This window comes from Sander vitreus, chromosome 2 (genome assembly GCF_031162955.1).
Source record: "Sander vitreus isolate 19-12246 chromosome 2, sanVit1, whole genome shotgun sequence".
Lineage (NCBI taxonomy): Eukaryota > Metazoa > Chordata > Actinopteri > Perciformes > Percidae > Sander > Sander vitreus.
Window position 1 is genome coordinate 7,739,921 of NC_135856.1, and position 112,521 is coordinate 7,852,441.

At 40.9% G+C, this 112,521-nt stretch overlaps 5 protein-coding genes across 10 annotated transcripts; 1 reads left to right on the top strand and 4 right to left on the bottom strand.

Annotated features, from left to right (window-relative positions):
• Positions 1-15,629: 15,629 nt before the first annotated feature.
• Positions 15,630-27,032, bottom strand: LOC144533739 (beta-1,3-galactosyltransferase 5-like). Of its 2 annotated transcripts, none has more exons than XM_078275298.1 (2): positions 26,858-27,032; positions 15,630-22,795 (listed from the first exon to the last, which is right to left on the bottom strand). In XM_078275298.1, the coding sequence occupies exon 2, from the start codon at positions 22,788-22,790 to the stop codon at positions 21,738-21,740; it is 1,053 nt and encodes a 350-aa protein (XP_078131424.1). In that variant the 5' UTR covers positions 22,791-22,795; positions 26,858-27,032; the 3' UTR covers positions 15,630-21,737. The 2 variants fall into 2 exon arrangements, with proteins under 2 accessions (XP_078131424.1, XP_078131416.1); XM_078275290.1 differs by having other exon boundaries at positions 26,751-27,029.
• Positions 27,033-28,377: 1,345 nt separating this feature from the next.
• LOC144533718 (beta-1,3-galactosyltransferase 2-like) lies at positions 28,378-39,160 on the bottom strand. Of its 3 annotated transcripts, none has more exons than XM_078275264.1 (2): positions 38,989-39,160; positions 28,378-30,219 (listed from the first exon to the last, which is right to left on the bottom strand). In XM_078275264.1, the coding sequence occupies exons 1-2, from the start codon at positions 39,059-39,061 to the stop codon at positions 29,219-29,221; spliced, it is 1,074 nt and encodes a 357-aa protein (XP_078131390.1). In that variant the 5' UTR covers positions 39,062-39,160; the 3' UTR covers positions 28,378-29,218. The 3 variants fall into 3 exon arrangements, with proteins under 3 accessions (XP_078131390.1, XP_078131399.1, XP_078131406.1); XM_078275273.1 differs by having other exon boundaries at positions 38,982-39,071; XM_078275280.1 differs by lacking the exon at positions 38,989-39,160 and adding an exon at positions 35,570-35,828.
• Positions 39,161-42,604: 3,444 nt separating this feature from the next.
• On the bottom strand, positions 42,605-56,668 carry LOC144533711 (beta-1,3-galactosyltransferase 2-like). Its single transcript, XM_078275256.1, has 2 exons — positions 56,508-56,668; positions 42,605-44,213 (listed from the first exon to the last, which is right to left on the bottom strand). Exons 1-2 carry the CDS (start codon positions 56,549-56,551, stop codon positions 43,091-43,093), a joined length of 1,167 nt encoding a protein of 388 aa, XP_078131382.1. The 5' UTR covers positions 56,552-56,668; the 3' UTR covers positions 42,605-43,090.
• Positions 56,669-65,568: 8,900 nt separating this feature from the next.
• On the bottom strand, positions 65,569-102,370 carry LOC144533778 (zinc finger protein GLIS2-like). The gene is made up of 7 exons (XM_078275336.1): positions 101,534-102,370; positions 81,437-81,625; positions 79,670-79,863; positions 76,809-76,994; positions 75,118-75,251; positions 72,494-72,612; positions 65,569-69,308 (listed from the first exon to the last, which is right to left on the bottom strand). Exons 2-7 carry the CDS (start codon positions 81,600-81,602, stop codon positions 68,635-68,637), a joined length of 1,473 nt encoding a protein of 490 aa, XP_078131462.1. The 5' UTR covers positions 81,603-81,625; positions 101,534-102,370; the 3' UTR covers positions 65,569-68,634.
• Positions 102,371-105,428: 3,058 nt separating this feature from the next.
• On the top strand, positions 105,429-110,891 carry LOC144533756 (B-cell receptor CD22-like). 3 transcript variants are annotated; one of them, XM_078275309.1, is made up of 11 exons: positions 105,429-105,775; positions 105,877-105,953; positions 106,683-106,985; positions 107,065-107,295; positions 107,437-107,541; positions 107,641-107,856; positions 108,496-108,816; positions 109,110-109,367; positions 109,857-109,968; positions 110,075-110,132; positions 110,232-110,891. In XM_078275309.1, exons 2-11 carry the CDS (start codon positions 105,899-105,901, stop codon positions 110,304-110,306), a joined length of 1,734 nt encoding a protein of 577 aa, XP_078131435.1. In that variant the 5' UTR covers positions 105,429-105,775; positions 105,877-105,898; the 3' UTR covers positions 110,307-110,891. The 3 variants fall into 3 exon arrangements, with proteins under 3 accessions (XP_078131435.1, XP_078131442.1, XP_078131450.1); XM_078275316.1 differs by having other exon boundaries at positions 105,430-105,775; positions 109,878-109,968; XM_078275324.1 differs by lacking the exons at positions 105,429-105,775; positions 105,877-105,953 and adding an exon at positions 106,154-106,339.
• The last annotated feature ends 1,630 nt before the right edge of the window (positions 110,892-112,521 follow it).

The following is a 112,521-nucleotide window of genomic DNA, read 5'->3' on the forward strand; positions in this document are numbered from 1 at the left end:
GGCACTTGGGGGCAGTGTTCACTGTTCACACATCATTGACATATGTTGTCATATATGTCAATATGACAACCTATACAACCACAAATACAATATGGTGTAGTGTTTAGCAAACAGTCTCTCAATAAGAATATTTACAGACTGTTTCTGGCCACTTGGTGAATATAAGTTTTATAATACCCTATGTCTTGTTTTGGTCTCCAACTCCTGAGGGAAATATTTGACTCTTTAGCTGTTAAATGCTCCACAATGTTCACCAGCTAGTCACTATCTTAGTCTTTCTGGCATTAAGTGCTGGGTAGATAGGGCACAGAGGTTTTTTTTGCTGAAAAAGACTGCCTGCTGTCAAGAGATTTGTTAGAAGTGAGAATGTAATCCCTAATCAACGACAGGAAATGACCTTATAACACAAGGGTTTATGGGTATAAGGGGACGGATGTTGAGGTCTGGAAACCCCACAGCTCCATTACAGTTGGAAACCTGAGCAGACAAAAATAAAGCTTAATTCTTTCTCCTTCCTAACCAACATGAACATCAAAGTGTTAGTTATTTTGTAGATTATGGTGAACTTGTGTGTGTTGTAGCAGAGCTTTGCCCTTGAGAACAAGGTAGCATGCTAGCGTTAGCACAAGCATTAGCATGCTAACGCTACGAGCTAACAGTTGCGGTTAGCCAGCTCGCTTCGGCTTGTGACGTCACAAGCCGTGCCGATTTTGAACAGCTCACCCAGAGACTGAAGGCAGGACACATTCAGAAACCGTATCTCACTCAAAACAGCATGGATGGATTTTTTTCAAAGTTTGTATGCGTGTGGAAGCACCAGAGACACAAAAGAACACCCCAAATCCCAGAAAAAGTGTTTTTTTCATAATATGGGCACTTTAAGTAACAGGGAAAGGACTCAGTGTTGTTTCCACTGCTCATACTAAAGTATGGCCAAAATTCCGAGAGTAGGTCTACAAATGAACCAAATTTAAAAATCCAATAAAGAAAACTTTTTTTTAACTGATTAAATGTAAGAAAATGTAATTGTTGCTGTAGATCTGATACAAATGAACACTTTTACTGTCAGCAACAAAAAAGTAAATCTGTTGACAAGACTAATCTAGTAACTATTTCCTTTTATTTCTCATCACTTCAATTTTATGATAAAGTACTAAAAAACCACAGGTTCAATCCCCATGAAGAGTCTCCTGTTTCCTGTTGAATTGACACTAGTCTCGCATTGCCAGACCTTCCTCCACAGCGCCGCAGAGGAGGGTCTGGCTAGTCCACACAGCATTCCGGGATGGGAGAAAAACATGCTCCGGTTTATTGACATTTCTTTAAACCAATCACAATCATCTTGGGCAGTGCTAAGCGCCAAGCGGAGCCACGGTGCCTCTGCAAAATAGCCTCTGGAAGGAACTTGTTTTGGTGGAACATGTGTAGGCTACGTTGAAAGGTTGTTTTAGTTGTGCAACAGAAAACTCAGATTGGACAGATAGTCTAGCTAGCTGTCTGGATTTACCCTGCAGAGATCTGAGGAGCAGGTAACCATAGTCCTCATAAATCGTAGATCATAAATCGTAATCATAGACCGGAGTTTAAAATTACAACACAAAGAAAGTGGAAGGTAACAGGCATACGGCCGGAAAAAGTGACATCCGGCGGAATTTCCAGCAGAACGAAAGCAATCCCTGAAGTGGAACTTCGTGGATATTGACTAAATTGACACTGAACCTGATTTGTTGTTAGTTGTTTCTAAAGACCCCAAAATACACTCGTTGGTAGGCGTTTTTAACTTACAAGCCACACACAATCAACATTTATAATAAAACTTTGCCAGCTTTGCTCTTCTGAAAATCTCCTAGCCAACTGTGTCGCGAACGTTTGCCCACCCATTACATTTCTTTTTATTTACAGTTCAGTCTCCAAGTATGCATTTCCATTTTAAGCCTGTGTATTTATACACAGTCGTGGGAAAGTTACTGTAGATGCACCGCTAACCAAATACTTTCTACCATCACCTTAGCTGTAAATGAGCTGTGGACGAAGACACTAAATTCAGCTGCTGGGTTGTGCTGCGTGTTCAGGAACACACTGAAAGCTGAAACTCGTTGTCACCAGCCCTCAGCTTGTTATACTGGGTTTAACAGCATCACTGTGGACTGACAGTGAAGACCACATGTGTCACTCACACACATATACATACACAGACATTCATAATCAACTAATAGAGGAAAAACAAGACAAAAGCATGTACATATAGCATATTTACCAACATATATATATATTACATGTGTGTGTACAGCATCCAATACACAGATGCCTACACACATACACACACACACACACACACACACACACACACACACACACACACACACACACACATAAACACATCTGAGAGTCTAAAATGAGATGGTGAGTCTGACAGGAACATGCATGAACTGTCCAGATAAAATCCTGCTCCTACCTACATGACTCACACACAAGCCAAAGGTGGTGTGGCTAATTCTGTAGAAAAAAAAGGTTTTAAATACTTTGTCTATTAGAATTTCACAAAACATTAAACTGGACATTAAACCAGAAGTCTCGTGAAAAATAAAAACAGTTATTTTTCTCCACGTTTTATCTGGATTGCAGCATGAGGAATCAAGTCTGTTACAACAACATTATCACATTAGTACATTGGGTACATTTAATAGTGCAACAGTTTAAGTCAACAGACAGCAGTTTGAGAATGTGATTTACTGTGTGTTTTAACTAGGATGTACTTCCTAACTAAAGATGTTACGCAATCGCATATTTTTACATTTTTAACATAAATTCCAAACACATTAATAATTTCCATTAAAGTTGACTTTTAATGAAAGATGCTTATGTTGCAAAGTGCTCAATATTTAACGTGACGTCATGGACTAAGGTGCGTTAAAAGGTAAAACTTATAAACTTATAAAGCCTATAAACTAATTTCAAAATGACAGTTGACTTTTAGTTTCACACGGGACACAGACCCCGGTCTCTTGAGTCAAAGTCCAGTGTTTGTTTGACCCTTGACTCCCAACCTACCTTCTTATGCAGAATTTGGCACCCTCATGTTGTCACGTCACTTCCTTGTTTGCTGTTGAGATAATTACTACAGCCACGAGAGATCTAACAAGAAACGTAAATGTCGGATGTTATAAGTTGCTAGCATAGCATTGACCCATGCGGTTGTTTTCTGGGTGAGGACGGGTTGATCAGTGGCCTCCCTGAACTCCCTAACTCCCTGAACAAGGCCAGATGGGCTGTGGGATCAGTCCCTGTGTGTGTGCGTGCGTGTGTGTGTGTGTGTGTGTGTGTGTGTGTGTGTGTGTGTGTGTGTGTGTGTGTGTGTGTGTGTGTGTTCTTGTTTAACTATATTCGTGGAAATACAGTATACTTGTGGGGTCCGGACAGCTTTGTGGGGCCAAAATGCTGGACCCCACAACTTTAAAGGGCTGTTTGAGGGTTAAGACTTGGTTTTAGGATTTGGGATAGAATTAGGTTATGGTTAGGGTTACGGTAACGATTAAGGTTAGGCATTTAGTTGTGATGGTTAAGGTTAGGGTAAGGGGCTAGGGAATGCATTATGTCAATGACGGGTCCCCACAAAGATAGTGAAACACACTGTGTGTGTGTGTGTGTGTGTGTGTGTGTGTGTGTGTGTGTGTGTGTGTGTGTGTGTGTGTAATTGCAAGGCTGAGAAAGAGGAACAGGGTTTGACAGGAGTGCGAGAAAACAAACACAACAACCCTGATCCTCCACACTCATGTTTGATCTGCTGCTTTACAATGAAACACTAAAGTGGGATTTTCTCATGGGAAGAAATCAATACACTGAACTGATGGGTTGGCCGCTGACTGCAGATGAATCAAAAGGGGATAAAGGTTCTATTGTGTGTATTTAATCATCTATTTAATCAAAGTATTCGGAGTACCAAACCAAAAAATCTGATACATAATAAAGTAAGAAATACCCCTTTGGTTTCTTTTATAGCATTAAACTGAAATCAATGTGGATCTTTAGCCATGCTAGAGGTATAACTATGTATTTAGGAATAGACCATCACCAAATGTATCGACGTCCAGGGCTGGAGCTGCCACTGAGAACACTAAAGTGTCCTACGGTAATGTTTCTAGAACTTTAGGGGGGTTCAATGACTTACAGACGGGTTTACATAATAGGATTATACACATTTTATCTTTTTGTTTTTTTTAGGTTAATACTATTATTTCTTACATAACTATCTTAAAATGTCACCTTTGCCAGGCAAAACACAATGAAAATAAAACAATATATTCTCTACTGGAATTACATACTTGGCAGTGTGTAGGGCTTTGAAACACTTTGAACTGTAATATTGGAAGATTACATTCAAATAGAAATTTAACTGGAAAGTTCAAAGGGGACTAGTGGAAATAGTCTCCTCCATTCACGTCTCCATCCATAAAGGGTCCAAAAAGTCTGCTACCTGACTGTCAATGGACATATAAGACATACAACAGCATCTCCATACCATAACACTAATAGTACAGTGCTACGTGGTGTGATAAAGACTGAGTGTGACTCCTGCAGTGTGAGCACCAGAGGGCTGTTAGTCGGTGTTTATGTGATTCACACAGCCGGGGATGGGGAAGGCTTGACCTTTCACAGACCTCCCCAACACAGCGGAAATGACTTCTGTCTATGTACGACCCTCGCTTTTCTCTTTCACAACGTTCTAAACTCCCCAACTTGTTGCTTTACAAGAATGTAAATAAAACAGAATGTACAATAATAGGAATAAAGCAGAGGGAGTGTTAGCCTTTGTGTATGCTTGTATACTTCAGGGTACGTGCTTGTATGTGTGTGCATGCAAGTCGGTCTACATATACTTGTATACTGCACATATACAGTGTATTTTACAACATTGCAGACATTGGCAGGGTTCCTTTAATGAGGGCTGGTACACAGACTGTGTTTCAGGGAGAAATTGCAGCAGTGGAGAGGAAAACATGAAATAACACAAAGGAATTCAGGCCTGGAGTTAGTCTCCCCAGGGGAGGCAGTCAGACTTGCTGTTTGGTCCTGAGCCAGGAACACTAAAGGAGGACGAGAACAGCGTCCATGTCTTTTTTTATTCTCGTTTCTCTGTCTCTTAACTGCTCTTTGTGTGTGCTTCTCTATGCCTTTACTGAAACTCTGGACAAAAGGTCCTGTTATAATGCTACAGTTCACTTTCTTTTTCTTCTTTAGTGCTCTTTTTACTTTCGCCATATCTGTGTGTGTGTGTGTGTGTGTGTGTGTGTGTGTGTGTGTGTGTGTGTGTGTGTGTGTGTGTGTGTGTGTGTGTGTGTGTGTGTGTGTGTGTGTGTGTGTGTGTGTGTTTGCGTGCGTGCGTGCGTGCTCCTCTAAGGTATATTAATAGAACTTTAGTCCACTGATGATGAAGTTGCCGCCTGTACACTGATGCACATGTGCACACACACAAGTGCGTTTCACTATCTTTGTGGGGACCCATCATTGACATAATGCATTCCCTAGCCCCTTACCCTAACCTTAACCATCACAACTAAATGCCTAACCTTAACCCTTACCCTCACCCTAACTATAACCTAATTCTAACCCTAATCCTAAAACCAAGTCTTAACTCTCAAACAGCCCTTTAAACTAAAAGCATTTTGGCCCCACAAAGCTGTCCGTACACTGGACGCCCGGTTTTTGGACCCCACAAATATAGTTAAAACAAAGGCAACAGGTGTTTCCTTAATCTTAACCTTGTGCTTTGAGTTCCTAAACATAAACACAAAATCAGTTATTATTGTTTAGTTGCTATAAGCAAGTATGGTAGAGAAAACAAATGAAATATGTTGCCAGTTTTTTGCCAACACTGTGTGCCTTGGCAGATATGTTATTTACCTGTAACGATTCAAGGGAAATGGGGAGGCATGGGGAGGAATCAAAGGGAGAGATTGAAGAAGACAGAAAGCGAAAAAGGAAGGTAGAGAAAGACAGAGAGAAAGTAAAAGAGAAAAAAAGCATAGAGGAAAAGAAGGTGAGATATAATGATAGACACTGAGTGGGAAGAAGGGAGTAAGATAAACAACAGGGGAGAGGGGGGTGACAGAGGGAGGTGGGAGGGAGCTGACACAGCCATGGGAACCCATGTTTGGTCCACGCTCCAGACTCTACAGTTGTTAGCCTCGTCAGTGTTGTTATTTTGTTTTCACATGGCCTTCAACCTCGCCGTGTGGACCGCAAACAGATGTTAATGGCATTTCTCACAAGAGTTTCTACTCAGAGTCATCAGCGCTGCTAATGGGCTGTGGTGAGACGTTTTGTGAGGATGGACGCCATCGCAGAAGTAACAGAAGCTGTAACAAGACTGCAGCAGCAGAAACACTGAAGGTTCAAACACAGGCAGAAATAATATAATAGACAGAAGAAAGGGTGTTGTTCAACTGACAATTAACTGATTTATTTTTTATTTTTATAACTGACCAACAGATTCACAAAATGAATCAACCTATGTATTTTTAATATTATTATTAGAATAACAGTAGAGTAAAAGTCCCACATATGTCAATAGTAAAGCCTGCACACCAGCTCCAAACGACAATTGTTATTGAACGTTTATAATACTTTCAATCTTTGTCGATCAAAAAAGTTTTAAAATAGTTACTACACCCATAAAGTCACAGCTGACAGCCTATATGTGGTATATACAGGTGGGGTTAAATTCCATTAAACCCATCTAAGGTAACAATTATCTTTAAAAAAAACAACAACAAAAAAACATACAATTACCTGTAACCAAACTGTACATTACAAATAGTACAGTACATTATAATTATAGACAAATTAAAGAAAAATCCATCGTCAAGTATCTAAGTAAGGTGTTCGGTCACCACAGTAGCTTTCATGTTCCATGGTGTGGATTCTGTCTGTGGAACTTTACTGCGGAAAAGTAGAGAGGAGAGGAATACCATTCAATCAAAAGATATTCCTAATTTAATGTTTACATGATGGAGGTGGAGAGCGCAGACTAGCGACTTGATCTTGGAGTGACATAGTGACTATGTCACTCCAAGATCTCCAACAGGTGTTCAACTGGGTTGAGATCTGTGAAAGTTCATCATGCTTACCAAGGTGTCACTTGTATGCAAGTATCTACATTTGTCTCTAGCTTTGTCTTTTAGATTTTTCTTTTATTAAGCCACTGTTTGTAAAACCAAGACACATTTAAAAAAGGGTTTTTTTCAACAATAAGCACTCGACTCAAAACGATAAAAATTAGATTCAATAAATCTGCTTGGTGTCAAAGTGCAAAATAACTTGTGTGATGCACTGACTTTAAAAGCCTTGCACCTACACAGTGACGTGTTAACTTTACTTTATAAACCAACCTGATCTCACAGAATTCCGTGAAATGAACACGGCCCCTTAAGTTAAGGAAAAGGTCGTGGGTGGGCTTACGGTTCCGTGACACGCGGGAAGAATGAGACAGAAAAGAAGAAAGCGACTTTAGGAAACTTGACATGCGGGACACGAACCCGGTCTCCTGGGTGAAAGTCCTGTGTTTGACATCCACCTGGGGATTGGACCCAACCAACCTCCTTACGCGGAATTTCGGCCTTACATACTACTCGCTACTGTAGTCGCTCTTAATGCTACGTCATCTTCTCATTGACTTTACATTGGCATTGTTTTCCGTGGTGGCCACACAGATTTTTCACACATTCCATGCCACCACCACGTAATGCGTTGTTAACAATTTGTGATCATTTCACGGGATTCTGTGCGACCAGGCTGTATAAACTGTGCTCATTTATAAAACAATTCCTGGGCAGCACAGGTTTGGGTGCATGTTAGAAACCAATATTCAGTTCTTCAGAGGTTGTAAAGCAAAGATCCAGACTTCAACGTAGAAGTGTTGCACAAGTACCTACATTTATAGTCTTGTGTTAAGGGGTTACAGCGTAGCTACAGCGCCTTTAACATCCAGTACTGTAACTGCCATAGCTGAAGCTGAGGAGGAGGACCCACTTAAAATATGTTGATACACAATGGGGCCACAAAGTCCATGGTGATGCATAAGTGATACATGTGATAATTGCTATGACGAACACAAAGCAACATACTTTAGCATTTTTCAACATCTATAGCAGAGCAGCTTTAACAGCTGTGTTTGTTTTAAGAGACAGAGAGAGGACGTTTGATACAAAGCAGGAGGAAGAAGTCATGTGGGCCAGTATGTATGCTTACTTACTCTATGTCTACTATACGTTGACTCCTGACATGTTTGTGTGTTTTTGTCTATGTGCACGCATCTAGGGAGCGGGCCACAGCAGCGTGAGTGGTTCTCACAGCCCACAGAGTGACTCTCTGACAGGGATCGTAAGAACGGCAGGGTCCTTGTGGTTAAGAGAAATTCGACGAAATGTAAAGAGAAGAAAAACAGCAGTGTTCCTAGATGTCAACAGCATAACATAGCTTGTGGAAGGCATTTGACAAGTCTGCACAGGAGACTATTTTCAACGTGATATCATGACTTTGTGTAAACATACACGGCACTTTCTAAAGGCAAGTGGTGCGTGTTATCTGCGCGCATCATGAGCTATTCACGTGTATGTCTACACAGAAGAACGGGACGTTGCATTTGGAGCTATCCGCGTGTATGTCTACGCCAGAACGGGACGTTACATTTGGAGCTCGGGTTGGGTTTAGGAAAAGAAGAACGGGACGGTTGGATTTAGGAAAACAATAACGGCACGGTTGGGTTTAGGAAAGGGGTTGGGTTTAGTAAAAGAAGAAAGCAACAGTTTGGTTTAGGAAACGTGACACGTGGGACACGATCCCCGGTCTCCTGGGTGAAAGTCCTGTGTTTGACCCATCCACCACCCCAACCAAACTCCCTACGCAGATTTTCGGCCTTTCCTGCTACTCGCTACGGTGTAGCAAGGTAATGTAAGTCAATGGAGGCCAAACAGTGTTGATAAACACGCTAAAAAGTGATTATGCGCCTTGATAACACGCCAAAATGGCATACGAATTGGCGTGTCATACATACGCCACTTCATGAGATTAGTCTGCTATTTTTGGTCTTGCATTGCCAGACCTAGAGCAAGGTGTGGCCACACCACACATACACGAAAAAATGGTGTGGATTGTTTGCATTTCTTGAAACCAATCACAACAACATGAGGCCTGTGCTACAAAGCAAGATTTGGCGTTAACGACGTAACTTCAGGTTCAACCCAGGGTTTTGTGTATCACAATGGTGCATCACTTGTTACTGGGTTCAATCGCCGTGGTAACTTATGCTGAACACCTAACCTGCTCGGGAGCAGGTTAAGTTGGAGATTAGAGATTTACCGGTGTAAAAGCACCGCCTACTGACCAATCAATACTCGATTGATAACGGCATCACCGTTCTTAGAAGATCTGGTGGAGCTCGGTGCGCAAAGAGAGAGAGGTGCGCTCATAAAAGTTAAAACATTTAGAGCCCGACAACCCCGTTAACATTCGATGGGTATCTTTATGAAATATATTGATTTTCAGCGTAGAGAATTACGTATAGGCTATTTTCTATTTTTCTATTTTTTATTTGCTCCCATGATCACTTCCCACTGCTAGGGTTGCAACTGAAATAATAGGCTAAAGCAACAGCAGTTTTTGGAAAGCACAAGTGTAATTATGGTCAGATCTTGTGCCTGACTGATGGGGAAGTGATATTGATGAACGTTGTGATTTACACATAACAGCGTCGGCTATTTTTTTGCCAGCTTTCCTTCCTGTTTTAGGAAGCAGCGACTGTATTGCTTTATGCCTGTAAAACCGTGTCCGTGTTCTTCATATTTATGTAGAATTATAGTTTGCTCTTCTTATGTAAAATATGCGTTTCTGGTAGATGTTTGCGATTGGTCGTGCTGTACAAATCACCTCTTTTATGTGAACGTGCGCGTTGCTGGATTGGGAAACCCTGGTTGATTGAACTAGTTGTTAACCACCGTCATGACACAGTTTATGCAGGATCTGAAATCAATCCAGGGCATGTTGATCTTGATTCGTAGTACAGGCCTCTTATCTCACAGAATTTTGTGAAATGAACACGGCCTCTTAACTCAAAATCTGTGGCAGTTTCACAGAATCGCCAAAAATTCCATGACGGGCCCACGGAACAGTTCCATGAAATTAACACAGCCCCTTAAGTCAAGGAAAAGGTCAAGGCGGGACAACGGGATGGTTGGATTTAGGAAAACAATAACGGGACAACTATAATAAAAGAAGAACGGGACGGTTGAGTTTAGTAAAAGAAGATGGGACGGTTGAATTTAGTAAAACAAGAAAACGACAGTTCAGTTTAGGAAATGTAACACACGGGACACAATCCCCGGTCTCCTGGGTGAAAGTACTGTGTTTGACCCATCCACCACCCCAACCAAGATCCTTATGCAGATTTTCTGGCTTTCATAATACTCGCTACCGTAGTCGCTCTTAATGCTACGTCATCTTCTCATTGACTGTACTTTGGCATTGTTTTCCGTGGTGGCCACACGGAATTTCACACATTCCGTGCCACCAACACATAATGCGTTGTTAACAGTTCATGCTCATTTCACGGAATTCTGTGAGACCAGGCTGATCACAATCATCTTGGGCAGCGCTAATCTCTGGTCGCAAAGATGGTGGATCTGTAAAATGGTCTCGGGAAGGAACTTGGTAGGTTTTGGTAGAACATTTGCACCCCGCAAAAGAAAACGCCACATTCAATATTAACTGAAGTTAACTGTTCACACAATACAGTAACATGAGCTATATACGTTAGCTGGATACATGGTTAAATGTAATTTGCTCTAGATTTGCACTTATTGCTGTGTGTATTTTTGTCCATAGCAAACACCTGTCCCAAAACGTCCCAGTTAGAGAGTAAATGCTGTAAAGATATTTCTTGTAAATCTTCACAATCATTCACCGAAAGAACCAAGCAGACCTGCCTTGATGCACAATCCAAGTTGTCCCTTTTCAGTGTATAGCTTGCTAGCTCGGAGGTTCTAGTTGTTGTTTGCCAAAGCGACCGGAGTTTAGAACGACAACTCAAAGAAAGTGGAAGGTGAGGGACATCACGCTGAACTTCTGGTGGCGCCTGAACTATCCGGTAAATGAACCGTTGTCGATCCAAACTAGCAGCTCTATGGCTCATTCTGTCGGTTGGTTGCTCCACATAAAGGTCCCCACCCTTTGGAGGGCACAGTTTTCGCACTAGGAGGCTGACATTTGGCATGGAGGTCAAGTGTCTGTGAGGTTGCGTGTGTGTGTGTGTGTGTGTGTGTGTGTGTGTGTGTGTGTGTGTGTGTGTGTGTGTGTGTGTGTGTGTGTGTGTGTGAGAATGCAGGAGCATGCGGATGCTTACACATACGTGGTCTCAGCTATTGTGAATTTGTCCTTGTTTGACTGCTTCCTTTTAGAATCATAGCCAGTGGAGAATAAAATTGGTTGATATTAACATTAATCACAGTCACAGCATTATAATCACAGTTAAAAAAAAAATTTAACTGTCAAGACTTGAAAGTAAAAGTGAATACTGAGATAGAACTGGAACCAGTAGCAGGACGTCTGTATTTCCCTCTTTTCCCACACCTGTCTTCTTTCTCTCATCTCTCTGCTCTCTCGCTTTTCTCTGTGTTCATCAAACGACACCATCTCCTCTCCCTCTTTCTCCCTCTGTCCTTCATCTAAAACTGCAGCTTCCCTCATGTCACTGTGAGGCTGTGGGATTATTTATGGGCTGGTGAATGGAGGGAGATAGTATGAGACCTAGAGCTTGGCCTCTACCCTTCCACTGTCTGCTAACCCTAAATCACCACCGAGTCTGGCTCACTTTCACATTAATGGTGTGTGTGTGTGTGTGTGTGTGTGTGTGTGTGTGTGTGTGTGTGTGTGTGTGTGTGTGTGTGTGCGTGCGTGCGTGCGTGCGTGTGTGCGTGTGTGCGTGCGTGCGTGTGTGACAGACAGACAGACAGACAGACAGACAGACAGACTGGTAGACGCTGTGGACACTATCTGTTAATTACGTCTGATAATTTGACTTCAGATGTTTGCCACTGGTAGTAACTGCATTAAATACCAGATTGTAATCCAATTCAGACACTATTTAATTGTAATTACATTCCATGCATCGGTTTTATTTGCTGCTTTGTATCCACTGCTGATGCTACTAAATATGATGTCACGTTTTTCGCTAACTTCTTGCAGCAGTACCGCCGCCACCTCAGAATTACTAAAGTTTTTATTTCCTTTGGAGTTGAGGCCTCCACAATCTTTACCACGTCTTTTTCGACATTTCTCTAAGTGTGCACACAGCCCTGCCATCTCATGCCCTTTTATGGGAATTAACGGGGCGTTTACCGATGCTAAATAGGAGCAACAGGCACAAGCTTTCAAATTGTCAAAAGACACTGGGATTCATGTTGTCACAGTGCCCTCTAGTTTAGCTGTAATGAGCAGCGTGACAACCACCCCGTGTGACAGCCAACCCCGGTCTCCCCTACTCATCAGTAAAATGAGTTGTTGTAGTGTTAGTTTACAAAGAAACCTAAATTGTTGTGGGTAGTACTGTAGTTGAAGACCACTGTTCTAGTCTTCAGGGTCTACATCTGGGATCTGAAACTTTGCTGAGCCTGGCAGTGATAAAGTGTATGTGTGTGTGTGTGTGTGTGTGTGTGTGTGTGTGTGTGTGTGTGTGTGTGTGTGTGTGTGTGTGTGTGTGTGTGTGTGTGTGTGTGTTGTCTGTCTGTAGCCCAAAACAGGACCAGCTGAAGTTCATGACCCTGCAGTGCTCTGTTTTCTCAGGGTGACAGAGAGGACAGCCGGTCTGCAGGGGGCAGAGGGGGGGAGGTTACATTACAGCAACACCTGGTCTGTGAGTAAAACTGGAGAATATTTGCGGGTGGATGATATAATTTCTATGCTTTTAATGTGAATTTGGATTCAAGTTTAAAGCTTTAGTGCGTAACTTTTTGATATTAATGAACGTCCGTTACATTCAAGCCGTTGCCAAATGAGTTGCTACAAAGCTAATTAAGACTATCAGCTACACACAATCCTCTCTGTATTTCTCAGTGTGGCTATGTTCAGAAGATTGTGTTGTCCGGCGACTTTCAAGCGCAGAAACTTGAGTAAAGATAATGAACTCTTCTGAAGAGTCCATCATGTTTTTTTAATCCTCTGTGTCCTCCTTGGCTACTAGCAACTGTGTGGGGCAGGTGCGCGATCACGGAAGGCTTGTATCATGTAGACACGCTGAATGAATGAATAAATGAATGACAGAAACTACACACTATAGCTTTAAAACAAAATCTAGCAGTAAAGGTGACTGTAATATTAAACAAAGGAATACTCAGCCTTGATAATAATATAAGAACACGTACCTGCCTACCTGTGCTGCTGTACATCTATTTATTATGTAACAATATCTTATCTTAAAAACAATTACATCTGACGTTTTATGACAACAATACAAGCAATTTTCTATTTTGCTTTGTCTAGTGTCAGGTTTGCTTTTTAAATTCCTGTCTTTCTGTCTTCCGAAATGTCAGACATTTATTACAGACTGTTCTGTACTTCTTCTGCACCAAATCAGTAAGGAAAGCCTTTGTTTTAAGACAAGGAAAGGAATATACATAATAGTGAATCCCCAACATGCTACATACACACACACACACACACACACACACACACACACACACACACACACATCACATACAATAAATAATACAGGAATCAACCAACTCAATCCCGTCTGAAAGCATCAAAGTAGGGGAGAAGATGAGCAATTTCCTCTGTAGTGCATGTGCGTGTGTACAAATTGGAGCGTCTGTGTAAGCTCTGTGAGGGTTTTGTGTTTATACCTGAATTAGCGAGACAATAAATGGGTCCAGTATTGCAGAGGCAGCAGACACACACCCAAACAAACTGTCTGGTGGGCACAGACAGGAAGTTGAGGAAGAAATATTTCTGACAAGGGGAATGAACAATCCTAAGTGCCTAACAACACAGTTGTGCCAAAACAAGGCACTAAACTCCAAAACTGTACATGAAATACACACTGCACCACATCATTAACAGGATTCACATGAAAAGGTATTTATCTGCCAGGTGTAAAATTGCACAGTGGATAGTGCCAACAGTGATTTACGCTGCAATGCCATCCACTGAGGAGGATCTTTGACATTAGATGGCAGCAAAACTATGAATAATGTGTGGATCCAGGCTTTGGGTTTTCAGCATCTGTGTGATTTATGCAGGCTGCAGTCAGCAGGAAAAGGGAGAGCAGGGCCTTTGACTTTGGGGATCCTCCCTTATTTGACAGAGGGAGAACAGATCACAGACAGCTGCAGATGAATGAGAACCCATGGGAGAGGATAAGACTTTTCGTGCCAGAGAGGAGGGGACAGAGCGCCAAGGTGAGGTCACTGTCCTCTTTTTGCTTCTCTTTTCTAAGACGTACATGTGAAGAGAGACCCTGCTGTATCTGTGGGCATGGTTTGTTAATTTAAATATATTTATATATGTACTATATATTCCCCATTTGATCAGGTAAATTGGTTTGTAGTGACTGTTTGTGCTGTGCTTGTTCTTAGGTCAAGCCGCTCAATTCATCATTTAAAGTATTTGATGTTATCTGCTTATCCGTTTACTACATTGAGGCAGTAGTGGGAGACATATTTAGATCCTTTAAACTTAAGCAACAGTACTAATACTACAGTGTTAAAATACTTTACTACAAGTAAAAGTCCTGCATTTGAAACTTAAGTGAATGTATGTAAGTATTATCAACATGTATTTTAAGTATCAAAAGTAAAAGTACGTATTATGCAGTGAAATGATCCCTGTCAGTGTTCTACTATTATATATAATGCTTTTGGATTTACATAACTGGTGTATTAATGTTAAAGTTGCATTTCACTGCTGTAGCTGTTTAAAGTCCCAGTAAAACGGAAGTTGGAGCGTCTTTATTTTCTGTACTGTGACTTATTTCCTAGCGAAACAGAATATTTGAGCGGTGAATCAAATCCTTCACATTTGTTTGGGCCGCTAAAAAGTGGGCAGGCTTACAGTTTAGCACAGTGGACTGTTGGCAATGGCTCCACCCAAACTTCCCTCACCTGTTGTTGCTGTTACAGTAGATCAGCAGGAGGACGGAAGATGAAAGGGACATTTTTATGATTTTTAAAACGGCTCTGTCACTGCCAGTCTTGTGTACTTGACTTGACTTGAGTACTTGAAAAGCAATACTTGAGTAAAAGTACAAGTATCTTACCAGAAAATGACTTAGGTAGAAGTTAAGTCTCCTTTTAGAATATTACTTGAGTAAAAGTCTTAAAGTATCTGATATTTACAGTACTTAAGTACATTTAATATCAGAAAATTGCTATGGATGCTTAAGTATTAGAAGTCAAAGTAAAAGTAAAAAAAACTTTGATTATGAACTTTATGACCAAAGGTGTGTAACGTTATCTTCATCACCACTGTCACTGTCTGGGTTTTCATTGTCTGTTACCATGGCGGCAGAGCCTGCACCAGGTGCTTCCATGACACTATCAGTCATTATGCTTCCCCCTCTTCTTCTTTAGTTTTGGCCTATGTGCCACTTGTCACCAACTGGAATGGAGCATGCATTATCTTAGCAATTTAGGAGCAATGATTTGCCATATTTCCTTTTTATCAGTGTAATACATTTTTCCTGATTTTATTTTGTAGTAAGGAGTAACTAAGATGCTTAGGGGAAATGTAGTGGAGTAAAAGTATACATTTTATTTAGGAAATTTAGTGGAGTAAAAGTAAAAGTTTCCAGAAAGATAAATAACGAAAGTACAGATACGTAAAAATTCTACTTAAGTACAATAGTGAAGTACTAGCACCTTTCTGGCTACACTCCTTACTTAGTGCGTGTATAGGGACTTGAGTAAGAAGTGTGCCAGAACCAGCGACCCTCCGGTTTACCAAGCCAAGTCCCCAAAGACTGCTACTGCCCCCAATAATTAATTTACCTAGTATTCATACAGGATCTAAATCCTACACATTTTTTTAAATGGATGGATAATGGATCTATTATTTTAGAAGGAAATTCCTACACATGTATGACAGTTCATAGATGGATTTCATGCAGTGTATGTCACAGCCAGCTGTGTTAGGTGAGTGTAGATTATATCTGATGTTAGCCTGCCCTCTTCTGGAAACAGGGCCAACTGAACAGAAGCTTGATTCAGCAGCAGAGTAAGAAGGACACAGCAGAAACTCAAAGTTCAAAACTAGTTTGGTTTTACAAATGAAAACCACTTTTTTTTTTTCTTCTTCTTTTTTTTTACAATATTGGCCCATTTCTTTATACAGCAAAATTGAATTTCCAATACATAACACATAACAGATTAATTAACACCTTCACTTTTTTAAGTGGCAACATGTTCATCACAGCTGGCAAAATGACAAAATGACGTGAACTTAAAAATGTTTAACTTCAAAATGGAGAATAAAATCATGGTTTTAATGTGATGATGTAGAGAATCAGTTTATGTTTATTAATATGTTTATTAATATTATTTAGAAACCAGGGTCCTAATTACAGACAAATGTCCTATCTTAAATTTTTTTTGCAACTGCTTACACCTTTGTTTCACCGTTTAATTTTTTCAAAAATTCTGAAAAACTGCACACACAAAATGCAAAACGGCTAATTTCTCCTTCAAATGCAACACTGCATTCAAAATGCCATACACATCTCAAATGAAGCATTAGCATCAAATGGCAAACACTGTTTTCATTATAGTAAATTTTTATATACCATGTACACTAAAAATCTAAAGGTCGTTTGTCTTTCATAGGCTTATATTTACATTTCCATACAATGTTCTAGAGTGAAAGTAATTTGCTGAGAGGGGCTGAAAGGTACACTGTATCCAGCAATACAATGTTGAAACAGAACATATTTATTTGGCAGGTTGGAATTATGGACGCTCCTGTAAAGCAACTCAAGCTGGGCTGGACTCTCAGTCCAGCTTCTCTCATGGTCAATCTGTGGTTGATCACATGATCAATAAGTCTGGCCCATATCTCATCAGAGATCATCAAGCCAGGTCCCTACAGACTGTGCTAGCACCACCCGAAAAATCCAACTCTTCCTCCTTGAACCTGTACTCGTCCTTTTCCCTCCTACTGCCCTTGCTCTCTGTCCATTGTTGGCCTCCATTGTTCGGGGCGTCCATGTTGGATTTTGAGCTCGGTGTACTCGGGGGTTGTCCGAGTTCCGAGCTCGGAAAACTGAGGTCAGGGGGCATGTTTTCGGGTTTGACCTCGGAAAATCCGACTTCCGAGTACAAATGGAGCTTGATGGTGTTTTAAACGTCACCTTCCAGGCAGCTAACCCTAACCTTAACCCTAAACATAACCATTGCCGCGCTACCTGGAAGGCGACGTTGGGGGCTTAAAACACCTAACACCACAAATGGAACGCACTATACAGCAGTGATTGGTTAGTGATCAGTTAAGCAATTAGTGTTGTGAACATGTGAGGGGTGGGTGTGTGACCTGGTGAATAAGGGTAGCATTATGATTGGTTGTGTTTGGAAAAAAGGAAAGTAAGTCGCTTCCTGTTAGATTTTTGTGTCTTAGGTAGAGAACTGTGTGTAATGTTTTCAAATAAGTGTCCCTGTGTCTTGCTGCCAGAGATGGGGACTAGAGCTGTCTTCCTCTATAATACCATTCAAATTCCATGTTATTTTTTTAAATATTCAAATAATATTCAAATATTTAATGCTCGTGTGCAGCCTGTTATAAATATGTACTACACTACTCAGGCGTATGCATTGTCAATACCACTATAAGCATGTGGTTGTTGTTACACGTTCTGTCCACTAGAGGGACTTCCAACATCAGCCTGGCCTTGAAGGGGATCTACGTCATGGCACATTGCATTTCTGGCACGCTGCTCTCTGTTTACGTTATTTTCCACCACGCACACAGGACAAACACAAATCAACAAATAACTCTGTAATGAAACATTATCTAACAAGTGTATTGAAGCGGCTCTGTTGTAAAGGCTAATGTTGCTCGGTTAGCACAATGACATCATGTTAGCACAGCCGAAAACGATATGTCATAAACGAAGTAACAATAGTGTTAGCCACGATGCTAACAGCATTAATAACTAAGCCAAACGGTGCTGTCATTACTGTTTTAGTGATTTAAAAGCAACCCTTTTCTTGCAGATTGTCACGTTACTGAGAATACAGCTGTTAGAAGGTAATATATGAAGACAGCTGTAGGGCAGCTAACATAATCTTTAGCTGTCTTCATGAAGCTCCCAGCTAAGCTCCTATAACTCGCAACGCAGTTAGGAAACCAGAACGAGCTAACTATTAATAACATAAGCATTTTGGCTCGGTGGATGTCGATTTTAAAGTGATGTTAAGACTATTTCACGTCCATCTTCCGATTTCGAGCCGCAGCCTGTCACTCCCCCCTGTACTAACGTTACTCGGTACGTAACGTTAGCTCACAATGCCTTGCGTTTCTCACTCCCTTAACTTACTGTTCATCAGACGTGACATGAGAAGAGGGAGATTAGCTAACGTTAGCCAACCAATTTATAAAAACAAATCACATTAGAAAAGTAATTTCAGCACTCGAATAGTATTGATTTTTTTACTATTCAAATTATATTTGACTGGAGTTTGAGTGGTAGGTAGCAAACATGTTTAGTTCAGCATTGGCCGTCTAACGTTCCTTACCGCTTCCTTTTGCTTTAGCTAAGACCTACGGAGGTTAATTCCGATTGTTGTTCGCTAGATGATGAAAAGATGAATAAGCGTTTGTTTGTTTGTTTGCCAAACTTTTCGGGGTATTACAAATTACGTAATCCTTTATGTCCCGCTAGCTGCCACCATGTTTATTATTAATGTTGGTGTAACAGGCCCTGGGCATGAGGCCTGTGGTCAGATTTAAATGTTTTTCTGAAAAGAACAGGAAAATGATGAGACCGGCAACAGGTATTGTTTCCTTCTCTCGCTTCTGTCGACTGTACTGTGTAGGCTACTGTCTACTGTACGATCTTTAATAAAAAGAAGAAAAAAAGCCCTGTGTTGCGTTTCTGCACGGTAGACTTATCAGTGCAATCATGATCTCCTTGGCTGCCATGATGGCTTTTTTCAAGGACGAGAACAAGTGTCCAAAGGGGTGAAAACCACTTTAAATCGGGTCACCTTATTGAATGTAGTGTGTCCGAGGTTCAGCTTGTGGGTTTTGTAAGGGCCAGCATGAGGGACAACACCTACAAAGTTGTGGTGAGTTTTGCAGGGAGGTTGGTAACGTTAGTTAACATTATCCGTTCACTTTAGCCAGGCTACTGTAGCCTTCATACTGTATGAGTCATATCAATCATTTTATTATTTACATGATTACCACTGAAAGAACTGCTATTAACTGTACATTCACTATATAAAAATCACTATGTTTGGAGGAAAAAGTGCACAAGGCTGTCATCGGATTGGAAGTTTCAAGAGGCTCTTTCGTGGTTGTGTCTTCGACTATATTATTCAGTGGTGCGCGGATGAGTAGTTCCTTCTCTCTGAAATGAAAATATGTACACAGTCTTGTACCTTTGACTTTTTTTGATTTTCTGTTTGTTTTTTTCACTCAAAATGATATGTTGTATACTTGAGTCACATCGTAGCGGGTTAGCCTAAGGCATGGTCTAAAACTCTTTATATACAGATTTTTCCAGACGTCAATGGGAGAAATGAATGGGAAATTTACTTCCGGAACCTAAGGTCTCTTGGAGGAGGGGCGCGAATGTTGAGGTCTATAGGATAGCACTACAACCAACCAGAGCAACGAAGAAGCAATGACTTCAGTGCCGTTCTTTGTTCTTTTCTCAAAGAAAAAGACTCCAAGTCTTCCAGAGACGCGGCTAAAGCTGATTCGAAAGACCACTGTTCACCAGCAGCAGCAGCCATCTTCTTTGTTTTCAAGTAGCAGGGAATTCACGTGGAACCGTCGCAACTCTGCCGTCATTATGTTAAGCCTGCCCACCGACTCTATACACGATGTGATTGGCCTGACTAGAGTTTGGTTTTTCCAGCTCGCAAGCCAACAGAGAGTTGCTAGATGACCCTGGCTGCAAATTACATTTGCTGCCGCTAGGGTGCGTCTAGATTTCTAGGCTAGCTGAATGCTGTTAATTCTATTAACAAAACAGTACAGCTGGCGGAAGACATTACACAATCAAAAGTTAACTCTGTACATATTAACAGTATTTCATGCTTAAACAGTACAGCTGGCGGAAGACATTACACAATCAAAAGTTAACTCTGTACATATTAACATGCTTAAACAGCATTTAACATGACAGGGCTTTACGAAATAAAATCACATAGGAGCCTCAAAATAGGACAATATGCCCGATGTGACACACACGTTGTAGACGCAGTGCACATTACATGGTTGTGCTCTGTAAACAAAAAATAGGTTAGTAGCCTACCTCAATATTTGGTCTGTACTGTAGCCTACTGTATGTTCATGTGACAAGGCAAAATATTGTTATTAACTTAAAAGTAAAGCATTCCTGTTTTTTTGGTCATAATGCAATAGCCTGTTTACACTAAATTCCTTATAGCTATGCAGTGTTGTGAGCAGCCCGAATGGAACGCAGCAGGTGATACAACACTAATTATAACCAAGAGAGACTTAAACAAAGACTTGAGACATTTCTAAGTGTACTTTGGATGTGTTTTAAGACTCGAGAAGACGGTGCCTTTAAGTCGGTAGCTCCTAAGCTGTGGAATAGTCTCCCAATAAACTTAAGGTTGTTAGACTCTGTGGGCTCTTTAAAAAAGCAGCTAAAAACCCATCTATTCAGACCGGCATTTCATATGCGTGTTAAACGTGTGTCTCCTTGTATATTTTATTTGATGTTTTATCTTTGCTTTATTTAGGCCTATATGACTGTATTAGATTTTAAGTCTTCAATTGTGAAGGACTTTGTGACTGGTGTCTGTGAAAAGTGCTTTATAAATAAACTTTGCCCGCTTGCTTGCATTGCAAGAAGTATTGAGGCAGCTGCTGTGTTGTAAAAGGTGACGTGCACATACTATAACGGACTTGGTCGCGAAGAAAATGAGGCCACATTTAGCAAAAGTTATTGAAACTCAAAAGGTTCGATACATTTACATGTATAAACTCAAAGGAACCGATTCTGTGAAAAGAGTCGGTCCGCTGATGATTACTGCTGCTGATTAGAGTAAAGGGGGTTAGCTACCGAGCTAGCAACATCGTTGGCTCAGGCTCACTTAAGGTGGGCTGACCTTTTAAGGTGGACCAGCCATACAGACCTAACAACAGTACTACTGTCACTTTGGCAGTTATTTTGAATTTAGTACACGGCATATGCCTCTAGTAGCTAAATTCCTATCCTAACATATTATGGGTTTCGTTCCTGAATGCAGAATGTTTCTGTAATACCAAAAATCCTAAATGTCATCCTAAACTGAGACAAGATTTTAGACTTAGGATTTAGGCTAGAGAGATTTCTGTAATGTGGCCCAAAAAGACATTTTTCTGTCCAACCAAGGAGCAAGGTGCTTGCATGTTCTCAGCAATCTCAAAATAAGTATGCTATATTGTAATTTCTGTAAAATATTTGTCAGATTCATTAAAAAATCAAATTCTTCTAAAATCAGTCTTGGGTAACCTCATGAAGTTCAACATTTAGCTTCTGGCTGTCTGCTCCTCTCCCAGTAACTCGTCATCTGTGAGATGCTAGTCGTTGTCATAGCGATCACTTTTGAAAGGCTGCAGCTGCTCAGAGGATGCTTAGGGTCGACAATAAACATAGTATTTTCAGGAGGGTTGGTGGGGGAAAGGCCCAGGTGTTTTAGGCACATACCCAGGTAGGCATCTTCTATGAAGATCGGTTTAATATGAGGAGCGACTCCCAGGATCTTGGCAGGCAGGTCCAGGGACATGACGTAGGCCATGCCCAGAGGATATGGAGGGTACTCTGGCTCAGCAATCACGTTTGTTGGCATGTAGAACTTGTTGAAAGGGTTTCTCAAAACCGGGCTGTTCCACCACACACAACCCGTCATGTAGTTTTGTTTGGCCGTTCTGGGATCCAGCAACAGTTTAACCAAATTCGGGACATGCAGTAACATATCAGAGTCAATCTTTATGACATAGGAAGCCTCGGCACAGTGCACAGCCAGCCACTCCAGCATCACCATTGTCTTGATGGTCAGATTGCGGTAGCTGTCCTGAAAGTTACTCTGGATCAGATCATGGTGCTGCAGGTTCTCCTGTTTGAGCTTCTCCTGCTGCAGCTCAGCATCAGCTCCCCCCGGTCGGCCCAGTATGAAGAGAGTCTCGATCGGCTGACCCAGAACCAGTTTCTCATTTCCCCATGTTTTCCGGATGGTGTCCCGAGCTGCCACGTCACTGGGTGCAACCGGAACCATCAGGACCAGGAAAGGAGTGGTGTTCTTGCACGCCGGTGTGTCGTCCATGATAAACTTGTAGTCTCGTGGATAGGCCACATGATACGGCCCAGGATCCTCCCATTGTGGCTCTGGTGCCGATGCTGCCGATTCTGGTGCTGATTTTGGTGTCGATGCTGTTGATTCTGGTGCCGATGATAATGCTGGAATAACCCTCTTTACCTCCAACATCCGGTCATAGTTCAGATAGATAAAGAAGAGTGACACTGCTACCAGGATGCAGATGAAGATGCCTTTTAAGCATCTCTTCCCGTTCCCCATTAAAACTACACAGAAAAGAGAGTCAAATTATGACATATCAGCACTTCAATCAGCACTCAACAAATATAATTCTGATAAAACAGCAACACACAATTGAAATGTCATATTTGGCATTATCTAAATGCCAAGCTCCCTCAGGCCATAGTAACACAATCCAATAACAATATGCTTTGAAAGCTTAATGCATGCTTAATTACTGGAGCACCAGTGTAATGAATGACAGGGAATCTTGTCAATGTATCAGTATTTTCACTGAAATCCCATAGCAGCCTGATTTAAAACCATATTCAAGTGTGTTATTTCTGGACTTGGTCAGCCAAATTGATGACAAAGAGGCAAAAGTTAGTGTCGGCTAAATTTTGTCTGCCTTAAACCTTCTTTGAGTCAAAGAAAGTACACATTTTGGGAATGTCATTACAGATGGCCGATTTATAAAATATTTAACGCCTCGTAACTCAGGTGCCCCAGAGAAAAAGGTTTTACAGCTTAACACATTAGTGGTATAAGAGAGGAGAATAATAAAAAAGTATGAGATCATACTTAACTGATAAGTTTGAGAACATTTCTACCTGATACCAAGTCATAAAGGAAAAAAAAAGTAGTAAGCTGATTCAATGGATATCATTCTTCAATCACATTAAATTGTGATTCACATGAAATGTTGCATCAATATTAACCATGAAGTTAAAACACAAGCCCACAGTAAATACTACACTAATATGGTAAATTCATATTTAATGTCAGCAAAAATATTTGATAAATTAATTTGTACTGTAACATTTGCACCATAACATCTACAGTGGGGCAAACAAGTATTTAGTCAGCCACCAATTGTGCAAGTTCTCCCACTTAAAAAGATGAGAGAGGCCTATACTTTTCATCATAGGTACACTTCAACTATGAGAAAAAAAAAAAAATCCAGAAAAATCACATTGTAGGATTTTTAATGAATTTATTTGCAAATTATGGTGGAAAATAAGTATTTGGTCAATAACAAAAGTTCATCTCAATACTTATATACCCTTTGTTGGCTTTTCACACACCGTTGCTGGTATTTTGGCCCATTCCTCCATGCAGATCTCCTCTAGAGCAGTGATGTTTTGGGGCTGTCGCTGGGCAACATGGACTTTCAACTCCCTCCAAAGATTTTCTGTGGGGTTGAGATCTGGAGACTGGCTAGGCCAGTCCAGGACCTTGAAATGCTTCTTACTAAGCCACTCCTTCGTTGCCCGGGCGGTGTGTTTGGGATTATTGTCATGCTGAAATCATTTTGACCCCACGGGGTGAGATCTTGCGTGGAGCCCCAGATCGAGGGAGATTATTAGTAGTCTTGTATGTCTTCCATTTTCTTATAATTTCTCCCACAGTTGATTTCTTCACACCAAGCTGCTTACCTATTGCAGATTCAGTCTTCCCAGCCTGGTGCAGGTCTACAATTTTGTTTCTGGTGTCCTTTGACAGCTGTTTGGTCTTGGCCATAGTGGAGTTTGAAGTGTGACTGTTTGAGGTTGTGGACAGGTGTCTTTTATACTGATAACAAGTTCAAACAGGTGCCATTAATACAGGTAACGAGTGGAGGACAGAGGAGCCTCTTAAAGAAGAAGTTACAGGTCTGTGAGAACCAGAAATCTTGCTTATTTGTAGGTGACCAAATACTTATTTTCCTGAGGAATTTGCAAATAAATTCATTAAAAATCCTACAATGTGATTTTCTGGATTTTTTTTCTCATTGTGTCTCTCATTGTTGAAGTGTACCTATGATGAAAATTACAGGCCTCTCTCATCTTTTTAAGTGGGAGAACTTGCACAATTGGTGGCTGACTAAATACTTTTTTGCCCCACTGTACATGTAATGCAGCAGTTCGGAACATAAAGTATGACTTGATGATTTATTTCATAATAACATGCAGGCTTGTTGATCTGTCAAATGACCCCTAACAGATTAAATTAAATAACAGTCAATTATGGTACATACTTTAACTGTAATAGGCTTTTTGCACCATTAGAAGGGCATACAAACTTCAATGTTAACCAACTTCAAAGAATATTTTATAGAGATATGAGATTTTAACTTTACAATATTATACCAGTATTTGCCAATTCCCCACACAGTGAAATGATAGATAATACAGTAGAAAACCGCTTCGAGGATTAAGTGCTCGTGCCGCCCCCCATAAGTCATAAAAAAAATGCGCCCCGGGCGGCTGCCGCTTCGCCCGTGCCAAAAACCGCCACTGTTGGGCGGGTTCTGTTATGATGACAACAGAGATAGCTGCAGGCCCCCTCCTTAAACACATCAGACTGAAAGGGGTTTCTGACAATCAAGTTAGGTCGGAAATCACACCAAACTGGAAAGACTACTTCTAGTGGGCCACGATTTGTGCAGTAGTTTTTCTTTTTCTTTTCTTTAAACTAGAAAGGGCCTCCCCCAAGCTGTTGCCACAGTTAGAATCACACAATCATCTAAAATCTTTTTTTTTTTTCTCTAGCATTATAATTTCGATTAGGCTACTTGGAGCTGGGGGGTTATGGAAACACAAATCATGACAAACAGCCACGGACCAAACGTAAAGTGCAAAGACAGCATTGGTCATGTAATCTTATGGTGAAGTACAACAGGTTCTTCAGTCACACAACACAGTCATGCCTTCAGCCAAATGCATCGGCACGCACCACAGATCTGACCCACTCTGTTCCTTTGGGTGTGACAACAAAATGATGCTTGATTATTATAGGCTTGTTGTTTGTTTTACATTAATGTTTTGAGTATTTTTAGGATTGTATCAACGCAGAAATTATCACATTTAATACAGTCCTTAATGGCTTATTATGTTTCCATTATGCAGAGGCCAGTTTCTAAAATGTGAGGATTGTTCTGCATTGGGTACTTTTACTTTGAATACTTTCAGTAAATGTTCCTGATGATAGACTACTCTCATACTTTTACTTAAGTGACAAAATTCCAATGCAGGAGTTTTACTTGTAACAGAGTTGTTGTTTTTTTACACTGTGGTATTAGTACTTTTCCTTAAGTAAATGATCTGAATATTTTTTCCATCACTGGCTACACCATAATGAAATGTAAATAGGCCAACATCGCAGGTTATTACCTTGCCATGATGGTATAAAAATGTTTACTTGTTTGGGTGTTAAGTTCAAATATAGCCTAGTCCTGTAACAATTATTACATAATTGTGTAATTGTCCATTTTTTTTACATAATCCCGGTTTCTTTGTTTAACCGCAATTAATTGCTAATATTAGCGAAAGTCTTAAGGCTTATGACTCCTAATTGTTGATTTCGTTTAGATATGCCAAATTGTAATTATACAAGTGATTATGGTCGGACTATGTATTTTTACCATTTCAATTGTTAGTTTTTGGCACTTGACTCTATAAAGGTCCATAGCAACACAAATTACAAGGGGGATAAAGTGAGAAAAAATGTTTTATGATAATAAAGAGGCGTGGTTTAGCCTAATCCACAGCGATCAGGAGATCCACTTTGCCGTTTAAACAATGTGGAATAAAACGTATAAAAGTCCAAATCTACACAAAACGCGCAATTAGTAAGTTGACAGCAAATTTATATACATGGCATTTAGGAAACCTTTATTACAACGTTGGCACGGTAAGATGTCCAGACTAGTGCAACAGTAATTTTCGTTTTATTGCGTCCTGCATATGCGTCGATAATGGTCTCAGGTGAAAGCCAGAGCCCTGAATTTTTTTTTTTTTTTTACTAAAGCAGTAGGCCTATATGAAATCAGATGTATTACCTACCACCATTTAGTTGTTTTGTGTTATTTAAATTAAATATTTATAACTCCGCGTATGCTGCATTATAGGCCTATTCTATTATGTTTTTATATTTTAAATTGCTATGTGTTTTCCTTTACATGAATATACATTTACCCCATAGACCGGAGTAACACTATCATAGTACCCATACTTAGCCTACCTTTTACTTTTCCCCGTCCCTATTTCAAAGCAACTCGGATCTTCGTTGTCTTCTCTCTTCTGTATTAGCCTAGACTAAAAGCCCCGGGAGACCAGTGACCATATTACCGGTGTAATGGTCCTCGAAGAATCCAGTGATCCAGCTCACAGTCACTACAATACACTTCCACAGCCCACACTTCCTTGTTCCACTGCTGGACTAGCCAGGCAGCCTACATACACCTTTCCTGTTATTGTTACAACTTCCTGGCCATCTCAATGAACCAACCAAGAAGTAGGCGACTCAGATATTTTACTAAAGTAAAAGCAATAACCACACATCCACTGAGGAATAAATAAAAAAAACAAAAACAAAAAACTATTATCTGTTGATGTAGGCTACAAATCATATAATTTACTATGAAATTCAAGTTTTCAGTAACGTTCTCTACACACTACAGATTACGTCATTTATCTCCCAATCTACAGTCAACCTGGCGTGTCTAATTCCCACTGTAAACACAACCATTCATTTACTTGCAGGGTTTCACCATGAGATGGCGCTTCCTTCACAAGGTGTAGTGCGTTAGCTAAGCTACAGTAACCTACCATTTATGGTAGACTACATTGCAGTAAATGAAGCTTCACTACACTGACGATATCCCCCAGAAACATGTACAGTAGCAAGCTAAGTTCACTCCAAGTCAATGCTGTCTATTGCGAAGTAGTGTAGTTATTGTTCTCCAGTCTCTATTCTAGTTTTAGGTAATTTATGTATTTATTGTAGTTAAGTCTATTTAGTTATGGGAATTTAGCCTTTAATTAGGCCTATTTTTTCCCCTTTTTCTTTTACTGACCTCATTGTATTTGTATTTTAATTCATGTCAAGTGGCTGCTTCTACATTTCCAATCTATTTATCTGATTAGTACTTGGAAAAAGTCATATTTTCGTGAGAAAGTCCACAGTGATTTAGCGCAACTGGTAGAGACGGTGCCCCATGTACAGTACCATATTACAGAGCACAGCTACAGGGGTTTGACTCTTCTGTGTCAAACCCGTGTCTTCAAAATGTGTCAACCATTTATTTATTTATTTTTTTCCATTTCTGCCCCAACTCCTCTATTTGTAAGCGGGAAGGGAGAGTTAAATTCCACAGTAACAATACCAAAGCTGCGTCCATAATCTCACAACTGTATCTCAGTGTGTGTCAGCCTACACTGTGTAGTAAAGTATTAACAGTCCCCCTTTTGTGTCCTTATTTTGTGTAGACTGTGAAACGTTGCGGTGCCGAAAAAACACATTCACTCAGATGCTAATGAATGGCTCAATGAAGAGATGATCACCTGTAACCTAGGTTTTGTGAACCCTGCCCACAGACTTTAAAGGCTGAATGATAATATATCCTACAAGCACACCATTTTTTGTGGCTTTGCCTACATTTAGTGTCTTTTTGTAGGCTACTTTTTTGTTTTTTCCTTTAGTTTTATTTCATTTGATTGAGTTGATTGTTGCACAGTAATACAGTAGCCTACAATAACAGTGCCCAATAATTGCCTCTCTTATTGTGTTGAATTTAGATTTGAACCATTTCATTTATTCCAAATGCAACAAAAAAAAAAACAAGAATAAGAATAAAACAGCAAACGCATTAAAATGCTACATCCGAAAAGGACGAGGAAGATTGGTTTATTTGCTTAGAATCTTTTTTTCAACATAAATTTAATGATAGTACCAAAGCTTCATAATGCTTTATCTGCCCATCACTATATGGATAATATTATATACTGTAGAAATATACCTGAATGTACTGGGTTTAAGCCAATCATGGCAAACCAACTGTATGACTGACCACACATTCTGTTGTTACATATGACAATAGAGATAGCTGCAGGCCTGCCTCCTTAAACACTAAAAGGGGTATCTGGCTAAGCCATATTACACTTACTTTCTCACATTTGCCCCATTTAGCCTACCTAACCGGTTTACTTAACCCCACCCCAGTATGCTGTATAGAGTTGCAACGTGGGCGGAGAGTTTTCCATCCAGTCTGTCTATTTACATTTTTTTCTTCGAACAATATTCTCAATGATACTTGACTTAGAAACTTGGGTCTCTACCAGTTAATGTAACAATCATAGCATATCATTTATGTTTGCATTAACCCTGGGCCTAAACTTTTAGCCCCAGGGTTAGGAGTTTTTCAGGAGATAACCCACCCCTCGGTTTATTTTAGTTTAGAATACAGCAGATGTTCTTCACTTTGAGAGAGCTGATACAGCTCAGAAAGTTCTGGAAGCCCAGCTGCCTGAGAAGCACATTTGATAACAAGAAGGCGTTTGGTCAAAATCGGTTTTGTCTTTTAAACAAAAAGATAATTTCTGTCCAACCAAGGAGCAAGGTGCTTCCATGTCTGCAAACAAAATAAATATGCACAATTTTAATTTCTGTACAATATTTGTCCGATTCAGTGTTGGTAAACAAGACGAAGTTCAACATTTAGCTTCTGGCTGTCTGCTCCTCTCCCAGTAACTCGTCATCTGTGAGATGCTTGTCGTTGTCATAGCGATCACTTTTGAAAGGCTGCAGCTGCTCAGAGGATGCTTAGGGTCGACAATAAACATAGTATTTTCAGGAGGGTTGGTGGGGGAAAGGCCCAGGTGTTTTAGGCACATACCCAGGTAGGCATCTTCTATGAAGATCGGTTTAATATGAGGAGCAGCTACCAGGATCTTAGCAGGCAGGTCCAGGGACATGACGTAGGCCATGCCCAGAGGATATGGAGGGTACTCTGGCTCAGCAATCACGTTTGTTGGCATGTAGAACTTGTTGAATGGGTTTCTCAAAACCGGGCTGTTCCACCACACACAACCCGTCATGTAGTTTTGTTTGGCCGTTCTGTGATCCAGCAACAGTTTAACCAAATTCGGGACATGCAGTAACATATCAGAGTCAATCTTTATGACATAGGAAGCCTCGGCACAGTGCACAGCCAGCCACTCCAGCATCACCATTGTCTTGATGGTCAGATTGCGGTAGCTGTCCTGGAAGTTACTCTGGATCAGATCATGGTGCTGCAGGTTCTCCTGTTTGAGCTTCTCCTGCTGCAGCTCAGCATCAGCTCCCCCCGGTCGGCCCAGTATGAAGAGAGTCTCGATCGGCTGACCCAGAACCAGTTTCTCATTTCCCCATGTTTTCCGGATGGTGTCCCGAGCTGCCACGTCACTGGGTGCAACCGGAACCATCAGGACCAGGAAAGGAGTGGTGTTCTTGCACACCGGTGTGTCGTCCATGATAAACTTGTAGTCTCGTGGATAGGCCACATGATACGGCCCAGGATCCTCCCATTGTGGCTCTGATGCGGATGGGGGTCCTGGATTAGCCCTGTTCGAGTTCAACTCCTGGTTACAGTTGCGATAGATGAAGATTATCACTGCTCCCAGGATGCAGATAAAGGTGCGTTCTAAGCATCTGCTCCCCTTCTTCATTAAAACTACACAGAAAAGAGATGTTAAGACATGATACAACTTTTCTCAGCAAATATAATTCTGATAAAACAGCAACACATAATTCAACAAACCACCATATTTGAGACAAAAAAACCCCACAATTTAATGCTTTAAAAATGCAGTTAAAAAAGCTGGAAGAAAATGGTGTCCCTTAAATATCAATGTAATGCTTATCAGTACCATGCAGCTAGTTCCAATAGTATATCTTAGATTGGATACTGACACCAACCATATCTCGGAGCAATGCGAACACATACCATGAGAAAACAGTCACAGATCAAAAGAAATATAAGCTTTTGATCTGGGTCAGTAGGTGTGTCTGCTTCTTACAGTGCAGACACTTTGCTGCTTGCTCCTGCCTCTGCTTTCTCCTTCTCCTCTGTGAGAAACTATGAGCAGTGGCTCTTGGATACTTATAAATCACTGGACTATACATTTTTTGTAGACATAGTAGGCTATTGCCATATTTCAACATGTTTCTGCGTGAGCGTGGCCTACCAATAGCTCAAGCCTGTCCTACAGTGACTGGAAACGTGGAACTTAGCTAAAGCTAATTAGCAGCAAGATGCCTCCCTTCTCCTTGGATGACTACGACAAACTCCTTCAGAAGATTGCAGTTCTAGAAACCAAAATTCACCAGTTAGAAGTAAACGTGGAAGTGAATGGACCATGTGGGAATGACACCACTTTACCATGGACCCAAAACAATGGACAAAAGCATGCTAACACACGGCTAATTAGCACCAACAAGACTACAAAGAAACAGGAGGGCTGTGGAACGGGTAATATATTAACGAGTGGTAGTCCTCCCTGGAACTCTTTTGATGCAAAGTCTAAGAGTAAATAATTTTCCTGGGAAATGGGATGACGACTAACAGGCACTTAACTGCAAACTTAGCAAATTTAGCATCCATTCCTTGTCAGCCACAGGCTGTCCCAAAGGACAGGAAAATCATTTTTAAATCAATGACTTTATTATTAAGCTATCTATCTTGATTTTATATTTTTAACTGAAACCTGGTTAGACCATAATAACAGTGCTGCTGTCAGCTCCTCCTAACTTCAGTTTTATGAGTGAGAATAGAGTGAATAAGAAAGGAGGTGGAGTCGCCATTTCGTTTAATGACTCATCCCAATGTACGCACATATCTTATGGAAATGTTTCTTCTTTTGAATATGTGGCTCTTCAGCTAAAGTCCTCCCCTCGAGCTATATTTCTAAATATCTACAGGCCACCTAAATACTGTGCAACCTTCAATGACTTTACTGAACTGCCGTCTACAATCTGTATTAGCTTTGACTGTGCTGGTGATTTTAACACTCATGTTGACAACCCCCAGGACAGAAGGACCAAATAACTGTGTTGTGTTTTTGAGAACTATGGACTGACTCAGCATGTGACAGAGCCCACACACAATAAGGGGCACACTCTGGACTTGATTATCTCCAAGGGTCTAAACATTTTGAAGGTTGTGGTGACTGATGCTGCTCTCTCTGATCATTCCTGTGTTTTCGCCAGAAACACAGTTAAGTTAAATTAACAAACCCTCCAGTACCAGTAGCATCTGAACTTTTATCTACCAAAGGCCTGCAATTAATTTCACTCCTTCTTCAAAGACAAAATTCAGAAAATTAGACAGTCAGTGCCTCCATATCAAGTACCGGATATGTGTTGTCACAGTGTCCAGGCAAAACAAATTCTAATATGACACAATTTCATACGATCAACCATAAAAACCTGGAGGACATTATACAACATCTGAAAACCTCCTCCTGTTGCCTTGATATTCTACCAACGGGCGTTTGTAAATGTCTCTTCTTTCAGGTATCTTCCCACAGGCCGTGAAAACTGCGGTCATCAAGCCACTCTTAAAAAAGAACAATCTAGACACGTCACTAATGAGCAACTATAGGCTGATATCAAACCTACTATTTTTAAGTAAAATCATTGAAAACGTGGTTTTTCCAACAACTCAACCTTTTCTTGTCACTAAACAACAGTTTTGATGCCTTCCAGTCGGGTTTTCGACCACACCATAGCACTGAGACGGCTCTTGTTAAAGTCTTTAATGACATCCACTTAAACACAGATAGTGGCAAAATTTCAGTCTTAGTATTACTTGATCTCAGTGCTGCATTTGACACGGTCGACCATGACATATTACTAGACCGATTGGAAAACTGGGTTGGCCTTTCTGGCTCAGTACTAAACTGGTTTGAATCCTACTTAAAGAATAGGGATTACTTTGTATCTATAGGTAATTATGCATCTGAGCATACAAATATGACGTGCGGAGTTCCCCAAAGCTCCGTTCTGGAGCCTTTTCTGTTTAACATCTACATGCTTCCACTGGCTCAGATTATGGAAAACAACTAAATAAGTTAACATAGTTATGCGGACGACACACAAATTTACATAACCTTATCGCCAGGGAACTATAGTCCAATACTACAATAATACAACTGACTAAGTGCATTGAACAAATTAATGACTGGATGTGCCAGAACTTTCTTAAATTAAATGAAGAAATATACTGAGGTGGTTGTTTTTGGGGCAAAAGAGGAACAATTAAAAGTCAGTACTCAGTTTCAAACGACAATGTTAAAAACTACAGACAAAGCCATACATCTTGGTGTAGTCATGGACTCAGACCTGAATTTCAACAGCCACATTAAGACAATTACAAAGTCAGCCTATTATCACCTTAAAGGGGTGGTTCAGAATTTTGAACATAAGACCTTATTTCCAAGTTAGCCAGTGTGTAATTTATTAGTGGAGACAGTTTAACACTTTTCATCCAGTCCTTCCAGTTACAGAGTTTGCTGGTGCTAGGCCAGCGCAAGTCAACAGTATCTGCTAGCCTGCCATTAAAAACAGTCTTACCCACTCCACAGTACACCAAAGGCAAATAAATTATAAATGCCAGACTATTGATGTAAATGTCTGTTGATAGAATAATGTTAGAAATAAAACTACCCTTGCATCGCATTGCAATAGTTATACTTTGTTCCCTGCGGAGTGATATTACCTAGGCAACCGAGAAAGCCAGTTCACATGACAATCACGCAAGTTTATTTACCTCCTGCAAGGCTATAAACACACATAACGTTACCGGTACATGAAAGCACACGGGCTAGCAATTTGCATGTAAAATGTCCGAGTTTATGTGACTTTTCTGTCAGTAATTACCTAAAGTTAGCGGTTAGCCCAGCCAGGTATCTACCAAGGATGTAGCTATACCGTTAGCTACACTATTGTCACTCTCCACAATGCATTGAACTGTAACGTTAACTCCACTAACGTTGTCAGTCTCAATCTATCAGTAGCAGCTAGGCTAACGTTATGAAAGGGGCTAGCTTTATTAGCTAGAGTAGCCTACCAAAAGTTATTACCGGTTCATCAGTAGCTGTTGGTGCATCTGGAAAGACGGATGGAACCGTGTTCGTTGTCAGCGACTTGTGGTCCTTTAGATTGCAGGGTTTTTGAAAGTCGTCTGGTCTAAAATGATCACTACAAATTCACAACTTGAGTAGAGTCTCGGCTGGTGTCTCGATGTCCAAGCCAGCAGTAAGAAGCCACAGTTGGTTCCTTTCTGGATCTCGCAATGGAAATTTGTGGAAACTTTGTGGTGCCCATCTGTTTGATTTATTTTTACAATTTGTAAATGCACACTGAATCACCATGTTGCCTAGTCCTTAGTTTCCAATCCAATGCTTCAATACCAATGTACAAGGCTACTACTAGGTGCCCCGACTGGAGTGCGCTTCTTGGTTTACTTTTCGGCGCAGTAACCGGAGCTGAGAAACTAGTCCCTCAAAATGTAATGTGATCATTGAGATGCAAGGGTAGTTTTATTTCTAACATTATTCTATCAACAGACATTTACATCGATAGTCTGGCATTATAATTTATTTGCCTTTGGTGTACTGTGGATTGGGTAAGACTGTTTTTAATGGCAGGCTAGCAGATACCGTTACTCCAGTTAACTTTTTTAATTACCTACCCTTATGGAGAATAAAATGTACCCTAATCATTTAAAAACTGTGCAATCAGTGTGCTAATATGGAGTCCGAAGCACTGCTACTTGGGAGGAGTGATTAGCGCAACACCTGAAAAGCACGGTTGTTACTCTCTGCTCCTCACCACGGGGATTCTCAAGTGCTGCGAGCAAATCACTCCACCCAAGTAGCAGAAGTTGCAGTGCTTCGCCTTCTGAGAATATAGTTCCCAGTTTGTATACGGTTAGAAGATGGCTGTGTCTCACGTGACCTTGTTATTTGAACACGCTGTGAAATCACAACATGTAAATAGAAAAATGTTGGCGGTTATTTTGTCACTTATTGGGAGCAGTAGGCTAGTTGGAGGCGGTTACCTCCAGGATCTGTGCTAAACTAGGCTAGCGGTGGGTGCGTCAGACAGAGTTACAACACGCACGGAGATGAGAAGGGTATGTATGGACTTATTTAACTCTGGGGGATACAGTGAATAAGCCCAATAAGTCCCAATAAGTCGCCGTGTTCCTTTAACAATTGGTTTAATATTTTTCTCTGGCTATAATAGCATGAGAAAAAAAGATGGGTACATTTTGCAATACACCCAGAGAAAGTGGTTGGTCCCCTCAGAATGATGATCAATTATTCATCATATAGCGCTCATGTTGAAACGGTTTACAATGTCCTTCACAATTAAGGATAAAATTAAACGATTATTATCAGGGAGATGAAAACTCAACTGTAAATAAACCGGAATGAAATTCATCAGTCAGTTTCTTTTAAAAATGCGCCTTTGATTGACATTTAACAGATTGCTGTGTAGCCTGCAACAATAATAACACAATCAGTGACATTTACAAACATCCTAAAAATAGTGTTACCCGTCTCTAATATTCAATCTCCTTATCAGATCACCCACAGCTATCTCAGCTAAAACGGTGTAGGCCTAGAAGTCCGTGTGAGGTGCACACATTCTCAACGCACAATTTCCTTTATAAATAGGCTACCAGTTTGTGGGGAAAAGGCACACGCATGGTTTTTGTAAGTATACACATCATATATATATATAGACTATAAAACTTGCATTGGTTAACCTATTGGTTAGAGATGCTACAGTCATACACAACCACAGATATGACTACCATGTGTATGGGTCTGCTCCCATGTGTATATTACTCCTGGCAGAGATACACAACATTATATCAACATTTTACACATTTTAGCTTTAGATTATATATATCATACTTCAATTGCATGCTGAATCACACTTCCATGTCAACAATATGCACATTTCTTTAGTCGGAAGCAAAGAAAGATATGAGAAGTTGCCATTTCACTTACTTTAAGGAAGTATTAGCTCTGTCCTGTAACTGGCTTTCCTTTTCACCTTTTTTTACTTTCACTTTTCATACTCACTGCACTTTTCCATGCCACACACATTTGACCAATGACAGCAATAAAACAACCTGCAAGTGAATGTGACAGTAGCACAAACATAAGAGTCACCAGCTCTGAACACGGAACTTGGATACTACATCCTGTTTTTGTCATAAAGTTATAGTTAGCGCCGCCTCAGCCCTCCTACTCTACAGAGTGATGACAGCATGTGGCTTCTCTCCTCTGTCTGGTAGTGTCCCCCCCCCCCCCCCCCCTGCTTTGCTGCTTGGGAAAGTGGCTCTGAGCATAGACAGTATATAAACTGGACCAACAGATCCCGTTGCTCTGGATGGAGACAAGTGAAGGATATTAGAAGCACTTCTCCGGTGATGGCTGAGCGTTACTGCGCAGCCTCCAACTGAGCTCGAAAACGTAAATGTGCCGTGAGCAACGTGTCTGAAAGTTGTAAGTCTTCTGGTAATTGTGCCAAGAGAAATCTCAATCATTCCCAATCTTGCAGAGACGGAGAGCGTAGGTATATGTAAGGAGATAACATAGGCACAGGCTAATTATTGCTAACTAAAATGCTAGTTAACAATAGCAATTAAACTTAAACAACTAATGTAAGTCAAATAAACAAACAAATTACAGCACTTCCTTAAAATCAACTCACTTGTGCATATTGGACAATTTAGAAATCTGGTTTTAAACCTCCAAACTTGTACTGCTTAACATAATTGTAGTTCTTTTGCATCCTAATCATCATAATTTATTCACCAAATTTATTTTTCAATTCAGAAAGTTTGTGTCTTTCTATTTTTCTTATGATGGTGTCGCTTCTTTTCTGTGTTGTTTTGTTCTTGACTCTATTTCATTATAAATGAGGGCCGCCTCTCAGTGACCCCTCAAGTATAAAATAAAGGTTGAATGAATGATTGAATGAACATTTGCGTAGACAATAAGCCACACAACGGTGAGATTTATGCCTGATCAGAAGTGTTTTCAGTTTTTCAGATGGTCTGAAGGTGACAATCCATATCAGCATAGCAATACCATAATGCACAGCAGACTACAGGGCTAGTGGTTCTTCTTCTTGAAATATTTTTTCTTTATTGGTCATTAAATGATGACTTTTTTACTCAAAATATTACGACTAGCTTTGTTCTCCAAATGGCAGAGAACACTGATGGGAAAAGTTATACTTTTAAATGTGCGGAATGTTTTTAACATTAGCAGAAACACATGACCAATAAGGTTCAGGGGTTTATAAATGAATCAAAATGAATTAATGCATCATTAACATGAATAGTTTGAGGTTACTTCCCAAGCAAGATAGGGGTTGGAATCACCAGAGGCCTCACGATACGATATCATCACGATACTTATGTCACGATAGGATCGCAATTTTAAACATGTTGCAATATTCTGCGATATACAGTGGGGGGAAAAAGTATTTAGTCAGCCACCAATTGTGCAAGTTCTCCCACTTAAAAAGATGAGAGAGGCCTGTAATTTTCGTCATAGGTACACTTCAACTATGAGAGACAAAATGAGAAAACAAAATCCAGAAAATCACATTGTAGGATTTTTAATGAATTTATTTGCAAATTCCTCGGGAAAATAAGTATTTGGTCACCTACAAATAAGAAATCAACTGTGGGAGCAATTATAAGAAAATGGAAGACATACAAGACCACTAATAATCTCCCTCGATCTGGGGCTCCACGCAAGATCTCACCCCGTGGGGTCAAAATGATCACAAGAACGGTGAGCAAAAATCACAGAACCACACGGGGGGACCTAGTGAATTACCTGCAGAGAGCTGGGACCAAAGTAACAAAGGCTACCAGCAGTAACACACTACGCCGCCAGGGACTCAAATCCTGCAGTGCCAGATGTGTCCACCTGCTTAAGCCAGTACATGTCCAGGCCCGTCCAGAGTTTGCTAGAGAGCATTTGGATGATCCAGAAGAAGATTGGGAGAATGTCATATGGTCAGCTGAAACCAAAATAGAACTTTTTGGTAAAAACTCAACTTGTCGTGTTTGGAGGAGAGTATGGGGGTGGAAACATCATCCTTTGGGGCTGTTTTTCTGAAAAGGGACCAGGATGACTGATCTGTGTAAAGGAAAGAATGAATGGGACCATGTATCGTGAGATTTTGAGTGAAAACCTCCTTCCATCAGCAAGGGCATTGAAGATGAAATGTGGCTGGGTCTTTCAGCATGACAATGATCCCAAATGCACCCCCCCGGGCAACAAAGGAGTGGCTTAGTAAGAAGCATTTCAAGGTCCTGGAGTGGCCTAGCCAGTCTCCAGATCTCAACCCCATAGAAAATCTTTGGAGGGGGTTGAAAGTCCGTGTTGCCCAGTGACAGCCCCAAAACATCACTGCTCTAGAGGAGATCTGCATGGAGGAATGGGCCAAAATACCAGCAACAGTGTGTGAAAACCTTTGAGAAAACGTTTGACCTCTGTCATTGCCAACAAAGGGTATATAACAAAGTATTGAGATGAACTTTTGTTATTGACCAAATACTTATTTTCCACCATAATTTGCAAATAAATTCATTAAAAATCCTACAATTTGATTTTTCTGGATTTTATTTATTTTTTCCTCATTTTGTCTCTCATAATTGAAGTGCACCTATGATGAAAATTACAGGCCTCATCTTTTTAAGTGGGAGAACTTGCACAATTGGTGGCTGACTAAATACTTTTTTGCCCCACTGTATTTCAATTTATAATCTTTTTTTACAACTTAAAATGTTTCCCAATTTCAAATGACATCCCCAAAAGGAAACTTTGTCAACATCTGTTTTATCTAAAAAGATACATTTCTCTGTTTGTTCATCTTACTTCAATTTTATTGCTGCAAAATTGCTGCTTGAGATTATCAAGCAGACAAACTAAGCAACACATAATAGATCGATACTGGGCGTCTATGCATCAATACTACAGTATTGACAAAGAAAATATCGAGATACTATGCTGTATCAATTTTTTTCCCCCACCCCTAAAACAAGACACAAAAGAGGATGAACAGATGGAAGAGTGGTCACTCAGCAGAGATAACATTAAATGAGAAAAAGGGGATCTACTGGAGAATAAAACAATGCATAATGCCCGAGAGCCTTCCTGCGTTCAATTCCATATAGGCTGTTTTTTATATTTCTGTCACCAGGCGCCTGATTTTACGGTTTTCCTTTACATAAATGAATAGGCCTACATTTCCACGATAAATTGTGCCAAAATAATTCATCAGAATGCAGAAAAAAATTGTATTGCACGCTGAACTTTTCCTGTGCGAGAAATGGACGTGCCGAAGTCATGGATGTAGTTCCGCACACATTGTGTTCCGGTTACCGTAACTTACCATTTACCTTTTCGCGTCCCTATTTCGGTTGTCTTGTCTCTTCTGTAGTAGACTAAACGTCCCAGTAGAACAGTGATCATATTAACGCTGGTATGATCCTGGAAGAATCCAGTGATCCAGCTCACAGTCACCTGAGCCTGAACACCGCCCGCATTAATCACCTACTCCTCACTTCCGTGTTCCCCTACCTGCCGTGGCCAACTTCCTGTGCGCATCACAATTAATCAACCAGGTCTTTTTAACATAACTTTCTCTTTTTAGAGTCTAACAAATTGTGACTATTATCTTTGAAGCATTGATAGAAAAGTGTGAAATAAAAAAATATTTTTTGATGAACTTGTTGATGTATGGGGACATGAATACCTAAAAGTGGTGCAGGTTGTTTTATTCCTAACATTTCCCCCTGTACTTTGGAATTTCATTTTAGCAAAAACGAGGTAGTGTGTCTCTAGTCCTTGCTAAGGGCTACTCGATTTGTCTGTGTGCCACATGCAGTAGGTCTATGTTTTTTTGATGTTTCATTTTTTTTCTTTTCATGATAATCATTATTAGAGCCATATTGGTTCATGTTGAGTTCTTGTACAATGGCAGATCTATTATCTTGAATGTACATTGTATACATCTCTGCTTTCAGAATAAAACTGTTACAATTGTAAAAAAAAATATGAATCAACCATTACTGGTGGAAGTAGTAGGCTAGGCCTACTCAGATATTTTATCTAAGTGAAAGCATCGATAACCACAGTGTAGATATACACGGAGGAATAAACAAAAAATAGGTTCTCTGCTGACGTACAAATCCAAACCTTTACTATATAATTAAATGTAGGCTTATTCAGTAATATTCTCTACACACTGTTCACTGTTCTGACTAAAATAGCCTACTCTCTGTATGATAACACTGGAAATGTAGCTTAATTTAAATTAGAACTAATTGGAAGTTTACCAACTGACCACATTTGAACTACAACTTGTGCTAAATGACAGTTGTTGTTAACAAATGTCATTGTTAAAGGCATGCAGGTTTTTAAGGGCTATATTTAATTTATGGGTGGATCATCAGAGTTGCTGCAATTAAGGGATTTGTCTGCCTTTTTGTAATGATTTCCCTGTTAAATAATTGGCTATTAACCCCATTAAATTCACCCCAAGCCTATCGAATGATCCCTAACAGATTAAATAAAATAACAGTCAACTATGGCACATACTTTAACTGTAATGGGCTTTTTGCACCACTAGACGGCATATTAAATTTAATTAGCTGGCGTACTGACTTCAATGTTAACCAACTTAGAATCACTTTCACAAAGTTGACATTGTACAACTCATAAAAGTCAAGTAATTTTGTGTGATTGTTTTAGTCCTTCTTCTTTCACTTTTGCATAAATTAGCATACATTTGTAATGCATCCATTTTCTAAAGAACAAATCCTTTAAACCTTCATCAGGATCCTAGAAACCTAAGTAAATACAGGATAGCAGAATATACAACCCCTTTCTCTAAATATTAACAGTTTGCCTTACTTACTGGTTTCAAATGTATCACACAGGTAAGTCTAGGGCCTATCACACAGCTCCAAATGATACAATCTAGGAAGTCAGATACACACAATAAATTAGGATAGCATGTAGATATAACTCAAAGGACGTAAATAATAAGTCAACTAAAACAGATTTCAGACAAACTTATTGGGGTCTCAGCATGGTCTCTTCTTATATAACTTCTCCTTGAGAAGGTGTCCTGTTGAGCAACACCAAACAAGACACTGAAACAGCACACCCTGGTGAATATAGTCTACCTGATTAAGAAGTAATAGAAAAACATGTTAGCTGTGCATTTATTTTATATATATATATATATATATTTAATTGCTTGCCTTTCATTGCCAATATACACGTAGGCCGGACCTAATACAGTATATGCACATACTACGTTGCGTCAACATAATAAAACATACATTTATGCTTCAACTTGTTGCTAATTCACTTAATAAAGTACAAAAACATCCCTTTAAGGTTTGATTCACACAGTTTTCAGAGTATACTAGTAGTGTTATTGTATTTAAAAGTTGACTTCCCCATATCTATAACCAACAGATGGCTAACAATGTAGATTTTCTTTACTGAAGAGGAAACTATGTGAACTTAGTTCAATCTTGCATGTATTGTAAGGCTGGAATCAACAGTTGTCCAAATAATGTCATCATTTCAAAAGTACAAATGTCATCTGTAATATAATGAGCTTAATGACAACAGATATTTGATTGATTCCGAAGTGCAAAACATTATCTCTCCTGTCCCTGACACAATGATCTGCATATCATGCGCCCTTAGATTAAGTGTTGCGACACAAGATATCTGTGACAGTTTGTTAGGATGGAATATCTCCAAGTGCTTATGTTTACACAAAGACCAGTCAGACAAGTAGTCATTGCTTGCCCACTGGCACACATTAAATAAACTCACTTAAGTCATCACAAAGCTTAGAATTGTCTTTAAAGGAGATCAACTTCTGTGATAATCTTCTGCTCTGCAACCAGTCCAATGTTAGCATTGTCTCCCTGCGTGCTCTGTTCCATAAATGACTCATCACAAGTCAGCTTTTCCTAGAATTCCCTGTTGTCTTTAATGAGACTTTCTCAACTGCCTAGTCCATTTCAAGACAACAGAAAAATGTGAGGGTCGATAATTTAAGCATAACAGAAACAATTATGGTAATAACAGAACAGGAAAATAGACCGATCTGTGGAGAATAATGTCCCTGAGCTTATGGCCTTGTTTTTTTTCCTCCTGTTTGGTACAGCATGTAGAAATATATTTCAAGTGCTTATTCTTCATGCATCTTAAGCGGATAGAGTAATTTCCTTACATACAATAAATACTATATCTACAAAGATAAACGTCTCCCTTCAACGCATATGGCATCTTGTTCAACAATGATCTGACTGCTCTTGAGTTGCACCCTCCCTTGAGCTGCAGATTAGATGTATACAGTTAGTAGCATAACAATTTTGTACAAAAGTGTAGGCTATAAGGATGAGGTCACACAGTGCAGGCAGGGTGGCATGTGAAACCTTTCAAAAAGAACACAGAAGCTCAGATTACAACACACACACACAGTGTGACATCATTCTCTGCTCAGGACATGTTTCAGCTCATACTGTAGTTTACGGCTATTTTAATGTTCTGAATGTCGAGTACAGCTCCTTGAAACCTCAAAGGTTTCTGGACCCCACATTGGGATCCTCAAAGATAGTAAACTAGGCTGTTCAGAACCACACTGCTGCATGATACAAATATTCAAGCTCATGAAATCTCTCGCAACCCCTTCTAGCTGATACCAGAATACATTAGAGGATTTGGTTCTGAAAAATACAATAAAAACTCATTAAACTCACATTACATTCAGACAACGTAGTAAAAACTGCAAAGTTTTTGTGACCTATATAAATTAGTTTCAGAGGTGTGTTCAATAGTTTGGCTTTTTTTAATTGTTTAATTTAAATTTGAAAAATGGCAGCCACTACCAAACAAAATAATAACTTTTACACCTTCCTGCCGGGGGTCTATGGCTTATTTGTTACTTGAAGAAAGCTTTTCTTACCTCTTAATAGTTGCATGGACTTTTTAAACCTGCATCTGTTGCTACATTTATGCAGCATTGCTGGTCCCTGCGATGAGCACAAATCTGTACATAGTCTTCAGTGCTTTAGGCATGTACAGTATGTCTTTGTAAACCTATAGGTACAACCAAAATACAAACAATACATCGCTTGACACCACCATTAACGGTCAAAAGCTCCTCAGCACAGTTTTAATGCAACTCATTCACATTTCCACTGTTAGGACAAAAAATTCCCATTAGAATTAGTTATGATAAATTAATTTTAAATCCACACAAGTACATGAAAGGACTTCTCTTCATTTCTATAATGCCATTTTTCAGGAACCCCTGCCACTTTCCCACATGGGTGATCACAATGCTTATTTCTCAAATGAGGATGGCATGGGAATCATATAGCAGTACAGAAATCCATAAATATCCAATTCCCTGCCACCAAATCCCTTTCACCTGAGGGATTTCTCATTGCATCTGTATTAGTCATTGTCTTAACAAGGTGGTCCAGGCTTCTTCAAGTCTGTCCAGTATTTTACCAACTCTTGTGAAGAGCCAAGAATGTAGGTGATGATCTTGGAGTATTCACAGCGATCATATTTTGTGTTATAGGACTTGAACTGGGAGGGATTTGGGGGTGATGTTAGCACAAGTCCTAGCTTCTTCATGCACATTCCAATATAAGCATCCTCTATGTTAAAGGGTTTGACTGATTTTGAGACCGCCACAAATTTCTCTGGAAGATCGTTGGAGAAGACATATCCCATGCCCAGAGCGTAGGTTGGGTATTGGGGCTCTGGGTACATCTCCTCAGGCACGTACCACTTGGAGTTCTTTGAACGGATGACCGGCCTGTTCCACATAAGCATCCCTGTCAGGTAGTTCAGCTTGGGGATGCCTGGCTTCTGTAGCATCATCACTAGATTGTCAATGTTCAGAAACATGTCCGAATCAATCTTCATGGCGAATGCTGCTGTCCGGCAGCGTGTGGCCAGCCAATCCATGATCACCATGGTTTTGATGGTCAGATTGAGGTAAGAGTCCATGAAGTCACTCTGGATCAAGTCATGGTGCTGTAGATTCTCCTGTTTGAGCTTCTCCTGCAGCTGCTCGGCAGCAGCTCCTCCAGAGAGGCCCATCATGAACAGAGTAAGCACCACCTCGCCCTGAACCAGGCTGTCATTGCCCCATGTCTGCCGGATGGCGTCCCGAGCTGCCACGTTTGTTGGTGCCACTGGAACCATCAGGACCAAGAAAGGGGTCTTGGTCTTGCACACCTCTTCGTTATCCATGATAAAGTGGTAGTTGTGTGGGTGGGCTTGATGGAACAGAGTACCTGTAGGAGGTACAGTAGGGGATTTTGTGGTTTCATGGATTTCATTTGGTTTACCTCGGTGTTTTGGATGGACACGATAAGGAGGAGGTCGATTAACCTGATTGATCTGATTGAAAAACTTCTGGTAGTGCTCACGAAGTGGAAAGCTCTCCAACCATGACAGAGAGCTGCTTGATGGAGCGCAACACAAGATGATGAGCACCAGACAAAGCAGTAGCAGGAACTTGAACCAGGAGTGAAACAAAAGCTTCTTCTGAGGACACAGGTTCACAGCAAGTGGTCTAAAAAAAACACAAGAAAGGTACAGTTTAAACTGGTGGGAATGTGTTAGGGGAACAGGAAGTATAATAGAGCCATAGAGTCAATGACTTAGCTGTAAGCCACAACCGTTTGTTTACATTTTGGTAAATTGGCAACATTAAAACTTTGCCGAATTAGCCATTAGCAGTTTCTGTTTGCAGTGTAGGCTACTGTATTTCCAGCGCACACCCATCTTCGAACTCGGCAAAAACTAAACACACCTACCACAAATTACACAAGTGGACAATAATGCAAATGAACAATGCCAGCATCAGTGTTTCAGCTGCTCAGCAACTGATTAACCAATTAGTTGAACCACAGATAATTAATCAGCAACTATTTTGATAATTGTTTGTTTTACAAGCAACAATTAGGCCTACAAAAATCTTATGGTTACAAGTTCTAAAGTGCAGGAATTTGCTGCTTCTGGTCTCAACATTAAAGTAAATTAATATTTGGGGTTTGGGACCTTTGGTTAAATTAGATTACATGTGAGGATGTCACCCTGAACTCCTGAACCAAACAACTAAATAATTGAGAAGATAAGAATAATATGTAACCTGCATCACAGCTAGGTTTATTGTGATGCTGTCTCCTGTGATAGCCTACTTTACAGAGCAGTAGTATTTTGTTGTGGAGAGGATCATCAAAATGCACAAACCACGAATGCAAGAAGAAGGCAGCAGCATGATAAAACTGCTGAGGACTAGGCCTACTACGGCAGCCAGCAGCAGGTCAGCCCACACACAACAAATTGTAGCCTACCTGTTGACTACACCTGTGAAAAAAACAGATACCTGCTGCTAACTTTAAACTGAGAAAACAGCTAGCGGCGTAATGCTTACTGATGTGAAGCAGTGACACCATGCACCTCCGCGGAGAACCACCCGAAGAGTCGCCTTGAGCTAAGCGGAGACGCGGGCAGCATGGACAAAAGGACGCGGACCTCTGTCTTGAGTGTTCTTCGGAGACGGAGAGCTGACACGAGGAAGACCCGGAGGGTGAGTACGATAACAGAGGCAGGGGCAGCAGCAGCAGGGCCCGCTGGGCGGACGGCACCGTCCGCGGAGCCTTTCTGGAGCACCATGAGAGAATGCTATCAAGTGTGAAATGTAGGCTAATGTGTTTGCAGACGTTAGTAGGAGCTCAGCAGTGACATTGCCAGGGGAAAGTGCGTGTTTGTCGTTTAAATAGACCGCCGCATGAGAAAGGGTGCGTTGAATATATGTTACAACGAGTGGAGCATGACGTGTGTGAGCGGCGGCTGGTTGAGGAAAATGACATTAAAGGGCCTTTCATTACTCTGAAAAAAATATTATTTAACGCCCCCATAATTTGCTAAATTCAAATTAATTCAGTTATATTAATCAACATCGGCCTACTCTTAAGTGCTTGGGTGCAAGTAGCCTAACCTACTGCAAAAAACAAAAACAAAGTAGCCATATTTTAAGTGTTAAACACTGGCTATCATTAAGAACTGGAGTGAGCTATTGGCAGTCTCATTACAGTAGTAATATAACAATAATATAATAAGACATATCATATATAGTCTACCAACCTTAAGCTAGGCCTATTATAGGCAATTTTGTCAAAAACTAAGTTGAATGAAATACAGAAATAAATCATTATGGAAATTAATATAGAAATGTATGCAGAAAATATTATATTATTTAATTAATTATAATTCGATTAGTTATTGAGCCTATTTTTAAGTCCCAGTGCTCATTAGTGTAATCATTTAGGCTATATATTACTGTGTTATTTTTTGGGCCCCTGACAGACTAGTCATTAAGGGACTGTTCGTTATTTATTTAAGGGGCCACCGGAGGAGTTTTGGAACCTTTAGCCAAAAAAGACATGACCCTCCTCTCCCCTTTTTTTTACTAAAGCAGTATATGAAATCTGATGTATTACCTACCACCATTTAGTTGTTTTGTGTTATTTAAGATATTTATAAAGCAAACTCATGGGTCAGACCCATCTGGTAGCGAAGGAGGGCAGAGACTGAGAGAGCTACATGGAAAAATATGCACCAAACAAGCCACTTTGAAATGTTGCTGTTTCATGAATACAAAAGTTGGGTGACCCCCCCCCCCCTGGACTGAAAAATGTTGGATGACCCTCCCCTCAGCAAAGAATAAAAAGACATGACCCTCCCCTAGTTTCCTCCAGTGGTCCATTCCATAAATACCAAACGGTCCCCTAGAGAAGACAATACATAAGGTGCAAGCTCAGTATAGCTGGCAGTTTCCACAATATTTGTCTGGTCAAGCATCAAAAGAACCTAATAATAATAATAATAATACATATAAACCGACAAATTATCAATGCTGGGTTGCTAACAAGCAAGACAGCAACCGTCCCACAGATGCCCTACAATTTCTAAGTTAATTGCACATCATTTAGTCTTGGTAATTTAATTAATTGCATGGTAGTACAGGATATTGCATCACTTAACGTGCAATATTTACAAAGGGAGGCCCTGTATTATTATTTAATTTTGTGGCCGTGTTTTGTAGAGGACCACTAAAAATCTTGTTTTAATCTTGGTTTATGTTGTGCTCATATTCCTAAATAAAGTTGTGTTTAATCAAATTACCACAAGCTAAATTGACATCCAGAAAACCCGGGTCCAGTTATTCTAGCAAGGTTGATTTCTCTCCTCCCCCCAAGGCTGTGTGTTGAGCCCACTCCTGTACACACTTTACACAGCTGACTGCTCCCCCTCTCACCCCTCCAACCTCATCATAAAATTTGCAGATGACACTACGGTGATCGGTCTCATTTCAGGTGGCGATGAGACACAGAGTACAGAGTGTGGTGCTCATCAAACAACCTACTGCTGAACACAATAAAAACCAAGGAGATCATCATAGACTTCAGACGAAACAGCACAGCCCACGCCCCACTCCACCTGAACAACGTCTGTGTGGAAAGGGTTCCATCTTTAAAATTTCTGGGAATTCACATTTCTGAAGATCTCTCTTGGACCACAAACACTAAAGAAATAACAAAGAAGGCCCAGCAGTGACTACTTCTGACTACTACCTTCTACCGGTCAATCATTGAAAGTGTACTCACTTTTTGCATCACAGAATGGTATGCGGGGTGTTCGGCGGCAGACAGGAGGGCTCTGCAGAGGGTCATAGGCATAGCCCAAAAGACCATAGGCTGTCCTCTGCCCTCCCTGGAAGAGCTTGCCAACTCCTGCTGCCTCAACAGAACCAGATCCATTCTTAAAGACACTGCCCACCCTACTTATCACCTGTTCAACCTGCTTCCCTCTGGCAGGCGCTATAGGTCAATGAAAGAACACACCGTTGGACTAACAAACAGCTTTTTCCCCTGGGCCATACGTACACTGAACAAACAAAAACCCTGTGCAATAAATGGCCATTTCCCACCCCAACCCATCTCCCATCCCCTGTCATGACCAACCACACTACCTCTGGACATTACCTCATCTGTGAACTTTTCTTCACTTCTTATGCTGAAACCTGCTGCATAAGATAATGCATGTGTGTGCGGGAGGGTGTGTGTTGTCTGCGTGTGTGTTGTCTGGTGAGTGTGGGTGGGAGAGAGAAAAGAGAGAGTGGAATGTATGTAGGGGATGGGGGGTGTTTGTTTGTTACATATTTTAGATATTTTACTAATTATTTATCTTTTTAAAAGCACTGATCTGGAGCGGCACTTTGAATTTCGTTGTTTTAATACACTGTATTCATGCAATGAGAAATAAAAAGCTTGATTGAAAATATAATGAAGCTGCCATGGAAAGGGGAGAATAGGGGCCAAACAGCAATTTCTTTTGCCCACTAATTGGGTAATATGGCCGTAAAGTTCATTTATTCTTTTGTCATTATCATGGCAGGATTACCTGGGCCCCTGAGCAAACATTTGCTGTTGTCCTCTCACTGACTCCCAAGCTAGCACCCTCTGTACCCTGCCAAACCCAAGTTCCCATTACTTCTTGTGCAACCAGAGCTCCTATGCTGAAACAATACTTAATATGTCTTAGTATATGTTAATAATGCAGGAGAAGGAATAACCTGTGGCTTTTGGATCCTCTCAGGGTCTGGGACCCCAAAAGCCCACTTTGCCCATGTCATCCAGCATTGGTCATAATATTAAGCACCTTGTTAAGAAGGACGGCCTCTTCAGGCAGGTAAAACTGGCTGCTTGAGAATCAGCCAATCAGGAGCGGCGCTGCGCTCTGCTGTTCGCTGATGAAGACTGCTTGAGTTTCTGTTTCGGGAGAGTTTGGAAGAGAGAGCTGGCGTCGAAAGTCTGAGCAGTTATATAGATGAATAAAGAAGATAGTGTTGCTGTACTTATTCTGAGTTCCTAGTTTGTGTGCGTGCAACTACCAGTAAGTAATACTGACATTTTGTTATTCGTTTTTATCTTATAATAATGTTACACTGTGTTTGTTGCGATGCGATGGTGTGTTGGCACGTTGCTGCTCGTTATTGTAATGGCGGAGCCTCACGCTGCACGGGTGTTTGTGACACTGCGTATTGGCGGAGGTGTTGCTTTACAACCCTTACGTGTCTCGATTGGAAACCATTGTATGTTCTTGCACAATGTGTAACGTTGTTTATGTTGAAGAGGAGTTCCTCAAGTCCTGATTGTTGTATGTTCAGCTTAATTTAGCATGTGGTGTATTGTTGCAATTCATGTGTAGCAAATTAATCTTTGAAGCGATATAGTGTGCGGAAGCATGTCTAAGTTTGTAGTTGCTTAGTAATGAACATTTGTTATGACACTGCATTTAAGTCATATATAACAAAATTATAGTGTAACTTCTTGATTGGGTTTGTTTTATTATATACCTGCTAGACATCTAATTATTATATATACTGATTTATGCCTGTATCTCTGTTTCAGAACCACACACACACGTACTTGATCATTTAGTCCAATAAACCAGCTAAAAGGAACATCTTGTCTGCATTCTGATTGATGCCCCCTGGCGGCCACAATCTCTTAAAGACCAATCACGATATATATATACAGTCCTTTTCAATCACCAAAACATTTGGTCCTTCGAGCCGGATCAGTGTGGTCACCGTGGGATTGTTTAAAGATGTTCTCGGATCAGTACACACGCCCAGTAGATGCCCGACCCCTCCGAGAGGTCCGGCGACCAGCCTGGATGGAAGACTATGACATCCCTCTCCAAGCACTGCAGCAGCCCTCTCGTTTGTCTCATCAAGCGGCTACCCTGTCAGAGCAACAGCAGCCTTACGACAGCATGGTGAGATTCCCGGAGAGACACGCCAGGCTGACGCCTCTCACACCCCCACTGCTGCATGAGGACGGGAGTGTCATGCGGGGAGCGGAAGCTGCCTATCCACGCCAGTCCGAGTATACAGAACCCCTCTTCCAGAGCACGCCTGCCTCTGCCCGATGGAGGCCTGCCCCAGAAACAGCGCCTGAGGTCCTGGAAGCTCTTCATAAACTGAGGGAAGATAATCAGAAGCTGCAGCAACAGGTAATGGACATGCACAGGCGACTTGACGCCCGCACTTCCCCTTCAGACCTACCAGCACTGCAACAGACAGCCCCATCTCCTTTCCCTACCCCAGCCCCCCCCCCAACAGCAGCATCACATAGAGCAGCATGGCGGTGCGTACCGACCCAAGCCAATCTCGCCACCTGTGCAAGTTGGTGGTCACACTCTGCCCCCGGATGATGACGACTGGCCACCGCCACCACCCCCAGTAACAGACGACATTTATCAGTCACCATCACAGGACCTTATGGCAGAGCTCATAACAGCACTGAGAGACATTAGGACGACACGGCAGCAGGAGTCTCCCAGTTGCCCTGAGCCACATCATCCAGCGCCCTGGGGTACAGACACCAGAGTACTGTGTACCCTACACCCCACAAAGATGTGAGTCTCTGCCCGAAGAGCCGCAACCTTACCACCACCATGAGACAGTGTACCGCGGGCCTAAACCCACAATCCCTACATTCACCAAAGGCGATCCTAGAGAGTTTGCCAGGCTTAAGGTTGCTTTGGAGAACTTACTGCCTGTGACTGCTACAGAGCGCTTTAAATACCAGATCCTGGTGGACCATCTGAAGTATGAGGAGGCACTGCTAATAGCAGACTCCTACACTAACTCACTGCAGCCCTACACTGACACTATGGCAAGCCTAATTGAGTATTATGGACAGCCTCACCAGCTAGCTCTCAGGAAAATAGCTGATCTTATGGAGGCCCCTAATATTGCACGTGGTGACACCAGTGGGTTTAAGCGGTTTGCTCTGAAAGTGAGAGCACTCGTGGGAATGTTAGACCAACTTGGTGACAGTGGAAAGACTGAGCTTCACTGTGGTTCCCATGTTACACGGCTGCTGTCCAAACTGCCACATGATATACGGGCTGAGTTTAAAAGGTTCCTGTACCCAATGCGTGTTACAATCCCTAGCCTCTTGCACTTTTCTGACTGGCTTGACTATGAGCTGAAGATGCAAGAGACGGTGTATGAGCCTCTAAATGGTGAAGACAAGAGCAGAGCAGGACCCAGGACAGAGTGCCGCCGCGCCGGTAAGAGTGGCAAGAGCACCAGCATCATGCATGCTACAGAACAGCCTAAAAGCACACCAGCAGTAGAGAAGGCCCCCTCTGGCACCAAGCAGCCAGAGAGGACAGCATACTGCCCTTACTGCTCTAACACGCAACACTTCCTAGATAAGTGTGCAAACTTTGCACAGCTTACGGTGGATCAGATAACCGCGTGGATCAAGACCAATAAAAGGTGCTGGCGATGCGGTCGCACACACCAGGCTGCACAGTGCCGCCTGAAGATTACATGTCACAAATGTAAGGGGAAACATCTGCAAGCTCTGCATGAAGTGAACATAAAACCTGCAGCTGAGGATACATCCTGCCTCATCAGCACTACTAATGAGGTCCTGTACATGGATAGGCGGGCTGGGTGCAGCCAGGTCCTACTCAAAGTGAGTAAAGTGCTGCTGCGTAACGGTGAACACACCTTTGAGACATATGCCATCCTTGACGATGGGTCGGAGCGGACCATTCTCCTTCCTGCAGCAGCGCAGAGCCTTAAGCTTACTGGTGAACCGGAAGATCTGATCCTCAGAACTGTTCGGCAGGACATCAGGGTTCTGCACGGCACTGCAGTGTCTTTCTCGATCTCCCCAGTAGATCATCCAAAGAAATCCTTCAAGATATACAGAGCATTCACTGCTGATCAACTGGGTCTAGCTGAGCACACTTACCCAATGAAGGCACTTCAGAAGAAGCACAAACATTTGAGAGGCCTCCCTCTCCAGACGATTAACAGAGTGCAACCCTTGCTGTTAATCGGGTCTGATTATACACACTTAATCACTCCAGTGGAGCCTGTGCATCTGGGACCCCACGGGGCACCAGCAGCGGTGAAGACGAGGTTGGGCTGGACGCTTCAGGGGCCGACCAGGTACAGCAAACAGCAAGCAACATCACAACAGTGCCTGCACATCTCCACCCTCTCACCCACTAACGAGCTTCTACAGAATGTAGAGAGATTGTGGCAGCTGGATGTTCTGCCCTACAGGAGTGAAAAGCTTGTCACACGCTCCAGGCAGGATCAGGAAGCAGTACGCCTGCTGGAGGCGAAGACCACAAGAGTAGAAGTTGATGGGATTCAGCGTTATGCTACTCCCCTCCTCAGGGTGAAGAACATGCCACAACTTCAGGCACCTAAGGAGGCTGTGCTCGCTAATCTCCGCAGTACAGAGAGGCGCCTGCTGCAAGACCCTCAAAGAGCAGGCGCATACTGTACAGAGATTGGAAAGCTGGAGAATGCAGGCTATGCAGTTAAAGTGTCAGAAGAGCTGAAGGAAGCAGCCGAGTCCTGGTTCATTCCACATCACATGGTGAGCCATAACGGAAAGAATAGGATTGTGTTCAACTGCTCCTTCATGTATAAGGGAAAAAACCTCAATGAGCTGCTGTTGCCTGGGCCCACCTTAAGTTCTAGTCTACTGGGTGTACTGCTGCGCTTCAGAGAGCATGCCATTGCTGTCAGTAGCGATATCAAAGGCATGTTTCACCAGGTGAGGCTGCTCCCAGAGGACAAGCCATTGCTGCGCTTTCTGTGGCGAGACCTGAAGACAGAGGAACCACCCAGTATCTACACATGGCAAGTCCTTCCATTTGGCACCACATGTAGCCCCTGCTGTGCTACTTTCGCGCTGCAGAAACATGTGTTTGACCACAGTCAGTCGGGTGAAGATGGTCGAGTGTCTACAGAACGATCGTTTTATGTGGACAACTGTCTGCAAAGTCTGCCCTCGGTGGAAGAAGCCCATCACCTGGTCGACAAACTGACTTCACTGTTGGCTACAGGTGGATTTGAGCTACGCCAGTGGGCCAGTAACATCCCTGATGTCATCAGCCACCTGCCCAAAGAAGCCAGATCTGAGAGCAGTGAGTTGTGGCTCAACGAATCAGGCACTGACCCACAGGAGCTCGCCCTGGGACTCCGTTGGCTTTGCAATTCAGACACCTTAAGATATAAGTACCATATGCTGGAGCAACCCACACCCACAATGCGAAACATATACAGAGTCCTGGCACGCCTGTACGACCCCCTGGGATTTATAGTCCCCTTCACCACGCGGGCCAAGGTCCTAGTGCAGCACTTGTGGGACAAACAGAGAGACTGGGATGACCCATCACTGCCTGAGGATTTGCTGCAGCCATGGCTGACTTGGGAGGAAGAATTGCAGCATCTCTCCCAAATCCTACTGCCTCGCTGCTACGTGAGCCCTGAGATGGACACTTCAAACATCCAGAGAGATCTACACATCTTTGCTGATGCATCAGAGAAGGCATATGGCTCAGTGGCTTATCTGCAGATGGAGAGCTCACACGGCCATGTGGAAGTGTCTTTCCTGACTGCCAGGTCCAGAGTAGCCCCCAAGAAGCAGCAGTCGATACCCAGACTAGAGCTGTGTGCTGCCCTGACTGCTGCACAGCTAGCTGCATTGCTGCAAAGAGAGCTTACCGTGAATATCCGCAATGTTGTCTTCTGGACAGACTCCACAACAGTACTTACCTGGCTCCAGTCCGACTCCTGTCGGTACAAGGTATTTGTGGGAACACGAGTAGCTGAAATCCAGGAGCTGACTGATATCCGGGCCTGGAGATATGTGGATTCTGTCAACAACCCAGCTGATGACATAACGCGGGGAAAAACACTGCTGGAACTGGCTGGTAAGACCAGATGGAGTCAGGGCCCAGCCTTCCTACAACAATCTCCTGAAGTCTGGCCTACACAGCCAGCCACAGAGGAGACCGAGAATTATGCTGAGCTGCGAAAACCCACTGTCTGCTGTCTCACTACAAGTGTACAGACATCTCTGCTACCAAATGCCGACCAGTTTTCCTCATTCAGAGCGCTGACAGAGGCGGTTGCGCAATCCAGCTCTGGGTCATCAGTGAGCCCTGTCAGTCTTTCTGCTGATGACTACCAAGAAGCAGAGCGAGAAGTATTGAGACGAGCCCAACAGGACAGTTTTGCTGAGGAGCTCAGCCTATTGAGTACCGGTAAGCCAGTAGCTGTCACCAGTAGACTGATCTCCCTAGCACCAGAGTATGACGAGACTGTGAGACTTATCCGGGTTGGAGGAAGGCTCCGTCGCTGCGACCAGCTAGAGCCCGATTCTGTTCACCCCGTGGTCCTGGACCATCGACATAAAGTGAGCCAAGCTCATCATCCATGATGTGGACAACAGCCTTCGCCATCCAGGATCAGAGCGCCTTTTTGCAGAGCTGCGACACAAATACTGGATTCTGCATGGCCGTGAAGCTGTTAAGCACCACCAGTACTCCTGCTCGGACTGTCAGAGGTGGAGAGCCTCTCCAGTCGTGCCCAAGATGTCAGACCTCCCACAGTCCAGACTACGGTTGCTGAAGCCCCGTTCTTCTCAACAGGCATGGACTGCTTCGGGCCTTTCACAGTGAAAGTTGGCCGTCGCCACGAAAAGAGATGGGGCATACTGTTTAAATGCCTGACGACGCGCGCTGTGCACGTGGATGTGCTGTCTAGTCTGGACTCTGATTGCTTTCTGATGGCCCTCCGCCGCTTCGTCGCACGAAGGGGTAAGCCATCCGAGCTCCGATCCGACCAGGGTACTAATTTTAAGGGAGGTGAAAGAGAGCTCCAGGAGGCTTTCAGTTCATTATACCCAACACTCCAGGCTCATCTGGCTAAACACCAGATTAGATTTCAGTTCAACCCCCCAAGCGCACCACACTTTGGAGGAGTCTGGGAAAGGGAAGTGAGATCTGTTAAAGCTGCATTGTATGCCACCATCCAGTCACAGACTGTCCCCGAAGAGGTCCTGCGGACCGTACTTATTGAGGTGGAGGGGATTTTGAACTCCAAACCACTGGGTTATGTGTCAACGGACGTGGCGGATGCTGACCCAGTGACCCCCAACTTGCTCCTCATGGGGGGCTCGACCCCTCTTTACCACAGTCTGAGCTCCTGAGTCGCAGCCGCTGGAGACACACTCAGGTGCTGGCTGACCAGTTTTGGTCCCATTTTATCCGACACTACCTCCCGACTCTTCAGACTCGCTCCAAGTGGCACAAGGACTCTTCACAGCTGCAAACTGGAACCATAGTCATGGTGGTTGACCCACAGCTGCCAAGAGCGCATTGGCCTTTAGGTCATGTCACTGAGGTCATTCCAGGAACTGATGGGAGAGTCAGGACTGCAGTGGTCAAGGTCAAAGACAAAATCTACACGAGGCCTGTTGCTCGCCTTGTCGCTCTGCCTGCCATACCAGACACTGATCCGGTCAGTCCTCCTTAGTGTGGCAAATTTAGTGTAACAAATTTGGGGGCGGCTGTTAAGAAGGACGGCCTCTTCAGGCAGGTAAAACTGGCTGCTTGAGAATCAGCCAATCAGGAGCGGCGCTGCGCTCTGCTGTTCGCTGATGAAGACTGCTTGAGTTTCTGTTTCGGGAGAGTTTGGAAGAGAGAGCTGGCGTCGAAAGTCTGAGCAGTTATATAGATGAATAAAGAAGATAGTGTTGCTGAACTTATTCTGAGTTCCTAGTTTGTGTGCGTGCAACTACCAGTAAGTAATACTGACATTTTGTTATTCGTTTTTATCTTATAATAATGTTACACTGTGTTTGTTGCGATGCGATGGTGTGTTGGCACGTTGCTGCTCGTTATTGTAATGGCGGAGCCTCACGCTGCACGGGTGTTTGTGACACTGCGTATTGGCGGAGGTGTTGCTTTACAACCCTTACGTGTCTCGATTGGAAACCATTGTATGTTCTTGCACAATGTGTAACGTTGTTTATGTTGAAGAGGTGTTCCGCAAGTCCTGATTGTTGTATGTTCAGCTTAATTTAGCATGTGGTGTATTGTTGCAATTCATGTGTAGCAAATTAATCTTTGAAGCGATATAGTGTGCAGAAGCATGTCTAAGTTTGTAGTTGCTTAGTAATGAACATTTGTTATGACACTGCATTTAAGTCATATATAACAAAATTATAGTGTAACTTCTTGATTGGGTTTGTTTTATTATATACCTGCTAGACATCTAATTATTATATATACTGATTTATGCCTTTATCTCTGTTTCAGAACCACACACACACGTACTTGATCATTTAGTCCAATAAACCAGCTAAAAGGAACATCTTGTCTGCATTCTGATTGATGCCCCCTGGCGGCCACAATCTCTTAAAGACCAATCACGATATATATATACACAGTCCTTTTCAATCACCAAAACACACCTGGTATTATTATTATTAATAATAATAGGAATCATTTATTAGCAGTATTGAGTATAATTTAACAACGCCAAAGAACACAAATAATATAAGCCTACAGTTCCCTCTATTTATTTTGTATACAACACGTTTCCGTGCGTATAAAATACGCACGGAAACGTGTTGTATACAAAAAATTTTGTTGTTTTAAAAATAACGCCCATAGTTGTTATAAATGGAAAAAAATAGTTTTTCAGTGCTGTTAAAATCTGAGCAATAGAGTCTCATTTTGTCTGTCTTCTAAATTCTACGCGGAAATGAAATCAGGCTACCTGTTGCCTTCAGTCGGTGAACACTCGCAAAAGTGTCCATTCCTCACGGTAAGTGTGTTTGTCTTATACTAAGTGGTATATGTGGGATTCTGATAACAAGTGACTTTTCTCCCAACATTTCTCAGACCATCCCAATAAAGGTTTATTTTTAATTTGAATAGAATTAAATGAGTTGAAGACCTTTACCTTTTTAGCCAATTCCCACCTGAGCCAAATACTTGATCCTCCATGACTGCCGCAACCGTCTTCCCTTCAGCATGAATTATTAATCATAACGTACGCAGAATGAAAGAGAGCGAGAGAGAGAGAGCGAGCGAGAGAGCGAGAGAGAGAGCGAGGAGGAAGAATCACTGTTTTACACACACACACACACACACACACACACACACACACACACACACACACACACACACACACACACACACACACAGGGTGACTGTGACAAAGACTCAGAACAAATTTGAAAATGGTTTGGAATTTTCCCCACATTAAAGCTCACTTCAAACTTCAAATTTGTTCTGAGCCTTTGTCACAGTCACAGAGATGGGAGAGGGGGGGGGGGTGTGTCCTGTTTGAGCTTTAAACACCACACTAATGTGCACCACACTGTGCTTCTTAGAGATATTGTTAACTGGGATGCTGTGTACTTGAACCTTGTGGGGTTTTGATGTTAGCTGTTAGGTTAGGCTGTTAGGAAAGAGGCACTAGTTTTTTGGTTTCGGGACTGGGCAGGGATTAGTTTATATTGGTGATTTGCATTATTTCGTTGTGTTCTTACATTAACAATTGTCCTTTGGTTAATATAGATACATTGGAAGCAGGTATAGGTTTTGCCTGTATTTTCTTAAGGGTTTTCCCAAGCTGAACAGCTGTGAATTTAAGTTAGTAGAGTAGAGATTGTTTAGTTTGTTTACCGGTTCTATGCCATTCGCCTCGGTTTACTTGATGTGCCAGCCTCAGTTGATTTCTGTGACTGTGTAGCCTACTTGTTTCTATTTTGTCGCTTATTTTCTGTGGTCCTTTGGAAAAGATTTCTACCTGTTCTTCAGGTAAAAGTCGTCATCTGAAACTGGTGACGGGTACTTACATATAGAGGCTTGCACAAGTATTCATACCCCTTGAACTTTTCCACATGTTGTCACGTTACAACCACACATGTAAATGTATTTCATTGGGATTTTATGTGATAGACCAACACAAAGTGGCGCATAATTGTGAAGTGGAAGGAAAATGATACATGGTTTTCAATTTTTTTTTACAAATAACAAACTGAAAAGTGTGGCGTGCAAAAGTATTCAGCCCCCCTGAGTCAATACTTTGTAGAACCACCTTTCGCTGCAATTACAGCTGCAAGTCTTTTGGGGTATGTCTCTACCAGCTTCGCACATCTAGAGACTGACATTTCTGCCCAGTCTTCTTTGCAAAATAGCTCAAGCTCAGTCAGATTGGATGGAAAGCGTCTGTGAACAGCAATTTTCAAGTCTTGCCAGAGATTCTCAATTGGATTTAGGTCTGGACTTTGACTGGGCCATTCTAACACATCAATATGCTTTGATCTAAACCATTCCATTGTAGCTCTGGCTGTATGTTTAGGGTTGTTGTCCTGCTGGAAAGTGAACCTCTGCCCCAGTCTCAAGTCTTTTGCAGACTCTAACAGGTTTTCCTCTAAGATTGCCCTGTATTTGGCTCCATCCATCTTCCCATCAATTCTGACCAGCTTCCCTGTCCCTGCTGAAGAAAAGCATCCCCACAGCATGTTTCAAGGTGGGGATGGTGTGTTCAGGGTGATGTACAGGGTTAGTTTTCTGCCACACATAGCGTTTTGCATTTAGGCCAAAAACTTCAATTTTGGTCTCATCTGACCAGAGCACCTTCCTCCACATGTTTGCTGTGTCCCCCACATGTCTTGTGGCAAACTGCAAACGGGACTTCTTATGGCTTTGTTTCAACAATGGCTATCTTCTTGCCACTCTTCCATAAAGGCCCGATTTGTGGAGTGCACGACTAATAGTTGTCCTGTGGACAGATTCTCCCACCTGAGCTGTGGATCTCTGCAGCTCCTCCAGAGTTACCATGGGGCTCTTGGCTGCTTCTCTGATCAATGCTCTTCTTGCCCGGCCTGTCAGTTCAGGTGGACGGCTATGTCTTGGTAGGTTTGCAGTCGTGCCATACTCTTTCCATTTTCGGATGATGGATTGAACAGTGCACCATGAGATGTTCAAAGCTTGGGATATTTTTTTTTATAACCTAACCCTGCTTTAAACTTCTCCACAACTTTACCCCTGACCTGTCTGGTATGTTCCTTGGGCTTCATGATGCTGTTTGTTCACTAATGTTCACTCTAACAAACCTCTGAGGCCTTCACAGAACAGCTGTATTTATACTGAGATTAGATTACACACAGGTGGACTCTATTTACTAATTAGGTGACACTGTTTTTTATTTAGGGGTATCAGAATAAAGGGGGCTGAATACTTTTGCACGCCACACTTTTCAGTTTTTTATTTGTAACAAAATTTGAAAACCATGTATCATTTTCCTTCCACTTCACAATTATGCGCTGCTTTGTGTTGGTCTATCACATAAAATCCCAATGAAATACATTTACATTTGTGGTTGTAACGCGACAACGTGGAAAAGTTCAAGGGGTATGAATACTTTTGCAAGCCTCTGTATTCCTCAGTTTGTCTCATGTAAGAGGATATAGCAGCTCTATTGAGTCTGTGTATGCTATGTGGGTCTTTTTATTTACCCTCTTTGTCAAAGTGCTACAATGCTCCGGATTAGTAGATCGTTTACCTGATGTTCTGTTTAATCATTAGGCGTTCAAGCCTGAAGGGCTGAAGCAGATTGTTAATCTGTTCAAACAAATATAATTGAGACACATCTTTCTCCATAGTGGACAAAGCAGCAATGCTTATTTGGGTCATATTGATGACCGGCTCTACACTGGCAGCACATATTTAATGAAAAGGCTTTACCAAGTAGATAGTCAAATCATCAGCCTCTTTAATAAGGTCCTGATAAACAGCTTTATTTTTGTATGCATGATTTCAGGAGAATAACTTCACATAATGGCTATAGTGATTGCTTTTTGGCATGTGAAAAGTAGAAAGTTATATATTTTGTTCTCAATTATTCATTTCCATTTACACAAATACTAGCTATACTGTATATGGTATATAGGGGGTGGCAGTAGTTCAGTCTGTAGGGAGTTGGCTTGGGAACCTGAGTGTCGCTGGTTCGAGTCCCCATACGGACTAAAGTACAGTGGTGGACTGGTAGCTGGAGAGGTGCCAGCTCACCTCCTGGGCACTGCCAAGGTGCTCTTGAGCAAGGCACTAACCCAACTGCTCGGGGTGCCTGTCCATTGACAGCTCAACCCCCTCACTCTGCGTATCTCCATTAGTGCATGTATAGATACTGTGTGTGTGTGTGTGTGTGTGTGTGTGTGTGTGTGTGTATTTCAGGACTGTGTGTTCTAACAACAGAGTAAAAACATTGTAATTTCCCTTATCAAAAGTCTACATCTGCTGCCCCGCCCATGCTTCCATTCTCAATTTTGAAACCCAAGAATCCGGTTGAGCAGGAACATGACAAATATTATGTAACCCTGGAGATGTTGATGTAAACAAAGACTGGGAAATCAGGTTTTTGTTTTTTTTAGAGCACATAATAAACCTGTTTAACTATCATACCATGAGTGGAGCATTTCTATCCCACGTGTCTAAGACAAATACATTGTATAAAAGTCATGAGGTAACTGAACCAGAGATGGGGACTCGAGTCTGAGACTTAAGTCGCACAAACAGCTGACTTCAGACTTGACTTGCGACTCGATCCAAAAGACTTCAGACTCGAGCTTCGAGACTCATCAACAACATGTTTTCAATTATTGCTTTTTAAATCTAAATGTATTCATGTATTTCTATTTTATTTTATTGGCGCATATACGTTGGGGAAACGTATGACGAGCTGCATGTCCCCTGCCCTTTGCCATAATGTGCAACGTAACGCATGCGTTATGCCTTATCTGCGCCCACTCACATAAAAATACATTGACGATGGCGACACCAAGTCCTCCCGGGGCCTGTTGCACCGGTGCGGCATATGTTTAACCCGCTGAGCAGCAGCTGTTAATGGAAAGTTACGAGGAGGTGAAACATAGAATATGCAAAAAGGGAAATACGGCTGTTGTTATCAGACAGAGAGAAAAAGTCCAACAGACAAAACAATGCGTAAGGATTTAAAAAGATCTACTTAGGGCCTACTAGTCACTCCACATTTTTACAAAGTTTAAATTGCTTTTAATATGCTTGTTTTGTGTTGGTTTTATTGCTGTATCTGTTTTTATGTGCTAAATGTGCTGGTTGTACTGTAAAGTGTCTGAGTAGCCTGTAAAGCACTATATAAATAAAATGTTTTATTATTTAGCCTACTTTGCCTTAAAAGTGAGCAGAGGGAATTAATGTTCCTCGGGCAATTTACCCTAAGGACTGGGCTTAATTTCAAACCCTTATTCATAATGAGAGAATATGTTTTACAACCATTTCCACAAATCTATATAAGCTATAATTCTAAATATCTTTCTACAATTAGTGTTCATACAGAACAAACATGACTGGACAAAAACTAGAAAAAGAAGTAAGTGACTTCAATACACACTGTAAGCATATCTGTAAAACAATATAGCCTATTATTCATGTTTTTTTTCTCACTCCCAAGCTCCAAGATGCGTGACGGCACCAAAATAAAAAAGATTAAGAAGCTTTGTGGCATTCCAACACATTCTCACTCCCATCTCGTAAAAATACGGACGTTTGGTCAGGTGCCATTGTCGTCGTTATTGACACTAAAAGTCTCCTTTAGAGTCCGCTGCACGGTGTGGGAGGATCCCCCCTGCCTCCCCCCCCGCCTCTCCATGTTGCACGGGGCATATTCACGGGGAGAGCAGCGGAGGGAAAAGCCCATTTCCTCCGCATTGTCCCACTTTATCTCCGGTGCCAGTGCAACCATTTCTTACCATCCAAACAACTGCAATAGTAGGATTTACATCAAACTTGTGACAAGTAATGCATGTTAATAAAAATAAAGCAGAACACATTCAGAAGACAACAGAATAACTGTTAAACACGTTTATCTCGGATCAGAGCGGCAGCTGATTTAACACATCAGACTCCAGGATTAATCTTAGCCTGGCTGTTAGCCTGCTCTGGAGCAGGCTAGCTGCAAAGAACAAATCTCCATGGTTACTTGGCTGGGTTTAATTCAACCTGCTTTTGTGCAACCAAGTCAAAGCTAAATTCATCCAGGATAACTTGAATATCCCGGCTTAATCCCTTATCCTGGTTTTGTGCAACAGGCCGCCGGAGTTGTGCCTTTTGTCATTAGTTTTGCTTTCAATAACTTGGTAAACAGTGGCAGTAAGCCAACAGCTACATGCAAGGTGTGTGGCACCAAGATAAATGATGCCGGATCAGCAACGTCGAATATATATATATATATATATATATATATATATATATATATATATATATATATATATATATATATATATATATATATATATACATTCAAATCCCCAAGGAAACCACGCCCACTGCAGTGGCTTCAAATCGCGCTGCACCGCAATTTTCAATCAACACCTGTTGGTACAGTAAATACTGACTACAGCGGAGCTGTTCGACTAATGTTACTGGATTAAAACACATTTTGGTCAGTATTCTGTATTATTGACTTATATCACAGAAATGTCTTAATATTTGTGTGTACTATAATGCCGTTGTTTTGTTTGACTCATATCTCCTTGTGTGTTTAACGTTAGTGTGACTCATCCTTCACAAGCAATCTAGCTCACACACTGCAGCCGACATGTCATCTGAACAGGCCTCGCAGCACTGTAATTAGCCAAGTTAGCTAGGTCTCGCAATGCGAGTGAACAGCAGTAGGCCTGTCACACTATAGCCACATGTAAGTAGTTTTCAATACTTTGGTTACATTACCGTGTTTTATTAACCTGAATTATGTTGCTATATTAGCTTGCGAAGGAGCTATCCGTTGCTAACGCTAATTTATCTCAAAAAGCAGAAACGTTAGCTAACTACTGCCAAGATATGATTTCACTAGAGACCAGAGAGGTGTTTTAAGACTCGTCAAGTGTTGTCATGTGTTTACACTGTCTTACAATGAAACCATATCTTGGCAGTAACATTAGTTAGCTACTGCTTTTTGACATAAATTAGCTAGCTAACGTTAGCGTTAGCAACGGATAGCTACTTTGCAAGGCAATAAAATATAGCCTTGGCAAACAGAATTAAGGTTAATAAAACACGATAACTAGCTATGTAACCAGTATTACAAACTTCTTACAAGTGGCTGGATTGTGACATTTTAGTTGTTTTCGGATGAATATTATGGATGCATAGCTGGACTTTATCCATGCTGGGCTAATGTTAGATTGCTTGGGAAGGATGACGCTAGTCACACACGGAGATATGTAATTCAAACAACGGTATTGTGATTAACACAACTATTAAGGCATGTCTGTAATATACCGGTCGGTCAATAATATAAAATACTGTAGCTCAGTGCTTTCCAACCCTTCTGGTCTGAGGTCCCCCCACAGCCCTGTCATATAAACTCACATACCCCGCCCTATCAATTCGCAATGTGTTCACACTATTTATCATATTAAAGTGACTATTCTTACATTTTCATGCAATTGAACTGTAAACATTTACGTTGATTTGATCAGAAATTCTACTAACTAGACCTTTTACTTGAAGTGTGGTTAATGTTTCAAAAGTCATCCATTACTTTTAGCTAATCATTTCAACTGTTAGCTAAGTCAGTAGGCCACTTTTAGCTTTTTTTCTACCATTGATTACTTTGCTATATGTTTTAACATGTGTTGAGCTGTTTTAGCTGATATATTGTTTTAAATCAATCATAATTCAATTATTATTTTGATTAGTTAAGCTGCTCCACAATCTTTCCAAGTACCCACTGGCTACAGCAGAGATACCCCTTGCTGGGGCATCACTGGGTGCAGCGTGATTTGAAGCCACTGCAGTGGGCGTGGTTTCCTTGGGGATTTGAATATTTTCTAAATATTTAGCTTTACACTTGGCCACACATTTAGATATACCATTTAGATTTAACATTTAACATTTAGATATATATTTAAGATTTAGATATAATATTTAGATATATATTTAAGATTTAGATATAACATTTAGATTTAGATATAACATTTAGATTTAGATATAACATTTAGATTTAACATTTAGATTTAACATTTAGATATATATATAATTTCTGTCTCAAATGTGCTAAATGTGAGGAAAGTGAGCTAAATGTTGAAAATGTATCAGCTAAAAAATTGTAACAGAACTTTTACATTCGGCACCCCATACATTGTATCTTTATAGTTAGTAGTTGCTGAGGCTCAGACATCCATGGCGCACAGGAGGCGGGACGCACGGATCCATCTCCCCAGGAACAAACGCTGTGCCGGATGGGCAAACTCATGTGATGCGTAAATGATCCCGTGGATGATTTGTATGCTATTAAGTGAACAAGGTGTACCCGGTCCACCAAACACTGGGCCGTCTTGACTGTCTTAATTCTGCACATATTTCTGTTACTGTAGTCCTATTTACTATTTCATTATTTCATCCATGCGTGGCGCAGCGGATCCGTGCGCACTGTCACCTGCTATGGAGACGCTGGCCTCACTAACCTCTCCTCCTCTGAGGCCGGTCTCCCTCGCGCTGGACTCAGTTTCATTGAGCATACTAACTGTGAAAATAAATAAATTGCATTAGATCAGTGAGTTCAAACTGCTTGTTGTGCGTAATTTGGACTGACACTGTGATGCATGTTGTTCTGTAACTGGTGTGGCACTGCCACTATTCTCTTGATTTCCACTTCGACATTAGATTTTTTTGAGTGAAAGCGACGTTATATTTAGCATATATCACCACAGGTAACAAGCTAACCATCGCAAAGTGTTGTGCTAATGCTGGGAACAGGCACATTGTATCTTTATAGTTGTATCCATATGATGTGACAGACTTAGGTTAATATTTCACCAGGTCAGAGGACTAGAGGGATGTGTTAAGTAGACCCCATAAAGTTATACTACAACTGATTTTAATACTGTACTGTCTGGATGGTAGCTACAGGACATGAATTCATAAGATGTAACAATACAGTGTTAGGGACAGATCAGATGGCCAGAGACTTGAGATCTCCACAATGGAGTTTAGTTCTGTTTGTTTTTCAACAGTATTTTGTTGCAAAGAAAACAGAAGTGTTATAGCTTTGGCTATTTATTTATTTTACTTAGGTATATTGTTAATAAATCGCAGTTAATATTGTTCTTTGGTGTTCAGTTTATACAGGTTTTTCAAATGTTATTTAATAAAAATATCTTTTATTTTCTCAAAATCTCTTTTTTTTCTCTCCTCCAACTGCCGCTAACCCCTCCACCCACCCATCCCTCGAGGTTTGTGTCGAATCGTGGGTCAAAAATCGTGATACGAACCATATCGTGGGTTTGGTCATTACAGCCGTAAATAATATCAATATTTAAATACCACTGTTAAAATCTGGGGAGAGTTCAACGCAGCCAGACTCTGGGCGGTAAAACTGAGTTTGAGATCACACTTACAGTATGATAAGTTGAATCAACTGATGATCAGTCACACTGTCAAGCCTTCCAGTTTTCCTTAAACTGTGTAACAGTGGGGTCTCTGGAGAAATAATAATGCTGGCGTCTCGGTCAGGACAGTTAAAATGCTATACAGCGGAAGCCAGGTCACCCCGGTTAGTGTGAGCTAACCATAGAGTTAACTAATGTTCTGTTTGCACTGTAGCCGTTAGCTCTGTTAGTGCTCCCCATCTCTTTCCCTTCATGATCCGTTGATCAGTGATAAGAGCTCCATAACCGGCATTAAGCTACTTTATATTAAACCATTATACAACTCTAACCTATTGTGAATCCATTACATCTTTATTATTTATTCCCCTTTTTTAGATTTTCTTCTCGTTTTTATATTTGATTTCATTTTTCATTTTTGCTTGTTTTTGTTGGTTCACATCTGTGAGTAAATATTTCTAAAGTTCTACAGTCAATTCAAGTTAAATAAAAAAATAGTATTAAGGCTGCTTTACTCACACATAGAGACACAGACACACATAGTATGGGATGTACTGACATCAAAACACAGCCGGAGAGAAAAACAATGTTTTTGTTTTGTTTATTGACATTGAGTCATTGTCATAGACATCAACACTGGTGATGTCCCTGGAGAGTGTTGCAGTGGCCCTGATGTACAAATCACATCTGTTGTCAAGTTATTCAATTTCTAAAATGTAATGAAAAGTACATTTATACACTTTACATTTGTGTAAATATTTTTCATATATTGTGTGGTATATTTTTGATGAAACAGAAGGCACTTGGACACCTTTGAAATACTGATTAGGATCAATCAATGTGCAAAAAAGTATACAAGATAAATCATACTGGCCACATTCGGCCATTGTCAAACATTCAAAAAATACTCAAGACAGCTTTTTAAACCATTGTTTGGTTTCTTCTTGTGTACCCTTTTGTAAAGCAAATGTGTACTCATTATTGCCCAATACACACCTTTGTCTACCCTGTTCCTACTTGTTTTCCTCAGTTGGTCTTGTCTAAAAGGCGTGGCTGATCCTGTCCAGATCGTTGTCTATGATGATTAAAAGAGCAAGGAATGAGCTAAAACAAACGGCAAGAAAAGGAGTTAACCTCCTACCTACATTCAGTTGCGTCAAAACGGTTGATTAATTTCTTCTTGCGACTTGAAAAATCACATGGTCAAACAGATAGCTTTGTGTGGATTATAATATGTCATCACACATCGTAGTGTTGCAAATGTCAAAGTTCATCTGGGTTAAAACAAACCACAGAGCAGCTGACTGCTACACTGAGATCACCTGAGGATTCGTTTAGTTTTTATCAAGGGAGCTAATTATCTCAGGTGCACATGACAACAAATTGCCAGTGCCCGATGAACCATTCAGAGAAACCGTCTTTAAATGACAAGACTGAATCAAATACCAAAGCGCCTTAAATCAATTTTGTAACAAGACCACCTTGTAAAATCTGTAACAAAAATACATCTTGTAAACAGTTCTAGAAAATAACCACAAAAATGTGTTTTTAATGTCAGCCGTCTTTTCATGGGAGTTGGTGTTGAATTGTTCAAATATCTTTTTTTGCAGTGTAACCCCTTAATAGCAAAAACTCAAACTCAAAAAAATGTAGATGGATGTTACATTATAGTTATTGTGTATGGACTGTATTTATTGTTGCTCCCCACAATCCTGCTTTCCCCCATATTTATTAAGGAGTGAAAATGGGTCTGCAGTCAGTGGGGGTTGTCAAACATAAAAACTACAAAAAGGTTAGTGCATCTGCTCTTTTCATGACCTGGTTTAGTGAATCGAATCCAGGTGACTGTCCACTGTTAACTGTTTTTTGACCGTGAAGTCAAGGTGTAGATGAACAGGAAGGGATGGGTGAATCAAGGACTATTAAAGGGTCAGTTCACCTAAATCTCTTGTGTGGTATCAAGCCATGCAGACAGATGTGGTTTTGCATCCCGAGGTTTTGAGATATTCACCTCTAAAACATCTGAAATATACAGAATTTTATTTGTAAGGCTCATAACATTGCAACAAGGCAGGTTAATATTATGCAAACACAATGTTAACCTTGTTGACATCTTAGTTTAGCATGTTAGCATGCTAACATTTTGTTATTAACGCTAAACACAATAGCTGAGGTTGATGTCATTTTTTGGTGGGGGGTACTTGGTCATAAGCCAAAGTATTGGCACCAGAGGAAAAGTCAAAGGTTCACAAAGATTGGTAGGGTTCATCCTCTGATGATACCGACAAAAACAATCACCCCTTAGCGTCTGTATGGAATGCACAGGGCAGAGCAGCATGACTGCGGCACTGTAAGATGACGTAGTATTAAGAGCGACAACAGTACAGAGTAGTATGAAAGAGCGAAAATCTGCATAAGGAGGTTGGTTGGGCTGGTGGATGGGTCAAACAACACAGGACTTTTACCCAGGAGACCGGGATTTGTGTCCCGTTCTTGTCCTGCGTGTCACTAAGTCTTACATTTTGTAACCCCACCCATGATCTTAACCAAAACCGAACTGTCCCGTTGCTGGGCTGCTTGTCAGTTAAACGTACGTCCCGACCCCAGAGCGTCCCGACCCAGAGCGTCAAAAAGCAAGTGTTCCTACCAAGCACATCTAAATATGACGCTAAAGGAGACTTTTTGCATCAATAACAAACGCCAATGGCATCTTACCAATTGCGCTTTTTGACGCGATGGGAGTGAGAATGTGTTGGTAAAAAATGTCATGCCAATCCATCAAACAGTTGCTGAAATGTTTCCATCTGTACCAAAGAGGTAGACCGACCGACTGGCTTTGCTTACCCTAGCGTGGCTATAAATGACATTTGAAAATCTCATTGCAAAAATGTTGAAATAAAGAAAGTGTTCACAGCGATGCCTGTGGATTATCCAAAATAACAGGGATTTATGAAAAGATGGTTACTGTTGAAATTCTAAAATGTCCTTTTTTTTTTTATGCTGTTTTCAGTTTTTCCTAATAAGGTCCCTACATATCTGTCCAACTACTTTAATGACTAATCAAGACAATGACAACTATGCAACAAAAGGCAGCTTAACAGATTTGATCCTTTAGATTCAAAGTTCAGTGGGCAACAAGCCCTTTGAATGGAATAAACCTCAAGTATCTCTGAAACTCATTGAAGCACAGAGAAAATGTTAGGCAAGCAAATAGTCTCATTGTACTTTTATGTTATGTCTTGATGTGATGGATATTCTATCTGCCGGATACAACTAGGGGTACGTTTTCTTTTTCCTTTCTCGTTTTCATTTGGGTGAACTGACCCTTTTAAAGTGTAAGACTTTTGCAACCCAATACTCTAAGGTCTTGTTTAGGCTTTGTACGCTCGAAACTATGACTTGTATCCATTTCAGTCTTTCTTCAGTTGTTTCTGGGCTGGAATGGCTGAAGTGCTTTTTATGGCTCTGCAGGTGACAGTGACATTTGATATCTCTCACACACACACACACACACACACACACACACACACACACACACACACACACGCTCTCTCTACACACTCATCATAATCATCCATGTACTGTACTGTATGTTCTGAACACGCAAACGTGGACACACTCCCTGGTTTTATGCACTGCTGAGTACACATCCTAGCTGACAACAGCTGGTTTAAGAAGGACTGCCCTAGGGGGAACAACCACCCAGGACAAAGGGTCACTTCGTCTGTGTCCCACTCCTGCAGACAGGTTCAGCACCTCCCCTTCCTCTCCTTCCTCCTCTTCCTCTTCCCCCTCCGTCTCCTTCCCTACCACCCGTCCCAGACCTCCAAGAGCTCCCAGCCCCAACATCGATGCAGCTGAAAGTCCAAAGTGTAACAGAGGAGAGTCCGAGAGGCCGAGCGGCCCGATACTGCTTCCTCCACCCATGGAGAAGAGTGGTGTCCCATGGTGGCCCAGGGCTCTGGCGTGGCAGAAAGCAGAGAGAGGCAAAGAAGTCCCCAGGCCCCCAAGAAGAGCTGCAGCAGCCCCAGGGATGATGATGTGGGCCCTGCCTACAGGAGGCAGTTCAACAGAACTTTGGCGACCAGGGAGGCCCAGCCCCGCCCCTAGCCTGCTCGGAGTGCCTTGCTCCTGGGCAACAAAGTGCCCATGCGCCTTGATGTGCTTGCGTAGCGAGCTTGGATCTGTGTAGCGCTTCAGGCAGCCTGCCATCTTGCAGTAGTAAGGCTTGTCAACGTAGTGGGTTCGGGTGTGTTTGAAGCGATCGCTAGAGTTGGAGTAACGTTTGCTGCAGCCTTCATAAGGGCAGATGTAGGGTTTTTCTCCTAGTGAAGTAAAAAAGGGAGAGACAAGGACAAAAGAAACGAGAGACAGAGGAATTAAATTACTTGATTGCAGTATAAATAAATAATATTGACCTTGTGGCCAATAGATCTCAGTTGGAAATTGTCTGAGCAGCATTTTCTGGACAAAATGGATCATGCTAAACTGTCACTTTTCATTGTGAACCTTAAATTGAGTAAGTTACTGATTCCTGAAGATTTATTCTGTCATTGCTTTACAAGGACTTTAAAGTTGAAAGTATTTCAATAAAGTGAAAGAAAATAAGGTTATAGAAACAAAACAAAGCAAAAACAGGTGGCGAAAGCTGTTTCAAAATGGATAAAATTAGTCCAGCAGAGACTGAGATATTTTGACTTTAAGTGCTTATTATGGGTCAGGCTTCAAAACAGCTGAGTCCTAGACTTCCCATAATATAACTGGAAATTATATATTTTTTTTGTTAGAACCTATACCCAGTCTTTGAAACTGTTTGCAACACAGGCTATTATGTTTGAAATATGTTGAGATATACCTCTGACTTCATTAGTTTATTTTCTCGAAATTAGAAACACTTCTCAAGAGATGACCTTACACAACTGTTTTTTTCAGGCCCACTAGTACTCCTCGTGATGACCACACTCATGATGAGCAAACTGATTATAATGTGTAAAGTTGTGATGTGTCACCCCCATTTTACGGGAAAAAAGAAGAGAATACCGCTATAGCAGGAGCACACTAAGATATGTTTCTTTTAAACAGATTTTTAGCTTTAAAAAAAATGGGAATTTTCCATTACAGCAGGGCTTCCATACATTTATCAACGTCACACAGGAAGGAATAACAGGTAACGCAACAAGGATTTAAAACCCAATCCATTGCTAACATTCAGAAACTGGCAAAGTAAACAAGTCAAAGTCACTAGGATATATAAGACTAGCAGTCACCATGGTTGAATTACACAAGCAGGATGACATGAAATGACCTTGCCATGTGAAAAAAAAAAAAAAGATATTTGTATTTGCACAAGCTCTTAATACATGGGTGTGGAAAGACTCCCTTGTCATCAGGAGCTTTGAATAGCTTCAAGTAGTTGCTGATCCTGTTTCTAGTAGATCCGGTTCATTGTATAATGCATGAATCCAGTGACTCAATTTGGCTGATCATTCCACCAGTTTTCAGTTCAGGCCCAGTGATCTGTGTAACCGGTCTTTTTTTAGATAATGAAAGAAAACTGGGAGCTGGGGATTGTCTCTCGTCCCATTGCCAGAATACTTTCATATCTTGAAGTACATTGTGAAGGCTGAATATGAAACAAAAGGACTTGTAAAGACAGGTGATGATACAAGTAAATTCCAGTCTCAGTATTCCGTTTGTTCCATGTCACCTCTTGTGTTAACAAGAGGTGACATGTATTGTGAAATACAGGGATGATAATGAAGTCGGGCAAAAGTATATGGGTTTGTTATGTGTCTGGCAGTAAAAACACAGCTTCAACCCTGTGGTTCCACATGCCCCTTGAAGGACAAATACTTTTACCAATGTGTGCATTTCTGTATTCTATCTTCTTAGCCAAGGGCCTAGTTTCCACTGTTACACCTTGGTGTTTAGCTGGTATGATGTGTATGCTTGTTGTTCACCATCTTAGTTTAGCATTTTAGTTTGCTAACATTTGCAAATCTTTGCTAAATACAGGAGAGGCTGACCAAATGGTTGTCAGTTTTGTAGATATTTGGACATAAACCAAAGTATTGGACAAAATATTTAAAATGGCTATATGTAACTTTCAGTTTGTGGCAGTTTCTAGCGGCAGCTTTGGACAAAAGTGGTAGTGTTTTACAGCACCTGCTGTTGTAAAGGTCTTTTCTTTAAGGTGCTGTATTGCCCACTGTAGATTACTGAGATGAATGTCCAGACAGAAAATCATTAATTTACAATAAAAAGAATAAGTTAATAATAAATTACAGATGCATTGTTGCATTTCAAGTGTTGCACACGGGGACTTGATATAAAGCGCATTTCATGAAACCCATGGATGCTTTACACAAGTAACGTTACAGGGGACAAGGGAAAAGAAAATAGTAAGGCAACAAAAACACGGACTAAAAGGAAAACGTCTGCGCTAAATGGAAGGGGGACGTAATTTAATGTCGGCTACTGATGTACAACGACATCGCGCACTGTAAAGTTATTTTATGAATTAAATAGACCCGTCAGGTATGTTATATGTATATTACATAGCCTACCTGACGGCCAATTCATGTTATTGTTTCCTTTTCCCTTTAATCTTTGAGTTGCTCTTTGTTTAATTTCCTTCTTTCCTGTGATGGTCCTACCCCAGTGCCAGGGCCGGCAGGAGTATTTCAGTGAAAAACATAGATGTCAACCTGATGGTGGCTCTAGAGAAAGAACCAGGGAATCACCGAAGTCCGTAGGATTCATCATCGGGCCACCATGAATGGCCGTACCAAATTTCATTGCAATCCATCTAATAGCCTAGTTGTCGAGATATTTCAGTCTAAACCTAAGAGTTGGACCGTCAGCTACACGATCATGGGTCATTCTGCAGTGGACTCAAAACAAATGTAGTAAAAGTGCTGAATTGTGTGAAAAGCTGATAAGCAGAGACAAAGTAAGGAAGATGTGAACTGACCCCGGCAGCACCGGAGGGAATTAAAACACAAAACACAAAAAAACCTGAAGGCTGCAGAAGACTCGGATTTCTCCACTTCTGGGTTCATGTCACAGTCACACTGATAACTCAAACTAAACTAAACTCTTTATCAGCAGAAATTTATTTGTATAGCAATTTTAAATAAAGGCAATTCAAAGTGCTTTACATAAGACAGAAAGGTATTCAAAAAAGTGAGATTTGATTTGTGAGTTTGTGAAAGGTTAAAAATGGCAGGCTACATTTAAAGAGACAGTCCACCGACTTTACACATAAGAATCATTTTATTTAGAGTTTAGAGTAGTACTACAGTAGAAATTTGGATTTTGTTTTTCTGTGGCTCTGGCGGATGCTTTATAAAATCTGCTTTGAGTGACCACTTTTTAAGATTTGGCCCTCACAGGATCATTTTATTGTTGGTTTTGGTCTTTTAATGGGATTCATTAGCAATAATAATATAGACCTTATGTAGATTTTTCACAGCTGCCTGGTTGCATTTTGTTTTCATCATAAACTCACCTGTGTGTGAACGGGTGTGTATCTTCAAGTTCTCCAGACGTGAGAAGCTCTTGTTACAGGTGGGACAATGGTGCGGCTTCTCATTGGTGTGTGTCCGGATATGAATCAGCATTTTATATCTATGAAACATTAAACAAATTCTATTTAAATAATACACACACATACACTAATTTGTTTTTGAAATGTCCAGTATCTTTCTGTAAGATGTGGCTGCTGATATTTAAATTAGAACCAGTTGTGTTACCATATAAGGCAGCTAGATCTATGATCCAGTCTAACAACCTGCCTACCTGGAAGCTGCAGGGGTGTGTAAGGCTGCGGCTCATAGACCATGGAAAACTACTGTACTTTTGCATTTCCATACTTTGTATGCACTTTGCATAGGGTGACTAAAATTACACAAATGCCTTACAATATACTACAGCAGATGTGCAAGTAAAACAAACCTGGGAAAGCATACATGTGTTTCAACTGGTTCTTGGTGTAATTTGCAGTATTTTTAAGCAAACATCTTTTCTTTCAGTTCGTCTACCTTTTTACTAATAGAACTTGGCCTGCCTTTGGCAAAAATCCTTATGATTTGACTTTTAACCATTTAATGGTCCAGAAATCCAGATGGCTTTTTGGTCACTTTATGCATGCATTTCTTGGTTTATGTTGCCTTGATACCTCTCTTATAATAACAGTAGGATGGACCTGCATTAAAGTTGATACATATGGATAATTAGTATTCAACTAAACTTCTTAAACCTCACCGACCAAAGTGCAATGTGATATACAAAGTATAGACAGGACAAGAAATATATTGCAGTGTTATAAGAGCAGAATAAATATGGCTATGTAATATGAACAATGTATGAACAACATGTACAAATATGTGCAATGTAGTAGCAGTGACATTATAATAGTAGTAAGAATACTTAATGGTCCCTGGACCAACGACACCGCTGCCTTCTCCAGGAAACAGCGGGCGCACAGAGCTGCAGAGAGCCGGGGATGAGAGCGGGCAGGCGGGGTCAGATCTGTGCAGAGGAGCACCGAGGGGAAAAGTCCCGCCACTAACCACCTGTGTGCAATAATCTCTCCGCAGTGTCTCTCTCCACTAGCCTGACGTCGTCATACTCAGATTCTAGTCAGAATATGAGTCTGATACTGCTCCATTGGGCTGTGATTATGGGGCGTGTTGGCGTGTTTCAACCGAACCAGGAAAGAAAATGCCTCTGCACTCAATTGGATAGACCTACAACCAATCAGAGCAACAGAGACAGACGTCACAGAAGCTGCAAGTCAAAGGCAGGCTTCGACAGAGCAAAGGCAGAGGCGGCAGTTTCCGTGTCGTGCGGACGGGTGTGACAATGTGTATACATACGTGATCGCGGTTCTCTGTTCCTCTTTTAAAATGAATGCGCTGTCGATATCTTCTATAACAGACGCGATGGCGGAATCTACACATCTCAATTCTCCAGCGGCAGCCATCTTTGTTGTAAACGAATTCAACCCAAGCGCTCTTTGAGGACGTGGTTGATTACGTTACTGTTGATCATCTGTCCGTCATCGTATAAAGCCCAGCCCTGACAATTTGATTGGTCCGAACAGCTCTGGTTCGAGCATAGCTGCTCCACAACGGATCAAGTCCAGACCGAACTACCGGACCTCAAATGCTGTGGGCGGGGTTAAGTTCTGGCATCCAGGCTATCTCTCCGCTGTGTCATGTTGTTAATTCAGATGGATTGTGATTGGCTGTCAGTGTTTCTATCCTTCATCAAATCGCTCTGAAAGTGATCCTGACGATATCGTTCTCCACTGTCGTCGTCGTCGTAATAGTTGTGATGTGGACTCCACCATCCACTTGAGTTAGAACGATTTTTTAAACTATAGATTTATAGTTAGCGTTATAGTTATCGTTCTTGGTGTGGACGGCCCTTTGGTCAAACAGTAGCACTAAATGGCTTTTTGACTTTAACCCTTGTGTTTCTTACCGTCGACCATGCAACTTTTTCTCGACACCTTTTTTGCTTTTTTAGTCTTTTGTCACTTGTTCCGATGTTTGTCAATTTTCTCTGCGCTATTTTTGTACGTTTTTTGTTTTTCCCCCATGTTTTGAAGCTTTTTCCGACATTATTGGTCACTTTTTTCGACGTTCTTTTATCAATTTATTTTCTTCAAATGCTATATGGATGGATTATTTGACAAGAAACTTTTTAAATTGGGTCAAATTTGACCCGAAGACAACAGGAGGGTTAACAATACTGCAAACTACAGCTTAAAAAACTTCACATTTAACATAAGACTTGAACTATGTTTTTAAACTAATATTATTACACAACCATTAACCGATAACGTGTATTCTATTCAAAGACAACACAAGCATGACAATACATATAAAACTGATGTATACAGTAGGAGGGAGTTCCTTGACATCAGTCCAACCAGGATTTTGACAAAGTTTATCATGGTAAGTGAAACGTGTTGACCTTTCTTTCCTATTATCCTGGTTTGGTTCTATACTCTTATCTGTATCTGCCTGTCTTTCATTGTTATTGCAGTTGCTGCTATCACGCTGCAATTTCCGTCCAGGGATTAATAAAGGTTTGTCTTATCGTACATTTTTTGTGTGAACATACCTGGCATTGAAGCCCCTGCCGTTACGGGCACAGCCCTCCCACTGGCAGCAGTATCCAGAATCCTTTTCAGGCTTGACGTGGAAGTCGTTGATGTGATCCACCAGGTCCTGCAGCGAGTCGAACAGCAGGTGGCACTGGAGGATACAGAATGAGAGAGAGAGAGAGATTTCTATACAATTCAGATCAAACTGATGAGCAACAATACAGCATAACTGCTGCATCTTCAATTTGTTTCTGAGAAGTTAAGCAGTTAATTTCACACATCATACATTATTATTATATTATATTATATTACATTTATGTAACTTCACATCAAGATTTCTGGGGGTTTTCTTTTGATTTAAATGTTTCCAATCCATAACTTTTCTGCTTTTCTTGAGTCTTGTTTCAATTAATTCCTAATGGTCAAAAAGGAAGAATAATTCTGACCAAAAAGGTCATTAAAAAGCATGTCCAGGCACACAAGGTTGGTGCCAAAAAGTGATAAAAGGTCCTTTAATACATAGGGCGAGACATTAAAAATACACCAACGCGTGTCGGCTTGAGCCTTCCTCAGGGTAATGGAGTAATTCTTTATGATGTTGAATCATTTTGAGTTTTATTTATAAAATGTTTAAAAAATACTTTTCAATGATATAGGTATATCTTAAATATATATAATCTTAAAACGTTTTAAAATAAATTCTTCTGTAACTTCTCTTATTTACTTGTCATATTTGCAACTTATTTCAACTTTCCTTACATTCTGTATGTCTAATTATGTGCTGCTTGAGTTTTAATTTTGTGAAGCACTTTGTCATAAGTAATAGTTTTGTTTCTTTAAAATCTCAGAATAAACTGTAAAGTCATAAGTTCCCAGATGCCAGGTGACATTATTATTATTTTTTAAAGATTATTTTTTTGGGGCATTTAGGCCTTTATTTATACAGGACAGCTTAGACTTGAAAAGGGAGAGAGAGGGGGAATGACATGCAGCAAAGGGCCGCGAGTCGGAGTCAAACCTGTGGCCGCTGCATCGAGGAGTAAACCTCTCTCTCTCTCTCTCTCTCTCTCTCTCTCTCACTCATATATATATATATATATATATATATATATATATATATATATATATATATATATATATATATATATATATACCAGGTGACATTTTTAGATAGATTTTTTATACAACCAACAATCCAAAAAACCCTAAATATTTAATACAACAAAGGAAAGCAGCACACCCTCACATTTGATATGTAACAACACATGGATGTTTGGCTTTTTCTGCTTATATGAATACCATGATTAATCGAGTGTCAAAATAGTTTTAGTATTTATCCTCTATCTCTGTCATTATTAGACCTAGTTCTTTACACCACCTAGTGTTCAGAGTAATAGTTGCAGTCCTTTTCACCCAGCTCTCTATGATATTCTTATAGTAAAAATTCTGTGCATTTGATTGACTTATTGTTATTGATTGGTGATGCTCAACTGAGACTATTTAATTTATTTTGTGTATGGTCATTGTCAATGTGGAAAACCATTGACAATGGTTTTCCATTTATTTTATAAAAATACATTTATGAAGATTGGGTAAGATTTCACTTATATTGTCATTTCACTGAGTAAGTATTGATACATAATGCAGTGTAGTGACACAAGCCTCTCAGTGTGCATTGATTTGTTTTTGTTTTAATAATTATATTCACCTTCATCCAACGGCAGGCCAGCTGACCGTCCAATGAGGGCTCTAGTGATACCTGCTTCTCTCTGTTCTGAGCGATGAACATGGAGGAGGGAAAGCTGTATGCCCTCGGTGGGCTTCCAATCGGCAGGTAAAATGGATAGCCCTGCGGAGAAGCTCCACCCTCCAGACCTCGATGACGAGCTGGTTCCTGCAAGAGAGGAGGATGGAGAGAAAGGTAACATCAACCAAGGAAGACAAGCTTGTTCCAGTGCTATACTGCTTGGTTAAATACCACCATCTTTGGTTCTGTATGCATTGATGGACGATCAAATTAAGGTGTTTTTTAACAGCCCTGTCTCCAAAGAAATTACGTTCCCATACAATTAAACTGCATTCTCAATAACGTTTTCGAGGGCACGTATTTTCTCCTGGAAAAATTTTGTTTGTTTTTTGACACATCACAAATGCGTTTCAAATTCTGTGTATGGAGGAGATAGGGGTGGGTGGATGGATGGATGAGTCATACAAACATGGGACTTTCACCCAGAAGAACACTGTTTGTCCTGTTGGAAAGCAGGGGCACGTTCAATCCCAAAACGGTGTGAAACCGCTTTGCTACGGGCTGAGATATGGTTTCTCTCGTTTGGTGGGTGTGCCAGAGGTGTCAGCCAATCAGCAGCGATATGTATGTAAACCTGTGATATTAAAAAGGCAGAGCACTTGACGACAAGACAAGTCACAACAAGATGTACAATGCACCACCGTTAAATAAAGGTGTTGCTACGTTTTGTGGGGGGCTGAACATGCCTAACTCAATCAGACTTTCTTTATATAGCACTTTTCATACATACACATGTTACACAAAGTGCTTTATACAATTCCCCCACACACACACACACACACACACAACAAAAACACAGATATACACATATAATACAATTGCCCCCCACCTCTCAGCCCATTCACCCACCTACCCAACCACCCATGCCAGTCAAAACAGGAACAAGCTGAACCTAACCAAGGAAACGCCATTATATGTGAGGAAACACCAGAGGCAAGACACCTAAAACCAAAAGATACTTAAATATATAAATAAATAAAAAAATAAAAGCTCTGAACAAAGGCTAATAAGTATATAAACTGTAAATTGTTAAAACAATACATAAATAACTAGAATAAATAACTAGAATAAAAACAACTAATGAAATTAATTATAAAACTAACTAAAACAAACAGACCAGAAGTAGATATAACTTGTTTAATAAAAGGCATGGCTAAAAAGGTAGCGTTTAGGTTTGCCTTTAAAAATATCCACCCTCTCTGCAACCCTCTGCCATTCAAGTCAACGTTGACTTATTTTAACTCACGTAGGTATACGTAACTTATGTCACGTATGTCTTAATTTATAACAAAGCTAACTTAGAAGTTACAAAACAAACATGCTTGTTTTAATACAAACCATTATCCATTTCTGAACCTAACCAAGCAGATTTGTTTGATTCACAACGTTAACCTTGTGTTTAAATCAACATTTGCGTCACTGCTACAAGGACGTGTTGAAACAAACATGTCCTGGGAGAACATATGGTTCCCTCCAAACGTAATTGAGAATGCAGTTTAGTTATATGGGAACAACAAACAGGGTTGTTTTTAAAGATGGTCTAAAAGTCTGCATGTTAGAAATTGGAAGGGAAATTCATACTTATCTGCTAAGCGAGTTATTATGGACACAAAGCTGCTGCCAACAGTTTCAAAGAAATCTTTGAAATATGTCTGGGAGACATAATGAGTGTGTCTCAAACTCCACTTCTAATGTTTTAGACAGTATAAATGGGTACTTTCTGAGCGAAAAGATGAATCTGTGCCAAGAGAGGAGACTCAGATGCTCTAACAAAAGAAGCAGTGTGTTTCATGTTTTATCACTCAAGCATGGCTAGAATTTGATTTAGACAGAGTCAGTGGACGGCTGTGTGCTGTGTGCAGACATTGCACCAGCAAATTAGATTCACTCCCAGGATCCCAATTCAATTCAATCCTGTTGAAGAAGAGTGGAGCACATTCAGCCACAATCAGTAGCTGGTTGGATTCTTCTGAAAAGACGGTGGTCATGCCTATGGATAAGATTAACTGCTGACCTGAAGATACACACCTACACGCCTATAAGGAGTTTCAACCCACTGTTTAGCTCTCCGACTGCAACTTTACTGTTTTGTTTCATGCCGACAGTGTCATTTTCGGCTGCCGCAGGCAGCTTATATAATGTTCAATATGAGCTTTAGGGGTGCTGGTTGCCAGATTTTGTTACCTTTGGACAGAGCCAGGCTAGCTGCTTTACCCTGGTTCCAGTCCTTATGCTAAGCTAACTGGCTGCTGGCCATAGCTTCATGTTTACAGTACAAACATAATGTTGCATAATTCCGAAAATGTCACTACTCCTTTAACCCACGATGGCCCTTGTCATATGCCACCAGTGTGTGTTCCCCTATAGTGTGTAACAGTAGCTATTTATCAGAAAGGGCCACAGACATTTCTATTGTCTTTACTTTTTTATCTATTATTCTTGCACTTTTGTTTAATGAAACAGCAGGCACAGCTGAATGTATTATCCCGTTTAATATGACTGTAATTGTAATGCATCTTATCTGGCTGTATTCATTAGAATTTTTGTGAGAATTACTTTTTCTTCTCTCTTTGTCTTTCTGTCTCTGCACAGTGTTTTAATGTACATTGCACCTGCGCCATTTCCAGTCTAGATTGAGTTTGATCGCAACAATTACAAAACAGATATCAAGACATTGGCTGAAACAAGACGTATTAGACAATATGTTCATAATTGGAAAGCTATTGTTAGTGTCGTCTCAGTGTGCGAACGCCTGCACTCACCCGTGAGAAGAGATGTGGCTGAGGGCTGCTGCTGCAGTGTGGGGATTCCAGGGGTGAGGAAGGGAAGGGGGAGGAGGGGGAGGAAGGAGACGGGGAGAGGGAGGAGGCATGGCGGGAGGAGGGGGACAGGCTGAGGTCCATGGCTGGAGGACTGAAGCAGGACCCGGGTCGTTCTTGAGGGGAAGACTGGGACTCTAGATTGGAGATTAGAGGGGATGATGTTACATCTGTCAGACTGAAGTAAAGGTTTTCCATATAATGACTCAGCAATGTTGAATTTTAGTTACTGTAGGTAGCCTACTTACTGAGGTTTAAAAGTTGCTGTTGGTGTACATTTGGATATTTTAACTAATATTGTTTGGCTACATTATGCAACCCCGAACTGGTTTGAGCCCTTATTACACTTTGGGTAGTCTATATCGACGACATTTCATTTCCAGGATTGTTAAGATGTCGCCGGAAATTACGCCGGATGTCCCTCATTTCGGCCGGATGTCCGTTACCTCCCGCTTCTTTGTGTTGGCTTTCTGAACTCCGGTGGATTCATGAGGACTATGGTTACCTGCTCCTCAGATCTCTGCAGGGTAAATCCAGACAGCTAGCTAGACTATCTGTCCAATCTGAGTTTTCTGTTGCACAAGTAAAACTACTTTTGAACGTACACGTTCCACAAAAACAAGTTCCTTCCCGAGGCTATTTTGCAGCGGCACCGTGGCTCTGTCCAGCGCTTAGCGCCGCCCAAGACGATTGTGATTGGTTTAAAGACATGCCAATAAACCAGAGCACGTTTTTCTCCCATCCCGGAATGCTGTGTTGACTAGCCAGACCCTCCTTTGCAGCACTGTGGAGGAAGGTCTGGCAATGCCAGACTACACTTTGGGTGAACCTCCAACCTCAGAGAAATTGGGTAAACGAGTTGGATAAAAACTTGGCTAGTCACTGTTAGGAACATGTTAAAAATCCCACATAGTTGTTGATTTGATTATATTGATTAATATTGCTTTTAAGTGCACAGTTTCCTAATCTTGCTGTTAGAAAACTCTAAAATATGTGAAGGACCCATGACGTCCTTGTGCCTCCATTTGGGAAGATTTAGCTACTCAGACCCAAAGAAGATCATAGCAGGCACAAGAATGAGAGGGCAAAAAGGGCATTATTAAACAACAACAATACACAGAGAGTAGACAATAACAGCCATAAACACACATTAGACAATCTGCACATTATGGCGCACTTGGGCACAGTCTTTCTGTTTTGAGCCACACTGACAAATCTGGGAACAAGGTATGTCTATTTGAGGACAGATACCATTCATTAGATTTACAATATTAAGTTACTGGGAGTGAGAACACAGAATCCACTTACTGTTCTATTGCATTATCACAGTCTTAATCATGGCAACATGGCATCAGCAAAGGCATGTTGTGTGTGCAAGGGCGTAACTTTGGGTTCAACTTTGGTGGGGTTGAGATCTCCACTTTAGAGCAAAATTTTAATTTTGAGCATCAAACACTTAATTTCCTGCATTCTGGTGAATTTTTCTGCATCAAGTTATGGTGCAAATGTCTTTATTTATGTAAAGGAAGTTATGATATAGGTTTTTGGGGTTGGTTGCACTGGCCACTTTGGGGTGGGTTGCCCCCCACCCCACTCCTGTAAATTACGCCTATGCGTCTGTGTAAGAGAGAGGGTAGAAATGATGGAGACTTTGTCGATATGTCTGTTGATACTGTGCGTCGGGTTTCAGTTTACGTGGTTAACTCTTACCTGGGGAGGAGGGAGGAGACGGAAAGGTTGTGCATAGCAGGCGTGGTCGTGTGGTGCTGAGAGGGGCGCAGATAGAGGAAGGACAAGCCCTCTTTCCTAATTTGGCTGGCCCATCTGTCCGTCCCTTGGGAAGCTTCAAGTCCAGCGGCTCGTCCAATGACAGCATGGCTGCTGGTTGCTCCTGCCCACCTGAGGAGAGAGAGTGTTAATAAACTATCAATCAGACATGGGGCCTCGAGTTTGAGACTCGGACTTGAGTCGCACTTATTTCGCACACACAGTGACTTCAGACTTGACTTGAGAGTCATCCTCAAAAGACTTTAGACTTGACTCGGACTCAAATGGGGGACTCGTGAACAATCTATATTTTTAGGAAATGTCTGATGAGCTGAATATTATTCCCCTCCCTGCATAACTTACCTACCTACGTAACACGTAATACCTAACGTACAGTAACTGCCGGGCTAGTCTATATCCACGAAGTCCCACTTCCGGGATTGCTCCGTTGCCGATGGAAATTCCGAAATTCCGCCGAATTTTAAACTCCGGTGGATTTGTGAGGACTATGGTTAACTGCTCCTCAGATCTCTGCAGGGTAAATCCAGACAGCTAGCTAGACTATCTGTCCTATCTGAGTTTTCTTTTGCACGACTAAAACAACTTTTGAACGTACACATGTTCCACCAAAACTATTATAAGTTATTTTGCAGCGGAACCGTGGCTCTGTCCGGTGCTTAGCACCGCCCATGACGATTATGATTGGTTTAAAGAAATGCCAATAAACCAGAGCATGTTTTTCTCTCATCCCAGAATGCTGTGTGGACTAACCAGACCCTCCTCCGCAGCGCTGTGGAGGAAGGTCTGGCAAAGCGAAACTACACACACAGTGTCGACACTTCAGACTCGACTCAGACTCGAAATGCGGGAATGGTGAACAATGTTTATTTTTAGGAAACTTCTGATGAGCTGAACATTATTCCCCTCCCTGCGTAACCTACCTACCTACGTAACGTGAGAGAGGACAAACAAACATGTCGATGGCACCAGAAGCTGCTGTGCCATTCCTCATAAGCTTTGGCTTTAAAAACTTCATAAAACAAGGCCCAAACAAAAGTATCAAGATTGTGACTCAACCACATCTATTTTTATCAGGCATGTGAAAACGCACCCTGATAGGTTAGCAAACATGTTTAGCTCAGCATTGGTTATTGACTTGAGACTTGACTTGGTCTCTAGTTCAGAGAGCATCTCTGCTCTCAATATCTATTTTCAATTGAATGTTTAATGTAGTCTATCAGTAATGAAACAGTCCTTGTTATGGGCACTTATCTACAGTATGGTATCTTCAGATATTTGCACTGAATGCCCTCAGCTATGTTGATTAGCTTCTGATTTGGGAGACATGTCAATGTAGATGTGATTTTGAAGGTATCCGTGATTTGTCTTTTTTAATTTTGCACATTTCTTTTTTGCACAAAAATGTGTTTTTGGATTCATGCTTAAACCAGCATTAATACATTTCATTCATTTTCAATTCAGGTGGTGTACACTGGGTTCATCAGAGCTTATTCACTGAAAACAGCTGCCTGCTATGAGCCATAAAACCAAAACAATGAGTTGAAAGATGTTAAAAAGCTCCATAAAGTTGAAGGGAACCGTAAATCGGTTGATTTTTCTTACTTTTTATCGCTATGGATGACACCTTTTTAAATTACACGTAGTCATTTGCCCCATTTGTAACATTATGTCCCATATTAAACTATTAATTAGAGCAGGTTTAAAATAAACTTTGTGTTACGAATGATCTTGTCCTATGTTTTGTCATAATCATAATAAATCTTAATGCCCCTTTTACTACAGACAAGAAACAGTCAGCAGAGGTTGCCTTATTCCAACATCAACATTTCTGCTTCAGTTAGCTTTGATTAGGACACTAGTTTAATACATTTAGCTTTATATATACAGTGGAATATGAATTAAAAATATCATTACGACAACATTTCTTAGACACTTGGGATTTCTTAGCAGTTCAGATTAGCAGAGTGCATTAAAATGTAAAAAAAATTCACAAACAGGACATTTCATTATTCATTGACTTAATTTATGTCACAAAGTTAAGTATAAAATCCCTTTTTGGAAGGTATTAATATAAAGGACTGCAGTCTATTATATAATAATTCAACTTTTCTTTGCTTCATGCCTCCCATGACTCACATGCTCTGTCAATCTCTCTGGCTCTGACAGGGATCCAGAAGTCTCTTGTGGGTGATAACTGCTACAGGAAGTCCCCCCCCCCCCCTGCCCTCACAGTGGACCGAGACAAGTCTGATCCATCAGTCAAAACACGTCTGCTACCTACAGTTGTAATCAAAACAACCTCATGACAGTCTTGGGACACTGAGGTAAGTAGAATTATTTTAGCACCAATCTGCCATTGACATCAGTGCAATGTGATGATGACAACGCAGTGTGACTGTGCAAGGAAAACACTTGCTAACTGCATTTACATCTTCTCTAGAAAAATGTCTGCCTTTCTTTTATAAACAGCTGAATCATTTGAGTTTGGCTTTTTAATTATTGTGAAATAATTCCAGCAACATTAGTCACAGCCTCAGACAGATCACATTACATCAGAATTCAAATGATGTGGCACATGAAGCCAGCCAGTGTAGTTTCTTTGGTAAACAGAGGATAAATAACTAAAAAGTGACGGTTCAACATCAGCCGAATGTACACACATTTCCTTTAACCATGGAGTAAGGGGGCAAGCAACTTATTCACAACTATTGGAGTAATAATAATAATAGAACTTACTTCTGCAACAGTCCCAAAAAGTAAAAGTATACCAGCTAAAACATATTATTTACATAAATGAGTATTAAGTAATTAAAGTAAAATGTAATGTGTACAGTAACTATGGTTACACTTTTATATAAAAAAAAAGAATGATACAGCAGACAGATGTGGCGATTTCAGGGCCAACAACAATCATCTCCACAGGCTCTACATGATATTTTGACATGTCACAAGTCATGTTTCCATCTAATTGTCAAGCGAATTTTAAGCAAACTTTTAAAATGTCGCAAAAAAAGAATGCGAATTAGAAGCGTTTCCATCAACTGGTTAATAGCGAATAAACTAGACTGCGCAAAGCGTAGTTTTGTCACAAGTTGACGTTACGCATGGTTGTAGATTACAAACCGGCTTGCTAAATCAAAGAGTTTAGAAGTTAGAAGTTCTTTGGCTAAATGGAGAGAGGTAGCATTGTACAAGTTGGCCACCTGTGCAGAATGCAGGGTTGTGGCAGAGACATTTGGTGTCAGCGAGACAACCGTTCACCGCTGTGTATACAGGGTGTTCAGGGCCATACGATTCAAGCTGTTGAACTAATTCGTCAATTTACCCGACATGGCTGAGCCACAGGCTATAGCGCACCACAACTCCACTACGCACCTTGTGCAGCCCAAGGGCACTGCGCACTGGATGGGACCCATTTCCCGATCCTTCCCCCATCCGATGGATACCGGGACTATAGCCACATGAGCTACATGTTCGCTACGTCACTAATTATTCGGCAAAGCTGTTTCCATCTCCCATTTTGCGCATTAACTCTTTTTCGAAAAAAGGCAAAATCCACCTCAAGCGAGCGTAAAAACGTTTTTGCGAATTTGAGGACATTTCTTTTGAATTTTGCCGTTTCCATCAACATTTTCTAATGCGATACTTCAAAATGCGCATAAAAATACGTTGATGGAAACATGACTACAGTAGGAAGAAAATAATACAATTAATTTAGAAAGAAGATTTTCTGTATAAATGTATTTCTCAACTGAGCATAATTGGAATGATAGGCCTGTTTTTTTCTGTTCTTGTCCATGTATTCTAAGACCATTCCGTTAATTTGAGAATGATAGCAGGGTCCAATTCTGCGTTGTGAGTTGTAGTGGCTCCTCAGCTCCTGAGGGGAAAAACTTCTGAGAAGCATTATGATGTGGGTTTGTTACTGCGATCCTCTACATTTCTGTGGTGGAGCTTCACTGAGGGGCTTCACCAGATTCTGCAGTAGTTTTCCACCCCATCGTGCTATGGTACTCTGGGTGAAGCATGAGACAAAAAGCCACCCTGGTCTATGACTCAACTCGTAAGTTCTTGTTAGACCGAATGACTCAAGAACCAGATATCTGCTTCAAAGGGAAACAAATCTCACAGGAGGAAATCAAAGCGGTGGAAACTGTGCAGTGAAGTGGACTAAACCTGCGGGGGAAAAAAAGCTTGACAGCTGGTGTGAAAGTTGACACAACACACTCTGTTTTTCAGTAACACTCTGCCTCTCACTCGCGCTGTTGCACAACATTCACACCTGAGAGTGGCTGGAACATCCTCAGTCATCTTTTTTAAAATAATCTCTGTAAGTCTTAATACCTGCTCAGTTTACCATTACTCACCATCTTTATCTGTATCTGTAAATCTGATATTTACAAGTCAATGATATAGCTTATACAATCAGTCGGCGGATAAGTAACAAGACTCTTAAGAGTACAGAAATCTCAAAAGATGTGTTTGTTGTTCACTGTATACAGTATGAGGAGTGTACTATAAAGCTTATACTATACGCTATGCTTTGAAGGAGAAGCTGTAAGACAAATCACTTAATAGTTTGACAACTTTTTTTACATTTCTGTTTGTATAAACATTAAACAAATGAGATGCATTGTGTTAATTGCTAAGCTGTAGAGGTGTGGCATACAGGTGTATTCATAAACTTTAGACAGAGCCAGGCTAGCTGTTTCCCCCTGCTTCCAGTCTTTACACTAAGCTAAGCTAATCACTTTCTAGCTCCGACGTCAGAGTGGTATCCATTTTCCTAACTCTCTGCAAGAAAGCACATAAATGTATTTCCCAAAATGTCAAACTATAACTTTGATGTAGGGCTGGGCAATGTATTGATATTATATCGATATCGATATACTGTATGAGACTAGATACCGTCTTAAATTTTAGATATCGAAATATCGTAATATGACACACAAGTGTTGTCTTTTAAAGTGATGCAATTTTCTGAATTTACCAGACTGTTCTAGCTGTTCTATTATTTGCCTTTACCCGCTTAGTTATTAATTTATATCCACATTATGAATGATTATTTATCAAAAATCTCATTGTGTAAAGATTTTGTAAAAGCACCAATTGTAAACCCTACAATATCACCGCAATATTTGGTCAAAGATGTCGTGATATTTGATTTCCTCCATATCGCCCAGCCCTTTGACCTTGGATATCTTACCTTGCAGACTTTTCACTTTCACTGGAAACTTTACAGCCACAGCACAATGTTTTTTCTTCAGATATCTGTTTTTCTAGCCAGTTGTTATATATTCAGCCAGTATTTGCCTCCAGTGGAGCTCCTAAATGGCGCCAGACGTAGGTTGCGAGTACATTTGCCACACAACTGCAAAACCTCTGTTGGGTGTCTCACTATATGGCTCTTTAATGATAGCTGGCAGTAGGAGCAACCTTAATTTAATTTCACTGGCTGGTTTTCCAAACACAATCTGGGATTAAAACCGGCAACTTTCCAGCTACATGTACACCTCTTTAACTTCTAAACTCGTTGTCACCACAAATTCTTCCACAATCACCGACAGGATCCCCCGACATAATATGAGGCAGAGGCTAAACCACAATGAAGTCAGTGTTTAGGTCCTTGTGCCGGCCTGCCAGCTACCTAACCACACTGGTTTCACATTCCACAGCAACCTCGCTGACTTCTCTAACTCTCACACACACACACACACACACACACACACACACACACACACACACACACACACACACACACACACACACACACACACACGCTGCTATTCAGAGTTATTGTGACGGCACGCACATACAGGACCATATGTATCCAGGCACGCATGCAGACTGGAGTCACACCAGCAGGCATGCGCAAAACTCATAACCACACGTGAGCCCCCCACCTCCAGCAGCTCCTCCTCCTCCTTTCCCTCAATGACCTGTGTTTGGGCAGCATGCCCGGACCCTCTTATGGATCCCCTACTGCCTATGAAAACACATACTTTGACTATTCACACAAACACGTGTACTTGTGCACACATGCATGCACACACAGCCACATACAGTTTAGTGTATATTCTAAACACATGTAAGGAGTAGCACGCACACACACACACACACACACACACGCACACACACACACACACACACACACTAACACACACACACACATTTGTGTTTGTATACTTGTGAGGACCCTCACTGACATAATGCATTCCCTAGCCTGTAACCCTAACCATCAACACTAAATGCCTAACCCCAATCCCTCTCTTTTAATCTAATCTAAACCTAATTATAACCTTAACCTTAGAGAAATGCCTTCACTTCCACTGAAATTGGTCTTCCCAAAGACAGCAATAGAAGCCAACACAAACACACACACTCAGTACATGTGCAGTTATATGTTTGGTCACACACCCACACATGCAAATAAACATGAATTCACACTTAGACCATAAGCAGAAACTAAACTCTTTGCCCACAGATGGAGGTACATACAAACACAGTGTTGCTTATGCCCCTATGTCTTCAGGAAAACAGCAAAAGCACATGCTTATATACATTCAGTCACATCCAAATACATATATATATATGATATATTGTATATGGATGTATCCATATACTTTCATGCAAATACACACAAAACCTCACTTTTAGTTTCCCATAGAAACATAGTGGAAACTAAATGTTTATTTCACTTAATTATATGTAAAACTGTACAGACACACATACAGAGTGGATGCCCCCCTCTGGTGTAACATACACTAACATATATGAAAGAGTCTCCCCCTCTTACAGGAAACCTTTGCTTCCACAGCACCCTGATCTGGCCTCTCCCTCTCTGTTTTTTATACTCCTCTCTCTCTCTCTCTCTCTCTCTCTCTCTCTCTCTCTCTCTCTCTCTCTCTCTCTCTACTTCCCTCCCTCTCACTCCTTCCTGTGGTTTTCCTCTCCCAGTCCTCCAGCAGAGCATACCTCTCCTGTTCTCCTCCCCTCTCCGCTGCCCTCCGCACCGCCCACTCCTTTTTCTTCTCTCCCATTTTTTTTTTTTTTTTTATTCTCCAGAGCATTTCTTGAACTTTCCAATTTTCTTTTAATTTCTAGTCATTGTGTTGTAGCATAAAACACATAGCATCACTGAGTCATTCTTGACTTATATTTGAATCATTTCCACCTCATTGTCGTTTTCTCTTGCCTTCTTCTAAACTGAGAATACATCTAATTTATAAAAAAGACAAGGGTATATTGCAAGGTAGAATCTCAAGTTGTTCAGATCTTGAGCAGGATTGGAGAATGAACTTTTTAAATGTTGGTATTTAAGAGGGGGTTTTTTTTCAAGAAGATGATGGATTTCAGGGGGAAGGAGAGACAGAAGACGGTCCATCACTCCAGGAATGATGTCAGCTCTTGTTTTTTAGGGGTTACATCCTTTGATCTTTCCATCCCACGTCCTTATAAGGTATTACACAATGTTGCAGCAACAGTGAGGATGACAGGAGGCTTTGTTTTTATGACTTGGAGGCATAGAGAGACAGAAGGAGAGAGACTGATTGTAAAGGCTGAGGTGCACTAATGGGAAATGGCTGGAATTGGCTGAAACTGGACACCTGTTTGAACAGCAAATATCCATGAACATTTCAATGGACCAAAAAAAAGAGAAAATGACATAGTGGTTTGAGTTTATGGGCAAAGGACATAGCGAGGGGTTGAGAAGCATGGAGAGAACAGCAGGGTGTTCCTGTTACCACACAGATAGTGGCAAGATGGAGACAAGCCAAACATACAGTAGTTCTTGGAGGCAAAGGTTTTCTTTAAAGACGGAAGACAAGCAATGGTTCTTTTCAACATAAAAGTTTGTAAAGTATTTTTCCTATTACATAACGTTTTTGACTGTTTTTAAGGGCCCCAGCATACTTAGATCCTCCGAAACAGTAATGACAATATCACATTTCAAACTCAAATCACAAAAACAAAACCACCGCCACTGCAGTCCGGTGCAGCCACGGCAGCGAAAGGAAATTCACTGTCAGTGTTCACAGCTTTTGAATGTGTTGAGCCACTGTTTTATATTGTGCCAGCTGTGATTCACAGCGTGCTCTCAGTGCCAGCATTCTGGAGAGTGAATTTCTCTCAGGACGAGAAAAATGGCAACGTATTGGGAGACAAGAGGGCGAGCAGGCGGTGAAAACGGAAAATAGAAAAGTTGAGAGAAGAAGAAAGGAGGGAGGGAAAGACAGAAACTGTGGGAGTCAGACGTGGGCTCCCACCCTTTCCTCTCCTCACACTTTTCCCATTATTTGTCTCGGTATTATCCTCCCTCCCTCTCTCTCTCTCTCTCTCTCTCTCTCGTGTCTCAGCAGCGCTAAGTGATGCAACTCTGCAGAGCAAGTCTGCAATAGCCACCAGTAGAGCCTGCAGTGTCTCTCGCACTGACACTGGCGTCTTTACCATTTAGGAGGGGAGTGGTGTGGCGGCTGTCAGGGGAGGAGGAGTGGGGGAGTAATCTCACAAGACCGAGATTATTTAGTTCTTCACTAGAAAAAGGCTCTTTCCAGACTTACTATACGTCTCTCACTACAAGACTTCTTTAAAAGGGGTTGCAGCAGTTAGACTTGATTTTTCTAAGATAAAAACACAATTGGCTGCTCATTTCATGCATGGGTTTTTCATGCTTCAAAACATCAGAAAGGACCCAAGACTTTGGTATTCTACTTTCATCGAAAGAGGGGTTCTCTCAACTTTCATATGTCCGAAATTATTATTTATTAAATAAAACAGCTGATGTGAATTGCATTTGGGCCATTTTTTTCTGAGGAAGAGCTGTTTATTCTTTCTGTCTTAGATGACAGTTTAAAAGCACAACATTTCCTTCTGAAATATGTTAATACTTAACAGATGGTTTTATTTTTCCAATGACAGAAACTCCAAACGTCCAGATTGCAAAGCAGCCATGACAGTAAAAAAAAAATTAAAAAAAGTCACAATCTCTGGGTTGTCAAACGAAACTCTGGAAAAATGTATAAACTAGAGCACATTTGGCAGGTTGACAGAAATTGGTGAATTACGCATGCAAAATACTGAGAACGTCTGTAACTAAGTGAGTATATGCAGTTACCAAACGGGAGACAGAAGACAAATATTTAGAGTCAGTTGGGAGCTGTACAAATGGAGAGGAGATCAGTTAGGGTCGGTGGAGTGATGCAGGAGGGCTGTAATACAGGATAAACCCACCTCATCCCACTTTATCCCTTTCTAGCTCACAATGATAATAATACTTAGCCATGTATAGTCAGGACAAACAAACTTCAAGCTGATACTATTTTGGATGAACCATCTTACTCCCTGTAAATGGAGGCTGCTTCCTTCAAGGAGGACAACAAAGTTTACTAGTTTTAATCATTTTCCCATAAAGGACAACTAAACTTTTTTTTTTTCCAGAAACACTCTACATTCACTTATAAATGGGAGTAAATCATACTTAACGTAATATTAACAATGGATCAAATTACTGCATGTACTGTAAAAGGGGTTGCTCGTAGTGACATCTTTCAGCTCTTTGTTTTACTTTTCTGTTTTGGCTCCCTCCCACCGCTCTCATAGTGTCGTTTCCAGCCACACAAGCAGCTGTTTTCAGCAAGAAAGCTCTGTAAAACCCACTGTACGCTGCCTGTCCAGTATCAAACGGCAGGTAGACAAAAGTCGCTTTTCCATTAATTGGTACCTGCTCGACTCGCCTCGACTCTACTCGCCTTTTTTAGTTTTCCATTACGAAAAAAAGTACCTGGTACCTGCTAACAGGTACTTTTTTTAGTACCACCTCAGTCGAGGTTCCAAGCGAGCTGAGCCGATACCAAAAGGTGACGTGAAAGCGACAGATGGGGGTGTCCTGAACAAACCTGCTATTTTTAAATAGTTTAGCCAGCTGTGTTTTTATTTTTGCTGCCTCCAGCTTCATTTGAAACTAAATGTGTCTTCTGGCTGTGGCAACAACAACACACCTTCCACGTTCTGTGTGTGTGTCGCGTTAGGTCGCGGCAGTTTCCTGTGGAGCCGCCTGTTTACAGTTCTGCGGAGGCTCCAGGCAGAGCTTTCGCCGTAGCCTACGTACACACACACATGGCTGGCTCGACGCACGCGACAGCGCACAAGTATAAACATCAGGCCACTTACATAGTATACGCCGAAAGCTCTGCGTGGAGCCTCCACAGAACTGTAAAACAAGCTCAAGTGGCCTGATGTTTATACTTGTGCGCTGGTGTTTGCGTCGAGCCGGCATATAAGACGACCAGCCACGCTGAGGCGGTACTAAAATCTGCAATGGAAAATGGACGCACAGTGTGTCGAGTCGAGTCGAGGCGAGTAGAGTCGAGGCGAGTCGAGCAGGTACCATGTAATGGAAAAACGCCAAAAGTTAGTGACTACCTGGTGAACATAGGCTGAATCTTAGCCCCCTTTATTTGATAGCTCCTCGACTCCTCAGTCCTCGGCTGAACCGGAAGTTGTCCTGTCCCTCCTCGGTGAAGGCCGTCTCAAAGCTCTTATTTTTGTCCCCGAGGACCAAGGTCCAAGCATCGAGGAGGGATCATCGAAGAGCTGTAGGCGAGGATACACGAGAGTAGCCTTCCCGGAAGCCGTGCAGCTGAAGGAGTTGCTAACTCTGCCCAAACAGCTGACGTACTGTATTTAAGTGACACTTCCGAGGAAAGGATGTCTCATCCCTCTAAAACACATTTCCTCGTTGCCTCTCTCCTCCGATCTTAGTCCATCCCACCGAGGAGGCCCGGGAGAGACACGAGGAAGGGAGGCAAGTGGAGGAGACAGGGATGCAATTTAAGGGCTTTGGGACATACCCATAGTGAAGCAAAAGAGCCAGAATTGGAGAGTAAAAGAGAGCTAAGGAGAATGAATTTGAGTGTTTTCTGAAAGCGTACATAGGCAACTGTTTGCTAACACAACAACTTTATGTAGTGATAATATGTCAATTTTGTGTTTAGGCTTGTTCTGCTGCTCCCAAGTGGCCAAAATAATCAAGTCATCATAGTCTGTTTCATCAGGTTTTGGTAACAATCAAGGAGCTATAGTGTTGCTGTGTTGGACTGCAGTTTAATATACTTGGTGCACTGATTTAGAATGATTAAACTATTGACTAGACTTGACTTGACTTTGTTTGAGGTGTCCTTTTATATGATTTTAACAGACAATGCCAGTCAATATTTCAGGGTCTAAAGCTTTTAAAAAGATAAATCAATACAGCTCTAAAGTATATTCATAGCTTAATTCATGCATTGCTTCCGGTCCTGGGATGTACTGAAGGACATCCCGATTTTCTTTATTGTTTTTCAGCCATTTAACCATATTTAATTCTGATTTGAGCCACCAAATTAAGACTTATTTGTATTATTCTCCTGTAACACCACTTTCTTTCTTCTTTTTACTTCCATAGACATAGTAGATCTTCTAGTCTCTTCATTTATTTCTTAACTCTATCCCTTCTCCTCGCTCATAACCCCCACCCATAATCCTTTGCACCACTACCACCATCCCACCGTTTGGCAGCGGGACAAGGTCAACACAGAAACCTCTCCCCTTCTCCTCTCTGCTTTCCCTCCCTGTAATTCCTCGCCATCGGCCGAGCAACAGGTCCCTCCCCCTCCCCGATCATTTCATCCACCGCCGCCCTCTGAGGGACGAGGGAAGGAGAAAGACTAAAGATGGAGAGGAGGGCGACGGCGAGTTCCAGGGAATGAGTGCAGATATTCTAAGTTAGTGTTGAAAATATGAAGACGGGGATGACGAAAGCGGGAAGGGACATTAGGAAATGAAAGGCGGAGGAGGGGAGTTGATGGAGAGAGACAGAAAGACTGAGGGAGAAAAGTGTTTTTAACCTTAGTTGACAGGCGAGACGGACGAGGCCAAGAGCAGTCTCCAGAAATCAATCTCTCTTTCTCTATCTCTCATTTTCCTTCTCTGCCTGCCTGTTTTGTCTTTCTCTTTACTTTCTTTCTTTCTCCTCACCATCCCTCTTTCATTCTCTCTGTCATCCAGACCTAAAACACACAAACACATGCGCCTCACATTCCTACGTGCAGAGCAGATTCACCCAACTTGTTTCCACTGTGTGTGTGTGTGTGTGTGTGTGTGTGTGTGTGTGTGTGCGTGCGCGCCAAGCCAAGCCAAGCCAGTAAATAATAACCAATCCCAGCTGTACTGTATAGGCCGTTTCTCTCATTCTCGCTGGGGAAACAAAGAGGGAGAGAGAGGAAAAAGGCTCCATCAAATAACAGAGTAATGAGCTGGAAAAAAAGTCAGCAGAGAGTTGAGCAGGAAGAATTAATAATGTTTTAATGCTAACAGACATTATGAGTCTAGTAGTCCGTGGTCTATATGCATGCCATTTGAAAAAAATCCAATTTGTACTCATTTCAAGGGGGAGCTTCAGAATCAAACCCACCTTAATGTGTTTCCAGCAAGCACCTTTTAGGGGGGGGGCTGCTGCACAGGTAAATAAACTGCATAGTTTACTTCTAAATTCCTTTAAACAAGTACTCATTACGTTGGCTTCCTTACACTGGGGAAAATAACCTACCAATTTAACCCTGATTCTTTAGCTTTGCGTGAAGTGACTGAACCTAATTTGGGCTTTAAAAAAACTGAGTGGTGTTTTTCAACCTTAACGGAGAGGAAGGAGTTGATGAAAACAAGAGATTAGGGGAGAACAACCCTAGGCCACGATCAGTGAACATTATAGATAGATGAAGCGAGAGAGACGGATACAAAGGGAATCAGCAGAGAAAAAAGTCGACAGTTGACTTGAATGCATCATTCGATTTATTATTCAATATATTAAAATACAGATATTTTACCCCAAGGACCAAATCCAGTCCTGTATTCAAAAAAGCAAAAGGTTTTAACTGAAATCAGTTCATTTTTTTTATGGAACTGCAGTGATTAGCAGATTCCTTCTGCTACAAGGTAAGTCCATGTGAAGTTGTAGAGCTCAACTTTGGTAAACTTTGACACACGCATACGCAACATGATTGCAGATTGTGCTGGCAATGATAACGTGAGACAGAATTCAATACAAATACATCTCTTAATAAACTGTTAACTTATTTTCTGGTAGCAGCCAAGTTACTGTACTGTAGCTTGCTGCTGGCTAACTAACAGTTATAGCAAACCATTCCTATTGTGACTAGCATGTTCCCGGTTAGCTTGGCAGCCACAGTAGCTCACGGGTTATAGCAGTCTAGTATGCCTCGCTATCATGATTTACTTTTAATGCTAACATTCAGTGCCAATGCAGAAAGTAGTATGTCCTTCTATGACAAAAGTATATTGAAGGTGGGGTATAGTGGATGGGTAGTTTACTTGACATTAACAACCTTATCAGAACCGTGTATCAGATATTAGAAAGCGAGATAGGCTATTTAAAAAACGTAGGTGTTGGACCTATAGCAATCCAAGTTGTTGAATGTTATACACTTTCACATTCACTTTTCACTTTCACACATTCACAGAATTGTCCGAACATTGACTTTCTTGCCTGCCAGTACGGTTGCACCAGTGGTGTAGTCTACATGATACGCAGGTATACGCAGTATACTGACTAAGAATGTACCAGTATTTATATATACCCAATTAAAAATGCCCAATGACACGCAACAACATACTTTCTATTATATTTTTTAAATATTTTGAATTCTCATGTTTTTCTTCTTCACGCTAAATAATAATAATAATAATAATAATAATAATAATAATAATAGGTAATTCCACCTTAAATTGGTTCATTAAAGTGTCTCCGAATACAGGAAATGAAGTCATTGATGTTCAAAACTTTCCTGGGGGTGGGACGCCCAGACCCCCTGCTATGATATAACCCCCCCCCCTCCCCCAAAGGCAGATTCTGGCCAATATATATATATATATATATATATATATATATATATATATATATATATATATATATATACATACAGGACAGTATACCCACTACAATACATTAGACTACACCACTGGCTTGCACTAACTTAACAAGTGGTCAAGCCACCGATCTTCTAGCACCCCCAACTGTATTCTGTCAGGGTATTAATAGTGTCACTGTTTTGTACTGACATCCATAATTCAAATGAATGCAATTATTCTGCCAAACATGGTGACTTTATCAATTAAATCATCAAGTGGAGAAAAGTGCTGCTATGTCTTAAGCTGGTTCAAGATTCTCAAATGTGATTATTACTTCTGTTTGAGCCTAAATATCTTTGGGTTTGGAACACTTTTTACTATGTTCTTACATTTTATATGATTATTTGTTTTTTGAAGATATAACCATCAGGTTAAAAACCATCAAAGCATTCAGTAGTTGCAGACCTAGTGGAGCTAAAAACGTGTTAAGGCTGACACCAAAGCAATCGGTCAACATCATCAAAGATGCCATGAGGAAAAGAGAGTGACGGAAGAAGAAGAGAAATAAGCTAACTATCTATCCATTGTAGTCCACATCTATGAGCCACTGGGACACAGAAGAAGTCCATTTCTGATTCTACGTCCATCTGCCATGGCACTTGATCCCTCTTTACAATCATAATTCCCTTCCTTGCCAAGACATCTTTCTTTTTGTCTTTATCCATTTTTCTCTTCTCTTTCTCTGCTCACGGTTCCCTCATTCTCTTTGTCGGGCCTTTTTTTCGTGAAGGCCAGCATTTCGTTTGCCTCCTTCCTCAAACACAGACCAAAAAGAAAGAGAGCAAGAGGCAGCGGGTGGGGAGGGAGGGGAGAGGAGAATAAGAAGGGGGAGAGAGGGAGTAGGGGAGTGATGGAGGGGTGGAGTTTGCGGAATTTGGTCTATGTTTGGTTTGGAAGTAAAGGCCCCGGCCCTGTGCTCTCAGGAGGATAATGGAAAAGAGAGGGAGAAGAAAGGGAGGTTTATGGATGTGTGCGTACCCTCACAGGTGGTCGGCACATACTGATGGGGGGGGGGCTTTTGTGTGTCAAAATGTGTGTGTGCACGTCTGTGTGTTTACTGTATTGTGTCAGCGTGTTGGCGAAGCTGTGTGCTCAAAGCATGTGTGTGCATTTGCCTGTTGATTTGCAGATGTTGGCACGGATGCATGTAAGCTTTTAGCATGTAAGAATCAGAGAAGGAAGACAGAGAGAGGAGGTGAATAAAACATTCCTAAGATGGAGGAGAAGGGGGGGTGGGGAGAGAGATGCAGGGAGCCAGTGGTTAGTTAGTGGTTAGAAACTAAGAGGAGAAAAATGAATGTCTGGTCCAGGGCTGGGCCCAAGAACGACACCACAACCAGCCGACGAGCCAAACGAGAGGAGAGCAGAGGAGAGGAGAGGAGAGGGGAGGGGAGAAGAGGAGAGGAGAGCAGAGGAGAGGAGAAGAGAAGAGAGGAGAGGAGAACCAGAGGAGGCCCCACCTCCTCCTGCCATCCTCCCATACGTGGCCTGCTAACTCCTGCCTCTGCCGCAGGGGAGAACATGGGGGAGTGGTGCTTTTATAGCTGAGCTGAACTCGCTGAACCCATCATGTGCAAACAGCAGGCAGAGTATGGAGACGGCGGAGGGCCGAGGCCAGCAGCCACTCAGGGGGCTTTAGTGGGGGGTCTCCGGCTGGAGATAGCACGAGGGCTGGAGATACTAGGAGGAGGAGGATGAGGAGAGTGACGGAGGAGGAACAGGAGAGTCAGCGCAGGTCTCCCTCTACATGTTCAACTATATACACCATCAGTTTGGGTTGGGGTCTTTTTTTCATTCGCTTATTACTTATTTCATTTGCCTTTTTCTTTACTCACTTCACCTTCTTTCTCCTTCCTTCTTTCCTTTGCTTTCTTTCTGCCTTACTTTGTTTCTTCTTTTGCTTTTTTCCTTGTTTTTTTTTTTTTTTCCTTTTCTTTCTTCTTTCTTTCTTCCTGCCTCCTTTTATTCCTTCTTTTTTCTGATAAATGTGTTTTATTCCTTTATTCCTCATTGTTTGCTTCCTTAACTTTTTTCTTTGCTTACTCCACTTTGTTTCGCTCACTTCTTTTTCTTTTTGTGTATTACTTCTTTAATATTTTATTTAATCCTTATTTTTAACCATTCTTTGCTTCCTTCATTCCTTCTTCTCAATTGACCTTCTTTTTTCTTCTACACTGTTATTTTACATTTCTATCATTATTTGCTTTCTTTCCCTCCCCTTGCTTCCTTCACCTATTTTTCTTCCCCTCTTTCTGTCATGTTTCCTTCCTTCTATCATTCCTTCTTTCTTCCATTGTTTGATTTCTTCACTTTTGTCTTATTATATATATCTTCTTCTTTTTTAGCACTTTTTAAGGCATTTTATGCCTTTAATAGAGAGATGACAGAAAACAAGGTGTCTCTGGCCGGACTTAAACCGTAGCCATTGCAGTTGGTTGGCGCCATGAACCCCTAGGCCACCAGGGTGCCTTCCATTATTACTTTTGCTTTTTTATTTTTGCTTACTTCACTTCTTCCCATACTTCCATAACTTTCTTTTTACTTTCTTTTGCCTCCTTTGCTTTCTTTGGCTACCTCCAATTGCTTTCTTTGCACATTTCGTTCTCTCCTTAACATGTTTCTTTCTTTCTCTCTTCTTTTGTTCCTTCGCTTTCTTTCTACCTTCAGTTTCTTCTTACTCTCTTTATTCAATTCTTTTTTCTCTTCCATTTTTTATCATTTGTTCTTGCTTCCTCACACACACACACACACACACACACACACACACACACACACACATACACACACACATATGCCATATGTATGAGCAACACTCCCACCCTGCAGCAGACAGTGTGGGTGGAAGTGGGCTGCAAGGCAGACGCACCCAACAACAACAGGAAAGGAGTTTGCTTGGCTCCAGGCCTTTTTTTTAAATCCATCCACATGCATCTGTCCAACCTTTAGAGAACAGCATGATGCAACAAGTCTGCAACCTGCACATCGCTTCCGTCATGCAAAATCCCCACATTCTCAAAAACTCTTCACCCTGACCACCATGATGCATCTCAGACACACCCATTGGTTACTCCCTTAACCTGCCCTGCCTCGCAGGACCCCACAGTTACAGTTCAAGCAAAAGCATGAAAATCAGTGCAGCTGGAGCTAGGAAGTGTTTCTTATAGGGAGGTGTATCATCCTTTAAGGAGGATGAGGATGGGCAGTCGTGTCATGGGGGTGGCGAACTTGTGGTATCAGATGACCGAAACTGCTGGGATGAAAACAAAGGAAGGAAAGGTCTTGTCTCCAACCTATTTCATTTGGGAGTTTGCACAATGGTACTATAGAATAGAAAATACGTTATTGTCTACTTTTTTGCGTGCAAAAAGTCAGAAATTTGGTAATGGTTTGCATGTGCAAAATCTGCTTTTAAAAAGGGTACATTAAAACACATCATATCACATCCAGACAGGACACATTAAAACACGTTTACATAAAAACGCTATACACTAGAACAGAGATCTTCAACAGGGGGTCCTCAGAGTCACTGCAGGGGGGGCCATCAATTATTGTTAATTTTTGAAAGTTTTCTTCAAAAATTAAATTGTCTTAACATGAATTCAACATACTATTAGCAAATATAAATCTCAACTGATAATAGGCTTACTGGCCTATAGGTAAGGTAGTCTCTATAGCCATCCACAGATATAGTTAATCCTAAGGATTCACATGTATGTTTAACATTAAAACATGATTTATAAAAGCATGCCGACAATTATTATTTGAATAGCTTAGTATTCATATGCAAAAAAAAGGTATGTATAAAAGGCTTTAGGTTGCCCTACAACTTATTGTAGGCCCAGTTTAATATGCAACTTCATTTTATACAATATATGCAGTAGGGGGCCCCTGCTCCATCTTTCTTTCAGTTAAGGGGTACCTGGCTTAAAAAACGTTGAAGACCACTGCACTAGAAGCTACATTAAAAGGAGCACCAGGTACTCGATGGTGAGGACTGAATCAAGGTTTAATATAAACTGCTGTGTGCTGAGGTAACAAACTGGCTTCAAAAGTGGCTGTCCTAAAGCTATTGTATGGCCTTTGCCCTGAGGGCAGTAGCTGAAAGTGGTGTTTTAAGGGATGGTAGTGGTCGTCTAAGATTTTGCCACTTAAGCTTTGGACTGCTTTGCCATGGTGATAGGACAGTGGGGTTTGTTTGCAGCCTGAAATTGTACTGCTGCAGTTTAACTACTTTTGAAACTAAAGGGTTTCAAACTTACAAATTGGGTTTACAGGCAGTTAACAGTTAGTTAGTAGCTTAGCGGCCTTGTGTTCAAAAAAGACTACACCCTCATACATTAAGGACCCACTTTGGATCACTGCAAAATCATACAGAAATTGGCATACTGTCCAATAATGCCACAGACAGATCCTCCTATAGCCTACGTAAACATCAAAATAGGTTGTTGTCACAGTGCAAAATGTCCCAAAATGGGACTTTTGTTGATCTGGCAACCACTCTGGCAGAATGAAGTCACACTAGCAGTACATTTTTCAAGTTGAGTTAACTAAAAGCATTTGGTTGAGGTTAGGGAAAAATTGTAGTTAAGGTTAAAACGTGAGAATTTGTTGGGGAGCTGTGTCTTGAAATTTGTGTAACTTTCTGAAACCGACAATCTGACAAGCATGCCTATTTATGCAGCAATTTGCCAAGTGTGCATAGATGAGAAAGTAGGCAAGATTTGAATTGCTCTATCAGGCTTACTTTTTTTAGTTCTCCACACAACTAATTATCTTACTGTTCTTGTGTATTACCAAGTGCAGCACCTTGAATGCCTTTGTGTGCACCATTATCTCCATTGATGTACAATTCATTGCATCTCACCCCTCTCTCTAACAACAGGCATTTCCGCCAGTCTTAAGTGTGGCCATTCACAACAGCTTTAAACACCTTTGCCTTTAGACATGGTCAGATGACTACAAATTAGTTTCTTTGAAACATACTGAACCCTTAAGAGCGTCACACTACTGCCTGCTTTGCATCCACTCCAGAAACTTATATTGGACGCTTCTTCCACCATAGTTTCCGCCATACTCCTAGCTGCTGCTCCGTCGCTATGGTCTCTACCCCCTTCCTGCAACCTTTAGCTCTGGCTGGTAGACGTAAAAAGCATCACTTCCGGTGCGCCAGCGCCAGAAAGTCCCCACAGACACCAATCACCGCAACTCCGGTTTACTGAGAAATATAGAGCGCTTTCCCTAGCGTTGATAGGCTTATTCAGCATTGTGTGAACTCTTTTGGCAAGGGCTTGAATGTAACAGACCTCCAGCTCTAAGCCATATGAACAAATACATAATGCTGTTGCTTTCCTGGTGAGGAGTACTTGCATGTACAGTATATGAGTTCCATGTGCTCAAAATTAACACTACGCTATATTTCATCAAGTCCGCAATTGCCTGGTGTATGTTTGTTTGTACTATCAACATACCAGTAAAAATTAAAAACATATCAGTTTGTCCACATAATGTCAGAAAAAAAAGAAAAAAAAATATATATATATATATATATATATATATATATATAAAAATATAAATAAGCCAAAGAAAAGCAGCAAATCTTAACATTTTCGAAGCCAGCTAATATTTGGTATTTAGTTTGAAAGGTTACTGAAACCATTTTAGTATGTATAAGAAGAATAACTGAGGGCCCAGGATAGACCCTTGGGGAACTCCATATTGGTAAAGAGATGTAGATGAGGAGGTGCATGTAAGTAATTTGGAAATGTCATTAGAAGCTAATCAAAACTAAGAGTGGAAATATATACCAGTTGACATTTTGATTACCCATTACACACACACACACACACACACACACACACACACACACACACACACACACACACACACACACACAGACACACACTAGCCTACTCAGTGCGACAACAAGCTCATAACTGAACAGCACAGACATTTTGAACATTATTAACAGAGGAACATATGCCTAAAGGGATTGTTGATCTTTTTGTCAGGATGAAGAAAACAAACCAGCGGCTGACTCTCTTTAATTTAGCCTACCTTACAACAGCCTGTGGATGGTGAAACAGCCGCCTCTGCTCCCTGTAGTCTGTCTGAAGATGCTTTCGAGCCTCCAATAGACACAAACTGAGGACACAAATGACCAAAATCAAGCGAGTTTGTCCGGGGTTTCTCGTACCATCTTCGATAAAGTTATCAGTTGTCTCTGGATGGTTTCAAAATAAAAAGCAATCGGTATGTTGAAAGCAAATCCTCCCACAGGGATCGTTGAAGACGTTGAAAAAAAACCTGTTGCGAGTGGTCAGTTTTCAGATACGCAACCGAACCTTGTCCTGTGAATAGTTTTTTTCCCCTCAAAATTAGACTGACGCAAGCTGAGGAAAGCACTGACGAGGGAAAACAACTAAATGTCATTAGTATGTGAGGATGCAGGCTGCGATGTGACTGTCAAATCCGCCGCAAAAAGGTATAGTCTCTGCTTGAAGGCGCATCGCCCAGTTGCGACGCTGGTCAACTGAGCTTCCACTGGCGGTGAGGAGGGACGAGGCTGTCTGGGTGGGAGAGAGAGAGAGAGAGAGAGAGAGAGAGAGAGAGAGAGAGAGAGAGAGAGAGAGAGAGAGAGAGAGAGAGAGAGGGAGCGAGCGAGAGAGAGAGAGAGAGAGAGAGAGAGAAATTGGACATTGAAGGGTGGAAGAAATGCCAGAATAGAAATCCGACTTCCTCTGCCAGCTGTTGACTCTCACGATAGTCTGAACTCTCTCTGTGTGTCTGTGTGTGTGTGTGTGTGTGTGTGTGTGTGTGTGTGTGTGTGTGTGTGTGTGTGTGTGTGTGTGTGTGTGTGCGTGCGTGCGCGCGTAATCTTCTGCTGCCCTCCCTGTCCTGCAGATGGACTTTGTATGGAGTATATCTACAGCTCACTCACGGCCCTATATCAGCAGAGAGATCTAGCATAGTAGCAGAAAGGCACTGTGTTAACATCTGCTTGGGTTTTAGGTAGCCTATCTACGCATGTTAGTTTGTTTGTTTTTTTGTTTGTTTTTTACACCCTGGTTCATTTAGGTCCCAGTTGGTAAGGAATGATTTAAGCACGCACATATACAGGCAATTTTTAAGCTCAGAGCTGATGGAATGTGCAGTAGGCCTGTGGCTACAGCACAATATAGAGATCACAAAAAGCTGCATTTGTCTGATTTTAGCCAGGGTTTCTACAAAATTCAAACCACTTTTAAACAATCTGTGCAACGTTTTTATAGCCTAGTTTATCCAGTGTGGAACAATGTTTTTATTAATTTCCCTCTATTGGCACTAGAGGAAAAAGTCAGAGCACCAAAATAACTGGATACAGTCTCTGAGAACTATGAATGTTTGCACGAAATGTCATAGTAATTTGTCCGTTAGGTTTTGAGATATTTCAGTCTGGACCAGACATTGCCTTCCATGAAGCAATGATCTAGTGTTTCTTTTTTTTTTGGGCGTTTTTAGGTCTTTAATTTGACAGGATAGATGAAGACATGAGAGGGGAGAGAGAGGGGGGGAGTAAAGCTCTATATGGGCAACCACTCTACCAACTGAGCTATCCAGGCGCCCTGCTCTAGGGTTTCTAAAGTCCCTTTCAGCCTGTTTACTGACTCCCTCCAGTGGTCATAAGTGGAGACTTACACGTTTAGTCCACTCTGTTGACAGTTTAAGTGTAACTGATCCAAATGTTCCATTTATCATATCACTTTTATAACTTAAAATGTTAGATGACTGTAAAAATATTGCAATTCAAAGTGTGAAACAAATGGAAAAATAGACAATTGGGCTAATTAAAGGGAAGACACAGCAGCACTAACTTAGTGTTCACTTTAATTTTGAGCTGTAAAAGACAAAAATGGGAGTGATGTCTAGGAGAGATTTAGTTGTTAAACCGGTCTCAATAAATATGTTTTTGCCTATTCTTTCCACATTTTAAAAGCGCCACGTTAATTTGTTTTCTACTTTTTTTTTCTAAGATAAGTACGCTTTCTACAGGGTTTTAATTTTTTTGTCATAGGAGTGTTTTTATTTATTCAAACCTTACTGAAATGAACTATTAAACCAAAGTCTATTGCAGCAAAATACTAATATCACTAAAGTGTGTGACTTGATGTGAAATCTGTTTATAACAGAATGGCAATGCACAATATATAGACAGGTAACAACAAGAAAAACAACAACAACGTAACAGTGTCCTAGTACATCATTGGGACAAACATGAAATAACTTTTTATCACCTTACTGTGTTTTGAATACCTTGAGAAATGTTGTTGTGGTCTAGTCTGGGCCCGTCAGAATATGACCTCTGACCCTAATCTGCCTCAGCAATGGGTGTTGAAAAACACACACACGCACACACAAACACTTACCATGTCGATAAGCCTCCTTGTTTTTGTTTCAAAGTCTCTATACTGACTGAAAAATGTGAAGTTTTTTTTCCCCAAGGAATCAGCTAGTTTCTGTTCAGCTAGTTTCTGTTCAGGTACGTTCAGGGTGTCATTTTAAAGCTTGGACTTTCAACTTTTTAGTAATACCAAGCACGTCATATGATGTTTTGATCACAACTTCTTTTTATATTTAAAAAGTTTATATTTTTACAACTTTATTGTTAAATGACTTCGTAATAGGCATAGTTTCGACAACATACAGTTGGTTTATGAATTCTAAAAGCTGAAGAGCTAATTTAATGTCTTCTATAAATAGACGATTATGAAATAGTCTCGGGTTAACAGAGATTGCAATTGCATGCAGTGGTTATTATTAAAGATTAGGGCTGGGTATCGTTCAAAAATGTTTGATAACGGTACCGATACCAATACTTCAGACTTCGATACCGGCTCCTAAATGATACTTTTTTGTTTGGCTGTCTAATGTGTAACATTAGTATGTGATCTGGGGCCAACTACTTCCTCTGGGTGAAATTACAAAATGTTCCCATCTTTTTTCTCATGCTAGTATAGCCAAAGAAAAATATCAAACCACCTGTTAAAGGCACCCGAATACAGAAAATGACATCTACACTGTTACTGCTACACAATAAATTGGGGGAGATGGGGTTTTCAATGCTTCCTACGCCCTGCCTCGGTATCATGGATTCGGACCATAGTGGAGGTGATAAGTCGGATTTATCACATATGAAGTAACTGCAAACACAGTTGCAAGGAAGTGAACTATGTCCATATTTAGCAGCTGGGGTTTAGATGATGTACCAGAGATTAGGTATTTACTTAGAAATGTATAGTCAGAACATAAAATCCAGATAGATGTAGCCTATATTTAGGTTATTATTAGGCTTTATATTTATAAAGGTAGGTAAAAAAAAAACTCCAATGCCCACTTAACTTACTTGTGTTATTTATAGTGCTTTAACAAATGAAGATAAGTTAACATTTGTCATCATTGCGTTTCATCATTTCTCATGTTTTTACAAGCACATATTAGAATTTATTGTCTTGACCATTACTATTTCTTGAGACTTATTTACTTAAGTTGTTTTATTATTATTATTATTATTATTATTATTATTATTATTATTATTATTATTTATATATTATTATTATTATTATTATTATTATTATTATTATTATTTTAGAGAGGATTTTGATTGTTTTGCTTCTTGGACATGTTGGTTCTGTTTTCTGTTGGAACAAACAGAACATAACATAAAATAAAAAACTATAAAAAAAAATTCTACTTTGGATTAAAAATATTTTTTTATGTCCCCAAATATTGTTGTCCTTCCTGTTTAATTTCTTACAACATATATCACTGACATTATGATGTGATGCATTAATATGAACCACTAGGACAGTAAACAGAGGCTCCATATGAACATAACATTGTGTATTAAAAGATTAGTGAAGTTACATCCACAGCTTCATTCTCTTTTTGTTCTGCACCACAAACCAACCGCAGATAACACTTCCTTCATCGCTTTGCACTTACTCTGATAACTCTTGCACCAAGATACCTCAGTTTAATACTTTTCTAATACACCACGTAAAACTGTCCAAACGAAAGGCTGAAGAGATAAAAGTAATGAGTGCCTTTGGATGGAATCAAGATTGTAAAAATGCAACATTAAAAAAGAGACACTTAGCCTATAACACACTTCAGAATCAGTTCATCACTGAAAGAGGAAGGGGGAGACATTATAAAGTCAGAGGTGCATGCTGTTTGTCTACCACACTCTCCCCGACCCAACTGTCCACTCTGCCCTGTTCTGCCTTCCCTTTGTTAAAAGACTGCGGTTGTTTTTGACAGGTGAGTTACATTTTTGAACTTTTTATTTGATCTGTGATGTGCTTAATGCAGCGTTTGTGAAAAAGCAGATACAAATATTATTAAATCAATTTTCTGATTAGAAACTGAAGGACTGCAGCAGCCATGTTGTTGGCAGAAGCTGGATGTGTGTTTATGGGTTTGATCCTGTACCTCTCAGGTATGAATTATTTTTCATCCCTTCTTGTACAATGCTAAACTCTGAACATGATATAGGATTTTATGTATTTGATGTATGATTATTAGCTGTAATCTGTGAAAACAAAGGAGGGAATCAGTTGTATTTTTTGTGTTTTATATATACGTGTAGGAGTTTAATCAGGGGCGTCAAACATACGGCCCGTGGGCCAGAACCAGCCCGCCAAAGGGTCCAATCTGGCCCGCTGGATGACTCTGCAAAGTGTGAAAATTGAAGAGAAGTAATTCATTCCAATTTCAAATTTCCGACTTTAATTATTATTTTTTCCTACCATGGCCTGAGAGCGCTGTAGTAACAGAAGCAACTTGCGTTTGCCAACATCAAGCTGACAAGAAACTCTGTGGCAGGTAAAGTTTCTGATCTTTCTGGAGTGGTTTACTAGTCTGGCCCACTTGAGATCAAATTAGGGGTATGTGGCCCATGAACTAAAATGAGTTTGACACCCCTGAGTTAAATCTAGGGAAACTATTTTGACTGAAATTTGAAAGAACTGAACACATTTTATGAAAATGTATATAAAACTGAAAGAAGAAAACATTGCAGATCAGCTCTCGAAATTATCACAAACTACTGGAATGAGCTCTTTAAATTTCCTTAATGTGCTGTATATCATGTCACGATTAGTAAACATCCAATAATTAAAGGGTATCAATTTGTCCAGGTGTTCGCTCATAAAATCTTCTGTTAAAGGGGTTCATGGACGAGCAAACAGCATCTGTGCCTTAAAAGGTTCATCAGTGGATCTGCCCTGCTCAGCTCAACGTCCCACTACAACCATGAAGTGGTACACTGTACACCGGAATGGATCTACATTTGTTCAGAAGGAGCTCTCTGCAGATGGAAATCGTGTGACGTACAACATGTCTGCAGAGAGTAACTTCACTCTAACAATCAAAGATCTGAGAGAGAGCGATGCAAATGTTTACTGCTGCAGAGAGACTTCTGACAACCCAGAACTCTGCTGGCACAACAAAATTGAGCTCCATGTTACAGGTACAGTGGCTGCCAGTTATTTATTACTTTAAGACTAAGGCTAGTATCCACATTCTTATTTTATTCACCATAATCTCAGACCTGCAGGTAAAGGTGATTCCTGCCACAGAGGGACAGACAATGACACTGATGTGTAGCACCAGTTGTCCTCTGACTGAAAACCCTGCAGTCTACATCTGGTACAAGAACAGAGAGTTCCTCTATCAGGACTCTCCCTGGTACCAACAGCTGGTCAGCAGTGAGAAAGGAGTCAGATACTCCTGTGCTATCAAAGGCTACGAGGATCTCAGAGCCCCTCGAGTCTCAGTGGGTGAGTGACAGCATTTAACTCCTTATATGATGAGACATCTGGCTTACACTTTCAAGAAAAACTCAAATATTCAAGTGGAAGTGGATACATCTTATGCCATTTTAGTTCAATCAAAAATACTGTATGCTGTTTGTTGTCCAGATTCTGTCACGTCGACCTGCTTCAGTGTGACCTATGCTAAAGGGAGAATGTGTTCTTATAAGACGACATCAGAGGAAGAGCCCTGCTCCATCACATATCCCAGAGGTTAAGTTTTCACAAACATTTACAAACATACAAACACACCTCCCACCCCCAAATATATTACAGTGACTGATGAAAAGTGTATTTGTCATCTCCCAACAGATGTCCATTTCCAAATGACTAAATTGAAGGACTATGTCATACTGACCTGTACCACCAGCTGCCCGATGGCTGACCGTCAAACTGCGTACAGGTGGTACTGGAACAGACAGTTATACGGCAACTGTGAGAGTCAAGACATGACAGTTATCAACCCTTCTTTTGAAACCATCTCCTGTGCTGTAAAAGGCCATGAGGATCTGCGCTCTGATGAAAACTGTGAGTATGAACTGACTTATAGTCTCTTTTAACTTATGAAATAGGGCATTTGTATCATTAGTCTGCGTGCCTAAAGGGGCAATAAGAAACAATATCTTCATGTTTAAATGCCATGGAGGGTGGGCAGCAGAAAACACCTCAAAATAAAATGCAATAGCTCTGATGTAAACGCACAGTTTGAGAATTCGATTTTTGTTCATTTCTATTTGTAGTTTGAATAGTAATTAATCAAATATCACACTTTCTTTCAATTTAAAATCTCATTTCAGTCACTGTTATGTGACCTGCTTTTCCTCTTGCATCATTCGATACTTTTACGTTTTTGTGACTTAACGTAATTGAAGCAGAGGATATCTGGGCCCTAAGTCCCATTCCCTGTATGAAAGTCAGGGCTGTTGCTTTCTTTGTGATTTACAGTTATTGCAGCAATAACTATTTGGTTTTTCAGCCTCAAACACTGTGTATTACTCACAGTATCATTTGCGTTGTGCCATACAATACACTAAAGAAAATTAAAAATATAAATAGGAAAAAGGATTTGTACCTTAAAAAAAATTGCGCCTGGTTAAAATTCTAGACACAGAAGTCTTTTTCAAAGTAAATGAAGCTGTTACTAAAAGTCATGAATCTATATTTCAGGTCTTCATAATAGGAACTGCGAGAGTGTGAATTATGCCAGAAGGAGGATTTGTGCTCTGGAAGGTTCTTCAGTGAACATTTCAAGTGAATACTCACACCACAGCTGGCCTATCGTAAATCATTTCTGGAATAAAGGAAAGCAGGATGCTGAAAATTTGACCGAGGATGCAGGTCGCGTGGAGCTTCATGACAACATGAAAAATTACACCATCCTGAGAATCAATAACCTGAAGAAGAATGACTCAGCAGAATACAAATTCACGCTCCAGAGATATGACAAGAAACAGTCTCCTTCACCCGGAGTCACGTTAGTTGTCACTGGTAATACTTAAATACCTGAATATCTTTCGATGGGGAATCTGTTGCTTCCTCATTGTGTATCTTAAGACATCATAATTGACACAACCTGATCCATGGTTTTACATTTTCAACAACATATAAAATTACATTTTTAATCCCTGCTTTATTAAATGTGTCATGCATATTATATGTTCTCTGATATAATCGGTATCGGGTACTTTGAAGGTTGCAAGTCAGTCTATCCAATAGGCGCACAAAAGCTGTAAACGTCTCTAACATGTTTTTGTCATTTAATCTATCAAACCCTTTTTCAGGCCTGAAAGTGATAATGACTCCCTCTGCAGAGGTGACAGAGGGCCAGAGAGTCACCCTGAGCTGCAGTACCAGCTGTCCTCTGACTGACAACACAAACTACATTTGGTACTTGAACAGTCGACCTTTGACCCCGACAGAGAAGCAAAACAAACACCTGGTTCTGGACCCAGTCAGAAGTCAGCATGCAGGGAATTACTCCTGTGCCGTCAAAACCCCCCACAACATCAGCTCATCTGAAGAGAATCTCACCGTCAAACGTGAGTGAAACAACATGAAATCAAGGAGAGGGTTAACGTTTCCTGCTACAGATTTCCCACCTTGGTCAGAAAACACAGGGGAGACACGCCTTCACTGTCTCACTTCTCCCTCACTCTAACACACTCCCCACACACACAAACACACACACACGCCGGTCGACGCACACACTAGCGCACAAGTATAAACATCAGGCCACTTATGTAGGCTACGGCGAAAGCGATGTGTGGAGCCTGCGCAGAACCATAAAACGGCCTTGAGGCTTTACATTTGAATTGAAGCAGCAAAAATGGCTCAATTATTGAAGTACTCGTGTACTAGTGTGACGTGAATTAAATCTTTCACCCACTCTTAAACGGACTTAATAGACTCAATGCATATTGACATAACTGTGTTCAACTATACTCAAGGGTCAATATTAAAACAAACCTACAAAATACAATTGTGTATTTCACTTTTTTTTTTTTAAATATGTTGCGCTTGTCTCACAGCTCACATCAATCTCTCTCCAGCTCGGATTGCAGTAGCGATACTGAATGCAGTAAAGCTAACTGTTATATTACTGTTCCCACCTGCTGTATTTCTCCTCTACCTGAGGATGAGGTAAAATACTCCATTCAAATTTTTGTACTTTCATTTCCTCTCTTCTTGTTGGCTTTAATATGATTTTAACATTAGTAATTTGCTTAATATGACCAATAACATCCAGGAAGAAGAGAACTCTGACCTCCGCTGCAGAGCAAAGTGACAAAGTACAAACTGGACAAGTGAGTAGTACAAAAGTTGAGACCTAGAAATGACTGTGTGTGTGTGTGTGTGTGTGTGTGTGTGTGTTCCCCTCTGTCATTGTCTTCTCTGCCCTTCAGATGGACGAGCTGTATGAGCCAATGCATCCTGCAGAATGGACAGATCCAGCAGAGCAGCAGGAAGACACTGTGTGATATCAGCTTAGATTTTAGATATCTATGCTGAGTGCTTTGCAGGAGTGCAGATAAAATGTCTGTCTTGGCCATTTAGATTCTTCTTGGTGAAATATGATTTGAGCACTGCAAAGGCACCTGTAAACTCACAGTGTGTGGTACAGCCAAACCTGGAGGTTACAAAACATACAAACATGTATCCGTATCCTTGAAAAGATCTACTTCCTGCCTTAACGACTACTGGGGGTTGGATTCGAGGCTCTTATCTTCAGCTGAATTTCACACATTTGTTCATGAAGGCCGGCTGCGTGTTTATAGCGTCGTTTGTCTGATGCTCTTGTTAACTTCCTGTGAAACCAGTTCTGAATTGAGGCATACAGCTGCCACCATCATACAACAAATCTACCCAGTTTTGCATTATAGCAGTTTTCATATTATGATTAAATCTTTCTCTTCTTACATTTTATAAGTTTTAATGGCACATATATCTTGTTTATTCTTGTTTGTTCTGTCTTGTTTGTCTGATAAAAATGTCTGATATAGAAGATTATGCACAAGTTATCAAAAGACAGGCAAGTGTTTTGTTTGTTTGTTTGTCTTTTATTTTTAATATCTACATGTGAAATCCATGAGAAATGTGACGGGTAATAACCTGGAGGTTAGCCAGATGCTCTTTGATATTACTGATGTGGATTCTATTGCTTGTCTCTATTTTTATGAATATGTCCTTAAATTGTGTATTTGTTGCCTACTTTTGAGAGGGTAGGGGTGTTGGGAACGATGCAAGATGTCTCTAATGGTAAATGAGTTTCTGTAATGCTCTGGATACCATTAATAATAATAATTTTAAAAAAAATAAAAAATAAAATGTCTGCTATAATTACAGTTTATTGAAAATCGTATTTTTTTTTATATATGGCTATTGGGGGACAACTTTCTAACCTTCCTTCCCTGCACATTCCCTTTTATTGGTATTATTGTATGTATTTTACGTTGATGTTTTGTGCAAATAGATTCAAATCTAAATTACAACATCTGTAAATTATTATTTTTTTAAACTGAAACTTTAAAGGTTGGCAACTCGTGACTGGAGATGGCTACTTTTTTCTAGATCTCATATATATATCTACATCAAAGAAATAAAACTATATATTCCTATAATCTACATTCTGCAGGAGTGGTGATTCTATTTAACATACGAGATTGAACAAATGACATGAAAATATGACATAGAGAGTCGCTGGACATTGATTAGGATTGCTGTAATTGCTTATCAGGCTTATGTGGAGCTAAAAACAAAAAAGGACACTTGGTAAATTAGTTGATTAGAGGAAAATTATACATCAGACAAGTTTTTTTAGAGGGGAACTTTTAATGTGGTACCTGATGATTGGCTCAATGACATTTGTCAGGATGTCAATCACTTAATGTAGGCTAATCCCTTTTAACATTAATTGGATGTATGGGTTGTTTATAGACTGATTGACACTGTGCTCAGTGAATCTGTCAGTCGGATTCCCTATTCGTCCCCTATTATTTTTTTCGGGACGCATTGACACAAATATATATTAAACAAAATATCAAAGATGATAGCGTGTTTCATTATGATCTCACCATATGCAATATTAAGTGTTGACCAGCAGGTGTCCCCGTTTGACTGTATCACATGCTTGACTCTTACCGTACTATTTGCTTCAAAGTGATTTAGTGCTACGAAAAGCTTAATTTTCTTCATTTGAATTTAGAGAATATATTTTGAATATGCGGAAGCGTAATGCATTCACTTGAGAAAAAAATATTTGCTCTGTTTTTTCTTATCTCAGAAATCCTGAGATACGTTTTCATGAGAAAAACAATTTGCTCTGTTTGCCTGAATTAACGAGATAGCCTACCTCAAAATCCTGCGAGAAGCTCGCATCTGCAGCGCATAGCCTCATCAAGGCTAAATACCAACAACAGATAGTAATCAAAGAATGCATTTCTTTTTTATCAGAGCACTCACATAAGAACGTAGCATTAGCAGAGCGCTAAATATATTTTGTATATTTTAACGATATTGACACATCAGCAGAGAGGCACGTTGAAGCAGACAGACACAGGCCTACGTCATCTTAAGTTCCTTGCTGAGGCTTTATGATTAAATCAATGCAATGTTTAAAAGCCCCCTAATCAGTCAATCAGTCAATTCATAGGACGCCAACTGCCGTAAAACTCAAAAGAAGAAGAATCAATCAAT

Coding starts and splice junctions, on each gene's coding strand:
- LOC144533711 (XM_078275256.1), bottom strand. CDS start 56,551: ATGGAGGATCAAGTATTTGGCTCAGGTGGGAATTGGCTAAAAAG. Junction 44,214..56,507: donor GGTGGGAATTGGCTAAAAAG/GTAAAGGTCTTC, acceptor TGTTTTTTTTAG/ACCACTTGCTGTGAACCTGT.
- LOC144533739 (XM_078275298.1), bottom strand. CDS start 22,790: ATGGGGAACGGGAAGAGATGCTTAAAAGGCATCTTCATCTGCATCCTG.
- LOC144533718 (XM_078275264.1), bottom strand. CDS start 39,061: ATGATCACTGTTCTACTGGGACGTTTAGTCTACTACAGAAGAGACAAG. Junction 30,220..38,988: donor CGAAATAGGGACGCGAAAAG/GTAAATGGTAAG, acceptor TTTTCTGTGTAG/TTTTAATGAAGAAGGGGAGC.
- LOC144533778 (XM_078275336.1), bottom strand. CDS start 81,602: ATGCTGTCATTGGACGAGCCGCTGGACTTGAAGCTTCCCAAGGGACGG. Junction 79,864..81,436: donor GTCTCCTCCCTCCTCCCCAG/GTAAGAGTTAAC, acceptor TCTCCAATCTAG/AGTCCCAGTCTTCCCCTCAA. Junction 76,995..79,669: donor AGCCACATCTCTTCTCACGG/GTGAGTGCAGGC, acceptor CCTCTCTTGCAG/GAACCAGCTCGTCATCGAGG.
- LOC144533756 (XM_078275309.1), top strand. CDS start 105,899: ATGTTGTTGGCAGAAGCTGGATGTGTGTTTATGGGTTTGATCCTGTAC. Junction 109,368..109,856: donor AGAGAATCTCACCGTCAAAC/GTGAGTGAAACA, acceptor CTTGTCTCACAG/CTCACATCAATCTCTCTCCA. Junction 109,969..110,074: donor CTCCTCTACCTGAGGATGAG/GTAAAATACTCC, acceptor AATAACATCCAG/GAAGAAGAGAACTCTGACCT.